The 100,926-nt window shown below is 44.8% G+C and overlaps 2 protein-coding genes across 6 annotated transcripts; one reads left to right on the top strand and one right to left on the bottom strand.

Annotated features, from left to right (window-relative positions):
• Positions 1-34,414: 34,414 nt before the first annotated feature.
• Jmjd4 (jumonji domain containing 4) lies at positions 34,415-40,925 on the bottom strand. 4 transcript variants are annotated; one of them, XR_007212475.1, is made up of 7 exons: positions 40,533-40,925; positions 39,896-40,061; positions 38,046-38,180; positions 37,615-37,882; positions 37,042-37,188; positions 34,775-36,547; positions 34,415-34,739 (listed from the first exon to the last, which is right to left on the bottom strand). XR_007212475.1 is itself a non-coding variant. In XM_048356482.1 (6 exons), exons 1-6 carry the CDS (start codon positions 40,804-40,806, stop codon positions 36,248-36,250), a joined length of 1,290 nt encoding a protein of 429 aa, XP_048212439.1. In that variant the 5' UTR covers positions 40,807-40,925; the 3' UTR covers positions 34,415-36,247. The 4 variants fall into 4 exon arrangements, 3 of the variants coding, with proteins under 3 accessions (XP_048212439.1, XP_048212442.1, XP_048212443.1); XM_048356482.1 differs by having other exon boundaries at positions 34,415-36,547; XM_048356485.1 differs by having other exon boundaries at positions 34,415-36,547; positions 37,615-37,846.
• Positions 40,926-41,008: 83 nt separating this feature from the next.
• Positions 41,009-95,904, top strand: Snap47 (synaptosome associated protein 47). 2 transcript variants are annotated; one of them, XM_048356487.1, is made up of 5 exons: positions 41,009-41,125; positions 69,914-70,455; positions 71,538-72,028; positions 79,446-79,570; positions 94,555-95,904. In XM_048356487.1, exons 2-5 carry the CDS (start codon positions 69,956-69,958, stop codon positions 94,699-94,701), a joined length of 1,263 nt encoding a protein of 420 aa, XP_048212444.1. In that variant the 5' UTR covers positions 41,009-41,125; positions 69,914-69,955; the 3' UTR covers positions 94,702-95,904. The 2 variants fall into 2 exon arrangements, with proteins under 2 accessions (XP_048212444.1, XP_048212445.1); XM_048356488.1 differs by having other exon boundaries at positions 41,032-41,125; positions 69,917-70,455.
• Positions 95,905-100,926: the final 5,022 nt, after the last annotated feature.

Genomic DNA, 100,926 nt, shown 5'->3' with positions numbered 1-100,926 from the left:
GAAAAACACTAGGAGGTTGGTTGGGTAGGGAAAAACTTTGTGATTATCTGTTAAAGGTAGATAAGGGAGATACATCGTGGCAGGCAGGACAGGATGCTTGGTTGCTTAAACAGCTCTTTTTTGCCCCTGGTGAGAGTGACAGCAGATGAATGTTTATCAGTCTTTTGAAGCAGAGTTTGATGAGGTGTTTTCCATAAATGGCCCTGTAGGGAGAGAAAGGACATTTTCCTGTAAGTCTCCTGTGAGAGACATGGTGCCTGATATGAACATGACAGCCTTTAAGTCCACCCTAACAGTATACAGTAACTATACCAGAAAAATAGAAGAATCCGTTTGTGTCTTTCCTCAATGTGAAAACTTACTGAAAAGCAAGTTGACAAGTGCTATCAATTTCATTGGTGTTAACAAGTACAGTTGTTACCAGAAAGATTAGGGCAGCTAAACAACTGGGGCCTTTGCATCTAACAGGAGAATTCAACCATGACATGAATATTGTAAAGGTGGTTGGAAGGTTTGTTAGAAAAGAAATATGGGGGGGGGTCCAGAAGTTTGGCCTAGTGGTAGAGTGCTTGTCTTGAAGTGCCAGACTTTGAAGTCAGGCCCCACTTTACCACGCGAACCTCACATTACCACGTGAACCTGAGATAAGCAGGCCCTGTGAGCAGACCCAGGGCAAGCTTATTAGGGCCCAGCCGGTCAAGAACTCTAACCGCTGGGAATGCTTAACTCTAACCACCCCTAGAATGCCTCAAGCCCTATCAGATTTGTACCTGTGTCCTAATCTTGCTTGCTTGAACACCTGATTGCTGTAACTTTGTTTTTGCCTTTATAAGCCCTGTGTAACCGCAGCTTGGGGGTCCCTCCTAACCTCCACTGTGTTGGTGGGTAGGATGAGGCCCGAGTCGCAGCTCACTTAAATAAAGCCTTGCTTTTGCATTTCAGAATGTCTGAGTCTCGGTGGCCTTCTTGGTAGTCGTCTCGCGATTTGGCACAACAGTCTAGCACAAAGCCCTGGGTTTGAATTCCTCAGTACCACATACACAGAAAAAGTCAGAAGTGGTGTTGTGGCTCAAGTGGTAGAGTGCTAGCCTTAAGCAAGAAGAGCTCAAGGACAGTGCCTAGGCCCTGAGTTCAAGCCCCAGGACTGGCAAAAAAGAAAAGAAAAGAAATATGTTAAGAGAAAGAGAGCACATGACATAGATATGCCACAGGAAGACAGAATTTGGGCCAATTTCAGCCATCTTAGCTGATTCTTCCTTAAAGAGCTTGGCCTTGGGTTAAATAGGAAGAAGTGGAGCTCTTGAAGATGGCTTTCTGATCCGTGTAAGGTTGTAATGACACAAAAATGAGGGAAGCTAGGCACTGGTGGCTCATGTCTATTATCCTAGCTACTTAGGAAGCTGAGATCTGAGGATCAAGGTTCAAAGGCAGCCCAGGCAGGAAAGTCTGTGAGACTCATATCCAGAAAACTAAAAGTGGAGCTGTGGCTCAAAGTGGTAGAACACTAGCCTTGAGCAGAAAAGCTCAAAGACAGCACCTGTGTCCTGAGTTCAAATACCATGACTGACAAAAAAATAAAATAAAATAAAATTGAGAGAGGTTTAGAATTGTGCAGACAGGGCTGGGAATATGGCCTAGTGGTAAAGTGCTCGCCTCGTATACATGAAGCCCTGGGTTCAATTCCTCAGCACCACATATATAGACAAAAAGTCAAAAGTGGCGCTGTGGCTCAAGTGGCAGAGTGCTAGCCTTGAGCAAAAAGAAGCCAGGGACAGTGCTCAGGCCCTGAGTCCATGCCCTAGGACTGGCAACAAAAACAAAAATAAAACAAAAAAAAATAGAATTGTGCAGACTGAATAGGAAGAAGCAGCAACCAGATGAAGGTAATAATCCTTCCTCTTTCTGGGATGCTGAGAAAATGAAGATGACTGGTGAATCCTGTACCTTCTCTTTTAGAAGACTTTGGGAAAACAGAGACTACTGGAGGATCCTATTACCGCCCTCCTCCCCAAGTCAAGATAACAGCTCTGAGAAAGTAAAGATCTAATGTAGCATTCCTGCTCAGGGGACTGGTGCCCCCTCCTCTTGGGTGAGATGAGAAATGACCCACCCAGATGCCAGAAAAACAGACTTGCCAAAAGGACTATAAAAGAGGGACTCCCATAAGCCTACAGGAGGCTACTGATTTCTGGGCTCCATTTCTCACTCTCTTACATTGAAATATCTATGCTCCTCTCTTCTTCCTTTCCTGGGGGCGAGGGAACGGTGAATAAGATCTCATATGGCATAAGGCTGCCTTTCCAATCGTTAAGTGCAGGTTGCGAGTTTATACCAACCTGCCAATTGCTGGAGCCTTTCTTCAGTTTCCCATGGTGTCTTACTCTTACTTTCAAATAAACTTTACGGGGCTGGGAATATGGCCAAGTGGTAAAGTGCTCACCTTGTATACCTGAAGCCCTGGGCTTGATTCCTTAGCACCACATATGTAGAAGAAAGCCAGAAGTGGCACTGTGGCTCAAGAGGTAGAGTGCTAGCCTAGAGCAAAAAGAAGCCAGGGACAGTGCTCAGGCCCTGAGTCCACACCCCAGGACTGGCAACAAAAACAAAACAAATAAACAAAAATCAAATGAACTTTGCCCCTATTCCCACTTTTCCTTTTTTAATTCTTTATTTGGTAGAGCAAATAACCCAAACTCTAGATGGTAACAGATTTACCATCCCATCCCTATCTCATCATTCTTTTGTTGTTTCCTTTGATTCTTACTCATTGTCAGAAAGATTTTGCTTTATCACCATTTGCAAGATATGAAGGTTTCTATTCCCAGACTGGATGTTTCTCTACTAACTTCTATCATTATTGAGGCCAGTGGGTGGTCTTGGAGATGAAGATCCTAGATTCTTGGCAACTCCAACAAAGAATTGAAGGAAGACAGACATAAGAGAAAAATAATTGTTTCTTTCCTCTCTTTTTTTTTTGTCAGTCCTGGGGCTTGAACTCAGGGCCTGAGCACTGTCCCTGAGCTCTTGCTCGAGGCTAGCACTCTGCCACTTGAGCCACAGAGCCACTTCTGGCTTTTTCTATATATGTGGTACTGAGGAATTGAACCCAGGGCTTCATGCATGCTAGGCAAGCATTCTATAACTAAGCCACATTCCCAGCCCTCTCACTTTTTTTTTTTGCCAGTCTTGGGGCTTGAACTCAGGGCCTGAGCACTGTCCCTGGCTTCTTTTTGCTCAAGGCTAGCACGCTACCATTTGAGCCACAGTGCCACTTCTGGCAGTTTTCTACATATGTGGTGCTGAGGAATCAAACCCAAGGCTTCATGTATACGAGGCAAGAACTCTTGCCACTAGGCCATATTCCCAGCCCTCCTCTCACTGTTCTTATAACCAGTTGTACTCAAAATCTGATCCTGAATATGTCCTCTGACATAGACTTCCTTCCCTTCTGTAGGGATGAGGTGACTGCCAGAAGTGGATGCTACAAACTGCTACCTGTGGGGCTTTCCTTCTAATTTTATTTTTTTTCCCAGGGGCTGGGAATATGGCCTAGTGTCAAAAGTGCTTGCCTTCATATGCATGAACCCCTGGGTTCGATTCCTCAGCATCACATATATAGAAAATGGCCAGAAGTGGAGCTGTGGCTCAAATGGCAGAGTGCTAGCCTTGAGCAAAAACAAGCCAGGGACAGTGCTCAGGCCGAGTCCAAGCCCCAGGACTGGCAAAAAAAAAAAAAAAAAAAAAAGTTTTTTCCCAGTCCAGGGGCTTGGACTCGGCCTGAGCACTGTCCCTGGCTTGTTTTTGCTCAAGGCTAGCACTCTGCCATTTGAGCCACAGCGCCACTTCTGGCTTTTTCTGTTTATGTGGTGCTAAGGAATTGAACCCAGGGCTTCATGCATGCTAGGCAAGCATTCTACAGCTAAGCCACATTCCCAGCTCCCTAATTTAATTGTTGTTATGGGATATTTTCTTCTAAGGGATTCTCTTGTAGTTGGGTCCCAGTTCAGAATGATTTTTACTACTTTTATGTGGCCTCGTGAAAAAGAGTAACCTCCATTTCCCCATCTGTACAAATTTTGCAGCTTAAAGTGCTAGGATCTGTTTAGCATTGACTTATATTTTTTTGTGAGTAGTATGGATCGAAGTTCTCTTTGTCTAATTATTTAATTAATTTATCATCCAAATCAGGACTGAGATCATAGACCACTGTGTAGAAAACACTTATGGTAGATGGAAATCTGACTGTGGCCTACAATTAATTCCAATTAAGGGTACTTGAAGTAGGTGCTGTGCTTGGTTCAACTGACTGTGCTTCTGCTGATATTGCTCCCTGTGCCCAAATTTCTGATGCTGTGCCTAGAAGCATGCTCTTGTTTGTGTCCCACAACTACATGGCCTCTTAGAAGTAGTCAAAAATCTCTGCTTTGCCATGCCATTCTCTTTGTCAAGGCTTCAAAGGATTTCTGCAGTGACTGAACCAAGAAAAGAAGTCTTGAGGCTCAATCTTTAGAGCAGGGAGGCAGGTCCTATCCACAGACTCCTGGCAAGTAGAGTCCCTCATATCCTATGTCTGTCTGTCACCCTCTAGGGCACCACCCCTCAAGGTTACCCTCTGATCTACACTTAAGTTCATGGACCTTCCTCCTCTAGACTTTGTGGTCTTCCCAGAATACTATCATTGGATTGACTACCACTGAAATCACAACTCTAGATATGTCCAACTAAAGTCATTGACTTTATGATGATGGTTTGGATCCAGATGAAAGATAAACCAATCCTAGAAAAACAAGCCTGTGCTTGTTTGGCTTGTATGGCTGAGTAAAAACTCAGCCATACTCATCTCAAACTGGGATTGTTTTTCTTCTTTGTGGTTCCCTGACCCAAACATGTGAGCCAAATATCATCCTGTTGTTGAGTCATCTCCAACACCTTCATTTTGTTTTGTTTTGTTTTGTTTTTGCTAGTGCTGAGGCTTGAACTCAGGGCCTGAGCACTGTCCCTGGCTTCTTTTTGCCCAAGGCTAGCACTCTACCACTTGAGCCACAGCACCACTTCTAGCTTTTTCTATATATGTGGTGCCGAGGAATCGAGCCCAGGGCTTCATGTATATGAGGCGAGCACTTTACCACTAGGCCATATTCCCAGCTCAACACCTTCATTTTGAAAAAATAGATAAGCCTAACACCATCACCATGTACTGTATTATTTATTAATTCACATATGTTGAACCATTCTTGTACTTCTGAATAAAACTAACTTGATCACATTGTAGGAGTGTGTGTGTTGGTCCTGGGGCTTGAACTCAAGGCTTGAGTACTATCCCTAAGCTTTTGTTCAAGGCTAATACTCTGCCACTTAAGCCACAGCTCCACTTTTGGTGGTTAATTGGAGATAAGAGTCTCATGGACTTTCCTGCCTGGGTTAGCTTTGAACACTGATCCTCAAATCTCAACCTCTTGAGTAACTAGGATTATAGGCATAAGCTACCAGTGCCCTTGTAGGTTTTTGTTTTTGTTTTTGTTTTTTTGGGTTTTTTTTGGCCAGTCCTGGGCCTTGGACTCAGGGCCTGAGCACCATCCCTGGCTTCTTCCCGCTCAAGGCTAGCACTCTGCCACCTGAGCCACAGCGCCCCTTCTGGCCATTTTCCATATATGTGGTGCTGGGGAATCAAACCGGGAGCTTCATGTGTAGGAGAAGCACTCTTGCCACTAGGCCATATTCCCAGCCCCTTGTAGGTTTGTTTTTTTAAAGGTATCGAACTCAGCTTGCAAGTGCTTTGTTGAGAAAATCTACATAAATGGTCATCAAGAAAATTGATTTGTGGGGGAAATGAGGGAGGAGGTAACAAACAGTACAAGAAATGTATCCAGTGCCAAACGTATGAAACTGTAACCTCTCTGTACATCACTTTGACAATAAAAATTTTTAAAAAAGAAAATTGATTTGTAATTTTATTTTTCTCTTCTGTTCTCAATCAGTGTCAATATCATGGTTACACTGGGTTCAAGAATAAGTTTGATAGTATTCCTTCCCTTCTACTTTATGGAATAGTGTGAGTAGAATTTAACACTAAATCCATTTAGTGGTAAGCTTTTCTTCATTGGTAGACAACTACTTCAATCTCATTGCTTATTAGAGATCTGTTTGTGTTGATTACAGCTTCTTGGTTCAATTTTACTAACTCATATGAAATTTATCCATCTCTTTCAGACTTTCCAATTTATTGAAACATAATTTTTCTAAATATTCTTTAGGGATCCCGTAGATTTTGTTGGTATCTGCTGCAATATCCTCCTTTCATTCCTATGTTTATTAATTTAGGTGACCTCTCTTTCATTTAATTTAAGCTAAATGTTTGCTAATCTTGTTTATCTTTTCAAATAACCTCTTTATTGTTTCATGATTCTTTGCATTGTTGTTATAATCTCTATTTTTATTAATTTCTTACTGAGTTCCCCCACACTTTTTGTTTTTACTATCTCTAACTTTTTTTTTTTTGTCATGGGGCTTGAACTCTGGGCTTGGGCACTGTCCCTGAATTCTTCAGCTCAAAGTTAGCACTCTACCACTTGAGTCACAGTGCTGCTTCTGGATGGGTAACTGGAAATAAGAGTCTCACAGACTATGGCTGGGGATATAGTCTAGTGGCAAGAGTGCCTGCCTCGGATACACGAGGCCCTAGGTTCGATTCCCCAGCACCACATATACAGAAAACGGCCAGAAGCGGCGCTGTGGCTCAAGTGGCAGAGCGCTAGCCTTGAGCAGGAAGAAGCCAGGGACAGTGCTCAGGCCCTGAGTCCAAGGCCCAGGACTGGCCAAAAAAAAAAGAGTCTCACAGACTTTCCTGCCTGGACTAGCTTTGAACTGCGATCCTCAGATCTCTGCCTCCTGAGTAGCTAGGTTTACAGGCTTGAGCCACCAGTGCCCAGCTAGCTCTAACTTTTGAACTTCATGTGTTTGGCATTATGTACTGATGACAACCTTCAGGGTCAACCTTGGTGGTTAATAGGAGAATAAGACATACCTGTTTTGTTCCTAACTTTATAGGGAAAATTCTTAAAAGTGCAGTTTTAGAAACAGATACAGCAATGAATGCTAAACATTTTTATTTGTGTATTGTAGGGCCTCACATCCTTGTTTGGCTTTTTCACTTAAAGATAGTGCTCTACCATTTGAGCCACACCTGCATTTCTGGCTTTTTTTCTGTTTAATTAGAGTTAAGAGTCTCATGGAGTTTTCTGTCTAGGTTGGCATCAAACCATAATGGTTAGATGTTAGCCTCCTGAGTAGCTAGGATCACAAACGTGAGCCACTAATGCTCACTAGAACTCATCTGAGATGCTTATTTTTCTTTCTATCTAGAAAGTTGTATATACATGTTTCTGTTTTTCTAAGAGCTTTAGGAAAATCATCAGGTTATTTATGTGAGATCTCTCTGATTTTCTAACATAGGACAGGATTAAATCAGCTCATAGTTGCATACTTTCCCCTTAGTACTCTCTTAACTGTGTCTCAAGAGTTTCAGATAAGTTGTATTTCTTCTTCATTTGATTCTAAAAAATTTTAAATCTCTCTCAAGGAGCTGGGAATGTGCCCTAGTGGTAAAGTGCTTGCCTAGTATGCATGAAGCCCTGGGCCTGATTCTTAAGCACCACATATACAGGAAAAGCTGGAAGTGGCGCTGTGGCTTAGGTGGTAGAATGCTAGCCTTGAGCAAGAAGAAGCTAGAGAGTGATCAAGCCCTGAGTTCAAGCCCCATGACTGGCAAAAAAAAATTTCTTCAATAGTCCACTAATCATTATAAAATATGTTCAGTTTTCATTGTATAGTCTACGTAGGTTTGTGTTTTTTTGCTAATAGCTTATCATTTATTCCATAATTATCTGTTAGTATACAGGAAATTATTATTATTTTGTAGGTGTTAAGACTTGCCAAAGGGGCTGGAAATATGGCCTAGTCGCAAGAGTGCTTGCCTCTCATACATGAAGCCCTGGGTTCAATTCCCCAGCACCACATATAGAGAAAATGGCCAGAAGTGGTGCTGTGGCTCAAATGGCAGAGTGCTAGCCTTGAGCAAAAAGAAGCCGGGACAGTGCTCAGGCCCTGAGTCCAAGCCTCAGGACTGGCAAAAAAAAAAAAAAAAAAGACTTTCCAAATATCCTAAAATGTTATCTATTTTAAAGAAAGTCCCCTGAGCTCTGAGAGGCAGTAGTTAGATGAAATACCCTATGGATGGCTGTTTTATAGCCATCTGGTGTAAGGTGCAGTATATCTGTGCTGTGTCTTTGCTGATTTTTTTCTCTGCATAATCCTCTGTTGATGAAACTATGATGTTGAAGTCATATACTACTATTGTATCTGGATCTTCAGTCCTCATGTCTACCAGTGTTTGTTTTATCAGATACATTGGTGTTCAGTAAGTATATGTTTGTGGTTATTTTATCTATTTGGTGCATTATTCTCTGTTTTGAAATTTCATCTAATATTAGGATGAAGTCTATTTTATCACACATGAGTTATGCTACTCCTTTTTGCTTTCCACCTCAACCTGCTTGGGAAGTCATTTTTCATCCTTTTAACTTTTAGCTTCCATGTGTTTGTGCCTGTGCAATGTGTTTCTTTTTTTCCTTTCTTTCTTTCTTTTCTTTTCTTTTTTTTTTTTTTTTGCTGGTCCTGGGGCTTGAACTCAGGGCCTGGGCACAGTCCCTGAGCTTCTTCTGCTCAAGGCTAGCACTCTACCACTTGAGCCACAGCACCATTTCTGGATTTTTCTATTTATGTAGTACTGAGGAATTGAACCCAGGGCTTCATGAATGCTAGGCAAGCACTCTACCACTAAGCCACACTCCAGCTCTTAAGTATGTTTCTTGTAGACAGCACAGTTGGATCTTATTTCTCAGCTAGTCTTTTGATTGGAGAGTTAAAATCATTCACATTTAGGGTTTTTATTGAGAAGTATTTACTGATTTCTGTTTTTTTCCTCCACTTGATTGGTTTGAGTGTTATTTGTTGTTTTCTTTCACTTTTATTTATCTTAAAATTTTCCTAGTTTTGAACTGAACATGTTTTGTTGGTTATGGAGCTTGAACTCAGGGCTTGGGCATTCTTTTTTGCTCAAAGCTAGCTCTCTACTGCTTTTAGTCACAATGCAAATTCCATTTTTCTGTGATTATTTGGAGATTAAACTTTGACAGACTTTCCTGCCCGGGCTGGCTTCAAACTATGAGCCTCTGATCTCAGCCTCTTCAGTAGTAGGACTACAGGCATGAGCCACCAGTGACTGGCTGTTTGTTTCTTTCTTAAGTCTCATATATTCATTATTCCTCTTCTGAAATTTATTCTTCTTGAGTTCTTGTTCTTACAACTTTCTCTTCTGTGTGCAATATTCCTAAGCATATTCTGCAATTTTGGCTTATAGTTGTCATGAATTACTCTAGCTTTATACTTATTATGTCCATCAATCTTGAATATCGTAATCATTGCAGATAGTTGCTTCTAGTGGTCAGAATATATCATTCTATACTTATGAATTTTACTGAAAGGGCTGAAGTAATTCAGATAGTTTTGCTTTTGTAGGCAAGTCATGTAGCTATCAATATTTTTATTTGTTGTCTAAGCATGTTAAGTAGAATGTAACATGAAGAGTTTCTTTTCTGGTCATGTTTATTTGAAGTTCCAAATGTCTTTTGTACTACTTGGATGTCTGTATCTTCCTCATAGTTTGAGAAATTTTGTGCTAAATGTCAGTGAATAACTTTTCAAGACAAGCACTCTTGCCACTAGGCCATATTCCCATCCCTAGTGAATAAGTTTTCTATGCCTTCAATTTGTGTCTCTCTCAGCTCCTTCAACTCCATGGATTCCTAGGTTTGGTCTATTAATCATATCATAAAGTTTTTGAAGGCTATAGTAATGATTGTTTATTTTTTTTCTTTATCCCTTAATCTTATTGTCAATCCCTAATATGTTTCTTCTGCTTCATCTAATTCACTGTTGATACTTTCTTCGATGAGTGTGTGCATGTATGTCTGTATTTAATTTGATTTATTGAGCCTTTTCTTTTTGTCAGTTGTGGGGCTTGAACTCAGGAACACTGTCCCTGATCTCTTTTGCTCAAGGCTAGTGCTCTACCACTTGAGCCACAGCACCACTTCTGGTTTTCTGGTGGTTAATTGGAGATAAGAGTCTCACAGACTTGCCTGCCAACGCTGGCATTGAACTGTTATTTTCAGATCTTAGCCTCCTGAGTAGCTAGGATTACAGGTATGAGCCACCCCCACCCAGCCATGATTTATTGAGTTTTTCATTTCCAACATTCCTATTAATTTAAGAATCTCAAATTCCTTGCTGAATTTTTTATAGCATATTGCTGACTTTCTTTTCCAAGTCATGAACTGGTCTTATTTCATTTATTTAAATCTTTGAATCATCTTTGAGATTACTGATCGTTATAAAAAGGAAACTTGAACTTTTTGTCTGACATTTCAACTATTTCAATATCTTTGAACTCAGTTCTTGAGATGATATGAACTTTTGGAAAAGGCTTTTTGTCTTGATTTTACACATTTGTGATTCTATGTGGCAATATGTGCATTTGCTCAGTTATCACTTTCTCTACCACACAGAGAAGAGAAACAGAGGGCAATAATAAAAGTGACAACTAAAAAAGCTCATTATTGCTGGGTGCTAGTGGCTCACACCTGTAATCCTAGCTACTCAGGAGGCTGAGAGCTGAGGATTATGGTTCCAAGCCAGCCAGGCAGGAAAGTTCATGCAACACTTCTTTTCTTTTGTTTTTTATTTTGTTTTTGCTTTTATATTTTCATTTTTATATTGTAAAATAGGCTATAAAATTCAGGCAGCCCTAGATTCAAACTTTTCCCTATCATGTGACCTTGATGTTACATACCCTTTGGGACATTGATTATTTTGATCTGTGAGGTGTGTATCCTTGAGCTTTTGTGCATAAGGCTAGCAGTCTACCACTTTGAGCCACAGCTCCACTTCTGGCTTTTTTGGTAGTTCCTTGGAACATAAGAGTCATATGGACTTTCCTGCCCATGCTGGCTTTGAACCATGATCCTCAGATCTCAGCATCCAGAGTAGCTAGAATAATAGGTGTGAGCCACCAGCACTCAGCTTTAGAACCTGGTCATTTTACAGGCATCCTCCCATCACCTTACCCATAGCAGAGAATGGGGCCAAGCTGGCAGAAGGAATCTACCAGATTTTGCCTATAGTGGATTTCCTATCCCACCACCATCCCACCCACCCCACCTTCCTTGTTTCTTTCCAAGTCATAGAAAGTATTTGAGCCAAGTGCTGGCTCACACCTGTAATCCTAGCTATTCATGAGGCTTGAGATCAGAGAATCAGGGTTCAAAGCCAACCCAGGCAGGAAAGTCCAGGAGACTCTTATCTCCAATGAACCACCAGGAAACCAGAAGTGGCACTGTGGCTCAAAGTGGTAGAGTGCTAGCTTTGAGCAAAAGAGCTCAGGAACAGCACCCAAGCACTGAATTCAAGCCCCATGACCAAGAGCAAGCCTATGTATTTGTTCCCATGAAATGAAGCGTCCAGCCCTCTAATACTTCCTGAGTCCCCCTGCCACCTGCCACCCTGCTAGCATCTCTACCTGAGGAGGAAGCATCAATGCCTCACACCTGAGCATATGGCTGTGAGAAGCTCCTTTTCCACAGCTGGAACTGTGAATGTCTGTAGTCTGTGTTCTAGGAACAAGCAAGCAATTGCAGTGGGTTCCCTCCATCATTTCGTAGTGATTATAAAGTTAAATCCTTTGAAATCACAGATTACTCCTGAGCTTCTAATGCTTTTGAAATCACAAACTCCCAAATTGAGAGTGATGTAACACATGAAAGTCCCCGGGGCTACATTTAATTCTGCGCACCCCTAGGCCGATACTGAACAAGGCATAGGACCCTGCCAGATGGGCCTGGTCACAAAATGGGGAGGATGATGCCAGGGCACTGGTGGCTCACACCTGTCAACCCAGCTACTCAGGAGGCTGAGACCTGAGCATCATGGTTCAAAGCAAGCCTGAGCAGGAAAGTCATGAGACTCTTATCTCCAAGGAACCACCAGAAAACCAGAAGTGGTGCTGAGGGCTCAAGCATTAACTAGATTGGAGCACAAAAAGCTCAGGGACAGAGCCCTGAGTTCAAGCCTCAGGACCAACACACACACACACACACACACACACACACACACACACACACAAATGAAATCATAGAAGTGTTATCAGGTCCACAGATCTCAGGTCCACAGATCCTCAGACCTCTGCAATGTAAACACCTTACACCACTCCAAAAGGTACCCAGAAACCACAGTATTCCAGACCTTCATGACCCATTATTTCCCTCCAAAGACCAGGCAAAGGAGCTGAGCCCAGAGCAAATCAAACATCAACTCATCAATGCTCAGGATAAAAATTCTTCAAGAAAAGAGATTTGATAGATTTAAAAAAAAATCATTGAGGGCAGATTTGTACAGGAATGACAGAGTAATAACTTGGAGCAAGTTTTTGTGTATGTTTGTTTGTGTGTGTGTGTGTGTGTGTGTGTGTGTGTGTGTGTGTGTGTCCCTGTGCCAGTCCTGGGGCTAAGTTCATGCAATTCTTTTTTTTTTTTTTTCCATGCAAAGTAGTCAGTAAAAGCCAGAAGTGGCACTGTGACTCAGGAGGTAGAGCTAACCTTGAGCAAAAGAAGCTTAGAAACAGCACCTAGGCCCTGAGTTCAAGTTCCAGGAGCAGGGAAAAAAAATATTTATTTTGCCAGTCTTGGGGCTTGAAATGTCCTTGAGCTTCTTTTGCTTAAGGCTAGCACTCTACCACAAGAGCCAAAGCACCACTTTTGGCTTTTTCTGTTTATGTGGTTCTGAGGAATTGAACCCAGGGCTTCATGCATGCTAGGCAAGCACTCTACTGCTATGCCATATTCCTAGCCCCTGAGAAGAATTTTTGATCCACATGTCTTCATTATTTTATACTATGAAGGATGGCTGCTCTGATAAAGCTGTGTTAAGGGCTGTTTTCTTTTTGTTGTTGTTGTTTTTGACAATTTTTTTCCAGTCCTGGGGCTTGGACTCAGGGCCTGAACACTGTCCCTAGCTTCTTCTTCTTCTTCTTCTTCTTCTTCTTCTTTTTTTTTTTTTGTTCAAGGCTAGCACTCTACCTCTTGAGCCACAGCGCCAATTCCACTTTTTCTGTATATGTGGTGCTGAGGACTTGAACCCAGGGCTTCGTGCATGCTAGGCAAGTGCTCTACCGCTAAGCCACATTTCCAGCCCTGTTGTTGTTTTTGTTTTTGTTTTTGATCATGGGGTTTGAATTCAGGACCTGGACACTATCTCTGAGCTTTTGTTTTGTTTTGGTCGGTTCTGAGTCTTGAACTCTGTGTGTGGGCACTGTCTGTGAGCTCTTCAGCTCAAAGCTAGTGCTCTACCACTTGGGTAGTTAATTGAAGATAAGAACCTCACAGACTTTTATTGCCCTGGCTTGCTTTGAAGCTTGATCCTCAGATCTCAGCCTCGTGAGTAGCTAGGATTACAGGCATGAGCCACCAGGTACTGGCTGCTATGTTAAGTTTAAAGCAGACAGAGTAACAATATCAGTTAGGACAGGATGGAAGTCATATCCAATTTGAATAAATGTCTTTCTCAAGCAACTTACAGAAACAAAAAGGGAGAGCATTTCCTTTGAGACCTCAATTCCTTACCACAGTTTATCTTTAGAAATTTCTAAGTCAGTGAGTTTAGATTGTGTATTTTAGAAATATTTTCATTTAAGACAGCTGTTTTCCAATCCCTGGTTTCTTATAGCAATGCTAGATCTGTTCATGTTTGCTTTTGGATTTATATGTAGCTTATACTTCTAATTGTTGGAGCTGAAAGCTACTTATTAAATTACATTTATTTTCTTTGGTTTCATTTAAAAATTGGGTAAATTAATTGGCACTGAATATAAACTGGTAAATGAAAAGGACTTCCCAGTTCGTTTTTGGTTCTCTTAACTAGAACAGACAGTTCTTTGTCTCCTTAAGTAACATAAACTGAATTTAAGGTAGTTCTCATTTCAGGATCAACAGGAAAACCAGATTTTCCTGAAAACTAGCATGGAGTCTGTTGAAGTAATTATAAATGGATTTTCCTTTCAACCTTTTATATTCTTGTATCTGGGACAAATCTACAGTTTTTTGCAGAGGTTTGAGACATAGTCTCCAAAACATGGGACCACAATGAAATTTTCTTAAAAGGGGAAATATATTTAACATTGGATCATAGTTCCCAAGTGAAAGTGATGGGAAACAATATAAAGAACATTTCTGGGGGCTGGGAATATGGCTTAGCGGTAGAGTGCTCACTTAGCAGTAGAATGCTCACCGTGCATGCATGAAGCCCTGGTTCAATTCCTCAGAACCACACAAACAGAAAACGCTGGAAGTGGAGCTGTGGCTCAAGTGGTAGAGTGTTAGCCTTGAGCAAAAAGGAAGGCAGGGACAATGCTGAGGCCCTGAGTCCAAGCCCCAGGACTGGCAAAAAAAAAAAGCATTTCTGAGGTCTTAAAAACAAAAGTAAGGGCTGGGGATATAGCCTAGTGGCAAGAGTGCCTGCCTCGGATACACGAAGCCCTGGGTTCGATTCCCCAGCACCACATATACAGAAAGCGGCCAGAGGCGGCGCTGTGGCTCAAGTGGCAGAGTGCTAGCCTTGAGCGGGAAGAAGCCAGGGACAATGCTCAGGCCCTGAGTCCAAGGCCCAGGACTGGCCAAAAAAAAAAAAAAACAAAAAAAAACAAAAGTAAATTGTAGCCTGACATCAGTGGCTCATGGTTGCAATCCTAGCTACTCAGGAGGCTGAGGTCTGAGGATTTATGTCCAAAGCCAGCCCAGTAGGAAAAGTCTGTGAGACTCTTTTTTATTTCTTTTTATTTTTTTTTGCCAGTCCTGGGGCTTGAACTGAGGACCTGGGTATTGTCCCTGACCTTTTGCTCAAGGCACTCTACTGTTGTGCCAAGTCGCAAGACCACCCCCAAGAAGACCACCGAGATTCAGACACTCCGAAATGCAAAAGCAAGGCAAGGCTTTATTTAACGAGCTGCCAACTCGGGCCTCGTCCTACCCACCGACACAGCGGAGGTTAGGAGGGAGCCCCGAGCTGTGATTACACAGGGCTTATAAAGGCAAAGAACAAGGTTACAACAATCAGGTGTGCAAGCAAGATTAGGACACAGGTACAAATCTGATTGGCTCAGGGTTTAATTCTAAAATGGGGTTCACGTGGTGGGGCCTGACTTCAAAGTCTGGCACCTCATTTCCCCCTTTTTCTTTTTGGTACCTTGGAGCCAATCATGGCTCCATTCTGTCCATTTCAATGGCTTGCATGTCTAGGGGATGATATAGAGGTAAGGCATGGGCCAGTAGGGCCCAATGTAGTAACCAAAGGGCCTGTCACTATTTCTTAAAAGAATAGTCTCTGTACCTCTGTTTTGCATGCCTCTAGTTTATCCTGCCTCATCTTCCCAAAAACAACTCTGGTCCCTTGATTTTAAAGGGGGGCTGATGGGTGAAGATCATCCATCTTCTGTAACTTCTTCAGGCTGACTCAGGGGTGTAAACCTTACCTAGCCAGGAACCTATAACCTTAGTCTCAGTCTTGAGGCGAAGGCAAAGCGGCTGAGTTGGGTGCTTGGAGACCTCCCATGTTCCATCACAGTAGTTGTCATCCAGGGCAAAGGGGTCAGCTGGCCTGGCGTGGAAGCAATGAACCTAAGTGGCGATGCCGTCTAGGGTCCCTTCCACCGTGGTTCTTAGGATTTCAGTCCCCTGGTCTGAATAAATGGGGGGTAGGGACAGAAGCAGAATCATATAATGCCTTAAGTTGGGGTCACATTCTTGTACACGAGCTGCAAATAATCGAGTTTACACAAAAATTCAGCATTATCCAAATCAGCAAGCAATTCAGTCTGAAGGCTAGGGATAATGGGTGGGGGGTACCCATACATTATTTCAAAAGGAGTAAAGCCAAGCTGATAGGGAGAATTTCTTACTCTAAGCAGAGCAAAAGGAAGGAGTGACACCCAGTCTGCGCCAGTCTCTAAGGCCAGTTTAGTTAAGGTTTCTTTTAGAGTCCGATTCATTCTCTTTACCTGTCCTGAACTCTGGGGTCTATAAGCACAATGCAATTTCCAATCCGTCCCCAGTGCTATCCTCTCATTTGACAAACTTACCCTTACTAACCATTATCACAGATGACTGGCAAATTCCTGCCCAGTAGACAGACATGGCATTGGAAAGGCATGCTTATGAACTATTCTTCTAGGACTTCCCGGCTTTAACTTTTGAAAGGCCAACAGTAGTGACTCTAGGATCTGACACCATCTCTGCCATCCAAGCAGTGGCTTACTGCCTCTGGATGCTCCATCACTTTTGTCCCAGGAGGAGTGACTTTCGACTTGGACTCAGGGCCTGAGTGCTGTCCCTCAGCTCTCCAGCTCAAGACTAGCACCCTACCACTTTTGAGCTCCACACCACTCCGTTCCCAGCACTCTGCTGGCTGATTAGAGACAAGTCTCTCACAGGGACCTTTCTTTGCCCGGGCTGGCTTCGAACCGCAGATTCAGATCAATGAGTCTTATAAGGGGCCACTTTACTCCAATTATAAGCAACAAGATGGTCCACACAGAAGTAGTTTTTAAGCATGCTCTCTTACCTGGAACTTATTAAGGGTCAGTATTAGATCTTGACAAACTTGTAGGAATCACCTGTGTTTCTCTGTGGGCCTGCTGGAAACTTACAAAAAACCTACAAAGAAGCTGGGATGGCAATTACATCTTTCCAATGAGCTATGCAGGTTTGACACAAAAGAGACTGTTAGACTTACAAACAACACAGAAATGACAGTGCAGCATGGTGAGGTCACTCCCTGCCACCTGTGGGTGGCTTGGGCTGGCCCTACATCCACCCCGTCGGCGGCTGCGGGTCAGGACTTGGGACTTGGGGCTGATGCGTCCGTGTCCTGGGCTGTCGGCGCCAGTGAGTTGACTGGGCAGGACCCTCCGGAGTGGAGGGCACAGCTGAAACATTTTCCTCAGAGTCCTCCTCTTGTAGAGTTAACTGGGGTAGGGAGTATGGAGCGGGAAACATTTCCTCCGTGCTTCCTCCCTGGAGGACAGGTGGGTATAATTTCTTCTCTTCCTTCTTGGTTTCTCTCTTGTCTGGATGGCCCGAACGAGGGGTGTAGATTATGTGTTGCAAAGTCCTGATCTTACCTATGTCAAAGGTGGGTCATTCTGACTTGCACAGGGTGATCCACTTTTCCTTCTTAAGGGCCACAACCTTGGTTCTGAGCTATCTCCTTAACCTCCCTCCAGTGAGCTAGGATCAAGTCTAGGGGGCTAGATGGAGGTCCTCAAGATAGAACGTTACCCATAGCTCTGATCAGATGTTCAGTCCAAAAGGCTACAAAAAACAAAACAATTAATACAAAAGGAGGAAAACACACAGGCCTGAGAACAAGAAAAGCTACGAGTTGGAGATCTCCCAAGCTAGCCCACAACCTCCTACAAGGGTGCAGAAGGAATGGACCCAAGTTGGCCCACAACCTCCTGCAAGAAGGAGTGGACCCAAGTACAAGGTGGGCGGGTTGAGTCTCGTTTAGGAGGCCCTCCTGGTCAGTTCCAGCCAAAAACCAAACTGACTCGCGCCCTACAAGTATAAGCAAAAGCAAAACAGACAAACAGACAAATTACAGGACAAGTCAAATGAACAGCGCTGTTTTCTTACCTTCGGAGTCTGGGATCTCGGGGTCTCTGGGGCTATCCCGGACGAGCCCCCAAATGTTGTGCCAAGTCGCAAGACCACCCCCAAGAAGACCACCGAGATTCAGACACTCCGAAATGCAAAAGCAAGGCAAGGCTTTATTTAACGAGCTGCCAACTCGGGCCTCGTCCTACCCACCGACACAGCGGAGGTTAGGAGGGAGCCCCGAGCTGTGATTACACAGGGCTTATAAAGGCAAAGAACAAGGTTACAACAATCAGGTGTGCAAGCAAGATTAGGACACAGGTACAAATCTGATTGGCTCAGGGTTTAATTCTAAAATGGGGTTCACGTGGTGGGGCCTGACTTCAAAGTCTGGCACCTCACTACCACTTGAACCATAGTGCTACTTCCAGATTTTTCTGTTTATGTGGTACTAGGGAATCAAACCCAGGGCTCCCTGCACACTAGGCAAGCCCTCTAACCACTAAGCCACATTCCCAGCCCATACTAGCTAGTCTTAATCAGAAAAGCTCAGGGACAGCACCCAGGCCTAAGTTCAAGCCCTGGTACCAGCACCAAAAAAAAAAAAAAAAAAAAAAAAAAGTGGATAACATCTGGCCAACAATTTACTTCATTTCATCAATGCAAGGGCTGTAATGACAGGTGGGGTTCTTAGAGAACCTTCAGGGTTTTTCTAAGTCTGTAACATGGCTCTGGTCTCAGATTCTACTAGAATATGAACCAGTTGCTTAAAATCAAGTAGCCTTGGGCCACAGAGGTATGTAACAACATCAAGTTTTCATTGGAATTGTGTTATTTTCTGGGAATCAGATATTTTCTTTGCTACAGACCTTTAATTCTGCTTAATATTACGGGGTATGCTTTTGGCTACTTTTTGTTTTGGACAGGGTGGTAACTACTCTACTTTCCACTTGGGGCATTTTATAACCAATTCTGTTTCCAGTCATTTATAAGCCTCCATGTCTAGAAAGCTGCCTATGTCATCACTGAGCATGGACATAGGGACCCTATAAATAGTATTTTGAAAGAGTTTTAAAAAGAGTAATCACTGAGCTGGATGCCAGTGGCTCATGCCTGTAATTTTTTTTTTTTTTTTTTTTTTGCCAGTCCTGGGCCTTAGACTCAGGGGCTGAGCACTGTCCCTGGCTTCCTTTTGCTCAAGGCTAGCACTCTGCCACCTGAGCCACAGCGCCACTTCTGGTCATTTTCTGTATATGTGGTGCTGGGGAATCGAACCCAGAGCTTCATGTATACGAGGCGAGCACTCTTGCCACTAGGCCATATCCCCAGCCCCATGCCTGTAATCTTAACTACTCAGGAGGTTAAGATCTAAGGATCGCAGTTCAAAGCCAGCCCAGGCAGGAAAGTCTGTACAACTTTTACCTCCAATTAACCACCAGAAAGTGGCACTGTGGCTCAAGTCGAAGAGCGGTAGCCTTGAGCTGAAGAGTTCAAGGGACAGTGCCCAGGCCCAGAGTTCAAGCCCCATGACTGACCAAAAAAAAAAAAAAAGAGTAATCACTGAGCACTGGTGGCTCATGCCTGTAATTCTGGCTACTCAGGAGGCTGAGATCTGAGGATCACAATTAGTATCCTGCCCCAGTCAGAAAGTTTGTGAAACTCATGTCTCCAGTTAATCACCAGGAAACTGGAAGTGACACTGTGGCTCAAAGTGATAGAGCTCTAGTCTTGAGCACAAAAATTCAAAAATTCAGGGAAAATGTCCAGGCCTGGAGTTCAAGCCCCAGGAGCAACCAAAAAAAAAAAAAAAAGAATGAACATACTTGTCCAGGATTCAAGAAAAGGATTGTTAAGAACAAGGGAGCATATCAGAAATGAAAATATTCTGGAGCAAAAGGGAAAATTGTATGAATGAGCTTAAGGTATGACCGAAAAATTCTGTAAATCTTTGTTTTCCAAAGGTTTCTTTTCCTTTTTTAACTTATTGCTAATTTTGATCATATTAGAATTGTTGATAGACACATTTAGTTCATGAAGACTGTCAGCTGTGTGTCAGTTTAAATTATTCTTAACTAGGGAATCATGTTAGGAAATGTTAGGGGGAGTAGATTAGGTCAATGTGACCCCAAATTTCTGCTTCTGTAAATGGCTTGCTTGTTTCATGCTTGCTCTACCCACTGCGTCAACCCCCTACATCTGCGCTACGCTTTTACCTTTATAAATCCCAGCTCAAGAACTGTCGGGGTGGGGGCTGGGGATATGGCCTACTAGTGGCAAGAGTGCTTGCCTCATATACATGAGGCCCTGGGTTCGATTCCCCAGCACCACATATACAGAAAATGGCCAGAAGTGGCGCTGTGGCTCAAGTGGCAGAGTGCTAGCCTTGAGCAAGAAGAAGCCAGGGACAGTGCTCAGGCCCTGAGTCCAAGCCCCAGGATTGGCCAAAAAAAAAAAAGAACTGTTGGGGTCACAGTGCCAGTGTCAGAGTCTGCACTGTGTCCCTGGTCAGTCAGCCGGCTTTTCATGGTCACAGTGTCAGCTCCCGAGTCTGCACTGTGTCCCCACTGTGTCCCTGGTTGTTCAGCCTGCTTCTTTAGGGTTGCAGTTTCAGCTCCCAAACTGAAACTCTCTGTGCTGTGTCCCTGGCCAGTCAGTTCATTTTTTGCTTCCCCAATAAACCCATCTTTTTGCTTGAGACTGTCTCTGAGCGGTGGACTCTTGGAGGGATGGGGAATCTCCTCCCTCAAACCCTGTAACTAAATTTCCTATCCTATTGGTTTGTCATATTTGCGCTAGAATTTAGTCTGAAGATACCCCCATTTTTCCTGGTCAATGGTAAATCAGAAAGACGTTGATTTCTTGGCAAAGTTGATTTGGCCTCATATTTCTTAGTCATGAAGGGATACTGAGGGAAGTTGTAGAATTTTGACTTCTTGTAATGTTAGAAGAGTTGCTCTATGTTTAAGTTCAGGAATGAGTGTATTGGATCTGAATCATGATTCTATGAGTGTCCCTCCTAAGTACCAAACAAATTTCTTGTGTGCACCTTCTAGACAGGCTCAGAGATAGTTTATCAGATAATGGGGGATGTTCTTTAATTGCGGGCCAAAAGTATAAGTTCAATTGGTTCAATTGGTAGAAATATGAGGTTGCTAGTCACCTTCAAACTTCCGCAACGAAACTGGCAGGAAAAAGTCATGAAGTAAATTTTTTATCCACCTTATTTAAATAATAGTGTAGGCAATACCACTGGTTTAACTGAGAATGCCTGAGATCCAAAGTGTGATTACTGTAATTTTATCAATGATGTCACCATGAGCTCAAAGTACTTTAGGCAAACCCAAAGTATCTAGAGTAAGAAAGAAGAAAATGTCCAAAGCTTGGGCTGGGAATATGGCCTAGTGGCAAGAGTGCTCGCCTCATATATATGAAGCCCTGGGTTCAATTCCTCAGCACCACATATACAGAAAAAGCCAGAAGTGGAGCTGTGGCTCAAGTGGTAGAGTGCTAGTCTTGAGCAAAAAGAAGCCAGGGACAGTGCTCAGGCCCTGAGTTCAAGCCCCAAAACAAAATTGGCCAAAGCTAACAACTTTTAACATCAAGCATAAAGATATCCCCTCAATTAACCCATTGGGTCCAAAATTTCCCAGTGGAAATTTCGCCCCAGAATTCCTAGGCAGGAACTTATGGATGTGTAATCAGAAGCCAGAACCAGCTACCCAGTAATTCTTCAAAGTGACAGCCACAAGATTTGGGTACTTGATTACAGGAACCCAAAAGGGAGACATTCATCCTAGTCTCATAGAGTTTATTGTTGTGGACTTGTACTTGATATTAAGAGCAAGTGTCCCCTTCTGTCCATTTTGAAGGCCAGCTCCTGATTCTACTACCAAAAAATGTTAAATGAAAACTTTATAGCCCAAGTTATATCAGGATAAAAGGATTCCTTCCTTCCTTCCTTCTTTTTTTTTGGCCTGGGCCTTGGACTTAGGGCCTGAGTACTGTCCCTGGCTTCTTTTTGCTCAAGGCTAGCACTCTGCCACTTGAGCCACAGCCCCACTTCTGGCCATTTTCTATATATGTGGTGGTGGGGAATCAAACCCAGGGCTTCATGTATACAAGGCAAGCACTCTTGCCACTAGGCCATATTCCCAGCCCCCCTTCCTTCCTTCTTTCCTTTCTTCCTTTTTTTTCTTTATTTTTCTCCCGGTCCTAGAGCTTAAACTCAAGGCCTAAGTGCTATCTCTGAGGCTCAGTGCTCAAGGGTAGCACTTTACCACTTGAACCACAGGGCCACTTCTGGATTTTTCTGAGAAGTTTATTGGAGGTAAGAGACTAGGGGCTGGGATGATGGCTTAGTGGTAGAGTGTAGAGTATACATGAAGCCCTGGGTTTGATTCCTCAGAACCACATAAAGTAGAAGTGGCACTGTGGCTCAAGTGGTAGAGTGCTATCCTTGAGCAAAAAAAAAAAAAAAAAAAAAAGCTCAGGGACAGTGCCTAGGCCCTGAGTTCAAGCCCCAGGACTAGCAAAAAAGAAAAAAAAGTATGACTTTTCTTCCTCGGGCAGTCTTTGAACTAGGATCATCTTCTCTTATCATAGCCTCCTGAGTAGCTAGGAAAACAGGCCTGAGCCACCAGCCCCTGCAGAATAAAAAGATTTCTTAAGTTCTCACAAATGCTAGCTAGAAGGGAAGGATCAGTCCTGGGATGATTCCATAAACTAAGTTACAGTTGGAAAAGTGTCCACCAGACCTAAAAAGCCAGCCAGAATATTTCATTATAAAAATTTAAGGAAAGGGGCTGGGACTATGGCCGAGTGGTAAAATGCTCGCCTCTAATACATGAAACCCTGGGTTCAATTCCTCAGCACCACATATATAGAAAAAGCCAGAAGTGGAGCTGTGGCTCAAGTGGTAGAGTTCTAGCCTTGAGCAAAACAACAACAACAACAACAAAAAGCCAAGGACAGTGCTCGGGCTCTGAGTTCAAGGCTCAGGACTGGCAAAAAAATTAAGGAAAAGATGTGCTGAGAATATGTCTTAGTGGTAGAGTGCTTGCGCCTTGCATGCATGAAGCCCTGGGTTCAATTCCTCCGCACCATATAAATAGAAAAGGCCAAAAGTGGTGTTGTGGCTCAAGTGGTAGAGCTCTAGCCTTGAGCAAAAAGAAACCAGGTGTAATGGGGTCCCCCCTGTTAGGTTTTTAAAGTAGGTAGCCGATAAAAGAGAATGCCACGCGGTCTTCAGGCAGGAGAGAAAAGTTTATTCTACTGACCTGCTCCCAAGTTCAAGGTGCACGAGGTAGGCAAGAGAGTGAGCCACCGCGGGGGGTGGGGGGGGATGCCTTATGTAGGGCAGGGATGGGGAGGTGTAGCCAGGATGTGACCTCAGGGAAGGGGGAGGTAACTGCCTCCAGGTCTGCTGGTTACCCAGGTAACTGGGTGGAGACTTAATGGGTGGGGGCATCTGCATGTAGCCCTCAGGGAGAGGACCTTACACCCCCCAAGTGAGGTCTGAAAGGGGTGGAATCCCCCATCCCTCTAAGAGTCCACAACTCAGAGACAGTCTCACGTAAAAAGATGGATTTATTGGGGAAGCAAAAAGTGACTGGCCAGGGTCACGGCCCAGACTCGGGAGCTGGGACTGTGTGCCCCAGGCCATGCTCAGGGTCAGGTTATAAAGGCAAATACCACATGGTCAAGCCTGCCACAAGTAGGTGGCCAATGAGCTTACAACACTTACAGAGCATGCCAGGTCACTCGCAGGTGGCCATTGTATTTACAGTCTGCCTTATAGCAACTGTTTGAAGTAACCTATCATTTTAGTTAGAATTGAGGCACGGATTTGGCAGTACTCACATGATGCAGGGGATATGCCTACTCATGGGAGGGCACAGGTTTAACCTTGAATGTTCCACTACTCAGATGGTCAAGCAGTTTACACCATTTTATTACAGCGAAGGGGAACACTCCAGGTCAGGTTATAAAGGCAAATACCACATGGTCAAGCTTGCCACACGCAGGTGGCCAATGAGGTTACAACACTTACAGAATGCACCAGGTCACACGCAGGTGGCCAATGGAGTTACAGTCTGTCACACAGTATCTGAACCTACTTATTACATTAGTATTGGCGCACGGATTTGGCGGGGCTCACATGATGCAAGCAGATATGCCTACTCATGGGAGGGCACAGGTTTAACCTTGAATGTTCCACAACTCTGGTGGTCAAGCAGTTTACACAATCTTATCACAGTGAAGGGTAACTTCCCTGGATTCAGAGCAGACTGGGCACGCTCCCAACCCTGAGGCTCAGGGGCCGGGGAGATCTTAGTGAAGACAGAGTCAGCTTCTGCTCTCTAACTAATCTGAGATGGAGTCATTCTGACACCCCTCAACAGCCAATGATGGCGCTGGCCAGATCTGACTTCCAAATTATACTAGCTACTCAGGGGGCTAATTAACCTGGAGAACTGTGTTTAGTCCAAAGTCAGCCTGAACAGCAGAAAAGTTCATGAGACTCCATCACCTAAATAACCAGTAAAAAGCCAGTCTGGATGTGTCCCTGTTGTATACCAGTTCCAGCCACACAAGCAAGAAAGCTGAGCAAGTTTGGGGCCCTAAATTCAACACCAGTAACAGCAGGGCTGCGAATGTGGCTTGTCAGTAGAGTGCCTGCCTACCATTAAAGAAGCCCTGGGCTCAATTCCTCAGCATCATATAAACAGAAAAAAACAGAAGTGGCACTGTGGCTCAAAAGGCAGTGTGCTAATCTTGAGCGAAAAGAAGCCAAGGACAGTGCTCAGGCCCTGAGGTCAAGTCCTATGACTGGCAAAAAACAAACAAACAAACAAAAAACAAAAGAACACCACCAATAACAGAAAACAACCACACAACATTCTAATAAAGCTAGAAATTTAGAAGAACTGGATAATTTTCTGGAAGCAGGTAACTCGCCAAAATTAAACTAAAAATATAAACCACTTGAGCAGATCTATAACAAGTAGTGAAATAAAGGAGTAATAATCCCCCCCCCCAAAAAAAACCTAGGATTGGACAGATTTGCTGGTAAATTCTTCCAGACCTTAAGTAAGAACTAACACCAGTGCTCCTCAAACTATTCCATAAAATAGAAAGGGAAGGAATGCTGCATTGTATGAAGCCAGTATTAGCACAATACCCAAAACAGATACGGCATAACAGAAAACAAAAGCTTTGAGGGCTGGGAATGTGGCTTAGTGTAGAGTGCTTGCCTAACATGTATGATGCCCTGGGTTCGATTCCTCACTACCACATAAGCAGAAAAGGCAGAAAGAGGCATTGTGACTCAAGTGGTAGAGCTCTAACCTTGAGCAAAAAGAAGCTCAAGCCCCAGGACTAGCAAAAAAAAAAAAAAAAAAAAGAAAGGTTTTTAGAAGCATATATATATATATGTATATATATATATATATAACATTTTTCAATAAAAATGTGTCCAAACTGAATTCAACAACACATAACAATGATCATCTGTCATAAGCAAGTTGGTTTCATTACAATGACATAAGGGTGTTTCAACATATACAAAATTTAAAAATCAAATAAAGGAAATAACATGACCATTTCAGAATCTAGAAAAATATATTTAACAAAATTCAACACCCCTTTGTGATAAAATTTCTGAAGAAACTAAGAAAAAAAGGAACATACTTCAATACAATAGAGGCAATATATGACAAACATACTAAATTCCCAACATCATACTAAATAGGAAAAATGAAAATAATTCTTCTACAATTGGGTAAGAGACAAGGGAGTCCATTTTCTTCTTATTCAATAACACTGTACATTTTTTGCTGCCTTAAACTATGATCTTCCCAAAGTCCAATTCCTAAGTGGCTAGGTGTGTTTTCTTCTATTTTGTTGGTCTTGGAGCTTAAATACAGGGCCTGGATGCTGCCCCTGAGCTTTTCTGCTCAAGGCTAACACTCTACCATTTTGAGCCACAGCTCTACTTGTGGTCTTCTGGTGGTTAATTGGAGATAAGAGTCTCACGGACTTTCCTGCCCAGGATGGCTTTGAACCATGATCCTTGTTAGCATTTCCCCAGCCTCAGATCCTCAGCTCCTCCCATTAGCCCTCAGATCCACCCATACCTAATGAGCCACCCCTACTCACTATTAAGACCTACCTACTTTCCCTTTTACCCCCAGAGAGAAAAGCTGCCACCTGGATAAGGTGCAGATGCCATGTAGCTCCCTCTCCCATGGGAGCTATGGCCCCACTAATAAATTTCCTTATAAACCTTCTCCTGTCTGTGATTATCTCTGCATGGTTCCCTGGGATGGCTGGGACATATCCTTTCTGTTAGGTCCTCTCCCTGAGGGCTCCATGTAGATGCCCCCACCTCATTAAGTCTCCACCCAGTTACCTGGGTAACCTGCAGACCTGGAGGCAGTTACCTCCCCTTTCCCTGAGGTCACATCCTAATCCACCTGGCCACACCCCTTGCCCCTGCCCTAGATATAAGGCAGGACTGGGTGGGGGTCGCTTTCTCTCTCTCCTTTCTCTCGGGCCATGGATCATCTTTGCCACAGGTCAGCAGTTCAGTAATAAACTTTCTCTCCTGCCTGAATACCGTGTGGCGTTCTTCTTTACCGGCTACCTACTTTAAAAACCTAACACTTTCATTGGTGCCAAACCCGGGATAGGTTCCCTGGTGGATTTGCTCCCCCATTTCTGGGGGATCCAAGCTGTCCCCAGGACCTATTCTGCTGTCCTAAGCCCACACAGAGGACCACCGAGGTAACTTCTCCTGAACGAGTGCTCTACTTCCATCCACTACAACAATGACCGATTTGAACCTCCAACCAGGGTGAGTGACCATTAACCAGGGGCTCAGATCTGATTTTCTGTAGGGCTTCCGGGCGCTGTACTGACCCGATATTCCGTAGGCCTCCAGGCCGCCGTACTGACCGAAATCTTGGTGCCAAGTTCCAACCCCACTACCAGGGACCATAAGTCACAGGGCTAGGTCAAAGGAATTAGCAATTGTGGGTGACGGCTCCAGTTAGCTGTTTATTCCCTCACCGTTGGAGTCAACTGAACAGAGCCCCACTGGGACCCTGGTGGGTATCTCTAGTTCAGCTCCACTTGTCACTCATCAAGTGGGGGACAGTCTAAAATGCTTCAGGAAAGCTGCTCAAGTTTGAGCCCAATCTTAAGCCTCATACAATCAAATTTGACCTTGAAATGGGGTCCCCCCAAGAGAGGGAACCACAATGTAATGGGGTCCGAGGGTAGGGTTATCCCCCATCCCTCCAAGAGTCCACCACTCAGAGACAGTCTCAAGTAAAAATATGGATTTATTGGGGAAGTAAAAAGTGAACGAAAAGTGAACTGACCGGCCTTGGTCACTGTCGACCATGTGTGCAGGGTTGCGGCCCAGACTTGGGAGCCAGAACTTCACACACGTGTGGTCTTCCAGCCTGGTTATAAGGCAAACATCACAGTCAAATTTGCCACATGCAGGTGGCCAATGAGGATACAGCACTTACAGAGCATGCTTGGCCGCACGCATGTGGCCAATAGAGTTACAGTCTGTCTCATAGTATCTGTTCTGACCAACCTATCATTCTAGTTAGAATTGGCGCATGGATTTGATATCAGGTGGATACACCTACTCATGGGAGTGTACAGGTTCTCTTGAACCTCTCAGGCCTCAGTTGGTCAATTTATATAACTTATCATAATAAAGGAGAACTTCCCTGGATAGGGTGGGGGAGAGCTTAGTGAAGATGGCGTTGGCTTCTGCTCTAATCTGAGGTGGAGTCAATCTGACGCGCCTCCACAGTCAATGATGGCACTGGCCAGATCTGACCTCCCTATTACAACCCTAGATTTGGAACTCCATGTGGCCCCTTCATGGGACATGTGACTTCTGATATTTTACAGGACTTACAGAACTTCTATGAGCACCCGGGCACATGGAATTCTCTCTCTCTCTCTCTCAACTGCCTGCCCACCTTCCTGCCTGTGATATAGGATGGGCTGGTACTAGCTTCCAAAGGTACCAATGTTTGTTTGTTTTGTTTTTGTTGCCAGTCCTGGGGAGTGGACTCAGGGCCTGAGCACTGTCCCTGGCTTCTTTTTGCTCAAGGCTAGCACTCTACCACTTGAGCCACAGCGCCACTTCTGGCTTTTTTCTATATATGTGGTGCTGAGGAATCGAACCCAGGGCTTCATGTATACAAGGCGAGCACTCTTGCCACTAGGCCATATTCCCAGCCCCCAATGTTTGTTTAACATCTGCTTTGAAAGACACAAAGGAAGGTTTTCTGTTCTTGTTATTGATATTTGTTAAGCTTGGAGATTCGGTTAAATTCTGCTTGTTGTTGGCTAAATCCTAAATTTTTTCTAGCATTGACCACGTGGTGGACAATACAATTGGCTTTAACAAGCGCCATCTTGGTTCCATCAAGGTTAAAAAAATAAACCAAAAACTCTTGGAGGTGGAGTCCCACACTCCCCTTCTTCCCCCCCTCCACCCCCCCCCACCCCCAGGTAATAGGTGTGCCAAATTGCTAGAGGCAGGGCAGGGTTGTGGAGACTCAAGCTCCCTGTAACCCTGCCCCCCAACCTGAACTCTGTAACTGCCGCCTTGCTATTCAAATACTCGAAGGTGAAGGTATCTTGCTCTGACTCTTATAAGGCTCTGACCAGCTCTTCCACCATTACGCCATGCCAAATGTCTGTGTTCTGTTCGTGTCCTATCTCCCATCTCTCGAACTTTCTCTGGTCATAGCATCCCACTTCAGCTCCCCATTGGAGCTGAACTGGTTTCTCAAAATGTGGCTTCTCCGTTTCCTCATGAAAGACCAAAGTGATTCCATTTTGAAAAAGAGGCAGCCATGTTAGAGTTAGAACTGACTGAGAAGATGAGAGTGCAGTTACTGGGAAAACCACAACTATGGGCCCACCTAGTAACTGACTAAACAACAGATAGGGGGCAAGCTGACCTAGCCAAGAATAAACCGTTGCAGTTTTGAAATGTGCAGATGGCCCCTAATCAATCAAGTTTGAACATATCAGGCATTGCTGAAGGTCGACCAATAGGGGAGCTAGCTTCCAACATGGGAAGCCCCTAAAGTTTTTTTCACCTGTATAAAAAGTGTGCAATCCCCTTTCTCAAGGCCCTCATCTCTCAGCTGTGTTTGGTGAGCATGTTGCCCTCAATGCACATTTGTAAACAGCACCTTTCCTTTTGCATTGATCTCAGTCTCGGTGGTCTTTGGGGTATCTGGATTTGTGCACAACACTCACAGTATAACCTGTGAAAATTTTTGTTTGCTGGAAAAGTTTTTGTTTTCTAACTGACCACGAGGCTCTAAAATATGGGCAAAATAATGCCATTTTGCCACTGGAATTCCAGAAAGCGTACATGGCCAATTAAAAAAAAATTCCAAGTGCACCCCAAAGCTTGTGCACAACTGTCTGTCTGTCTATTGGTAAAATATGTAAAAAGAAACTGGCATCATGGTTTCAAAATTACTTGCTTTTGACTACTATTTTAACTTAAGTCTTGTGTTAGACTGATCTTTGCAGTCTGTGGGTGGAGTCATAATGAACAGCCAGGAGGCAATCCTGACTACAATCACCAGCCTCCAAGGCAAAAGAAAAAAAAACAAACCACAGGTTTTAAACCCAAACTGATCACGTGGGTGCAAGCAAATGTGTCTAAGAAAAACTCCAAAAGAATCAAATAATGCATCACATGGTATAAGTACATTGATGTAAAACCAGTGTGCTATTCTTTATGTCTATCTATGCTAAAAGTCAAGTGTACATCTGATCCTCACAATTCTTTGGTATAGACTAAGATTTTGCTTCTCCATTTTTCTCTCCTGTGCCCTCATAACGTCTTTAAGATCAAGGGACCAGAGTCATTTTGGAACGAGTGTGCAAATGTGGCTGCTGACCTCGACTTTCCTGACCCAGGATTGATATTTTGCTTTAAACGATGCAGGTAGACATGTGTGCTAGCTGCGTGGACTGTGGCGGCCCATGGCTATAGGAAGCTGCCCCCACAGTCTGCTCTCAAACTGCCTGGTTTCACTACTAGTGATTCCTTATTCTCTCTCTCTTGCATGGGAAACTGCTCAAGGAATCTAGGGATCACTGGTGGGTGGTGTTCCTGTGAAGATTCTGACAGGCCCAGAGTGCTCCTGCCCTGGCTCTGCCTGCCCCAAGATTAGAGTAGGTTTATAATAGGCCTATCATGACAGAGTTGCAACTGAGACTTCAACTGTGCAGTACACATGTCTGTAACTCTTACTCCAAGGTTAAAAGCATCAGATTTTTGTTTGGTGGTCACAGATTTGCACAGGGGTAGCATTGGTGTCTTCCCCCCTCCATGTCTCAGAAACTGTTGTGACTGCTGCAGAGAAAAGACTTGGTTGGCCTTTGGTCTGTGTGGATTTTGTGACTAGGAAAATGGTTAAAGGCCCAAGCCTTCTACGGTCTTTTTAAAGTTGTCACCCTGCTTAAACCAGTAGGGCACCAGCCTACAAAAGCCAGAGTACTCAGAGAAAGTAACCAGGGAATACTGGGAGATTTCAAATGTCTTTAACCAGTCTGTGTAGAAATTTGCATGCAACCCAGCAGGAGGTGTGACAATCTATCCAGGGGACTCTGAGAGATGCCACTACAGCCTCGCCCAGATCCAACCCATCTCGCCTGCCTGCCTCCATCACACATGACTAATGAAGCCTGCTGATTCGGGATGGAAGACACAACCACTTCAGATCCACTGAAGCTGAGACTTTTACATTGTCCTGACCCTTTGCCCTCTTGATCATTATTCATTTGTGTTTTTTTCCACCTGCTGGTAAGGTTAAATGATATGATTTGATGGCACATGGATCTCATTCAGTCTGCTGTTCTCTATAGTGTGATGACTTTTGTGAGCACCTACCTGGTGGCTTTTACATGTTTTTTTTTAATGATATTTTGTAGCTAGATGCATTTTGGTAAATAGCAAAAAGGTGTCAAGTTTGGATTCTTGGCACAATGCTAGTGGTTAAATAGCCCAATGAACTCTAAAGTACTAATTAATCAGTTGTTGTTTGAAGACTCCTAACACATCTACTGAGTTTTGTCAATGCAGAACTTTGGCAAGTATTTGTCGGTCAATTCTCAACAAGTTATAGGTAAGCTCTACTCCCATCTACCAACTAACCAGCAAAGAGCTAGACTGGAAGCTTGGCTCAAGAGACTCATATCATAGTAACCAGCCAAATTCTGGAAGCAGCACTGTGGCTCGAGTGGTAGAGTGCTAGCCTCTAGCAGAAGTACTCAGGGACAGTGCCCAGGCCTTGAGTTCAAACTCCATGAATGCCAACTGGGACAAGCTATCCAAGCAATGAGCACCTAGACCTTCAGGATGAGGTCAATCCTGACAACGAGGAACCATGGAGAGGACTAAGAGGAGATGAAGTCTCATCTTAAATGGAGTCAACTTAAACTTGCCCTTTCAAAATTAATTAGAGCTGGGAGATCAAGAGGAATAGTTGTTTAACCACCTAATGTCCATACCTGGACAGAAACTTGCATTCTTGCCTTTGTTACTTGCTATTTGTGTATATATATATATATATGTGTGTGTGTGTGTGTGTGTGTGTGTGTGTGTGTGTATATATATCTCAGCCTCTGAATGGTTACTCCCAACCAGTCCACTATCCCTAAACACTCCCTTCCTGCCCCCAATCCAGTTATTCCACTTCCTTGTAATGAGCCACAATTGGGTTTATGCTCCAAATGGAACTTTCCTGGCTTGTGACCAGGGTGTGTTCTCCCATGTCACTCATGTTAACTGGACCTGTGAACTTGTCAGCCTTTTGCCTGACCATTTCAAAAGTCTCTTTTAACAGGATAACATCCCTTACCTAGGAGACCACCTGGGTACTTGCAGTTCAAGGCCATCCTGTTACTACAGGCAACTGGAGGTTTCACTTACATTGCTCTGCCCAGCGCAGATCTGGATCCTGAAGACTCCAGCCCCATTGACTCCTTGATATGCCCAAGCTGCAGGAGGTAACCAGAAGAGATCATGACACCCATTGGCCCTGATAACCATTCTCGTGGAAATGATGAAGACTTTTACCAACCAAACTGTCAAACAAATACTTCTTGGATGGTACCAGGTCAAACAACGAACCAGGGACCCCTGCCCCTTTACAACAAGAAGTAGCTCCAGAAGAAACAACCTCCACCCATACTCCAACCTAGTACTCTCCCTCGTCCCCAGTGATTAATAAACAACAAATGGGGGAATGTTAGCATTTCCCCAGCCTCGGGTCCTCAGCTCCTCCCATTAGCCCCCAGATCCACCCATACCTAATGAGCCACCCCTACTCACTATTAAGACCTACCTACTTCCCCTTTGCTCCCCCTCCACCCTGAGAGAGAAGCTGCCACCTGGATACGATGCAGACGCCATGTAGCTCCCTCTCCCATGGGCGCTATGGCCCCACTAATAAACCTCCTTCTCCTGTCTGTGATTATCTCTGCATGGTCCCCTGGGATGGCTGGGACATATCCTTTCAATCCTCAGATCTCAGTCTTCTGAGTAGCTAGGATTACAGGCATGAGCCACCAGCACCTGCTCTCAAGGGTTGTTTGCTTGTTTTGCCAGTCCTGAGGTTTGTACTCAGGGCCTGGGCACTGTATCTGAGATTCTTTGGCTCAAAGCTAGCACTCTACCACTTGAGTCATAGTGCTACTTCTGGCACTTTTTCTGTTTATGTGGTACTGAGGAGTTAAACTCAGGGCTTCATGCATTCTAGGCAAGCACTCTACCACTAAGCCACATCTCCAGCCCCCAGGTGTATTTTCTTATATTCATTTGGAATTCTACCCTTTAATAATAAGTCATGTTTGGAAATCTATGTTTGGATTTCCACTTTGTTACTGAGTCCCAGGAGATTAGCAACATACATTGGCAATATATATAAGTCCTGGCTACTTGGGATGTTGAGGTAGGAGCTCCGGTAAGTTCAGGACCAGCCTAGGCAACACAGCAAAACCATCATCTCAAAAACAGAATATAGGATACTGAAATCTCAAAACACCTTTGGTAAATTGTCTTTCTACCTTAATTTCTACCACTGTTGTCTTCATAAAGGTTGGCAATTTGTGTGTGTGTGTGTGTGTAATTTGTACTGGTTCATGCTTACTTATATATTGACATTTGTTTTAAAATATCATAATCTCTAACAATTATTTTTTTTGCCAGTCCTGGGGCTTGAACTCAGGGCCTGAGCACTGTCCCTGACTTCTTTTTGCTCAAGGCTAGCACTCTACCACTTGAGCCACAGTGCCACTTCTGGCTTTTTCTATATATGTGGTACTGAGGAATCAAACGCAGGGCTTCATGTATATGAGGTGAGCACTCTATCACTAGGCCGTATTTCCGGCCCTGACTAACAATTTTTTCTTATTACTACCTCTTGAAATATAATCTTATTGTTATTACTATGGTGTTTTACAGAGGGGTTATAATTTCTTAAGTTAGGTAATGAGAACATTTCTTTTTTTTGCCAGTCCTGGGGCTTGAACTCAGGGCCTGACTGTCCCCCCCCCCCCCCCCGCCCCAACAACAAAAAAGCAAAACCAAACACCACCACCACCAATAACAACAAAAAATATTTTTGTTTGATAGTGTCATTTAATATTGACTGTGGTTTCTACTTTTTTCAAATGATACATTTTCATCCTAAAATACTTCAAGATTTTCCCCAAGACCCAACATGGATTACAGTCAATTCTCAAGGCCCTTATAAAAAATGGCATATTTGCATATAACCTGTGCACATCTTCCCATATACTACATCATGTCTAGATCATGTGTAATTCAATACAATGCACCAAATTTATGTGTGGATTCATCATAATACTCTGAACATGGCAAATTCCAATTGTGCTTTGTTAAACTTTTTAGAATTAGTTTAAAACTGAGATATGAGAATTACGGTTCAAGGCCAGCCTGAGCAAGAAAGTCCATGAGACATTTATCTCCAATTAATTACAAGTGGAGATATGGCTCAAATAGGTAGAGCACTAGCTTTGAGCAAAAGAGCTCAGAGACAGCATCCAGGTCTAGAGTTCAAGCCCTAGGATCTCCCCTGCCCACCCCAATTTGTGGTGCATGCATGGTTAAGGCCACACGTGTAAACCACTGACAGAAAACCAACTCTTTACTTATTCCTATCCTCTTCCAATTTGTTCCTTTTGAATTTTTGTGATGCTATAGAGAGCAAACCCAGAGCATTGTGCATACTAGGTGTATCTTTACCCTTGAGTATCTTGAATGAAACAAGTGACTTCTGTGGGGATTGCAGAATTAATGTTTTTTCCTTGCACTTAATGCTATTACTGATATAGTTGGACTTATTTCTATTTTATCCTATTTCTTATTATCTTACATTAGTTCTGAGTTTCATTGTGACATTTCCATGTATGCATACAATGTCTCTCAACCAAACTTGTCCCCTCTATCCTTTTCCTTAGCCTCCTTCATTCATCTTCATTCACTCTCCATTTACACACCTTTTCACTGGTAACAGATGTAACAAGGTGTTTCACTAGTGGCTGCATGCTCTGTCACATATGTATTAATCTTTTAAATTTTTAACCATTTGGGTCAGGTAAGTGGTGTTGTCCTCCCCACTAAGTATCTGGACCATGTATGTGAACTGTCTCCAAATGTGGAGGGAACCAGGATCCTGGACATCCCTCCTCAAGTCAGGTTCTCAAAGGCAGGCCTATATGGGACAATTTTGCATTCTGACCCGAGTAGCCTTTATTTCTGAGGGCTCACTGAGACAATGTCTTGGAACAGGCCCAAGCAAATAATATGTAGGCATTGCCATTTTAATTTTTTCTCACCCTCAATTTTATTTCTAATACAGGAAGATAGATCCCGATGCCCACTTTCTTGTGTACCTGCAGAGCCTGGCCACTCCTGATCTGTGTGGTACCTGCAGCTCAGAGTGAGCACCATCTTACAGGAAACAACTGGCTATATCTTGGAAACAGCAGTGTGTCTCCGCAGGAAGCCCACACCCAGGAGATTACCATAGGGATGAAAAGATGCTTTCTCAATACCAGGCCTTGTAGTAGTGCCTCTGGAGGGGCTGTGACCATTTCCAGTTCCCTTTCCCCAAGAAGCTCTGGCCCAATAGGGCTGTAGGTTAGGGCAGGGCTTTTCTAATTGCTAAAAGGTCTACAATTCCAGCCTCAAGACCTGTTCTTGGAGTCTCGCTGGCAGGGGGCTCAAGCTCTCAGGTAGCCTGGAAGGTATTGTTGGAGTTCATTTGACACATCTGAGGCACTTATATATATCCCCCTTTATAAACACTTAGCATAATTTATCAGACACATCAAGTCCCTGCATTCTTGGGCTTCCATTCTAGCTGGGGGTCAGCCAGTTCCACTGGACATCATAGTAGGTTGCATCCAGGATGTGAGATATGCCTCCTGGCAAGCAGACATTACCTTTCCCTATTCTGATGAGACCATCTGAAAAGCTGAGGGAACTTTGGGGCATAAGGGAGAGGTTGGACAGACTCCAGTCCCATCTAAAACTCAATGGGCCTGGCAGGATTGTGGATGAGGTCAAAGGTGCCTAGAGAGAGGGCTGGGAATCAGAGCAGCCCTATAAGAATCCATACCACTCACCCTATGTGCCCACCTATACCCCAACCCAGTGGCCCAAATCAGGATTGTGAGCTAGTTCTCACATGGGTACAAGATGTAAGGTGCGATAGGAGCTTGTAGTCTGCTTACGGAATGGCTTACTTGTCACCACAGATTCCGAGTACCTGCCAAACACAGATATAGCCAGTAGAGCAGGCTTTCCCTTTCCAGGGCTGGACAACCTTCTGGATGGGGAGAGGTGGTCAACAATGGGGTGTTCCCCCAGCCTTTGTTGTGTTTGTCTCTGCTCCTACCAAGGTAGCTGGGCAGGGGATAGGAGCCCAGGTTGCTCAGGGGAAGGTTTTCTTCTGTACCCTCTGCTTCATCCTGGGGCCCTGATCAGCCATCTAGCCCTCCTAGTGCCTCCACATGCAGGTAAACAAGATCCATCTTATAAAGCCAGCTTCTATCTGTCATACACTGCTCAATTCCTCCTGACCCAAGCAGAGCCTGGAGGCCCTGAGGCAAACACCACATAAAGTCTTTGTCAGGCTTGTAGCAGGCCAGATAAACAGACACTTCCCTACATCTCCAAAAATCTCAATGGGTTCAGATCCCATGCTACCTAAACCTCCTCTGAGATCTAGGGCCAGGACTGTCAGATCACCCAGGAGGAGTGGTGATGATTGCTTACCAGAGGCATATCCTAAGCCACAAAAGAGAGCAGGGGGGAAAGCCTGTACTTCTTGAAGGACTCAAGAGGCAGAAGACTGCTTTTCATTGGTGCCTCCCAGTGCTGTAACCTCCCATAGGCCCTAAAGGGCCTCAGCAGCAGCCATAGCATCTTTCAGTTGCCCAAGCAGCTCCTCTGGCTGTGGTGAGAATGTGCTGGTGTCTACTCTCTGGAAGTCTGGGTGTGTGATCACAGATGTCAGTACCTCCACAAGGCGGCTAACATCAAATGCAGCCTGCTGGTAGCCCAGCCCTAGGCCTGTGCAGGTCCTGAAAACCTCCTCTGGCCCCTGCCCTAGGGCAAGGAGCCTCTTCTCAGCAATGATCTTCAGAAAGTGGTAAAATTCTTCGAAATTGATCCCAGAGCAGGATTTCATAATGACCTGGACAGAGAGGAGAGGCCAGTGAGCCTTGTGGTTTAGAGCCATGGACTTAGCCCTAGTTCACAAAGGATCCCAACACAAGCTGTCCTTACAGACTAAGGTGGGGGGGAGGGGGCTGGGATGTGGCTACATGGCAGAGTTCTTGCCTAGCATGCATGAAGCCCTGGGTTCGATTCCTTAGCACCACATAAACAGAAAAGGCCCGAAGTGGCACTACAGCTCAAGTGGTAGAGTGCTAGCCTTGAGCAAAAAGAAGCCAGGGACAGTGCTCAGGCCCTGAGTCCAAGCCCAGGACTAGCAAAAAAAAATTTTAAAAAGACAAAGGCAGGAACCATGAGACAGAGATACTGAGGCCAACATGACAACCAAGGATCAGTTCAGTCTGAGTCATGCATTGGGGCCTGGATGTCTGCTCTGGCACCTAGGCTCAGACAGCATATGTAATTGGTGCCCTCTGCTCTGCCCTGCCCTGCCCTTTTTGACCACCCACTTACCTGGCAGTGGTGGTGCCAGTTGGGCATGGAGTCCTTCCACTCGCTTATCTCCCTTTGCACAGCCTGGAGCTCCTGCTGCAGGAAGTGCCACATGTTGAACAGGTTGCATCCATTGACCCAGTTGTGGTTGATGGAGATAGTGTCGTCCTGGAGGGTAGGGCACAGGCTAGCTCTCAAGCCCACAGCAGGCACCAAGGGTGAGCAAACCCATCTCCCAAGCCCTCTGCCTCTAATGTCAGGCCTAGTTTCTAGGTAAGTTACACTGGAACATACCAGATGCTTAACCCACTGAGGCTGGTCCTAGCAGTGCCAACCCAATAGGGACAAAGGCTGGGGGGTGGGAGTAGGGTTCAGATTGAATAGGCACAGGGGAAGAGTAAGGTAGGGAGTAGAGTGAGGGGCTGGGACCTCCACAGCTTCATCTGGACTGCTTATCCAACCCTGACTTTCAGGAGGAAGATCAGGAGGGTCAGGAATTGCCCCCTTTCTTAGAAGAAATAGACAGGAATTAGGTGATGGGGTTGGATGGAGGGAAGAGTCTACTAAGGGCAGGACCATGTGTGCCCACCTTACCAGGTTGTACACTTGGTGATGCCACCCACTGGGTACAAAGACCATCTCTCCAGCCTCCTGCATGACCTCCAGGGGTGGGCTGCTGTGCTGAAGCCTGGGGTACAGGTGGGCATCCAGGAGTGAGGGGGCGGTCACATCGTAGGGCAGACTGCCATGGAGGTCACGCAGGGGCTCCTCCTGCCCAGGTGGGAATAACAACCACTTCTTCCTCCCACAGATGTTGACTGACCAGCTGTAGGAGCGGAAAATGTCCGCATGGAAGGGCGACCTGTAGCAAGGACTCCTGGTTTGTGCCTTGTAAGGTTCAGGGTGGGCCCTGGTTCTTCTGATGGGCCTTCAAGAAGGTTCCCTAGAGGCCTCCATGCACGAAGGGCAGTCACAGCTCTCACCCCACCCCTCACCAGGTACCTGTGGACCCTGCTTGGCATTACCAGCTGCCCTTGGGCCCTGCATAGACGAATCGGTAGTCATCTACATCCAGAGCGTCCCAGAACTCATTCAGCCAGTCAGATGAGAAGTACACTGGCAGGGTGAACACATCCTCCAAATCCTCCACTGTAGACTCCCTGTGAAGAGCAATGGAGGCTACATAAGGAGCCTACACCGCACCCTGTAAGGTCCACCCTGGGAGGACTCCATGCAGATGCCCCCACCTGTCTAAAGTCTCCATCCAGTACCTATGTTACTTAGGTAACTGGCATACCTAGAGGCAGCCACCTTCCTGCCCCTGCCCTAGAAAAGGCAGGGGTGGGCAGGGGTCACCCCTTCTCTCTGGCCATGCATCATCTTTGCCATAGGCCAGCAGTTCAGGAATATACATTTTTCTCCTGCATGAATACCATATGGCGTTCTCCTTTATTGGCTACCTACTTTAATAAACTTTATATACCCCACTCACACTACATGGGGTTAAGACCAACCAGCCAGGTAGAGCTGCTTGGTAGCTACAGCCCTTGAAGGGACTTGAAGTGAACACTTACAAATGCTCAGCCCAGAATGGTAAGCATGGCAAGTGGCTTTGGAGTGGCCTGTGCCCTGTCCATGCATAGTGGCCATTCTCCCACAATCCCAGGAGTCTGGTTTCTGGCTACATTGGGAACTCTGAGCACCTGGTGTTCCTCCTTCATTTCTTCATTAACACCAATGAACTACTCAACGTTTGCTATCAGAATCCAGGCTGAAGGTCAGGCATGAAGGTTGTACCCTCTCAATTTCAGCAATGGGCTCCCCATTTCACACCAGTCCCGGGGAAGACATAGCTCAAACAATACTGCACTGGACAAGCCTTCTAGATTCATGCATACTACATGAGTCACAGTCAGATATGAGAGGGCTGACACCTAGTAGCAACAAACCACTTGTAGATACCAAAACACCATATGGGTTTCTCTAACAGAAATGTATGTCTTGGTGCACTCAGCAAACCCTTATTCATCATAAAAAACCTGATTCAGGTATTGCTTTCCCTGTGACACTCCATGCCTTCCTCTGCCTTTATTTTTTTAGGCCTGTCAGAGGAAGCACAGACTACATGGCTAGCCCAGGAAAAGGGAAATCTTGAAATGTGAGGTGCAGTTTTGACTACATGCATAGCACATTTTGCACTATCACAGTAAAACCATCATAAATTAGAGATTGTATGTGGCAAGAGGGGACCTACCAGGGCAGAGATACTAACTGCCTCCTTAAGAGTGGATTACCGGGGCTGGGGATATAGCCTAGTGGCAAGAGTGCCTGCCTTGGATACACGAGGCCCTAGGTTCGATTCCCCACCACCACATATACAGAAAACGGCCAGAAGCGGCGCTGTGGCTCAAGTGGCAGAGTGCTAGCCTTGAGCAAAAAGAAGCCAGGGACAGTGCTCAGGCCCTGAGTCCAAGGCCCAGGACTGGCCAAAAAAAAAAAAAAAACAAAAAAAAAAAAAAAAAAAAAAAACCAAAGAGTGGATTATCACAGTGGGGCAGGACTCAGCCATGCTAGAAAGGCCACCTGCCCGCCCCTTTGGAGAAGACAGTAAGAGGACAGAAAGACAGCAGAAGGGCCTAGCAGTGTCAAAGCAGGAAGGAACATGCCTGGCCTCTCAGTGAGATGGGGAAGAGGCTGGTCTCAGACTACCTGAAAGGGACCTGAGAAAACATGATTTAGAAAAGGGAGAGCACAGTCCAAATTACTCATTGTGGCCAACACTGGGCTGCCATGGTAATGTGCTGAAAACAAAGAGGCTGTGAGGTCAGGAATTCCACCAAGCACATCAGGGCCTGTAGACAGTGCTGCCCCTTACCTGCATAGGTGCCAGTCCTTGAGGTAGAGGCAGCCCCGAGGGGAACTGTAGCCCTGCTGGATGTACTCCTTCCAGTAGCTGATGTATTCACGGAAAGACATGCACTCCTTGGGATTTGAGTTGTATTCCTGGACCCCACAGTTGGCAACAGGTACAATCACATCTCCTGAAGCAAGAAAGTCAGCACATATTTGGGCGAAGCTCACCGTGTACTTCACCTCCCTGAGCTCTATTACCCTCCAAGCCAGCGACTGGCAAATTCTCTTAGGCTAGCCTGATCTTTCTACCCTCCAGGGCACTTTCCATGTACTACTACTCCTGTCCTGGCTGTCATTGGAGTTCTGAAGTCCATCCTGTCTCCTTGTACTGAGAATCCATCCTGGCCTCTTCTGCCTGTCCAGGGGATTGAGCAATCCCTTCACCCTCTAGAACCGGGGTTGAGGGTTCTTGTTTTCATCTTACCTCCCTTCTCTCATCCAGTTCTGAAGGAACTGGATACAGCCTGTGCTTGGAGATCGGTGCTCACAGCTACCCCAGAGGTCTAAATCATCGTTTCCTGTCCCGTAGTTCTGGCCCCCTCTGTCCCTCCAGACGTCCCGGATCCCCACGCACGCAGGGCGTCGGCACCCCTCCTCACCGTACTTATCTAGCAGGTATTCGAAGTCTGGCTTTCCCTCGGGCGTCACCCATCGCCGCCGGCTGCCCCAGCCTTCGGTGAAGGCACTGGAGAAAACGCAGGGCAGGTTGGGCAGCAGGAAGCCCTTCACGAAATCGGCGTAGGAGAAGGAGGCAGGCGCCTGGATGAAGGCCACGCGGCTCCGCGCCGGCTCGCCGCCGCCGCCGCCGCCAAGGACTCTGCCCGGGAGGCTCCGGAAGTGCCGCTCGGCGAAGGCACGCGTCTCCCGGTCCATGGCCCAGCGTCGGGGTGGGGTACTAGATCCTGGAGACCCGGCCGCGATCCTCAATCCCAGTGGGGAGCGGAGGTCGACTAATAACCGACACTGTACAACTTCAGGGCTGGAACCAGAAACTCAACAGCGCAGCGTTCCCACCGGAACTCTAGCTAGAGCGCTTGGGGCCCGTGCGCTTGCGCCCTACCGACTTCCGCCTTTCCGCACAGGCGCAGGACCGGCTACTGGTGGACGGGCTCTGGCGGTGGCTGGCGTCCTGCACTGTTTAACGGGAAGCTCCGGAGTCGGGTGCTCCGGGTCTGCGCTCCTCCTCCTTCAGGTGAGCGCGGTGTTGGCTCGCGGCTGAGCAGTGCTCTAGCCCTTTGTGCCCTGCCTGGGGCCCGTGGTTGTCGCGGTGACACACACAAGCTTTTCGCTTCCCTAGACCTCAAGGGGTGGCAGGGTCCTGTGAGGCTGGCGGGGATGGCTATGGTAAGGTCTAGAGGATGGTGTGATCTGGGAAGCAGTGTTAGAGCCCTGAGATCTCAAGGATAGTTTCAGGAAGAGGCCTTTCCAAGAACGGTGATGTTTATCCAGAATCAAAATAGGGAGGATCAGAAAAGGGAGAACAAGAAGGAACATGTTTCGGAGTCTGAGGTCCAGGTAGAGTGGATGTGAATTGGGAAGAGTAGAGGGACAGGGACAGGAGGTGGAAAGTTGTTTGGGAGGAACTGTGTGATAACTTCCGTGGGTTCTTCTTTCACAAAGAGATGGGCTACTTTGTGAATCTAAGGGTCACGATGCCGTATTCCTTTTTTCTTTTTCTTTCTTTCCAGCCCTGGGGCTTGAACTCCGGGCTGAACGCGTCCCTAAGTCTTTTTGTGCTCAAGGCTAGCACTCTTACCACTTGAGCCACAGCACCATATCCAACTTTTTCTAAGTAGTTTACTGGAGATAAAAGTCTCACGGACTTTCCTGCCCCGGCTTGGTCCTCAGATCTCAGCCTCCTGAGTAGGATTACAGATGTGAGCCACCAAAATGTGGTATTCTTAATTGTGGATGTGGTCATGGCAGAAAATAGAAATGCCCAGAGAAATTAAAATGGAGAGAAAAAACTGACCATGTCAGGTATAGCCCCATAACTGGGAACAGCCTTCCCAGTTGATGATGGTTGAGTTCAAGGCCAGCCTGAGCTCCAAAGCAAGACCTTGTCTCAAAAAGAACAACAACCAAAATCTCATCCACAGGTGACTTTAAATTTTCTGGTACAGATCTCATTTTACCTAACATGTATTCTTTCCTCTTCACTTTCTCTCCCCAAGGCTTTCTTTTTTTTTTTTTTTTTTTTCTTTTTGACTAGTCCTGGACCTTGAACTCGGCCTGAGTACTGTCCCTGGCTTCTTTTTGCTCAAGGCTAGCACTCTACTACTTGAGCCACAGTGCCACTTCTGGCCATTTTCTATATATGTGGTGCTGAGGAATCTAACCCAGGGCTTCATGTGTACAACACAAGCACTTGCCTCTAGGCCATATTCCCAGCTCCATCTCTTAATTCTTCTATTCCTACACAGGCACCATCTCTGTGTGTATATACATGTACGTATATACACATGTAGTCTTCATCTAGTTTGCTGGTTTACAGTTCCTAAAATCCTTGTAATATTTGAAGTAGTAGATTTTTTTGTGTATGCTAATGAGCCCACTGCTGGCCAGCTGAGTAGCTTGCAAGGTAGGACTGATCACTGTAAGTCCATGGCAGGATCTGAGGGTTAGGACTTCCAGTCCCTCCCAAGGGTGGGATAGGAACCCTACTTGAGTTGATGCCAGTGGTTTAAAGAGTTGTACCTGTGTAATGAGGCTTCCATAAAAACCTCAGAGGACACCTGCAGCATCCAGAGAACTTCCAGGGAGCTGAACAGATGGAGGTTCTTTGAGGGAAGTTCCTACAAATAAACAGAAGTTAGTGTTTCTCTCAGTTTTGTAAGCAACTTGAGAAAATCTTATCCAAGGAAGGGCCATAGATACACTTATATAGGCATATGTATGACATCCTAAACTCAAGATTGTAATCAGAAGTGAGAGCCATGTTAGGGAATGAGCCCTTAACCTAAGAGGTCTGACACCATCTCTAGGTAGAGTTTCATAACTAAATTGAACTAGAAGACATGTAGTTAGTGTCCAGTTGCTTCAGTGTCGCTTGCTTGCTGGCGGGGGGGGGGGGGGAAATCTCATTTTAGGAGTTTTCAGAAGTCTCCTGTGTTGATTGCGGTATGAGAACAGATGTACAATTTTTTTAACAGTATGAAATTCAGGTAGGCATCGCTCAGGTGGAATTACTGCACTTCTGTGACAGAGACCTAGTTCCAGGAGAAAAAAAGAGGTCGAGAACAGCAGATTCCTTTAGTTTTCAAGATCCTTTGGAAGCACCTTAGCCCTTAACTCCATTGCTAGGACTTTGAGCTCTTGGGTGAGATATTTGGTGTTGTGTTTCCTCTTGTCCACATGGTGGCCCTCTGGTGTTATTTTGTGCCTCTGGGTCCTGGAGAGAGGACTGCAACACAGGTGTATAGCCCTAAACATCCCCCACTGTAGCTAGGAACTGGATAGTGATGCACACACATCCTTGGGCCCCACACTTATAGAACCTGAGCCTCCTGGGCTGGGCCACCTCAAAAGAAAACAGGAAGAGGAATGAAGTTAGCACATTGGAGGAAATGGAGTGGAAACAGCATAGTCTTAGTTCTCTCTAGTGCATGCCTCGTGAATAGGGTGTTGGGATGAACACCCCCAGACAACATGACTGAGCCTCCCAGGGTGGGGATGGGAACTTCTGAGGGAGTGGAAAGAGGGTCTGCTGCAGAGTAGGAGGGCAAGTAATGGAAAACACCAGCCATACCGCCCCCGCTATGCACACACTACCCCACTGTTCTCCCTCCCAGCCTTGTAATCCGGAGGTGGTAGAAGGTGTGCAAAATGTTGCTTGTTACTTTGGAAATTAACTAAAAATAGGCTGTTTACTTGCTATTGAGACTCACTCGGGGGCACATGTGTGATGGAAATGCTGAAAGAGACTCATTATGCCAATTGCAGTGAATTAGGATTCATGGCCATATGACCATCAACTTAATTCCCCAAGAGTGCCACTAGTGTGCATCAGTCTCAGACATCCCAGGGCTCCCTACCATGATCTCCTGCAGTAACTCTGCTTTATATGTACAAAGTCAGTGCATTGGTTTCAGACAGGTTCCAGCTTACAGCAGACAGGCACCAAATAAGAGCTCCAAGAATGGAGCATCACTGAAGAGCCAGACTGAATGTGACACAATGTAGATATGGACACAGTCTATATTTCCACACATTACATGGCCAACTCAGCACATATACTTATGCTGTGCAGACTGAGTTAATAGCCCTGTAAACAATTGGACAAACTCTGAATGTTAATGATGCTAATGAGCCCACTGCTGGCCAGCTGAGTAGCTTGCAAGGTAGGACTGATCACTGTAAGTCCATGGCAGGATCTGAGGGTTAGGATTTCCAATCCCTCCCAAGGGAGGGATAGGAATCCTAGTTGAATTGATGCCAGTGGTTTAATCAGCTGTACCTGTGTAATGAGGCTTCCATAAAAAAGTTCACAGGACACTTGCAGCATCCAGAGAACTTCCAGGGAGCTGGACAGATGGAGGTTCCTTGAGGGACGTTCCTACAAGTAAACAGATGTTGCATTTGGAAGGCTGAAAGTACCATTAAAGCAGAGGCCTGAAGTAAGAAGTGCCATTCTGATTCTGGAAAAATAGTGAGTAGTGACCTCTGAGGCAAGGACCTAGAGGAAAGGGCAGAAGCTTGAGGCAGAACCCACAGTAATTCTGTGGTGAATTGGACTTCATTCAAAGTTAATTGGGAAGGGTGACTTTTTTTGTAATTGGCTTTTGGTTTTGTTTCTTTGGAATATTCTGAGTTTTTGTTGTTGTTGTTTGTTTTCTTCATAACCTGTGGCCTCCTATATGCTAGGCAAATACTTTGTCACTGAGATACCCTTTTCTATTTTATGCTGACAAAAAGGTCTTGGCAGAAAAGTGATTTTTTTTGTTGTTGTTGCCAGTCCTGGGGCTTGAACTCAGGACCTGTGCGCTGTCCCTGAGCTTCTTTTGCTCAAGGCTAGCACTCTTCCACTTGGGCCACAGCACCACTTCTGGATTTTTCCGTTTGTGTGGTGCTGAAGAATTGTACCAAGAGCTTCATGCATGCTAGGTCAGCACTCTACCTCTAAGCCACATTCCCAGCCCCAGAAGCGATTGTTAGGTCTGTCCCTGGATAGCTCCATGCAGATGCCCCCACCCAGTTTCCACCCAGTTACCTGGGTAACCTGGAGGCAGTTACTTCCCCTTTCCCTGAGGTCCTAATCCACTTGGCCACACCCCCTGCCCCTGCCCCAGATAAGGCAGGGGTGGGGGTTGCCCCTTCTCTCCAGCCAAGCATCATCTTGGCCACTGGCCAGCAGTTTGGTAATAAACTTTCTCTCCTGCCTGAATACCGCGTGAAGTTCTCCTTTACCGGCTACCTATGTTAAAAACCTAACACTGATATTTATAATTCTGTGTTATAGCTACCTAAATGGTTGCTGGATAAAGAGAGGAGGTACATGTAAGAGATGTACAGGTTTGTGATGGCTCTGCCTTAGAGAGTGTAGTAGGTATGGAGATAGAAGTCACTTGAGACTTGCTGACTTTTTTTTTTTTTGGCCAATCCTGGGCTTGGACTCAGGGCCTGAGCACTGTCCCTGGCTTCTTCCCGCTCAAGGCTAGCACTCTGCCACTTGGGCCACAGTGCCACTTCTGGCCATTTTCTATATATGTGGTGCTGGGGAATCGAACCCAGGGCTTCATGTATGGGAGGGAGGCAAGCACTCTTGCCACTAGGCCATATTCCCAGCCCCAGTTGCTGACTTCTTGATGGATTGTTTAGGTCAGAAGATGAGGAAGAGAGGCATCTAGGAAAACTCTTGGGTCTAGTGGAGCCTTTGTTGAGAAGAGCTAGTCAAGTGGGAAGTACTCAGCAGGTGACCAGATGAGCAGTTGATGGTGATGCTGATCAGGTGGGATATACCTAGTAGATGCGGCATGGTGGTAACCCAATGACCACCAGAAGTCTAGTTGAAGCCTCAAGAGCTCCTGCGCTTGATAAGTTTGGGTGGAATTGTCCTTGTGGTGACATTTTGAATGTCATGGTATTATTTTGTCTTGTGGGGAAGGAAGATTTCGTACTAAGGTAGGTCCCTGGCTGGTTAGTCAGAAGTGAAACAACTAGCAAAGGACAATAAAACATGTCCATGCTAGTGCATTGCACAGATGTTAGATCAAATATGGACATTGGATGTGACCACATAGAGAAGAGATGCTTGGGTGTTGGTGCATTGAGGTCAGGAAGCAGTTACTGGCTCTTAGTGGAGTAAATAGCTAGGAGAGACCAAGCATTAGAGGGATAGGGGCCTGTGTTAAGTTGGAGATGTCAGAGCAGGTTTGTAAACTGATAAAATGAAAGAGGTTGTCATACTCCAGCCTGCTGGCCACATCCAGCTTCACAGATGAAGAGCCTCAGGGGAAGGCATGGCCTTCAAGAGGATCCGGTACTATATCCCCTTCTCCAGGACTGGATGGGAGGGTGAGCAGTACACAAAACCAGTGAGCAGGACTAGTGGGACCAGAAGCCCAGGCAGCTTTTGATGCATGGTAGGAATATTTTTCTCACTTCTGTCCTTCCACTTAACGCCCATTTACTTTGGTTTTCTGGGAAAGGTGCCCTGGAAATCTGTGGTAGCAAAAGTTGTGGCTGTATGTTTCTCCTTTACTTCTTTCTTGGTATTTGTCCAACTTGAAATAGTTTTCTTGATGGTTGTTTACAATGTCATAATGACAGGTGTTTTGATTGATCCCCTCTTTATTTTTCTACTTCCTATTCTTTTCTCTTTGAATTTAGCTGATGTTGTTTTGAGGTCTTTTAGGTGTTTTGTTTTGTTTTGTTCCCCAGAGAATAAACAGAGGCACAAAATCTGAGGTAACTTTTCCCAAGTCGTAAAGTTTGTGGCAGAGCTGTAGGTGCTACAGCTGGAAACACAGCGTACTTCCTCTGGAGCTGTGATGCTAGGCGCTGATTCTTAGAGGGAATTTTTGTATAATTTCACTTCATGCCCATGTAATTCCTGCCAATAGTGTATACTAAGGAACAGTCCCTTCGGGGCAACTTAAACTTAAAACTTAAAAGTGTTAAGCTCACTTTCTGTGCTCTGTGAGAGTGTGAAATGTATATTTAGTTTATGTATTGTTTTCTGGAATATAACTCCTAAGATCCTGGTAATCTTGGAAGTGAGACGTCTTTTCTTTTGGAGGGTTTTTTTTTTTTTTGGCAGTCCTAGGGACTGAACTCAGGGCCTGAGCACTGTCCCTGGCTTCTTTTTGCTCAAGGCTAGCACTCTACCACTTGAGTCACAGCATCACTTCCGGCTTTTTCTCTATTTGTAGTGTTGAGGAATCGAACCCGAGGCGAGCACTTTACCACTAGGCCATATTCCCAGTCCCACAGGCATGCATTTGGAATTTGTTCTTTTCCTGGCATATAGTACCAAAGATTCTAATAATCTCTTTTGTATGCTAATGAGCTCACTGTTGGATGGGGCGGGGGAGCTTCAAGGTGGGAGTGGCCACTGAAAAGTCAAAGTTGGATTTTGATCCTACTTTTATCCTCTGACCTCCAGGGAAGGGTTGATCCCTAAGGTTGAGTTGATTATCAATGTGTAGTCAGTGGCCTAATCAACCACATCTAAGTAATGAAGCCTTTGTAGAAACCACGAAGGACAAGCCTAGAAATCTCCAAAGTCATTGAATAGGTGGATGCTCTTGGTGGGCTGCGCCTAGGCAATTCCAGCCCTTCTCTGTGCCTGCCTGTATACGTCTCTTCATGTGTGTCCTTTGTAATAGCCTTTATGATAAGTCTACATAAGTTAGTGTTTTCCTGAGTTCTATGAGCTACTTGAACAAATCAATTGGACCCAGGAAAGTGTTGGGAACCCAGATTTACATTTGGTCCATCAAAATCACAGAAAGACAGCCTGGGCTTGACATTGACATATAGAATTGGAGGATATTTGGGGGGCTGCTAGGAAAATGGAGGAGAACAGTAAAAAAATAGGCCAGACTTGATTGTCAGTAGGCTAGGACTGTTTATTACCAGCAAGGAGCACAGACCTTCCCACAGCTTTGGAGGTTTTGCGCGGGATTGGATTTTGGGGTGGTCTTAACAAGGAAGCAGAACATGAAAAATGGGCCAAGGTCTCTTTGGGGCGTCCTTGACCAGGCCCAGAGTGGAATGCTGTACCTGAGGTGAGGGGCTGCTGTCTCTCTCCTGAGGGCCAAGGTCAGAATGACCTGCTTGCACACAGGCATGTGAGCACACACTTGGTGCTTTGCTTGATTAGTCAGGAGTCAGTCCTTCATATTCTATCTTTAGATACATAAAAAGATTGGGCCAAGATGGGAGAGGCAAGTCCTTCATATAGGGTCTTTGCATCCATAAAGATTAGGCTGATAGGGGAACAATATGGAGTTCTGAGAACAAAGCAGATACCCATCAGGGACTGAGACTTGAACTGGTGGGATCTGCTATTGTCTTCAGGGAAATACTGTTGGAATGGACTTGGACTGGAGGAACCGAGGTTATTTTTAGAACTGATTTCTGTATAGTGTGTGGGGCAAACTTCAGTATCTGTGGACAGAAGTGATTTGTGTTTTTAGAATAGTGAAGGAGAAAGTGAGTATAAGTTTTTTTTGTGTTTTTTTTTTTTTCTGCTACAGATGACCAGGCATTGAATGAGCATGCTCTTCTCTGGCAGGTTTGGGTGTGGCTGATTAGTAGGAACCTGTCTTAGCCAGGAGAATAGGGCATGGCTATCTTCAGAGGCTCACTAATGCCCCATCATGGGGCACTTTGTCTTCAATGTATAGATTTTGAAGACCATGGCTGAGCTAAAGTGTCTCTCCTAATTGTGAGAAGTAGATACCAGTGACTGCGCTTGTCCTGTATATGATTTAGGGTGCTTTACCTGTGGGAAGGGTGGTTGTGGTATAGAAGGCCCAGGCTCCTCCTACTCCTTGTCCCACAGGAGCTCCTGCTCCCTATCCTGCAGGACTCCACAGTGCAGGGCTCAGATGTGGCTTTCCCAGTAGGGTTCACCATGGTTTATCTGTGTAATGAAAGACACCCCTATATTGGAAAGGCTTCTCCCCTCATTGGGGATAATTGATGTGGCTCTGATGTGTGATAGGGAGCAGCCAGTGCTACAGGCTCCCCACCAAGCCCTCCTTCAGAGAGACAAGGTCAGCCTTCTGTTCAGGAGATGTCTTCCACAGCTGAGAAAATTTCCCTCCATTTTCCAGTGACATCAGCTCATAAACTTCCTGGCTGTCTCTTACAGAGCTTTCCTGAGGTGAAAGTGTGAGGTGTTTTGTTTGTTTTTAATGTGGAGGTTCTCCTTGGTCTGGGGAAGGACAGGCTCTTAGGAGGCCTAGCGTGGGCTCACCATTGGCCCTGGTTTCCCTCTGCAGCTTGAGCTTATCGCTAAGGTCCCACCAACTTTGACATTTTAATTAGTTTTAAGTCTCATCTGACTTTCTTTTGTGATGATGACAGAATTCTCATACCAATCATGGCAGATTTCTTCAGGTATATTCTTATTTCTGATATTAGTAAGGTTAGAGCAGTGGCCTGGTGATTAGCAAGAGTAACTACTGATATTGGATTGGTATAGATGCATATTTCATGAGTTGGTGTTGTATACCAGACACCCAGGTGGGCCTTGAACCCACAACAAAGTCACTAGCACTCAGTCAATTAGGCTAGGAGTTTTATTTAGCTGTACATAGCGTCTGCTCGCCACCACCCAGATGGTGACAAACAGCGCTGGGCCTCAGTGGGGCTGGGTTTTTAAAGGCAAAAATTACATGTACCACATGCAGGTTGTCTGGCAAGTTGGGCAAAGCAAGGTAGCAGACATGCAGAAGCAGAATTGTTTTTAGTGATTACAATTCCAGTAACCCCTGGTAAACAAAGCAATCAAAGCAATACAATTCTTGGTTCTGGGTGTGACTGGTATTTACCTATTTAACCTTAAGTCTTTCTCTTTCTGGAACTTCCCTTAAACTAAAACATGAAAACTGAATGGTCTTTCTCATTCCTTTCTTTTGCAAAGGTCAGGCAGCTCTAGGTCTATCTGCTTTTAGCTTAGGTTTGCCCTTCTCCAGGCCTACTACCTTGTCTAAGCCTGCCGTTTCTAGGGATTCAAAAACGGAGGTTCCCTTGTTGTGCCAAGCCACGAGACCACCACCAAGAAGACCACCGAGACTCAGACATTCTGAAATGCAATAGCAAGGCAAGACTTTATTCAAGCGGGGCCGCGGCCCACGGGCCTTGGGCCTTGCCCTACCCACCGACACAGCGGAGGTTAGGAGGCAGCCTGGAGCTGCGATTACACCGAGCTTATAAAGGCCAAAGACAAAGTTACAGCAATCAGGTGTTTAAGCAAGCAAGATTACGGGTACAAATCTGATTGGCTCAGGGCTCGAGGCATTCTAGGGGCAGTTAGAGTTAAGCATTCCCAGTCATTAGAGTTCTGGACCAGCTGGGCCCTAATAAGCTTGTCCTGGGTTTGTTCACAGGGCCTGCTTATCTCAGGTTCACATGGTAAAGTGGGGCCTGACTTCAAAGTCTGGCTCTTCATTTCCCCCCTTCTGATAGGTAACTCAAGAACTAATCATGGTTCTCCTTGCTTAGTCTGATTCTGACTGAGAATCGGTAGGGATAGATTGGTATTGTGCCCACAATACCATAAAAACCCATAACAAATGCGACAGATAAACATAGTTTTACACCGAAGCCCCAATTCTGACCCTATTTATATAGCCAATTTGATTACATACCAACTTTACCATTTGTTACATACTCACTTTAGGGATTGTCTTTCTCACTTTTAGCATGCCAAAACCTTTTAATCTAAAGGAAACATTTTTGTTTTCTCTCTAAAGTCTCTCCTTATATAATTTTATAATCTGTGTCTTATAAAATTTAACATATCCCCACTCACACCATCTTTTACTTCCTCACACCATCAGTGACTTACTGGAACATTCTGTGACAATTTACTTTTTAAATCCCTTTCTTTTCCAGAGGAAACCCTTTCTCCAAGGCTTTCTATATTAACCTTCCTCTTTACATTTCCTGGGGCTTCTTTGCTGCTAGAGTTTTAAACTGTTTGCATTTTCCGGGTTATCTCAACTACATCAAGGCAATTTACTGTGACTCCATGCACAGGCTGCTCCTAAGAAGCCAGACCAGAGTCAACTATCACAAGCCAACTATTCTATATATTTTATATTCTATATCTATATTCTATATCATGAGCCAACTATTCTAGAGTAGATTTCTCCAGTTTCCAGTTCCTCCAAGTGCCTAAGGTTGGCCAGTGGCATCTGCAAGATCCACCCCCAGGAGGGCTCCATGAAGATGCCCCCAGCTAGTTTAAATCTCTGTCCAGTTACCTTGGTACCTGGCACACCTGATGGCATTTACCTCCCTCTCTTCTCTGAGGTCACACCCTAATCCATCTGGACACATTTTAATACTCTTGGACATACGTCCATCCCAGGCATTGCCTGGAAGTGACTCTCCAGCCTGTCATACATGCTTTGAATTTAGCAGCAGGCCAGTCTGCTTGAAAATTTCTTACAATAAGTTTTAGCAGATCCAAAACACTCTCCAGCAGAAATCAGCTGCGTGTGATAAGAGTCTCATCTGAAGATGTAGATTCTTCCAGATGACTGTTGACTCTCCTTGATCCTCACTCAAATGCAATGGGCAGGGGCCATGGTGGTGTCAGGCAGCAGTGGCTCCCAGTGGTTCCAGTAGAATGTCACACCTTCTGGGTTACCTGCAACTTTCTCCATAGACTAGTTAGAGAAGCTTAACCTAAGTTAACCTAAAGCCTAACTTTAGTCAAATTTCCTAGTATTTTCTTGATTCCTTCTTAAGCACACTAGTTTTTGCAGGCTGGCACATTACTGAAAGTCAAAACAGCTTTAGGCAATCAATGGCCCTTGGGTCATTTTGCCAGGGCAATAAGTTTAAATCAGATATTTCCAATAAGGCTAGGATTTTTTTTTTTAAACCAACATAGAAGACTTGGCCTGTAACCATTTCTCACAGGTGCAGTCTATACTGTTACCTCTGTTTTCCATGCCTCTAGTTTATCCTGCCTCATCTTCCCCAAAACAGCTCTGGTCCCTTGGTCCTAAAATGGGGGGCTGATGGGCGAAGATCATCCATCTTCTATAACTTAGTCATGCTGACTCAGGGACGTTGACCTTACCTAGCCAGGAACCTATAACCTTAGTCTACTTTACCAAGGGGCTGCAGGATCAGATGTCCATTAGGAGCTTTACTCCAAGCTGGAAATTACATTCAACATTTTAACTTTCAACTATACAGACTTCTTTTGGGGCTACCTCAGTGTAGCCTTTTAAAATTCTCACTGCCAGTCAGAGCTTTGAGTAGATGTGGGGGTTGGGATTTTAAATTATCCTCTCATTTGACAAACTTACCCTTACTAACCACTATCACAGATGACTGGCAAGTTCCTGCCTAGTAGACATGGGCATTAGAAAGGCATGGTTACGAACTATTCTTCTAGGACTTCCCGGCTTTGATTAACTTTTGAAAGGCCAAACAGGAGTGACTCTAGGATCTGACACCATCTCTGCCATCCAAGCAGCAGCTTACTGCCTCTGGATGTTCCCTCACTTTTGTCCTAGGAGGAGTGACTTTTCACTGGACTTGGACTCAGGGCCTGAGCGCTGTCCCTCAGCTCTCCAGCTCAAGACTAGCACCCTACCACTTTTGAGCTCCACACAACTCCATTCCCAGCACTCTGCTGGCTGATTAGAAACAAGTCTCTCACAGGGACCTTTCTCTGCCTGGGCTGGCTTCGAACCGCAGATTTCAGATCAGTGAGTCTTACAAGGGGCCACTTTACTCCAATTAGAAGCAACAAGGTTGTCCACACAGAGGTAGTTTTTAAGCATGCTCTCTTACCTGGAACTTATTAAGGGCCAGTATTAGATCTTGACAAACTTGTAGGAATCACCTGTGCTTCTCTGTAGGCCTGCTGGAAACTGTTACAAAAAAAAACCTACAAAGAAGCAATTAAACATTTTGGTAGCCATAATTCTCCTTTTCTCACTTTGCAGTAATTATTTAGGACAATTTTACTTTCAAATTTCTTATCTAGAAATGTATTCTTGATTTCCAAAACCTTTTTAACACTAACCCAACACTTTAGCTTTTATCTGCATTGGAAAAACTGAAGCTCACAGGCATTCTGAAACCAGGTGCCGCCCTTTGCCTATGGACTGCTTGTTTCAAAAGAGCCTCTTTTTTTTTTTTTTTTTGTTCAGTCCCAGTTACTGCATGGGATGAAGACCTTTGAACTCAAATGACAATTTTTCTTTAATGCAAGAATTACAATTAGAAATACTTATCCATTCAGCTTTCCAATATATTAGTGAGAAACATTGGTCCATTTTGCCATTTCTTCCTACATACATAGAGTTAATAAGAGTTTACTTCTATCCCCATCAGTTTATATACTTTTTTTTCTTTCATATAAAATATTTATTCCAAGTAAAAGTTCACATAATGGACTACATGTAAGAAGACAACTATTGGCAAGATAAGTACACTCTTGTTTTATTATCAAAATGTGAAAACCCCAAATGGTTTTACATCATGCCCTTTAACTAAAACCTATGTCGTTCCATTCTAGTAATAAGCCCAGAGTCCCCTCTGTGACCCACATACTCTCATACAGAGCTGGACCGGTATCATACACATTCCTAACACAGTGATTCCTTAAAATTATGTTGTCTTATTTGTTACTCTCATGAAAATTATTCAGTTTTTTTTTATTTTTTCATAAGTAAAAACAAAAATCATAATGCTACTAAGCACCAGTGCTAGTGGTTTATACCTGAAATCCTAGTTACCCAGGAGGCTAAAATCTGTAGGATTGAGGTTTGATGCCAGCTCAGGTAGAAAAGTCCTCAAGACTCCATCTCCAAAGTAACCCTCAAAGCCAGGCATTGGAGGATCATCCCTGTAATCTCAGATACCCAGGAGGCTGAGATCTGAAGATTGCTGTTCAAAGTCTGGGCAGGAAAGTTCATGAAAATTTTATTTCCAATCACCCACCAAAATGCTGGAAATTTAAGTGGTAAAGCTCCATCCTTGAGCAAAAAATGCTATGGGATAGTGCTCAGGCCCTGAGTTCAAGCCCTAGTACACACGTATACACACACACACACACACACACACACACACACACACACACACAACAAAAACCAGGCTGGAAGCATGGCTCAAATGGTAGAGCATCATCTGAGCAAGTGCAAGGCCCTGAGTTCAAATTCTAGTTTGATGTAGTAATCCCATTTGACATATGTGTAATTTTAAGAGCTAAGTGTAAAAGCACCCGAAAAAAAAAACTCAGCCCCTGTAAATTACTTTTACAAAGGCTAGAGTATCTAAGTCCTGCTGACAGTCAGCAAGAGGGAGAGGCAATGTGAGTTACGAATGTCTATAGGAATCTTTTGTCATTTGATCAGCAGAAGGACCCAGCTCAAAAAGGTTTGCAAGTTGCCCCTCCTGGGAAAGGCCTGTGTTGACACACACCTCTTTGTCCAGCACCTTCTCAGAGGTACAAATGAGTGCACTAAAAAGAACCACGAGGAGAAGGAAAAGTAAAAGCTGAGTTCTTGCCCACCGAACTGAGGAAGTGTGGTAGGGAGTGAGGCCACAGACAAAGGCCCAGATGCGATTGCCCCCACGGGCTGGCCTAGCAGAGGCAGGCCCCACCATTTAGAAAAGGAATACTGACTGTCCTCTACACAGCCCCTGTGTGGGAGAGCTGGCCCTTTCCACCCAGGCCACCCCTCCCTGCTGACGAGCTCATCTGCCTGCTTTGCCCTCTGCCCCTGAGCTGTTTTCCTGGAGATTGTCCACCTCCTGGCACTGATGATCCAAAGGCTGGATTTCCTTCCCTTGCTCATCCTTGTCCGAATCCAACTCAGATTCAGACTCATCGTTGTAGAAGTGGATGGTGGCTTGTACGGGGAAGCTGGCCAGCACTCTTTCTCCAGAGCTTTGCAGGTATTCTTGATGCTTTGAAATGGGTAAGTAAAGTCTTACAGGATGCTGAAATCCAAAGGCTCCCTTCGATCCCAGAGTTTGTTGCTCGCTCCCAGGTTCATGCGGACTCCTGGTTCTGGCCAGCTCAGCCTCTGTGGGTGTCCGCATCCAGAGTCTCCAAGGAGCGGGGCTGGCTGGTGCAGCGGTGAGGGGGGCCCCCCCAGGGTCGTCCCTGGGGCAGTGGCAGCGGTGTCCCTGTGCCTCTGGGGCTCCAGCGGCAGCCTCGGGTCCTGGAGCCCGTGCGCACCAGCGGTGCCCGCAGCAGCACGGCGCGCTAGCCCGCCACGCTCCAGTTTATATACTTTTAAATTCAAATTTCTGACACTTATCTCTGATTTTTTTTAACATTTTTTTTAACTACAGTTCCTCTTCAAAACAATGCACTAATCCTTTAAAGCATTTGGTAATGCCCAAACTTGATGACTATTTGAATTTAAACTTAAACTTAGTTTTGCATCATACTGCAGTCTTGAACATGTTCACACTCTGGTTCTGAGCTATCTCCTTAACCTCCCTCTAGTGAGCTAGGATCAAGTCTAGAGGGCTAGATGGAGGTTCCCATGATAGAACGTTACCCATAGCTCTGATCAGATGCTCAGTCCAAAAGGCTACAGAAAACAAAACAACTATAACAATATAAAAGGAGGAAAATACAGGTAAGAACAAGAACAAGAAAAAGAAAAACTGGAGATTTCCCAAATTGGCCCATACAACCTCCTGCACTGGTGCAGAAGGAGTGGACTCAAGTTGAAAGCGGGGCCCCAGAGGTCCCCCTTTAAGGGTGGGGATTATGGGGCATCCCCCAGTCTCCCCAGGATTGCTGAGTAAGCGCATCTGCTTCGATAACCCCTTCAAGAAATAAGCAAAAGCAAAGCAGACAAACAGATGCATTACAAGACAAATGAACAGCGCTGTTTTCTTACCTTCGGAGTCTGGGGTCTCGGGGGGTCTCTGGGGTTATCCCGGACGAGCCCCCATATGTTGTGCCAAGTCACAAGACCACCACCAAGAAGACCACCGAGACTCAGGCATTTCGAAATGTAATAGCAAGGCAAAACTTTATTTAAGCAGGGCCGCGGCCCGCGGGCCTTGGGCCTTGTCCTACCCACCGACACAGTGGAGGTTAGGAGGCAGCCCCCAGCTGCGATTACACAGAGCCTATAAAGGCCAAAGACAAAGTTACAGCAATCAGGTGTTTAAGCAAGCAAGATTACGGGTACAAATCTGATTGGCTCAGGGCTCGAGGCATTCTAGGGGCAGTTAGAGTTCTCGACCGGCTGGGCCCTAATAAGCTTGTCCTGGGTTTGTTCACAGGGCCTGCTTATCTCAGGTTCACATGGTAAAGTGGGGCCTGACTTCAAAGTCTGGCTCTTCATTTCCCTCCTTCACCCTATACCTTTCACTTGGTTTCCACATTGGGACCTGCCCTTGTTATTGTGGTAAAGAGAAAGTTCTTGCCAGGTGCCAGTGGCTCATGCCTGTAATCCTAGCTACTCAGGAGGCTGAGATCTGAGGATTGTGGTCCTAAGCCAGCCAGGGCAGGAAAGTCCAGAGACTCTTATCTCTAATTAACCACCAGAAAACTGGAAGTGCTGCTGTGGCTCAAGTGGTAAAGCCCTAGCCTTGAGCTGAAGAGCTCAGGGCCAGTGCATAGACCCAGAGTTCAAGCCCCATGACTGACCAAAAAAGAGAAAGTCCTGGGGCTGGGGATATGGCCTAGTGGCAAGAGTGCTTGCCTCGTATACATGAGGCCCTGGGTTCAATTCCCCAGCACCATATATATAGAAAATGGCCAGAAGTGGCGCTGTGGCTCAAGTGGCAGAGTGCTAGCCTTGAGCAAAAAGAAGCCAGGGACAGTGCTCAGGTCCTGAGTCCAAGCCCAGGACTGGCCAAAAAAAAAAAAAAAAATGAGAGAAAGTCCTTGACATATTTGTGAAACACTTAAACTTGTGAAGCCGAATTTACTTAACAATTGGTATTGTCATTTTGATAGGAATTTTCTTTGTTCTCTTAACTTCACATTGCTCCCCTCTCAGACCAATCCTTTTTATGTATCCAAAGACCCTATATGAAGGACTTGTCTCTCCCCTCTTGGCCAATCTTTTTATGTATTTAAAGATGGGATCTGAAAGATTGACTCCTGCCTTCTCCCATGTCAAGCATAACACCAGGTCATTCCAACCTTGGTTTAGTTGTAGACCCCCTCACCCCAGACAGAGCATTCCACTCTGGGCCTGGCCCAGGACAACACCCTTGTACCCCAGGAGACCATAGCCCTTCACCCCGGGTAGAGCATTCCACTCTAGGCCTGGCCAAAGACACCGCCCTTCGCCCACAAGAGACCATAGCCTATTTTTTTATTTTCTGCTTCCTTGTTAAGATCCATATAAACCTGGGCTCCAAATCCAGTCCCTCACAACCTCCAAGCCTACCAGAAGGTCTGTACCCTCCGTGGCGATAAGCAGTCCTAGTCTGTTGATGATCAAATCCGGTCTATTCCTTTCCTCTTCTCCCCAATTTTTGTAACACATTTTGCTTTAACTTAACACCTCAATATTGTGTAAATTTAGCATCTTGCTAGTAAATTTTCTCTTTTTCCTCTGTCCTTCTTTATCATCCTCTTTGTTTCTGTAGCCACATGCTGTTTTGAGGTTATATGTTTGGCTGATGGTAAAAGCTAAGGCCACATGACAGGTTTGGATGTGGTGATATCCCCCCACTCATAGAGTCGTTACTGTAGTAGGCGCCACATATCCTAACAGGCAAGCCATTATGTTACTCTGGTCTTTTCAGCTTGTTTCATATAGTACTTGTGTTATGCCAAGTCGCGAGAAGACCCCCAACTAGACCACCGAGAGCCAGACGTTCCGAAATGCAAAAGCAAAGCAAGGCTTTATTCAAGCGGGCCGTGGCTTGGGCCTCGTCCTACACTCTCTCGCAGTGGAGGTTAGGAGGAAGCCTCGAGCTGCAATTGCACAGAGCTTATAAAGGCAAAAAACAAAGTTACAGCAATCAGGTGTTCAAGCAAGCAAGATTAGGACACGGGTACAAATCTGATTGGCTCAGGGCTCAAGGCATTCTGGGGGCAGTTAGAGTTAAGCATTCCTAGGCAGTTAGAGTTCTTGACTGGCTGGGCCCTAATAAGCTTGCCCTGGGTTTGCTCATAGTTTAAACATACAACAAAACGGGGGCCGCCTGAAAATGGGGTTTACTTTAAGTCTTCATTCCCCCCTTCACTTGAAGGCTTTTGTCAACAGGACTCTTAAGCCAGCAGCAGTGAACTGTCTATAGGATGGATCTACCCCAGCATCTCAAATACTGTGAACAAATATTGTGAACCATGAATATTGTGAGAAATCAAGGAATCTAGGACCTTGAATATATTATGGTCTTTGTCCTCCAAGATGTATCAAAACCATGTTCTTGCTAACAGTTGACTCTCTGGGGGTCCTTTTGCTCTCCCCAGGTAGAAATCATGAGTAAGAGAAAAGAAACTTCTGCTATTGGCTGTCTGCAGCCCTTGTGTGTTCAATGCTGGACTGGCAGACACAAATGCTCCAAGAGACAGGGGTTAGAAATTTATGCTTATATGCACTCAGTTGGAGGCTTATTGTTCTGGGCCTTGAGTGGCAGTTATTGTAATCCTTAGCTAGCAGCAGTAGCAGGCAGCACTTACTAGTATTACAATTCTAGAACAGACCTCAGGTGTGGGATCCTCAGCTCCTATAGCACTAGTGTTATAGTTATTGGGCCCAAGATATAGGATGTTGGATCCTTGGCTCTTTCTGTGTGTTTGCCGGTCTTGGGGCTTAAGCTTAAGGTTTGGGAGCTGATCCTGAGCTGGTAAAGATCTTTTCCCAATTGGTTGGCTATCTTTCTAGTTTGATAATGGTGTCCTTAGTGTTATGCCCAAGTCGCGAAATGACCACCAAGAAGACCACCAAGAGCCAGACGTTCCGAAATGCAAAAGCGGCTTGGGCCTCATCCTACCCACCGACACAGTGGAGGTTAGGAGGAAGCCCCAAGCTGAGGTTTCTCAGAGCTTATAAAGGCAAAAAAACAAAGTTACAGCAATCAGGTGTTCAAGCAAGATTAGGATACGGGTACAAATCTGATTGGCTCAGGGCTTGAGGCATTCTGGGGCGGTTAGAGTTCAGCATTCCCAGGCGGTTAGAGTTAAGTGGGGAGTTTCCTGTCTAGCTGGGCCCTAATAAGTTTGTTCTGCTAGCCAGGATAATTGGTGGCCTGGGTTTGCTCACAGGGCCTGCTTATCTCAGGTTCGCATGGTAAAGTGGGGCCTGACTTCAAAATGGCTTTAGTCTGGCTCTTCACTTAGCTGTGCAGTCTCTTTCCTGTCTGTTATACCCCTGGGACTCTATTCAAGAAGTTCCTCCCTAATGTTTCTCCTACTCTCTCTTGCAGTAGTTTCAGGTCTGACTTGGAGGTCTTCGATCCACTTTGAATGTTAATGCATGGTGACAAGCAGGGATCCACTTTTAGTTTCTGCATATGGCTACCCAGTTTTCCCAGCACCATTTATTGAAGAGGCTGTTTTTTCCACTGCATGTCTTTGGCTCCTTTGTCAAATATCAGAAAAGTACAAGTCTGGTTTTATTTCTGGGTCTTCTGCTGTTCCATTGGTCTTTTGGTCTATTTTTGTGCCAATATCAAGATGTTTTTGTTATTATGGCTCTGTAGTAGAGTTTGAAATCTGGTATTGTGGTATTATCCCCATTGGTTTGTTATTTTTTTTGCCTATAATTGCTTTGACTATTATTTGTTATGCTCAAACACCGGACCCCCACACCAATGCAAAAGCAAAAGGAGTCTTTATTGCAAGATCGAGCTTGGTCGTCTGCGAACGCGGCATCTGGTGACGCTAAGAGGCCCGGAGGCTAAGGCTTCCAGCTGTTTTATACATTCTTTGGGGAAGGCAGGGACTTAGCATACATCATAGCATCTTTTAACAAATCAGTACACACCGTGGGAAAATTATAAAATAATTCTAAAGCATGTTTGGCACATTTGGTGGTGGGAAGGAATCTGGAAAGGGTCATTGGTCAGATCAAGGGACCGACGCATTTAAAATTGATTGGTTAAGCCATAAGGGTGTAGCAAGGGGGATAGTGCACAGCTGCAGGGTTTTAGATACTGGAAACCACACCTGGGTGGGGGAGTATTGGTAACTCTAAAACTTGTTTTTCTTTTCTGCCAGTCACTCTTATGGGTATTTATGGTTTTTCTGAGAACTATCTGCCCCAGGGCATTTTATGGTCTTTATTGGAAAGCGAGGGGTGGAGGGTAGGGCCTACAGTAAGGTCAGGTACAGAATGGGGTCTTAGTACAATATGGAGTTTCCTAGGTCCTTAGCCGTAAAGCGGTTTACAGAAGCAAAATTAGCAGTTAGTAACTACAAAATGGTGGTTACAGTTTTTAGTTTCTCATTATTCTAGGTCTTTCATTATTCCGTATAAATTTTTGGTTTATTTTCTCTATCTCAGTAAAGAACATCATTGGGATTTTGATGGGGATTGCACTGAATTTGTATATCATTTATATATCATTTAGCAGTATGGACGTTTTCACAATATTGATTGTACCTGTCCATGAGCATGGAAGGTCTTTCTATTTCCTGGTGTCCTCTTTGATTCCTTTCTTCAGATTTTTATAGTTTTCACTATAAATATCTTTTATGTTTTTGTTTAGGTTAATTACTAGGGTTTTGTTTGTTTTATTGAGACTATAGCAAATGGGGTTGGTTTCATTATTTCCCTTTCTGCTTGTACATTGTTGGCATACAGAAAAGCTACTGATTTTGTGGGTTTTGTATCTTGCCAAAGTGGTTGGTCAGCTCTAGGCATTTGAAGGTAGAGTTTTTTTGGGTCCCCCCCGCCCCCCCCCCTTTTTTTTTTTTTTACAGTCCTGGGGCTTGGACTCAGGGACTGAGCACTGTCCCTGGCTTCTTTTTTGCTCAAGGCTAGCACTCTGCCACTTGAGCCACAGCACCACTTCTGGCTGCTTATATATATGTGGTGCTGAGAATTGAACCTAGGGCTTCATGTATACAAGGCAAGCACTCTTGCCACTAGGCCACATTCCCAGTCCGTTTTTTGGGGGGTCCTTTAGATATAAGATTATGTCATCTGGGAATAGGGATAGTTTGATTTCTTCTTTCCCTATGTGGACCACTTTTATGTCCTTTTCTTGCAATAAGGCAAGAAGCTCTGGCTAAGAATTCCAGAACTATATTGAAGAGGAGTGGAGAGAGTGGGTTTCCTTGCCTTGTTCCTGCTTTTAGGGGAAATGGTTTTAGTTTTTTCCCATTTAGTATGATGTTGGCTGTTGAGCTGTCATATGTAACCTTTATTGTTTTAAAGAATGTTCCCTCTCTAATTTCTCCTAGTTTTTTAACATGGATGTTGTAGTTTGTCGAAGGCTTTCTTTTGCATCTGTTGAGATGATGTGGTTATTGTCCTTGGCTCTGTTGACATGGTGAGTTACATTTATTGATTTGCCTATGTTAAACCAGCCTTGTGTCTGTGAGATGAAGCCTTCCTGGCTATAATGTATGATTTTTAAAATTGGTTTCTGGATTCTATTGGCTGATAGCTAATTGAGGAGCTGTGCATCTGTTTCCATTAGAGAAATGGGTCTGTAGTTCTCTTTTTTTGTTGAATCCTTACCTGGTTTTGGGATGAGTGTGATATTGGCTTCATAGAATGAGTTTGCAATTGCTCCATTTCACAGAAAAGCTTGAGGAGTATTGGTATTAGTTCATCTTTAAAAGCCTTATAGAAGGCTGGTAGAGTGCTTGCCTCGTATACTTGAAGCCCTGGGTTCAATTCCTCAGCACCACATATATAGAAAAAGCCAGAAATGACTCTGTAGTAGAGTGCTATCCTTGAGCAAAAAAGAAGCCAGGGACAGGGCTGAGGCCAAGTCCCAAGCCCCAGGACTGGCAGGAAAAAAAAATCCATATAGAATTCCACAGTGAATCCATCTGAGCCTGGACCTTTCCTTGTTGGAAGACTTCTGATTACTTTTTCTATCTTGTTCCATGTTATTGGCTTATTTAGCTGTTTTATGTCTTCTTGGTTCAGTTTAGGCAGTCTGTACATTTCTAAAAATTCATCCATTTCTGCTAGGTTTTCCTTCTTTTGTGAGTATAGGTTTTGAAAGTAGTCTTTTATAATCATTTGAATTTCTTGGATTTTTTTGTAATGTTTGCTGAGGCACCTCTGAACTTATTGATTTGAATCGCCTCTCTTCTTTTTTTCACTTACTTTGCAAGACCTCTGTCAATTTTATTTTTTTGAAAGACCAGCTTTTGGTTTCATTGATTGTATATATAGTTTGTTTTGTTTTGTTTTGTTTTTAGTTTCTATTTCATTGATTTCTGCCCTAATTTTTGCTGTCTCTGTGTAGTAGTTTTAGGCTTGATTTTTTTTCTTGTTTTTTAGTGGTTTTAATAGCATCATAAGGGGCTGGGAATATGGCCTAGTGGCAAGAGTGCTCACCTCGTGTACATGAAGCCCTGGGTTCGATTCCCCAGCACCACATGTATAGAAAATGGCCAGAAGTGGTGCTGTGGCTCAAGTGGCAGCGTGCTAGCCAGGACTGGCCAAAAAACAAAAACAAAAAACAAAAAAAAAAACAGCATCATAAGGTTATTTGAGTTGTTTCTGTTTTATGTGTGCACCTAGAGCTACAAACTTTCCCCTCAGCACTGTTTTTGCTGTATCCCAGAGGTTCTGTGCATTTTCATTTTCATTGAATTGTAAGTTCCTTTTTTTTTTTTTGTCAGTAGTAGGGCTTGAACTCTGGGCCTGGACACTGTCCCTGAGCTCTTCAGCTCAACCACTTGAGCCACAGTGCCACTTCTGGTTTTCTGGTGGTTAGTTGGAGATAAGAATCTCACAGACTTTCCTGCCTGGACTGGCTTTGAACTTTGATCCTCAGATCTCAGCCTCCTAAGTAGCTAGGATTACAGGTGTGAGCCACGAGCACCCGGCCTCTAATTTCTTCTGCGATCCAGGTTTTATTCAGTAATCTGTTATTAAGCCTCCATTGTGTGTTTGAGTGCTTCTGCAGTATGTTTTGTTGTTGAAAACTAGTTTAATTCCACTGTGGTCAGGTAGGATGCAAGGAATTATGCCAATTCTTTTATATTTGCTTAAATTCTTTGCATGTACTATGATATGATCTATTTTGGAGAACATTCCATGGGTTGCTGAGGAGAATGTGAATTGGGTCATCATTGGATAGGATATTTTGTAAATGTCTGTTTGTGTTATGTCATTTAGTTCAGAAGCTTCTTTGCTTATCTTTAGTTTGGTTGACCTATCCTTTGGAGGGTATTAAAATTTCCCACCATTGTTGTGTTTGGGCTTCTCTGTTCTGTAAGTTCAAAAGTGATTGTTTAATGTGCTTAGGTGATCCATTATTTAGCGCGTAGATATTGACCACTGTGATTTCTTCTTCATGAATCATTTCCTTTATTACTATGTAATCACCTTCCTTTTCTCTTTGTTCTGATTTTAATTAAAAGTCTATTTTATCAGATGTTAATATTGTTACTTCTGCCTTCTTGCAGTTTGTTTTTATCTTTGACTGTGAGATGGGTCTCTTGGAGACAACAAATGGACCGATCTTATTTCTTTCTTTTTTTTTTTTTGCCAGTCCTGGGGCTCCACAGCGCCACTTCTGGCCATTTTCTGTATATGTGGTGCTGGGGAATTGAACCCAGGCTTCATGTATATGAGGTAAGTACTCTTTGCCACTAGGCCATATTCCCAGCCCCCGGATCTTATTTCTTATCCATTCTGCTGTTCCTTTCTTTTTGATTGGGGAGTTGAGTCCATTAATGTTTAGGGTTATTGTAGAAAGATATTTCGTGTTTCCTGTCACTTTCTCTTTTTTTTTGTAATTTATTAATTAAACACAAATTTTTTGACAAGGTGTTGTGCAAAAAGGGTACAGTTACCTAGTAGTGCAGTGTGTACATTTCTTGTGATATCTTACGTCCTGTTTTTCTTTCCCTTCCCTAGGTCAGGTAGACATATATACAATACACAATGTACCAACAACATATACAGTAGCCACGTGGCCTACGCCCAAGAAAATTTGCCTAGGACTTTAAATGTAATGTTGACATTAGACAATATGTCGACAGTAGTCTTATATGAACGTACATACATAGCTTTTGAGCTATTGTATTCCACTGAGAGGTCAAATTTCTTTTTATTTGTTAATTGAACACAATTTTTTTTGACAAGGTGTTGTGCAAAAAGGGTACAGTTACATAGTAGGGCAGTGTGTACATTTCTTGTGATATCTTACGCCCTGTTTTTCTATCCCTTCTCTAGGTCAGGTAGACATATATACAATATACAATGTATCAAGAACATATACAGTAGCCACGCCCAAGAAAGTTCGCCTAGGGCTTTAAATGTAATGTCGATATTAGACAATATGTCAACAGTAGTCTTATATGAACGTACATACATAGCTTTTGAGCTATTGTATTCCCCTGAGAGGTCAATTTTTGATCTTTATATGTTGAGTAATTGTTTGGTTTTAGTTACATACTGTTAGGTCGCTGCCCCAATCCTGTGGGGAATACTATTTGACAAGCAGTTTTTGGTTTCACAAACTTGGTCTCTACTGTCTCTCCAGTCATATATCAGGGAGATCATGCCCCTTTGTTTTCTGTGTTCTAGGCTTGTCTCGCTCAACATTATTTGTTCAAGTTCTGACCATTTCCCTGCGAATAACAATATTTCTATGTTTACAAGGTTTTTCACCTGTGTGAATTCTATTATCCATGCCAAGGTCTGTCCACATTTGTTATATTCATAAGGTTTCTCTCCTGTGTGTTCTCTGATGAACATGAAAGTCTGTCCCACTTCTAGGTGAAAGAATTTCCTCATTTGTTACATGCGAACTTGCCGCTTGTGGTCCATTGTTCCTCCTCCAGGCTGAAATGATCCCAGGGTATCGCAGACACCAGAAATCTAGGCCATAGGGGTAATGATAATATTATCCCATGAGCTCTGCGTGCACCTTGGACACGCCATAGATGGTCCTGGGCCTCCAAACACAGAGGTCTGGGGTTGGGTTCCGGGGAGACCCCTCCCAGACGACCAGCTGGGCTCCCCAAATGACCTGCTGGTGCAGCAGAGCCGGATGCGGAGCCAGGGTGCGGGAGCTGGGGTGGGGGAGCCGGGACGCGGGAGCCGGGTCGCGGGAGCTGGGCCATGGGGTTTGTTTTCATGAGTTCCAGTCATACATTTCAACTTGAGGTGTTTTTCTAATGGCTACAGCTCTATTACTTTTGGCTTGCTGGTGGTTAATTAGAGATAGGAGTCTCAGGGACTTTCCTGCCCAGGCTGGTTTGCACCAGGATGCTCAGATTTCAAGCTTTTTGTGTAATACTCTCGGTTTCCCATGGGACACTTATCTCCTGGATTGAGTAGATAGGCCATTACAAGGCAGAGGATCTGAACTGGGAGAGAGAGAGAGAGAGAGAGAGAGAGAGAGTCACTTTCTTGATTTCCTGTATTTTGCTTCTTTTCTTTTCCTGTGCTTATTAAATTGATTGTCTAGTGATTTTCTTTTTCTTTCTTTTTTTTTTTTTTTTTTTTTTTTTTTTTTTTGCCAGTCCAGGGGCTTGAATTCAGGGCCTGGGCATATATCCCTGACCTTCTTTTGCTCAAAGCTAGCACTGTACCACTTGAGACATAGCACCACTTATGCCTTTTTCTGTTTATATGGTACTGAGGAATTGAACCCAGGGCTTCATGCACTCTACCACTGAGCCACATTCCCAGCCCTTCGTGTGGCTTTCTGTATTGTTTTTTTGTTCTGTTCTCTTGGTATTTTAACTCTGTTATAGAGAGATTCTTTTGTGGTCTATTTGAGATCAATGTCTTGATGTCCATAAGCTTTTCATAGATTTGAGACATTTTCTGCTGTCATTTTATGGAACAAATTGTCTTTGTCTTACCAAACACTTATCAATTTGGTTTCATGATCTTGTACTTGAAGTCTTGAATATTGAGATCATAATTTCTGTTTTTCTTTTTTTTTAATTTTTTTTTATTTTACTTTTAAAATTTTTATTGTCAAGCTGATGTACAGCGAGGTTAGTTTCATACCTTAAGCATTGGATACATTTCTTGTACTGTTTGTTTCCTCCCCCCTCCCCCATTTCTGTTTTTCTTTTCTTTTTTTTTTTTTTTGCCAGTCCTGGGCCTTGGACTCAGGGCCTGAGCACTGTCCCTGCTTTTGCTCAAGGCTAGCACACTGCCACTTGAGCCACAGCGCCACTTCTGGCCGTTTTCCATATATGTGGTACTGGAGAATTGAACCCAGGGCTTCATGTATACAAGTCAGGCCCTCTTGCCATATTCCCAGCCCTCTGTTTTTCTTGATTACTATATAAATGTAATAATTTGTTGAACTTGTCTTTTAAGCCAATATGCTTTTCTCTGGTAGATTGTCTTTTAGTGATGCTTTCCCCTTAAGTTTTATTCAATTTTATCATTTGAGTTTTGAGATTTTAATTTCCAAGATTCTGTTCTTTTCCATATCTTATCTCTGCCAAACTTCTCATCAACATCTTACCTTCTTTGTTTCACTCAGCTGTTTATCCCCTTTGAAGTCACTAATTATTTTTTAAATCCATTTTGAGGTGGGGTTTTTTTTGTCCAACATTTCATCTGTTTTGATATCTTTGTGATTACATTGCTAAAGAGTTTCAGATTTTTGGAAGTCAACTTGTTTAAAAAATCTGTACATCTTTTGTTTCTTTGTTGCATTTGCACATGTAGGGATAGATAACTGTTCCATTTAAATGTGAGGGTATTTTCCTGAAAGCTCAGTACCCATCTGTTAGTTTCTATCACTGGGACAAATATGGTTTCCAAGGTTTCATTCCATGGTCAACTGCCACCATATTTCTGGAGCAGTGGTGAGCCAGTACCTGATGGGAGGACATGGCAAAGAAAAGCTGTTCTCCTCATAGCAGCCAGAAATCAGAGAGCATCTGGATATTAATCATGTGTTGTTGAATAGTTTATAAATATATTCTCCCATTCTGTAAGTTGTCACTGCTGTTGATCAGAAATTCTGCTATGTCCTGAGAAGGTTTACTCATGTTGTTGAAACTTGTTTGCTTGATGGTAAGCATTAGGGAAGTGACTGGATCCCTGAGGGCTCTGACCTAATCACTGAATTTGTCTCCATTATGATGCATCATAATGTATCACTATGCATAACAAAGGTTGGAGGAGGTAGGTCATAGGGAGGAGGTCTTTCAAATCTTGTCCCTGTTCTCTTCCTGCCCCTCACAGTTGGCTTCTTGGCCAGCATGAGATCAGCAGCTCTGCCTCACTACTTCCTCTCAGCCATGATGTAGTCAAGCCACTTTAGACTGAAACCGTGAGCCAAAATACTCCAGGTATTTGTTATAGTGAAGAAAATGTCTTTATTAATGCGTATCTGAACATTTTTCTTGTCTTGAAGTATTTTCTTTGTTTTCTTACAATAATTTCTTAACTTCATGCCTTAATTTTAGGTCCTTGAAATTTTGGCTCTGTTGTTGATTTTAAAGAGGCTGCCTGTTTTCTACTTCATGTCTTCTCTAGCTTTGTTGAGAATTAGTTTGTATATGCAAGCCTTTTTAGGTTCCATTGGTCTGTGTTGGTTTTTATGCCAATAATATGCTGCTTTGATTACTATGTGCTATGCTTTGAAGTCAGTTACAGCAATTCTTCCATCTGTTTGTTTTGTTGTGGACCACTTTGGTGATTCTATTTAGTCTTTTGTGATTTAATAGGAGTTTTAGGTTCTTCTATTTCTGTGAAGAGTATGTCATTTTGATGGGGTTTGTACTGATCTACAGATCATTTCCGATACTATAATTATTTTACCAATATTCTTCTAGCCTATGAATACAGCATATTGTCTTATTTATTTGGCCCCATATAATATGTTTAATTAGTGTCTCATTGTCATTATAAAAATATTTTCTTAGCATTTTGTCACTTATGAATAATGTCTTTTCTAGCAATTTCTTTGTTGGTATATAAAGATGCTATTTATTTATATGCTTTGTATCCCCAAAACTTTTCTGACTTTTATTATTTCTAACAATTGTGTGAGGAGGAGAGAAACACACACACACACACACACACACACACACACATACACACAGAGCACCCACACGTGTGTGGGCAGCCCAGCCCTACTGGGCCCAGCCACCCAGGGGCTCCCCCATCTGGTGACTGCAATCTGGATATGCCTTATTTTTATATAGGTTCCATTTTCTGTGTACACAGTCCTATATACCCAGGTTCCATTTCTGTGATTATCTTGAAAACTCTGCTTCTTCAAAGGGTGGCTCAATGATATACTTAGTGGGCTTCCCATTCGCCACATACCTCATGAGTCAGCTCCTCTACCAGCATTACCTTCCCCACTCCTTTTTTTTTGCTGGTTCTGGGGCTTGAATCAGGGCTTTGGCTCTGTCCCTGAGCCTCTTTGTGCTCAAGACTAGCCCTCTATCACTTGAGCAACAATACCACCTTTTTTGAGTTTATTGGAGATAAGAGTCTCACAGGGACTTTTCTGCCTGGGCTGTCTTTGAACCACAAACCACAATCCTCAGATCTTAGCCTCTTGTGTAGCTAGGATTGCCAGCATGAGCCACTGTCTCCTATCTCAGCATTTCCTCTTATGTACTTGCTGCTCAGCATACTGTTTGTATGTCAGGGGCTTGTAGACCTGTTAGCTGAATGAGGAGCATCCCTATATCCCGAAGCTGTTTTGTGAAATGCTTGTACTTCTCAATATTTGATGGACCCTATTAGAAACTTGTTCTCCCAGTGTTAAAAATGAATTAACAAGCCAAGCACTGGTGGCTCACACCTGTAATCTTAGCTACTCAGGAAGCTGTGGTCTGAGGATCATGGTTCAAAGCCAGCCCAGGCAGGGAAGTCCGTGAGACTCTTATCTCCAATTAACCACCAGAAAATCAGAAATGGCACTATGTTCAAATGGTAGAGCAGTAGTCTTGAGCTGAAGAGTTCAGGGATAGGGCCTAGGCCCAGATCTCATGCTCCACGACCACCACCAACAACAAAAAGAACTAGGTGTCAGTGGCTCATACCTGTAATTCCAACTACTTAGAAAGCTGAGATGTGAAGATCGCAGTTCCTAGCCAGCCCAAACAGGAAAAGTCCATGAAACTCCTAGCTACAATTAATCATCAGAAGCTGGGAGTAGAGCTGTGGTTCAAGTGGTAGAGCACCAGACTTTAGTGCAAAAAAAAAAATCTAAGGGACAGCATTCAGGCTCTGAGTTCACACACACACACACACACACACACACACACACACAGAGTGAATTCACTTTTACAAAGACAGAATATAACCTGTGTGAATGAATGGGAGTGGGGGCATCACAGCTATAAGGTTGTGTTTGTGGGGTCTGTGGCTAAGCTATCAGTCTTGCCAAAGGAAGCAGGCCTAGGATTTGGGGCATGGCATCCAGTGATTGCTCTTCTCAGGGAATGTCTAGGGAGCACAGCGGGGTGGAAGTTTCATATTGGGAGGGAGAATCGAAGCACAGGTCTAGGATTTGAGTGCAGGAATGGCTTGGTTCTGATCATAACTCTCTTCCCTATCCTTTACTTGCTGATTGAGGACTTCGGTTCTATCAAGAAGTTCACAGAGCAGCTTCAAGACTAACCTTCCTCCAAGTATTCTCCAAGTGTCTCTAGTCTAAAGGTGATAGATCTATTTTAGCTTTGTCCTACCAGCTAATTGTCTGTGTTCCACAGCAGTAAAACACTGTGGCCTCAGCGCAGCCCATTTAGGGACAGATGAGCAGCGATATCTGCATCCACTCCTGGCCTTGCTCCTACTACTTGGACCTTGAGAAGCGATGGGTCCCTGGGAAACTGTCCCTGACACCACGCTCACTGAAGTTCAGCACAGACAGAGCTGGAGAAGTCCTTGTTGGCTTACCCCTTTCCAGTATCACTGAGATCAGGAAGGAAGCTTCACACTTCATCTTCAGTGCCATCACCATCCTCGAGAAGGGCCACCTGAAGCACTGGTTCAGCTCCCTGCGGCCCAGTCGCAATGTTGTCTTCAATGTCATTGAGCACTTCTGGAGGGAGATGCTGTTGTCTCAGCCTGGTGCTGTGGCTGATGCAAACACCTCCCCTATGACCAAGGGGCAGGAACTGACGGCTCTGATGGCAGGCTCCCAGAGGCGCCTAGAAGACACAGCAAAAGTGCTTAACCACCAGGGTGAGCAGCTGGACAGTGTCATAAGGGGCCTAGAGAAGATGGAGTCAGACTTAGATGTGGCTGACAGGTGAGTGAACCCGGAGGCCTTCTATGCCTCATCTCCAGCTGGCAGGCCTGGGAAAGTGGAGTGTCTCTGCGATGCTGTTTAGCACATACCCAAGCAGGGCAGTGCATCTCCTGTGGATACCGTCTCAGAGCGGTATGTTTCCTTATTGTCAACACTGGATCCTGCTAGTTGCCCCGTCCTGTCAGTGTGCCTGCCTTCTGTTTGCTCATCAGGTTGCATCCTCAAATCACAGAAGCAAAATCTGTGTCCCCACATGTAATGATACGTTTTGATATGTTTGGGGTCTTTTTTGTTTGTTTGCTTTTTTGGTATGCATTTTCAGTTGTGTTTTGAGTTTACCAAGTTTGTTCCTCTGACTGGGAATTTTTCTCATATTATTTCTTTGGTAATTTCTTTACCTGATTTTAAAAAAATATGGTCTTTGTAGAACTTTTTGTTGGGTTTTTGTTTTTTGTCAAACTTTACTGGTTTCCTTGCATATTTTCTCTTCATTTTGCTTTGGGTCTTTGTTTTCCTTATATTCTATTTTTCTTGAATACTCTTTCTTCCTATTTGTTGTATTTTACTCTCTAAGAATTACTTTTTGTTGAGCAAATGTTTTGAGTTATGTTGGTTAACCAGGTGCCTCTAGGCAGATATTTTCACTCTTGAGCCTTAGGTTTCCCTCATCAAATAGGGAGGTAACAGCCAGCCTTTTCTGCTTCATTAGTCATTGCTGAAAAAGTTTGACTATAAAATCTAAATATGATTAACAAAGGTCTTCTGAAAAAAATAATTAGTCTATTTATTTGTTTGTTTGTTTATTTATTGTCAGTCATGGGGCTTGAACTTGCCCTGTGCTCTATCCCTGCACTCTTCAGCTCAAGGCAAGCTCTCTACCACTTGAGCCACCATGCCACTTCTGGTTTTCTGGTGGTTAATTGGAGGTAAGAGTCTCACAGACTTTCCTGCCTGGCTGGCTTTGAACCATGATCCTCAGATCTCAGTCTCCTGAGTAGGTAGGCACCCAGTTGAAAAAACTGTTAGTCTTTAAAACCAATTGGTTCAATTGTCTTTAAAGCCAGTTTTCTTTGCTCTTTTAGATTATTGACGGAACTGGAGTCTCCTTCCTGGTGGCCCTTCAGCTCCAAGCTTTGGAAGATACCAGCAGGAGCAAAGCCAAAGGAAGACACCTCCATAGGTGGTTGTGAGCCTTTTGGAAAGGAAGGAGTTGTGATCAGAATCCCTGCTGTTATTTCCCAAAGAACAGAAACTCACACTAAACCAGGAAAGCTTACCATCTTGGTTTCTGGTTTGGAAATCCATGACTCCAGTTCTCTGCTCCTGCACAGGTTTGAGAGGGACGATGTAGATGACATTAAGGTTCACTCGCCTTATGAAGTCAGCATACGCCAGCGGTTTATTGGGAAGCCAGACGTGACTTATCGAGTGATATCTGCCAAGATGCCAGAGGTCATTCCCATTTTAGAAGTGCAGTTCAGTAAGAAGATTGAGCTGTTGGAAGATGCCTTAGTGCTGAGAAGCACAGGAACCTCTTCCCCTGCAGAAAAGAGTTTCTCTGTCTGGCATGCAGGTGAGCAGCCAGTAGGGCAATGTATATACCAGCTTCTCAAATTAGAGCCACTTTGAGTGTACCTATGGTGCATGGTCAACATGGGTACAACTCACAGCAGTTGTTCCCACACAGCCTGTGTGCTTACACATGAAAACGATTGCAAACTGCTCTCCTCCATCTTGACATTCATGAATTCCAGACTCCCGAGTTGATAAATATGTGGATTTCAAAATAGGTCAGTGCTACAGTCTAGATGTTCAGTGCCCTCCAAAGGTCCATGTATTGAAGACTTGGTTCCTACAGCGACACTACTGGGAGATGAGAAAACCTTGAGCAGGTGGGGCCTAGTGGGAGGTCATTGGAAGCATGCTTATGAAGATGATTGTGGGGCCCCAGTTCCTTCCTATCTCTTCTTTCCTGGCTAGTGATAAGGTAAACTGTTTCATTAGACATGGTGGCAGATGTTCATAATCTGAGAGTTTAGGAAGTGGAAGCAGGAGGATTTCACATTTGAGGTCAACCTGGACTACATAGTCAGACTGTATCTCAAAAAAAAAAAAAAAAAAAAAAAAGCTGATCACTTTAGCTCCTTCATGCTCTCCTATCATGATAGGAGTTGACTCATTTAGTTAGCTTACTGTTCTGGAGGCGTAGAGTCCAAGATTAGTTAGCTCCATCTGTTTGGCCTCTGGTAAAATCCTCATGGCAGATGACATCATGGCAGGAGCACATGCAAGAGGGAGAGATCACATGATGAGACAAAGCCATAGAGATTCATTGGCCACTTTGGTCTTTTATAACAGTTTGATCTCTCGAGAATTAACTAGGATCTCAGAAACTGCTTAAATCCCTTCTGAGAGCAGTGCCCCCAGCAACTTAATAAGGACCTCTCATTAGGCTCCTCTTAAAGATCTCAGAACCTCCTGACATTATTGCACTGAGGACCAAACTAGGATGACATAAGCCCTAGAGACAAAACCATGTCTGAACAATAGCTCAGGACATTAAGTTTTTCAGAACAAACAGGAGTGCCAAATCCACTGTCCTAATATCTCCGTCTTCAGCCTGATTGAAGAACTTGCATCAGATGTCACTGGACATGACCCTATCTTTGGTGTGTCTCCCTCCCTTTTCCTACCTAGCTTGCCAATTCCTTTAACATTGAATTGAGATCTTTTCAGGATACAGCACAGATGTGAGTCTGCATCTTTGAGAACTCGATGGACAGTGGTAAGGTTTCAGGATTCAAGTGCTCCACATTGGGGCCATGTGGAACATGACAGTGAGCAGACCAACCTCAGGTTCCTGCATGGAGAAGTACATGTGCTTCTGAGCTATGCCAGGAACCAGGTGAGAGAAGGGGCTTTAGAGAGAAGTGTTGACAAGATGTAATAAATCAGATGCTGTGCCTGCATCTTTCAGTGTAAGAGAGCAAGAAACCACTGTCTCAGGGAGATGCTCAGACCCATAGCATCCTGTAACACCCAAGGCTGAGAAGAGGCAGGGAAGTGTGGGACTCTTCTAGTGGAAAAATGACATGAGCTTTTATTACTTAAGGGAGGAGGTGTGCGACATCCTGGGCATTTGGTGGTTGTCCCAGTGGAGGGAGGAGGACAGGATGTGGTGCCGATTTATGTGACTTTAAGGAAGAGGCATGTGATATCTGGGGGAAGTGTTCCCAGGAATTGCTAGACTATCAAACAAGTAGAATTCAGAAGTTGTGTAGGAATAGGTTTCTTGGAAGATAGGAGACCATTTCAAGGCCTGTCTTGTCAGAATTCCACTGGTGTTTGCAGTAGAAGACTTAACTGTTAAGCACAGGCTCTCTATGGTTTACAGTCAATTTCATTTTCTTCAGAGAGGCTTGAGATGTGCCACCTCTGTTCAGACCTGTCCCTCAGTTGATGCAGGCCCCTTCATTTCAGGTCCCTGCTTGTGCTTGGGGATGTTTCTGTAGTCCAGGCTTTGATCAAATTCCTGGGACCTCTTTTGTAAAGGAGAAAAGCTATCATCACAAGGACCCTTATGTGAGATGTGTGGAATTCCCGCAGAGTATTGGGGGGTTAACTTTTATTCTTGGCCTTCCTGTGAGGATCCCTGGTGTGTGTGTGTGTGCCCAGCAGGAAGTGCCATACTCATTTCAAACGTTAGTGTACCCACATCTTGTCTGCTTGGGGTCCCAGCCCTGACTGCTGGGAGCTGGCAAATACTGAGCCTTAGTGAGAAAGGCAGTCTCTGTTTCTAGAAACTAAGAAGTGTTCAATGACCAGAGCTTGCACCTTGTTCTCACTTTCCTGTGCTGTGGTGTGTTGCCAGTTTCTGTTTTACTGCTGGGAGTTGGAAACTGGCTGCAGTACAGGTGGAATCTGTGAGGTCCCAGAAAGCATTCTCCCCTGGAGATGTACTGTGTGCACACTGCCACAAGGTGGCAGCCAAGCAGCGTTCCAGGCACATGCTGGTGGTGGTTACACACTGCTACTTGAAGCTCTGCAGAGGCCTTCCTGAATGCTTCTCCAGACCTGGAGTGGCTGTGGCCGGCATCAGAGGGGCCTGGAACCTGGCAAATGGGGAAACGTGGGCAGTATCCCCTTAGGGAAGCACAAATGCAGATGTTTCTCTGCATTGCATCCTTAAAAATACCAGGAGTTTACATCTGAAGACAATGCTGGCCATTTATCCCTTATCCAGCATTCTTATGGCTATAGATGTTGCAGATTTTGAATGTTTTTTGGTTGTGGGATATTTGCATGTAGCTAGTGAGAGGTCTTGAGGATAGGACCCAAGCCTAAACATGAAACTCATTCGCCTTTCATGTCTACCTTATGCACAGAGCCTGAGGATAATTCCATACAGTGTTTTAGAAATGTTTGCATATGACACAGCCCCACAGTGTGGACTCTTCCACTTATGGCATCATGTTTGTGCTCAGAATGTCTCAGTGTGTGGAGCATTTTAGCTTCTGGATTATCAGGTTGGGAATGCTCAGTCTTTTTTTTTTTTTTTTTAATTGGACAAATTTTTTTACAAGGTGTTGTGCAAAGAGGGTGCAGTTACATAGTAGGGCAGTGTGTACATTTCTTATGATATCTTACGACCTGTTTTTCTATCCCTTGTCTAGGTCAGGTTGACATATATGCAATATACAATGTATCAAGAACATATACAGTATTCACAGACTTGGTCTCTATTGTCTCTCCGTCTCCCTTTGTTAACAGTCATATATCAGGGAGATCATGCCCCTTTGTTTTCTGTGTTCTAGGCTTGTCTCACTCAACATTATTTGTTCGAGTTCTGACCATTTCCCTGCGAATAACAGTATTTCACCATTCCTAATCGCTATGTAGTAGGGAATGCTCAGTCTTAACCTCTACAGAGTCCTATATTTTTCCCTACCCCCGCCCTCACATCTGCCCTTCAGTTGACACCTGACATTAGTATACCTTGTTGTCCTGGTTAGGGAGCACCCCTATGTATTACTATTGGAGCCTGTCTCATACCCTGTCTCCCCCTGATCTCCTGGTCCCAGGCCCTGTGATAGCCTGTGATCCTCCACTTCCCCTGGCTCCTGACAGACTGTACTTTATACTCCTCCCAGTGCCCTGGACAACATGTAGGAGGAATGGTGGGGCTTGGAGGGTGCCCCGGCTGGGTCCCATGCCATATGTTTTCATGGCTAATCTGGGATGTGGTGAGGTGCCCTCTCACATCCATGGCTGGGGCATGGACCTTTTCTATGGGTCATTTGTTTGCTGATTTTTGTCTGTACTCCTTGGTGCTGTCACCTGCTCACAGAGAGACTGCTTGAGCTGGATTGAGGATCCTCCAGGCTCATGCCTGCAATCCCTCAGAACATCCCTAGCACTGGGCAGGTCAGGCCACTGGTGCAGTGGACGAGTTGTCTCTGTGCTGGTTTCAAGCCATCCTTTGAATCAGAGGGGTTAGGTTGAAGAGTTGGGAAGCCCTTGAGGGTCTCAAGATGGTGTATGTATTTCACTATGCAAGACAGAGTTGAGTTGGGAATGAGGATCTTAGGATGAGATTCTCAGATATGCATGACTAAGCTCAGAGGGTGCCAGGGTAGGGTCCCCAAGGGCACAGGCACTGTTTTACATGACAGAGCTTCAAGAATTCTAGGACATAGGCTATGGGGAGGGCTATGGGGAGGCATGTCATGTGCTGTGTATTGTGTATGGTGGAGTTCTTGGGTGGCCAGGAGCTAGTTAAAGGGAATTATTGGTCCTCACCCACCTAAGCCCTCTGCAGGCCTCTGGGCCAGATTCTGCCGCATACTGTCTTCACTATGGAAATGCCATAAATCTGTTAAAATTATAGTGCCTGTTGTCTCTCAGTTGTTCATCCCATGTGGGCAAATACCACTTGGTTTTTCTGACCACTGTACTCTTGCAAAGCCAGGATGCCCAACTAGAGGGAGTATTGCCCTGAATGGGCATGAGGTGCATAAGGCAAGGGCCCAGGGGAGGCTAATGCCCAGGATAGGTATGGTGCCTTACCTTGGTCTGTGTCTCCTATGCAGGGGAGGACCTCCAACTGTGGAGGCCAAAAGACTTCCTCTGGAGGCCTTCCCCAGGAGCCAGTTTCTGTGTCCCCTCTGCCAGCCTGACCTTACCCAGTGTCCTCTCTGTGCCTCTTTATCCCTGGAAGGTGCTGTCCTATTCCCTTGGCAGGAGCTGTTCTTGTTGTTTTTATTTTATTTTGTTTTATTTTTGGCCAGTCCTGGGGCTTGGACTCAGGGCCTGAGCACTGTCCCTGGCTGCTTCTTGCTCAAGGCTAGCACTCTGCCACTTGAGCCACAGCGCCACTTCTGGCCATTTTCTGTATATGTGGTGCTGGGGAATCAAACCCAGGGCCTCATGTATACGAGGCAGGCACTCTTGCCACTAGGCCATATCCCCAGCCCTTGTTGTTTTTATTTAACAGAGTTTGGTAGTGACTGAAGAGAGAGAAACAGTCCTGCATAGAACCACGGTAATTCTTCTCAGATGTTTTAAGACATAGACTGACCGAGTCAGCAACCAACCCTGGAGGTGGCGGAGTCCTGTGGCTTAGCCATGTCCCAGCTGACCCTGCAGGTTGTGGCAGACATCTGACTCCATGTATCTGTGGATACTTAGTAACATCCAGAAAGAAGTCCTGCTTCAACTTTCTGCTTATTGAAGCAAAGTCCCAGGTGTTAAAATTCAGTCATCAGGGTCTCTTCTAGAGCTTCAGGTATGAAAACAAAGACCTAGCTCTACTCCATAGGTAACATGCTATACCTAGGCATCCCCACAGGAGGTGCTGAGAAAGCTCACACCAATGCTGGACCACTGCAGGCATGCATAGATGGGAGGATCATGGAGAGCATGGTTAATTACACAGGCCAGTCAAGAGGGTTGCTTCTGTCCTGATACTTGAGCAGGTCTACAAGGGACAAAGGGCCAGGATAATATAGTGAGTGGGGTCCTCTGGGTACAGTTTGAGATTATCCTTTGCCCTCTTGCCCATCCAGGCTGATGCCCATCCAGGCTGATGATACCTGAGGCTAATATCCTCCGGCCTGTTTTGCTGTGTCCCACTGCCGACCAAAGAGCTATTGGGTAGGGCAGTCTCATGAACAGACCTGCTAATTGATGAACCCATAAAGGCTACAGGAGTAGTGGGAGCTTTGCAGATAGCGGTGTTTCTATCATTAGCATTTGGTAAACACAGATTGTGAAGTAAGTTTGGCTTACTGCAACTAGATTTTTTTTTTTTTTAAGAATGGAATAAGGAGTTGGAGATATGGCTCAGTTGGTAGAGCACTAGCCAGTGAGTGAAAGTGTCAGGTACATGAGTTCAAGTCCTGATATTAGACCTACAAAAGAGAAAGAAAGAAAAGAATAGAATAAGAAGGCATCCATCCCAGTGATGTATTTTGTGTGATTGAGTCCAGACACTTAGCTGTATAGGGTGGGTGTGAAGTGAATGTGGCCTTCTTCTCAAGAGGCTCTTATCACCCTTGGCTCGCTTACCCCATCCATCTGCATGCCTGCCTTACCCCACCTTTATTCCTCCTGCGTGTGTAATGTCAGTTTTCTGCACAGCCTTCCAACTGGGAAGTGCCCTTGTAAAAATTACTGGGAGAGCCTAGCACTGTTGGCTCACTCCTGTTAGCTACTTGGGAGGTTGAGATCTGAGGATCATTGTTTAGAGCTAGCCTGGGCGGGAAAGTCTGTGAGACTCTTATTTCCAATTAACCTCCAAAAAGCCAGAAGTGGAGCTATAGTTCAAGTGGTAGAGTACTAACTACCTTGAGCAAAATAAACTCAGGGACAACACCCAGGCCCAGAGTTCAAGCTCAGGCCTAGCACCAATATATATGATAGTAAGACTGGAAGTATGTGTGTGTGTGTGTTGAGGCTTGTGATCTTTCCCAGGGAGAAATGAAATGCCTAGTTAGTTGTCATATCTTGAGAACCCACCCTTTTAGCTCCTGGCCTTCAGGTTCCAAGTGTCCCTCCCTATTTTACTCTTCTCTCCCTCTGCCTACAAATGTGCTTCCTTTCATGTTCTAATGGGCTTCACATTGGCCTTTAAGCTGCTGTATCTCATCCAGCTGTGAGGGAAGCATATTGGACACCTGACAGCTGCCCAGAGATGCTAGTTATCAACTTTTTCTTTCCTGCACTTGGCTGTCGCTCCGTACTTGAGGTGGCCTGTGTTACAGAGAAAAGCAACGATCAGACTTAAATTGCAGCCCTTATCTGGGCCAGGAAGTACTGGAGTTGCTGTTGAGCTGGCTCTAACAGGAGCCATGCTTCAGGACACCCCTTGAACCATTCACAGTCAGCTGCTCTGTCTTGGGTGAGAGATTACCTGGTGTTCAGGTGTTCAGGGAGCCTGGTGAGTCATGGACATCCATAAGCCATGGTGTTGTCCTGTTGCCCTGAGCCCTGTCTCACCACAGAGCAGCTCTGACTCACCCCCACCTTGGGGAAGCAGCCATTTCCTGTGCTTTCTGGAACCACAGTGTTCTGTAGAGTACCTCAGCTGTCCCCACAGTTTCCTAGTGAAGTTTTTTATGTACAATTCATCAGAGTCTAATGGTTCTTATGTTTTATGTTCATCATCTTTAGTCTCTTCTTTTTAAAAAAATCCTTTGAATAAATCCCTTGAATAAAGGGCTTTACTTTGGAGAGATATTACAGAACTAGCCATTAGGTGTTTATGGTATTGGAAACTCTAATGAGTATGGGGCCAAGGCTAGATCAAGTCTCCTGGGGTATGGGGTATTCAGATTAGTAGGAGCCATGGACAGAGACCCATAAAATGAGCATACAGACACGCCCACCAGGCCCAAGTGCTTGATAAATGTCCCTCTGTGAGGTTCTGAACATTGGTGTGTGGTTTGTGCCTTCCGAAAGATGTCACCACTGACCTCAACTTTCCGTTCCAGCATCCGGGCTGATGGGCTGTTCTGTGCACCACGAGCAACCCACAGGTGGCCAGGAGGGCGGGGCACTGCAGCTGCAGAGGAGCCAGCCATTCCTTTCCGACAGGGAAGCCCAGGAACTGACGCAGGTAAAGGACCCTCAGTGCCCTGTCTTCTCCACTGGCATCTCTTCTCTCTCCTGTCTGAAGACAGGCACTCCACTGATTTGTGCTGGCCTCTCCATGCCTGTATCCAGTGGTTTGCTGAGAGCTCCCTATAGCTGGAGGAGTACAGAAAAGGCACTTCCCATTCATTCCAAGTCCATGTTCCTCATGGCCTAAGACTAGCACAGCATGCACATTTATTTTTGTACACATAGTTGCCTTGGCAGCTCCTCCACCCATTGTATACGTTTATATGCCTATGCTCCTATTGTATATACTATCCATGTGTATGTTCTGTATGTGGTCATGAGCTGTGTACTTTGTTCATGTACTGGTATATGCACATGCTCTTGTGTAGTGTGTGCTGGGCATGTTCTGCACGGGGGCAAGTATGTGCTTAGGGCACATGTGTGTGCTGCCGCATGTGTACGTACACTTGAGCCTGCTCTGGCACACTCAGTTCCCTCTCATACTCAGCTTTGGTTTCTAAAGAAGCTTATAACATTTCCCTAGGAAACTGAAATATTTGATACACATGCTTTTATGGTATTGCTGGATAGTGTAATGTGTTTTCATTTTTAGTTTCTAAGTAGTACCTCATCATTGTATCATTTCACCTGCAGATATTTCTCAGTATGTTTCTTTAACAGATAAGAACTGTTCATAAGCTGGGCATAAAAGTATGTCTCTGTAATCTCAGCAGTCTGTAATTCTAGCACTTTGGAGGCTAGGGCAGGAGAACCATGGCTTAGAGGCCAGCTTGGGTAACATAGTGAGACTCTCTCGCAAAAACAGAAAGATCAAAGATAAAAGCTGTTAAAAAGTAACCTCAATACCATTCTTACCTTGAAGAAAGAAAAGTAATTCCTCCAGATTATGAAATTTTGAGTAAGCATTTACACTCTCCCAGTTCTTCTGTTAAGATGAACACATAGTGGCCTGTCCTGCCAGGACCTGTGTGCATGCTCGGTACTCGGGGATGTGCAGCAGCTCCATCTGCATCCCCTAGTCAGCAGATGGACCCTGGGGCTCTGTCAGACAACTTGTGGGGGGGACTACTCACTACCCTTGAAAAGCGGTTATGACCAATCTGTTAAGCCTAGTTTTAAAAACAAATTCTTGTGTGTAGGGGGTACTAGGACTTGAACTCAGGGCCTTGTGTTCTTGCTTGGCTTTTTTGCTCAAGGCTGGCAGTCTTCCACTTGAGGCACACCTCCACTTTCAGCTTTTTACTGGTTAATTGGAGATAAGAGTCTCTGATTTATCTACCTAAACTGGCTTTGAACTGTGATCCTCAGATGTCAGCCTCCTAAGTAGCTAGGATTACAGGCATAAGCCACCAGTGCCTAGTGTTGATTTACATTTTCTGTGTTCACATAGCTGTAAACTTCTTTGAGCTCTGCTGTCTCTTCTTGGGGGAAGAAAAGCTTTAATCTTTTGTATGGTATATTTTGAACATACATCCCTGTCTCTTTTTCCTTGTGATCTAATGGTCATTTTCAGGCATGACACACATGCATTCCTTGCCAGCTGTGTCTGACACATTCTATAGGTCACAGCCACACTGACTCCAGGGCTCACTAGTGTCATCTTGTTGGGTTGTCCCTGAGCATTCTCCTGAGAGTCTACAAGAACACATGGATCATGAGTGGGTGAGAACTAAGAGTATCCCACATCATAGTGTTAGTGGCTGTGTTCCATGGTTGTCTTTAGGCTGAAGGAGGAGTCACACTAATGGGATGGGATGAGGAGATGTCAGAGTGCACACACACAGAGCTGAGAATAGGATGGGGTTCCTCAGTGAATTCAGGGCCATGGGGTGTTCTGTGCCAGAAACAGTAGACACTGTGTGCCAAGGCCAAGGTGTGAGATGTCCAAGTCAGAGGGGCGCGCAGAGGGTCTGTGATCCAGGCTGGACCCAGGAGGAGTTGTTGGGACACGTGGAATAGGCCGCTGAACCCTGCCTACTGGACAGCTTTATACAAATGGTTCCTTTTAAGATACAAACACATGTTTCATATTTAGAAAAGAATTCTTAACTCTATAGTTGAAGCTCAAGTATAAGTAGGAATGAGTTAAATTTTCTGGAGAAAACAAAAATGCACGAAATCCTCCTCCGTTCAGCTGTGGTTTTGGTTGCAGATGCTATTGAAGCCATTATGTTGAGACGTGTCCTGATGATTTAAATTGCAATTGAGGGTGCTGGGGGGAGGCAGCCAGGATCGCATGGGATGGGAGTGGGCTGTGTGAGTGCGTGGTCTGCGGCCAACAGCTGCCGCGTCACTGTGGCTGGGGGAGGAAGAACCAGGAGGCCGCAGGGGAGCTGAGTCCCTGGTGGATTTGGCAGAGCCCCTCTGCTGGCCACAGTGTCTTCTCCTCCCTAGAACTGGGGCTATGCTTGCGCTATCAGATCTCTAGATGCCACGTTGTCCATATGGGGGTTTGAGGATTATAAAACAAAAGATGGCAATGGACTATCCCCAAAGCAGGGTATGTGGGCTCTCTGTTCATGTTTCTTTGTCCTGCCCTGTGTTTGGAGGATCTTTATCGCCTACTTCCCCTTCCAATGAAAAGCAACCGGTGGACACCAAGCAGTTGGGACTGATGGGTGGTTGGCTAGAGGACGCAGCTGGTCCTAGTGACAGGCTGTGGCAGAGAAAGGAGACTACTGTATGTGAGATGCTTGTGTTATGATGAGAAGGGTGTGTGGAGGCTCCTCTCAGGATGCCACCTGCTGTACTCAATCCTGTCGTAATTAATAAGAACAAAACTGGTGTTGGTTGCTTCTACTTGGCTTACCCCTAGCTACTCAGGAGGATGAGATCTGAGTGAGGATTATGGTTTGAAGCCAGCCTGTGTAGAAAAGTCTGTGTGACTTTTACCTCCAATTAACCAGTAAAAAGCCAGAAGTGAGGCTATGGCTCACATGGTAGAATACTAGATTTGAGCACAGGAGTTAAGGGAAAGTAAGGGACAGTGCCCAGGCCTGAGTTGAAGTCCCCTACACACACATACACATGAACAATGCATAGAAATGAAAAGCAACCAAGTTGATTAACTCCACTCAACAAAACAGTTATTTCAGTGGGAAGCTTAGGTTGTGGTGAGTTGGAATGTCGGAAGGAGGATATGATGGCCACTCAAGGCTCATAAGTAAGGCCTGAGTAGCCGAGAGCCACAAGAGATACAGGTGTTTCTGTCTTAATGTTTGCGTCTGTGAAACCCTGTGCATGCTCTGCCAGCGCCAGCCCCACACAGGCCTACCCTGACAGTTCGCTGGAACTTGGGGCTCTCCACTAGCTGTGGAACTATTCTTGTCTTTCCCTGTCCTGAACTTTTTATTTTTATAAACTATAGAACATGTTTCATCATCTTTCATCTCCCTGGCCTATTCTAGTACCCCAGGTTTAAACTTGCTTCAGTCCATCCGTGTCCTCACCCTGCTAAAAAAAAAAATCACTCAGTCTCTTCTGAGGAACCTCATCTATGTAAGATGGTCACAGTCAATGAAAGTTTGAGATGAGAATGAGGATTGATGAATTGCTGGCCCTGCTTACACACACACACACACACACACACACACACACACACACACACACACTTTGATTCCAGCATGGATTTTAGTGATGAGCTAACCCATGTATCTCAGTCACAGATTGAGCATCCCTGATCCAGAAATATAAAAGGTACCAAGATCTAAGTGTTTCTGAGCAAGGGCATGATGCCAAAGTAGAATGCACTCTTGATGCCATGGGACAGGTCAGTCACAACACAAGTGTGCTGAGGATACTGCATTAAATCCTTTCAGGCTCTGTGTATGTAAGGTGTAAACAGAAGTAAACTTTGATTTGCATTTAGGTCTCATCATGAGATATTGTATTTTGTGTATGTAAATAGTCCAAAATCTGAAAGCCTTTTGCTCCTGTTCTTGTTTTGGATAAGACTTCATCATGTAGAAATTCTTTATAACTTTGTGTATGTCTGTATGTTTGTGTGTATGTGTGTGCGAACATGCATGTGTGCTGGTATGGCCTAGTGGAAGAGTGCTTGCCTCTCATACATGGAAGCCCTGGGTTCAATTCCTCAGCACCACATATATAGAAAAAGCCCGAAGTGGCACTGTGGCCCAAGTGGTAGAGTGCTAGCCTTGAGCAAAAAGAAGTCAGAGACAGTGCTCAGGCCCTGAGTTCAGGCCCTAGGACTGGCCAAGGAAAAGGCTTGAACTTGGGGCCTGGGTACTGTCTCTAAGCTTAGTTCAAGGCTAGTGCTTTACCATTTGAGCTACAACTCAACTAATATAAAAACTTCTTTATATTACCGCAAACACATAAAAAAATTTCAGTTCTGATGTTAATCCATCTTTCATTGTTAGGGATTCAGTTTTGGCCTTGAAGGGGGAAGGGCGACGAAAGCTCCCGAGATGCTGCCCTTCCCCCAGCCCTGGGACAGTGTAAAAGCTAGCCACTCCCACCTTCCGCCTCAATCAGAAGAGAAGCAAAGCTGCCCCCGCCTCTCAGCTGGGCCATGTGGGTAATGGTGGAGACCTGGTCTTTGGGGGGCTGTGGTCCCCGCCCATAGAGGAAGTTTCCATCGTTAATATTCAGTTAGTCCCTCCCCTTCCTGCCCGCCATTACCGTTATATAAACCCCTCCCTGATTAAAGTCCTTTGAGACTGGTGGAACATCCAAACCGGCTCCCCGAAATCTCTGTCCTGTGTCTGCTCCTGACACGTGAGGGGGACGGGGGAGGTTTCGGCATCTTTCCTCAGCTCAGCTTACCCCATAAAGACATGCTCCACCCCTCCTGCTGGCGGGAGAAGTGGAGCCAAGTGTCTTTCATAATTTGGGATTTGGCATCTCCCTGGGTAAAGCGGGGATGGGGAACTTGAGCCCCAACATTTCATTTTGCTTACCTATTTTTCCTCATTAGTATTCTTGTCAAATCCAAGGTCATTATGATTTACTCCTAAGTTTTCTTCTAAGAGTTCTAGAGTTTTAGTTTTTGTTTATGTTATTAATCCATTTTGAGTTCATTTTTTTGAGGGTTTTTTTTTTCAGTTCATTTTTTATATGGAGTGAGGTGGGTTTCCAACTTCATTGTTTTGCCATGTAGATATCCACTTGCCCTGCCCTATTTGGTGAACCCGCCATTCTTTCCCCCATTAGGTAGCATTAATGCCATGTCAGATGTCCATCAGCTCTAGAAGTATAACTATAACTTTATTTCTGTTTTTTCTCTTTATTATGTTCTATTTGTCCTACTTCAGTGATATTAGATTATTGTAGCTCTATAGTAAATTTTGAGATTGGGAAGGGTGATCCTTTCAACCTCACAGTTCTATTTCCAAATTGCTTGGCTTTTCTGGGACCCTCACAGTTTCATTGGAATTTAAGTCTCAGCCTTTGTATTTCATTTTAGAAACTGCAGTTGAAATTTTGATAGTGACTTCAATGGCTCTAGATCTCTCTAGAGGTTACAATTGAGTCACCAGCATGAATTCTCCCAACACAGACATATAGGATATTCTTCTTTCTGCTTGTTTGGGTCTGTAACTTCATTCAACAATGTTTTGTCGTTTTCAGTGAACATGCCTTTTACCTCCTTGCATAAACTCTGCAGTGTTGTTTGGGATACTATTGGGATGTTTAATTAATTTCTCAATGTCCTTTCCTGGTTCTTTACTCCTGTATAGAAGCAACTGGTATTGCCGTTAGGCCTGCAACCAAACTGAGTTCATGACTCAGTTCTGACAGATAACATCTTTTTCATACAGAGACCATTTCACTGTGTCCATTTTACCATGGCTGCCCTCTTTGTTGCTATAACTTCCAGAGTGCCAGTACCCTGTGGTAGACATTGGCATCTGCTGTCACCTCAGTCTTGATCTTGGGGAAAGCTATGTTAGTTGTTGCTTCTCATAAACAATTCCCTTGGCCATGGTGAAGAAGTTCCTGCTATTGCCAGCTTCTGAGTGTTTCATCAAGAAGGGATGTCGGCTTTGGTGATGTCCTCTGTGCGTCAGTGGAAATGACCCTGTGGCTTTCCTCCTTTGGCTAGCGATGTGGATCCTTCCAGTTCTCCCATGTCAAACTCCCTGCACTCGAGGATCAGACCCACATGGATTCAGCATGGTTATTATGCTGTGGTTTTTATCTCAAAGAATTTACTAATTTCCTTCCATTGATAGTAAGAGAATAGTGTTTAATTTCTACATGTTTGTGAATGTTATGGATTTCCATATTTCTAACCACATCTTGATTCCACTGTGGTCAAAGAAAATACCTCCTACTATTTCATACTTCATTGCCTGGCATTGAGTATGTGCTGGAGAAAAATCTGTGTACTAAAGCACACTGAGCAGTTTGTGTATCTGCCTCTGTATTATGAAATATATATTTGGTCTTAGTCCTATTTCCTGCCATTCAGTTCCTTGATCCTGGGAACCTCTGCAGAACTGTGTCTTTTCCTAATGAAGCCTCTGTAAGAATCCCAAAGGACACATTCAGAAACCTTCCTAGGTACCTGAACTGGTAGAAGTTTCTGGAGGAAGCTGCCTAGGCAGGAAAGGCAGCTCCAGATGCTTCTCCATTTCTTCGAGTGTATTCTTTGTAATATCCTTTATGATAAACAAGTAAACTTAAGGTAATATTTCCCTGATCTGGGAGCCACTGGAGGTAATTAATTCTATCAAGGAGAAGTCCCAGAATCCTGGATTTATATCTAGTCTGTCAGAGTACAGGGAGATAGCCTAGGCTTGTGATTGGCATCTGAACTGGGCCATCTTAGGAACTGGGCCCTCAATCCTTTGGGGGTCTCCTGCTGTCTCCAGGTGTCCACTGCAGGACTGACTGCTTGATGCTGGGAAGAAATCAAGGCCCATACACTTGGTGTCAGGAAGGTCTCCAGAGTGTAGAAACACAGTGAGTCTGGCTTTTCTCTTATATCTTTAGACTCCCATTTTGGGGTACAGTGTTCTAAATACCTTTCTTAGGTTCAATGAATTTATATTTTATTCATCTTCAGTTTCCTTGTTTGTATCCTGTCTAAATGTTCTTTTTTTTCCAAATTTTATCAAACTTATGTACAGAGAGGTTACAGTTCCATACGTTAGGCATTGGATACATTTCTTGTACTGTTTGTTACCGTGTCCCTCATACCCCCCACCCTCCTCCCCCTTTCCCTTTTCTCCCATGGGGTGTTCAGTTCACTTACACCAAACAGTTTTGCAAGTATTGCTTTTGTAGTTGTTTGTCTTTTTTTACCCTGTGTCTCTCGATTTTGGTATTCCCTTTCAATTTCCTAGTTCTAATACCAGTGTACATGGTTTCCAATATACTCAGATAAGATTACAGAGATAGTGTAGGTACAACCACAGGAAGGTGATACAAGAACATCATCAATAATAGAAGCTACAGATACACATGGGACGTTGAAAGTAGTTACAACTGTGATATAACAATCGTTTCCATAACATGGAGTTCATTTCACTAAGCATCATCTTATGTGTTCATAAGGGTATAGCTATTGGGCTCTTGTGATGCTCTGCTATGACTTGCCTAAACCTGTACTAATTATTCCCAATAAGAGAGACCATAGAGTCCATGTTTCTTTGGGTCTGGCTCACTTCACTTAGTATAAATTTTTCCAAGTCCTTCCATTTCCTTACAAATGGGGCAATGTCATTCTTTCTGATATAGGCATAAAATTCCATTGTGTATATGTACCACATTTTCCTGATCCATTCATCTACTGAGGGGCATCTGGGTTGGTTCCAGATTCTAGCTATGACAAATTGTGCTGCGATGAACATTGTTGTGCTGGTGGCTTTACTGTGATTTTGTTTGTGTTCTTTTGGATAGATACCCACCTGTCTAAATGTTCTATCTGCTATTAACTCTGTGTGGGTGTGGGTATGCATGCGTGCGCATGCGCACACTGTGCCTAGGGCTTGAACTTGGGGCCAGGTACTGTCTTTAAGCTTTTTTTGCTCAAGACTACCACTTGAGCCATTTTCTGCTTTTTGCTGGTTAGTTGGAGATGTCTCACAGACTTTCCTGCCCGTGCTGGCTTCAAGCTGAGATCCTCAGATCTCAGCCTCCTGAATAGCTATGATGACAGGTGTAAGCCACCAGCCTCTACCCTGCTATTAACTTTTAGAAATAGGTGGCAAGTATTATGCACTTTTTGGTTCAGACTGGGAAGCAGGTCTTGGATTTTTAATGCTCTTGGTTCACATTCTATGAATGAGAGATGATGAAGCCAAGGAGACCATTGGCTGTGGATCCTAACAGCACATGTCTGTCTGTTCATCTTGTGTGCAGAGTGAAAGCAGCACTTCCTGAGATGGTGGATACATATAGATGCTACTTCTAGCCATATGTCTCATAGGCCCTAGCATTTGGCCTGTCCCCTTGTCATATGAGAGAGACCTGCCTGGGGAATGAACCTGTGCTAGCAAAGCTATGTTGGGTGCTCACATGCTAGTTGAGGGTCTAGTAAACTGTGAAGAGAACTGTTCAATACATCTTCTGTCCTGTGTTGAGGGTACCACTGAGACAGACAGACAGACAGACAGACACACACACACACACACACACACACACACTTATGTGACCCTTCAGTGGTACTTTGTTTAAATTCATCCTTTTTTAAATGAAGATTCATTTTTCTCTCAAACTCTATGTCTCTCTCCACAAGCATCTCATTGTAGCATCTCATTGTGGTAGCAAATCAGTGGAGTGACCGAGGCCAGCCCCAAACCCTCACCATCCAGCATTTCTCTCTTTGGACTTGGTGTAAGACTAGCCATCTACCAGGGCAACTAGCTGCCAGATGTAGCTCAAGGCTCACAGATCCCTGAAGGCCTGAGCTCAGCTGCTGTGTTGTCTCTAAGTCTGTCAGAAATAGCACAAGCCAATCCAGCCACTCCACAGCATGTGGGGGTTCCTGAATGGGGAGCCTCATGCCCACCCTCCCTCCAGCTCAGATCACTCTGAGGGGGCAGGAATGCAGCCTCTGGGACATGCCACGGGTGGTCTGAGAGTGCTGCATGTGACAGATTGCAGCAGAGCATGTTCTTGCAGCCCTAGGGCTTTGCTGTGGCGAAAGCCAACTTTCCTCTCTTTACCTTCTCCACAGTATATTAATGGCCCCGACTGGTAGAACTATTTGGAGTTGTAGACAGCTTGATTTATCCCAGCTCTGTTCTTAAATGGTTGCTAATTTCTCACTGCAAGAAAATTCACAGTTTCTGGGTGAGTCAGCATAAGCACAGTTGAGGCTTCCAAGCTAGCTAATGCTAAATTCACTGTAGGCATTTAAGATTCACATGGTCTTACCTGAATCCTGGGGTGGTGTGACAAGGTAGAGCAGAATGCCTATTTCAGTTTCTATGGGAGATGGCAGCTAGTGGGTTACAGTGAGTTTCGAGGCACACAGCATGTCAACCGGGAATAGGTTATATTGTACCTTGGCAGGCCTGAGGCTCCATCCCAGCAGGGTGGGGTCACTAGGGCTCAGGCTTACCCGTTGGGGATGCATGCACACAAGCAAACGTGTTTTGGTAAGTATACCTGTGCAACCTCAGTGAGCCATAGTTCCATTATCTACTCCCTCTCTTTCTGGAAAAAAAAAAATGGAAAATACCATTTTCTCTCATATGGTACATCTTGAATGATGTTACTGTCAGCCCAGACAGTGTTGGTGATGCTTCTCCTAAATCCAGGCAGCTTTGTACAAATAGAGTGTGTATCACTGAGCCGTACACATTTTGTCCCAGAGCATCTCTGGGACCCAAGGGCTGGCAAGGCCAGCAGAGCCTCCAAGATGTTAGCTCCTTAAGGAAAGCCTTAGAAAAGTGTCTATCCTCAGGATCACGACTGCTTGCCTCCTCTGTCTGCCTTCTTCCCTGACTGAGCTTGTTCAAGTCTGCCTGAGTCACCCAAGCCCTTCCCCTTCCCTTCCATAGACTCTTGAGATAACCTGACAGCCTGCTCATAGACACCTGTGACTTCCCCTGAGCCAGAGTCTCCTCAGTATTCCTGGGGTTTCTTTCTAAATGCCTCCCCAGTATATGTATATTTCTGTGTCTTGCCTGTGCTGTGTGGTCTCTATGCTTCTTTCTTCTAAAACTCAAAGCACTTTTGAGTCAGGTAACTGCTACATGGGTAAAAACTGCCTAGTAACCATGTTTACTCATTAGTGTAGCAAGGACTTGGGGAAGCATCCGTTTTGAGCTTAGTCTTTGACACACAGCCAGAGAGTGCTCATCAGAGAGGCCCCCGGATATTTCAGAGGCTGGCGGCATTATGCACTGATGACTAGACAGCTTGTCATCCTGGGCCACAGGGGAACAACTGTTTTTAAGGTTTGGCCAGACTTCATGGGCTCCATTCTTTCCATCCTCAGTTATATGGAATGTGCACGATGCTGTTTAATTACTTCAATCCCTCTCAAAGAAAAAAGGCTACCAATATTCTAGAGGTACTACTAGCACTTGGAAGGTTAACTCAGTAATTTTCTTTGTCTGCACACTTAGTAGCTATAAAGATCTTTTCAGTTTTTACAGAATTAATTAATTTCAAGTGCATTTTGGCAGGCAGGCCAAGGGTCTTAACTGGCTGTTTGGAATGAGTTCTATTTTTAAGACTTAAAAATGGTGAGACTTTTTCCAAGTCCAAAGTTGAATAGCAACCAGCCTTTATTTTGAGTATTTATGCAATAAAATGCCCAAGCTCTCAGAGGTAATCAGCTCCTTTTGGCTGTAGATTACATGTGCATATTAGATGAAGGCCATGGAATGTGCGTATTCTTTCTTTTGCCAGAGTCTCACTGTGCACAGAGAAAAGGCGGTTATCTTGCCTTTCAGGAAGGTAGGGACGGAAGGTAGGACACACACACATTCTGCCATGGAGGTGGTCCTTGGTGGACTGGTGGTCCTGCAGCTCTGTGGTCTTGTTTCACATGTGGCTGGTGTTTATCCATTTGTCCTGGCTGAGATATGTTTCAAGTTTGACATTCATACAAGAAATTAGGATTTCTTTTTTAAAGGAATATTTACACGTACTCAACAATCATTTTTATTGATTTCCTTGTGAAATATAGTATTTTATATATAGCCTTTTTTTTTTTTTTTGGCTTAACATGTGGGTATTTTTGTTTTTTTCACCAGTCCTGGAGCTTGAAATAAGGGCCTGGGCACTGATCCTGAGCTTCTTTTGCTCATGGCTAGCACTCTACCACTTGAGCCACTTCTGGAATTGAACCCATGGCTTCATGCATGCTAGGCAAGCACTCTACCACTAAGCCACCTTTCCAGCCCATGTGGGTACTTTCAATCGTAGTTGCATCTTATACTTGCCTTTTAGTGGCTAGATTTTGTGGATGTTCCAGGTTGTTAGGCAGCCCAGTACCTGGGCCTTTGTCTCTGGTTATGCATGTGCCTTCCTCATGTCCTTGATGAAGTCCTTGTTCTGGTTTTCAAGAACATAGGATTTCTCAGAATCCTGGTACTGTTACAGAGTCAGTCAGTGCTCCAGAATGTCTCATGTCAGGCAGGTTGGATCTCTGTTGCAAGCTGGCCTGGCCTGGATCCAGTAGATCTCAGAGCTGTGGACCAGTGCCCAGCCTTTCTTGACCTTGTTTGTAAGAGTATGTTTGCAGATTATCTGAAGTAAAATGTATAAAGTTCATAAAGCCATGTTCTGTTAAATAGCCAGGGTCCCTTAATTCTTAGCTTTTGTTTACAATAGCTAGGGAATGGAAAAACAACAACCAGAAAACAGAATTGTATATACTTGAAGCCCATATTTTTGTCTTTACAAGAACATTTTGATATAGTAATAAAAACAGGATTTACACTGGCTGAACACCCCTGCTAGGAAATGCTGAGGATCAAAGTGTTGTGCATTTTGAATTGGTTAGGATTTGGGAATATTTGTATAGACAAAAAGAGATAACTTAGGGATGGCATTCAAGTCTAAACATATTAACTTGTTTAATGTATACCTGTATATACATATACTTGAAGGTGATCTCACTATTTTAGTACACATTCATTTTGGCTACAACCATCCTAGGAGGTCCAGTGTGGAATGTTCCAGTGTAACATCGTTTCAGACTTTGGATTTTCAGACTAGGAATGCCAAACCTATAGTACTAGTGTGAAAGACAACTCTTACTGTCTAACTTTGCTTGCATCCTACATACATCATTCTTGGCTAGAAAAAAATACAAGCAAATGATTCACAAGCTGAGGGAACAAGTTATAGGTGGGCAACAGAACCCACACATAACCTAGTTGGACACTGAGGCACCCAACATTCTGGAAGGGCCGAGACCCTAGCTCTCGGCTTTTGTGCTAAGAGATCATGGCATATAGTTTAGAGCCTTATAGCCTATAAAAGCATTTCAGTTTTAAACCTAGACATGTCCTTTAGGGATGGGAGTAGTGTCAGTAATGTGTAGTTGGAGGGACATTACTGGTATATGAACACAAACTAAGATACATTGTATAGGGTACCATCACTAACTAAAATGTAGCCATAAATTCCAGTAGAATTTCATAGTGATTGACATGGACATGACCTAGGCATTGCAGAGAAGCCCCACCAGGGGCTGTGTGTGACCTGCATGGGAGGCAGGGGGTGCTTGTCACAGGACACCAAATAATATGCAGGTAGGTAGCAAAGGCTATTCCTCTGCACTAATTCCTGGCAGGATGACCTTTTGACTACACCAGGTATATGAGAAAGCAGTTATTGACCAGAGCAAGTGGCAAGGAGGAGCCAATCTACTGTGGCAGTGGGTGGGATTCATTTTTCTTTTTTACTGCACTGTCTGGGCATCTGCCATGTGAGGTCATAGGAATAGATGGAAAAGACCTACTGTATTAAGTCATCCAGCCCATCCCCCAGAGCCGGCTGACCCCACAGTATACTTTCCAGAGCTCTAGCCAGCTTTTAAGTAATGACTCAACAGATGGAGTTTCCACTGTGTCCCAGAGAGAGCAGGAAAGCTGGTGGAGGACAGCCGTCTGCAATCAACAGTGCTAGCATCCTATGACAGTGGTCCCAGCACAGGCTGCTGCTTATGGGGAAAGATGACTCCACTTTTGCTGAAGCCTTGTGCTCTTGAGTGGCCTGGGCACTCCTCACCTCCCATCCACCTGCAGAGACCCCCCTGCACACAGGTGGGACAGGCTTCTCTGGCACCTGGAGACTCCATCATGAAGAGTCCTCTTTAGTCTGCACGGCTTGTTTATTCAAATGGCAGATCGTGGGTACCTTACTATCTGGCAAAGAAGTTGGGCCATACAGTCCTGGGCTTCTCCTAACTCTTGTTGAGACACAGCAAAAGGCCAAGATCTCCCTGTTGGGTAGGAGCCTGGCCTGTGGGCAAACATTTCTCTTGATTCTAGAATGGAGAACCTGGCATTCAACTCCAGGACATGTTCTAAATCAACTACCTCGCAACAGCAGGCCCATGCCACCTGAGGCACCTCTCGCTTAGTTCATGCCCCAGCAGGATGTAGTGCTTCACACATATAACATTAGAGGAGATCTTAGGGGATAATACGTGGTTACTACATGGGCTAGGTGATGTACTGCAGGGAAAGGCCATGGCTGCCAGCCAGGCCATGGCTGAGGAAGGTGGTGAAGCAGAAGGTTCCTGCTGAGAACTCAGGGTCGGTTCATGACTCCATTCCCTCACTTCTAGGGAGACTTCTGAGAAGAGGGTGTTCACATTTATCACAAGTGGTTGTCATTTTTTGTTGTCAGCCTGAGTATATTAAATTCTTAAACCTAAGCTTCGTAAGTATGTAGTTAGCACTCCACAATGCGATGAGTCTCCACAGAATTGCAATAAAATGAAATGACATCAAGTATGTGAGTCATAGACATGGGTGGGTGGAGATCTGAGGGGAGCTGGGCCTTATCCTGGCCTGGCCCTGAGTGTCTGGGTAACCATCCTCAACACCCTTGGACATATACCCACCTGTCCCTGGGCCCTCATTGCTCTCTGTGCCTCCCTCCTGTGGGTCAGTGTGGCCAGGTCCTCGTGCTTCTCTGACAGGCTTTTATGCCCAGTTCCTGTATCCTATAGATCCTGGGCAGTGTGGGTTAACAGCTTCCTGAGAGATGTGCTGTGAGGCAGTTCCACTATTAAAAGAATGTCAGTGACTTACATGGATGTAAGGAAAGGCTCAAAGCATCCAAGAGACATGGTAAGTAGAGGTGCTGCAGGATGCTAGGGCACATTGATAAGCTTTTTTATAAGCATGAAACAACAATAAAGCATATGGCATAGAAGATCCATGAACAATAACAATCACCTATTGTTACCATCAAGTGTTTCCTGCTGCATATAATTGCTCTGCTTTATGTATCTGGCAGCACTGGGTCTGTTGACAACAGTATCACCAGAGACACAGGAGACCACAGTGTGCTGTGACATTATGACATCACTAGGCGATTGGAGTTTTTCAGTTCCATTGTCATCTATGGAATCACTGTTCTGCCTGAAGCCCATTGCTGGTAGAGACCCTGTTATGTGGCATGTACCAGCCTGTTTGGTTCTGCTTTTCATGTTTAGAGGTGTTATTTTATACACAAGTGGTAGAGAAAAGAGCCGTTTTTCCTATTTAATCTTGTTTTCCCCACATCCGTGTGAGCTCAGACAGGTAATGTACTGATGGCACAGGAACCCCACGTATCCATATAGAGCCATTCCCAGCTCCCAGGGGTGCTTGCTTTGTGCTGTTGGCTGGCAGGCATCAGTCTCCTGGGACTGCAGGATCAGTCTTTGGGTGCAAAGGCCAACCCCAGATGCTGGCTCTGTCCCCAGGACTCAAAAAACTATCTACCTTGTCATATCAGGCTTCTGGGGTGCTGTAAAAATGATGATGGGATAGGATGTTTCTGGGTGCTTATAGAAAATCCACTTACGCTGTTGTTTGTGCTTCTCTTCAGATCCTAAGCAAGCTGAAAGGACTGGCACTGGACGCAGAGACAGAGCTGGAGCGGCAGGATGACGCCTTGGACGGCATCACTGCAGCTGTGGATCGGACAACCTTGACTGTGGACAAACATAACCGACGCATGAGAAAGCTGATCTAGAAGGACATGGACCACAGGGCTGCCATTTCTGGTTCAGCTCTCTGGGCTGCTGTTTCCAGCCTCTGTATGTCCTTTGTACATGCCTGGGCAACTGCTGTGGACACTTGGACGCACAAGGCCCTGCCTGGGAGCCCACACCTCCCCAGGATGGGCCATCTAGAGCATTGCGCAAGTGCAGGGCCTCCTGGGTGCCTTTAGCATGTTGGTCAAGCCCTCTGAGGTGTAGGGTGGCCATACAGCATGACCTTCCTTCTTATCTATGTCTAAGACCTTAGTCTGTGCCACCGTTGGCCCTGGCCCAACTGTCCAACATGAATGTGGTCACACGTTTCTCCATTCTCACCAAGCATTAAGGAAACCTCTAAGTCCTTTTGAACGAAGTAGACTCAGGCCAGCCCTGTCCTGTCTGAGCCCCGTAGGCATGCGCTTCCAGCAACGCACACTCCTCCTGCTCAAAGCCACAGCTGCACACCACCACTTGCATCCTGCTCCTCTTTCTCTGGTGGTGAGCCATCTTCTTTCTGCATGTTTGGACACTTACCTGAAGCTCTGCAAATACAGTTCAGCCATGCTATCAGCATAAGGTTGGTCTGATTTTGCTGCTATCCAGAAATAAAAAGAAAGTTGTCATTTTAGTTTCTAAAACCGTGTCTTGCTGCTTGCTCGTGTACTTTCAGCGAGTGCACTCACGCTGCTGGGAGAGCCCGAACAGGGAGGACTGAACCCTCCTCAAGTTCCCCACAACAGGCCTTTGTCTCCTGTGTGTATTTAAGAAACATGTGATATCTGTGTCTGAGGGTCCGTGTGATGATCCAGTGCAGGTCTGCAGTGTGTCGTGATCAGGTTGGGAACCAGTGTTATATAAAGTATATGATCTGCTGCAATCTGTCACCACACACTGTGCAGCAGAGCACTAGAGCTATTCCTGCTAGCTGTGCTTTGGTTTCTGCTATCCAGCCCCCACCATCTGCCCTCTCCCCTTCCCAGCTTCTGCTTTCCTCTTATGAAATTTCCTTCCATGTAGGAGGTACTTGTCTTTATTATGTACCTGGCTCATTTCACTTAGCATGTCATCCTCCAGGTTTATCCGTGTTGCAGCAAATGACAAAATTTTGTTCTTTTTATTGCTGAGTATATCATCCCATTGTATATATACATTTTTTTGAGGTGCTGGGACTCATGGCCTCTATGTTAGGTAAAGTGCTTTACCACTGAACTTGTTCAGATACCAAAAAAATCAAACAAGCAAATGTATGTGCGCACGCATGCACGCACACATGTGTGTATATTTTATTTTTCATTTATTTATGTCAGTCATGGGGCTTGAACTCAGGGCCCGAGCACTGTTCTTGAACTCTTTTGCTCAAGTTAGTGCTCTACCACTTTGAACCATATCGCCATTTCTGGTTTTTGAGTGGTTAATTGGAGATACGAGTCTCACAGGGCCGGGCTTCAGTGGCTCGTGCCTATAATCCTAGCTACTCAGGAAGCTGAGATCTGAGGATCATGGATCAAAGCCAGCCGGGACAGGAAAGTCCATGAGACTTTTTTCTGGTAGCCTCACAATATGCATGCAGACATTTTAGTAGAGAGAAAAGAGCTCTAAGCTGTCAACTTCTTGAGACATTTGGACACCTCAAGAAACACATACACCAGTTGGTGTGGGATTTGTGTGTTATTGGGATCCAAGCAGTGTCCCTTTGGAAGGGGCCAGGAAGCATCTTGGTACAGGCCCTGGCCTCAGGCCCTCCCTCTTCCAGGAGAGGTCCCAGACTCAGTGCCCTAGGCCAAATGATGAGTAATGAATGGGCTTGGGCATAGCTCAAAGAACATACATCACAGCTTCCATGTTGGCCGTAGATTTTCATGTCCACAGTAGTTTGGAGCTTTTGGCCCCCTCTGAAAATTTGGTACAGTTGCTTATTTGTTGGAGAGGTCATTTCCCAAGTCTCCTTTGAACTAGAAAGGTCACAGGGCTGCTCCCTAGCTGGTAATCTTTGGCCATCATGGCAGCAGCCTGCTTGCTGGGGAGCCTGGAAGTCACCTTTGCTAGACTGATGCTGTTAGCACCATGTATGGAGGAAGGAGCTCTAACATTCTTGCACAGATACCAGCAGCAGCTCGCTCTGTGGATGCCCCTCTGATAATGACAGGGCAGAGTCTCAAGACACTTTTTGCAGTGTGGGATACTGTAGTGGATAGTTGAAGAACAAATGTGGCAAAGACTATCTTCTTGGAGATGCACAGGATGAGAATCTCCATGGATACTTCCTGTAGAAGAAGGATATGAGATGAGCACCTGCTCCAGTTTCCACACATACTAGAACTTTATTAGAGCTTTCTCTGCGGGCCCATGAGATCCAACTAGCCCACAGTAAGCTAGACTAAGAGAGCAGAGCCAGGACTACAACAGTGTCAAACACAGATTCTAATTGTATATATGTCTACCTGACCTAGAGAAGGGATAGAAAAACAGGGGGTAAGATATCACAAGAAATGTACACACTGCCCTAATATGTAACTGTACCCTTTTTGCACAACACCTTGTCAAAAAAAATTTGTGTTCATTTAATAAATTAATAAAAAAAAAAACAGATACTAGGAGATTGGTGATAGATCAAACTGCCACATCACACCATTTTTTCTGAGGCATTAGTTATGCATCTGTCTTCCCAGTCCATTCCTCTGAGGGCACTGCCAAACAAGTTGCAGTGCCATCCCAGGTGTACACAGAGACGCTGATGTCAGAGCCAGGGTTTGCAGATATAATCCTGGGAATGAGCAGGAACAGGGAGCCGGTGTGAATGTCTGTGCCATGAGATTTCTGGGGGATACTGACCAGTTCCTGAGTTTGAACTCTGGGCTTACTACTTGAGCCAGAACCCCAGCCTTTATCAATTTTTATTTCTTGAGATGAGTCCTATCAGAAAAGCTTCATTTATATCTTCATGAATTTTTTCTGTTTTCCTCTAACAGTTTCAGATCTTCAAAGGTCCTACATTAAGATCTTAGGAAAAAGACTGAGGATGTGGTTTAGTGGTAGAGTGCTTGTTTAGTATTCATGAAGCCCTGGGTTCAATTCCTCAGTACCACATAAACAGAAAAGGCTGAAAGTAGCGCTGTGCTACAAGTTGGTAGAGCACTAACCTTGAGCAAACAAAGTTCAAGGGGAGTGCCCAAGCCCTTAGTTGAACCAAACCCCAGGACTAGCCAAAAAAAAAAAAAATCTTAGATCCATCTTAATGTAATTTTAAATTACAGGATGAGAATAGAGATCTAGCTTCAGTGTTAGCATGTAGATATTCAGGTTCCTTAACATCATTTGTTGATTTGTCTTTTCTCTGTTTTTGGCACATTTGTCAGCTATGTGGGCTCATTTCTGGATCTTCTGTCCCATTGAATCTATGTGTCTGTATTTGTGCCATTACTATGCTGTTTTTCTTATGATTCCGTAGTATAATTTGAGGTCCTGTTTTGTTGGACCTCCAGTGTTACTCTTTTTGCTTGGAATTGGTTTTTGGCTATTTGGGATACTTTGTGCTTTTAAATAAATTTTGGGATTTCTTTTCTCTGTGAAAAAATAACATTTTAAGAGGAATGCATTAAATTTGTCAATTGCTGTTGGTAGTACAAACATTTTTACAATATTAATTATTCTGATCCATGAACATGAGTGGACTTTCATAATGCTCTGTGATTCAAGTATTTACTCTTTGGGCCTCAAACTCTACCTTTGGAGTCATTCTTACTTTTTCTTTCATGGTAGCACATGTTCACAGCCTGGTATCTCTTCCAGCTCATTTCCCACCTAACGAATTTTGGAAATCTCAGGCATATCTTATGATTTCTACCTTCTACCCAACAGAAGAACATAAGTCACCCAACTTCTTGGCCTCTTTAAAGCAAGTTTACTCTGTTTTCCAATTACATGTTCTCCTTTTTTTTTTTTTTTTTTTTTCCAGTCCTGGGCCTTGGACTCAGGGCCTGAGCACTGTCCCTGGCTTCTTTTTGCTCAAGGCTAGCACTCTGCCACTTGAGTCACAGCGCCACTTCTGGCCATTTTCTGTATATGTGGTGCTGGGGAATCGAACCCAGGGCTTCAAGTATACGAGGCAAGCACTCTTGCCACTAGGCCATATCCCCAGCCCACGTTCTCCATTTTCTTCTGAGTCTTCATTGGCACTGTTTTTAACATCCACATTCATACCAACACTATTCAGAGTAGCCTAGGCTTTCTCTCTCTATATGCCTTAGGTGGCTTCATGTTCTTAAATTCCAAAGTCACTTGTACATACTCAGACTTTTGTTTCAGCAGAATCCTACTTCCTATATTCATTTCCTAGGACTGACCTAACAGTGCCACATACCACATGGCTTGGGACAACTGAATTTTATTATCTCACAATTCCCAAAGGCTAGAATTTGAAATCAAGGTGTTGGCAGACTTTATTCTTACCTTGGTGCATATGGATGTCTTCTAAGATCAACTAGGTTATTGGAGGAATCCAGTTCCTTGTGGCAATTAGACTCAAGGTCCTCATTTTCTCTGGCTGCCAGGGGAAGGTGTTCCTTTGAGCTCCTGGAGAACACCCGCAGTCCTTGCCCCAATGGACTCTCCATCTTTATCCTAGCAGCAGCATAAAACTTTCTCCCACTGCAGGTCTTAGGCTTTTCTGTGACCAGCAGGAGCTTATTCTATTCCTGACAAGGCAGGTATGATGGTGCCAGGCCCAAAAAGGAGACCCTCCCTGCCTCAGGGTCCATTCATTCCAGACCTTACTTGGAGCTGAAGAGTCCTTCCACTAAGAATCCTTCGTGTTTGGTCAGGTAACGGAAAAGCTGTTTACACACCAGGGTGTCTCAAGGCAGACCCCTTTTCCTGTATCCATGAAGCCATGGTCTAGCCCATATTTCCAATTTAACCAGGAAAATGCAGAAGACCATTAGCTGTTTTCACTTTATCCTGTTTCTGTACTTTTCAGTGCAAGCTGGAAGTGTTTCTCAATATCCCTTTGAACCTCTTATGTATGTCACCTCAGTCCTTAGGTGCTGGCCATTCCACAGTCTATGGGGCCCCTGGAAATTAGTTATGTCTCTGAATATCTGTTTCTGTATCTACATTGTCCCTGTATCCCATGTTCTGGAAGCCCAGCATCCCAACCAAACAAAGCTGCTGACCCAGATCCAGCTGTGTGGCCACCTCTCTGCAATTCCTCCTTGTCCCACTGTCCTCCTCTGTGCAGCACATGCCAACACCATAGCAGCTCCCATTCCAGGATCCCCTGAGAGCGGCCATGTGCAGAGCCACTCCCCAACCTCCATTCTGGCATGTCTGCCCAAGACCAAATGGGCACACTGAAGTCATGGATAGAGACTCCCCCCCCCCATGTCTTCCTCTTTGCTTATGATGTGACCAATACCTGTCACCTCTGTGGCTATCTCTTGCTGTGAGTGCTGGGCAGAGCCACTGCAGCATGGTGAGCAGCCCAGAAACCTGGCACAGTCGCAGTGACTGCCCTGCCCAGAGGGGCGGAGGGAGGGCTTTCCTGCTCTGTTGACTTACAGTAAGAAAGGCTAGTGCACACACAGTTCCATCCACAGACTTCAGGATTTGTTCCACATGTGATACATGTTTTTAATTTAATGGTTTATATATTGGTGGATAGTGTTTACAGCAGTGAAGTCAGTGAGAGAGGAAGGCATTGTAGGTCCAGGAATGCTGCCTGGCATGCAGGCTCATTTGAGAAAGGACATCATTCCTGGCTTGCTGGTCACGGCTGTAGTTTGCCTGAGGAGCACTTCAGTCCCATGGGAAGGAAAGGACATGGGGAGATAGAGATGTGGAGGAGAGAGGTCTCTGCAAGCTTTCCCTGCCACACCTTGGGGTCCCTCAGCCCTTCCCATGTAGAGGAGTCAGTATGAACACTGCACAGTTGGAGACTGTGGGTCAGAGAGGTTCCAGGGTACAAGACACCCTCAAATAAATGGCTTCTGCTTAGAGGAGAGATAGGCATGACACTTGGTTCCCTTGCAGTGTTGTAGTTCAAAATCCCATTTTCCTAGTTCTGTCTTATAAGGGCTGTAGCCTCTAAGAGGTTCTATTTGGGCCGTAGCCTCTAAGAGGTTCTGTTTGGGCCCCAGAAGAGTCTGGCACTCCTGGTCTCAAAATTATCCATCAAATCCTGCTCCCCACCTTACTAGATCAGGGTGCCAGCGACCAGGGAG

The sequence above is a fragment of the Perognathus longimembris genome, chromosome 11 (genome assembly GCF_023159225.1).
Source record: "Perognathus longimembris pacificus isolate PPM17 chromosome 11, ASM2315922v1, whole genome shotgun sequence".
Lineage (NCBI taxonomy): Eukaryota > Metazoa > Chordata > Mammalia > Rodentia > Heteromyidae > Perognathus > Perognathus longimembris.
Note: the sequence above shows the minus strand (reverse complement) of the source record. Positions and strands in the feature narration are given on the sequence as shown.

What these genes read in the sequence shown, in the direction of transcription:
- Jmjd4 (XM_048356482.1), bottom strand. Translation starts at nt 40,806, where the DNA reads ATGGACCGGGAGACGCGTGCCTTCGCCGAGCGGCACTTCCGGAGCCTC. An exon ending in GCAGGGCCCAAGGGCAGCTG is followed by an intron (nt 37,883 to 38,045) that starts GTAATGCCAAGC and finishes TCCTTGCTACAG; the next exon opens with GTCGCCCTTCCATGCGGACA. An exon ending in ACTGGCACCACCACTGCCAG is followed by an intron (nt 36,548 to 37,041) that starts GTAAGTGGGTGG and finishes CTCTCTGTCCAG; the next exon opens with GTCATTATGAAATCCTGCTC.
- Snap47 (XM_048356487.1), top strand. Translation starts at nt 69,956, where the DNA reads ATGAGCAGCGATATCTGCATCCACTCCTGGCCTTGCTCCTACTACTTG. An exon ending in TTTCTCTGTCTGGCATGCAG is followed by an intron (nt 72,029 to 79,445) that starts GTGAGCAGCCAG and finishes TTTCCGTTCCAG; the next exon opens with CATCCGGGCTGATGGGCTGT. An exon ending in AAGCCCAGGAACTGACGCAG is followed by an intron (nt 79,571 to 94,554) that starts GTAAAGGACCCT and finishes GCTTCTCTTCAG; the next exon opens with ATCCTAAGCAAGCTGAAAGG.